Source organism: Pelobates fuscus, chromosome 6 (assembly GCF_036172605.1).
Source record: "Pelobates fuscus isolate aPelFus1 chromosome 6, aPelFus1.pri, whole genome shotgun sequence".
Lineage (NCBI taxonomy): Eukaryota > Metazoa > Chordata > Amphibia > Anura > Pelobatidae > Pelobates > Pelobates fuscus.
The window spans coordinates 217,363,222-217,507,400 of record NC_086322.1 but is presented as its reverse complement, the minus strand read 5'-3'; the positions used below and the strand labels follow the sequence as shown (position 1 = coordinate 217,507,400).

The following is a 144,179-nucleotide window of genomic DNA, read 5'->3' as shown; positions in this document are numbered from 1 at the left end:
GTCTCCTCCCTTAAGTTCAGCTGTATGTGTGTATAGTTTGTTACTTGTCGGGTCATGGTGGAGTGTCTGTGTCCTTTTTCCCTGTGTCCAGTTTACATATCTCGCCCGGATGTCCCCCCCCCCCCGGCCCCAGCCCGGCCAGGTCCGGGCATCCATTTGCGTGCATGTGTTATTTAACAGTTCACCTGCCACAACAGCTGGTGTCTACGTTTGTTTTTGTTTTTTGTAAATATGATTTTTATTTCCTGTATTTTGGGGAAGAAAGATATGTATCAAGTAGACTCACAGGTCTATGCATTTGCATTCAACGTATAGAAGTCAAACATAAAGCGGGCGCGCAGGCCCAACAACATTGTCGGACTCGCAGGTCCCATGTCAACACTAATGCAAAACCTATGTGGGTGTACCCCCCGGCCCCCCTCCCAACTCATTTCCAGGGATCCCGTGTTCCCTTGCCATATGAAGTTGAGTAATCTCCCTTAGCTAATCTGTTGTCCCCTTAGGCAGGGCATGATCTCTCCATTTGTCTGCCTCTGAACTGTCTAGTGCGCACCCTGCTATCACCCCCCCGGTGTTCAGGTTGGCGTGAGTGTGTTGTCTGTGTGCATGGGAGGGGTGAGTACTATTCGGTCGATACGTGGTCTTGTAGGGTCATGTCCGTTGAGGACCTCTGTTATCAACAGACTATGGCGATGGAGTCCTGCTTTGGAGGGAGATATAAGCAATGGGGAGTGTGTTCCCAACGCCTGTAAATCTGCGTGACAGCCAGGCGGTGTCACTCGTTTTAATCTACGAGATGAGAGGGGGGGGTAAGGAAAGTATAAGGAAGGAGGAGGAGGGTCTGTCCGTTGTCTATGTGGCTATCCAGCCAGTGTATTTCCCTGTCATTAGTTATGTAGCAACGTCAGGAAGTCCTGTTTCGTCGTGGTCAGTATCTAGTGGGTCCAGATGTCTAAGAAGGTCTGATGTTGCTTTTCAGTCGCTAACATGGCGAGCTCTTCCACCGCTCGTAGTTCTTCCATGTGGGTGAACCATTTGAGTATAGAGGGGGTCTCGTTTTTTTTCCAGTATTGTGGTATAGTTTGCTTGGCCATGTTTAGAATTCTAATTGTAAGTGACTTTTTGTATCTAGAAGTCGGTGTGGTCGTGTGGTGGAGCAGCATTGCTGCCGGTTCCAGTGGTGGTGGGTTGTCAGAGAAGCGGGAGGCTATTTTATGGATTGTCCACCAGAATGGTTGGACAAGGTCGCATTCCCACCAAATGTGTAAAGGTGTGCCCGTTGCATTAGCGCACCTCCAGCATAGGCTGGACCCATGAGCATGTGTGTACTAAGTCGTGTCTGGGGTGCAATACCATTGCGTAAGTATCTTATATGCGGTCTCCTGACTCTTACTAAATATTGAGCAGTGGTGGGTGATATTGCAGATCTTTTCCCATTCAACCGTACTAAATGTGTGATTAAGTGCCTCCTCCCAGTCTACGTTTGTTTAAGCATTCAACAACATTTTGGCAAGAGTCTATGCACATATAGTTTTTGTGTAAGAAGTGAGTTGTTGTGAAGGTAAGTGGTACCAGTCGCGTCTGTTATAGGGTGGGGGTCCTTCACTCCAGTCTCCTCGGCTGGGTTGTGGTAGTGCCAGGATTACAGAATGATCCAGCACATAGAATTGTGTAACACAGAGGACTGATAGGTAACGTATACCGGACCTTAGAATGGCCGGACTAACGTACCAAAGAATAGTCAGGAATAGCCAAGGTCAAGGGAAACAGAAAGAGACACAATGATAAGGAAAAGCCAGGAGTCAGGGATGCCAGAAAACAGGGAAGTCAAAAACAATGCCAAAGTCAAATAACCAGAATTACCAAAATCAATAACGCGCTCTCGGACAACCACAAGGGAAACCACGACAGGGCACTGAGCAGGATGAGAACTGGGCCTAAATACCCCTCCTCTAGATCTGATAGGCTGTAACCGGCCTTTGACCCCAAAGCAGTTACCAGGTTTCAATTTGCATAATTGCTGCTCAGCATTAACCCTTCTGTGGATTTGATTGCTGCTCGGCACAACTTTTCCTGTGTGGACAGTAAATGTCATTAACCACATTTTTATAAGCGGATGAATACGTGACAGGTAGCTCCTGTTAAGTGTCCGTTAGTGTGACAGGTTAAGGGTTGTAATGTTAGTCTACTATTGTGTTGCGGTCTAGTTAGGAGAGAGCGGGGTTGAGTCCTCCAGGTCTCGGTGGGTACTGTGACCGCGTGACCTAATGGGGATTGTAGAATCCCTTGCTGGTTAAGTTTTTGCACTGTGGTATATATTATGTGCTCCTAAATTACCCCTTGGCGTGGGGGGGGGGGTCTGGTTCAGGTCTTGGCCGCTGCGTATTGTTCCGCTTGAGGCCTCCTCGGCACGAACTCCGGTGCACTGACTGCATCCCGCCCAAGGGGGCATGTGGTTCTCCCCAGTGGTCCCACTGGTAGAAGGGCATTCTGGGGGAGACCCAGCGCGCCCAGGACCCTCGTGGCTTCATGCATGTTGCTTACAGTATGTGGCGTGTCTCCCCTCATGATGTGTAGGACATGAGTTGGGCCCCAGTGGTACCTGATTTTGTTGGCTCGTAGCACTGCAGTGAATTGTTCTAGAGATCTTCGCCATGCTAATGTTCCGCTTGAGAGGTCTGGGAAGAATGACAGGGTCATGTTTTCAAAGAGGTATGCCGACTGCTCCCTGGTGGCTGCTGGGACTGCAGTTTTGTCCCTCAGGTTTTGGAATTGGAGCACTATGTCCCTAGAAGTGCTGGGTGGTGCCCTGGCTGGTCTCAGCAGTCAAGAGTGTGGTGAGGAGCCGGCTGGTAAAGTGTGGGAGCTCTGCGTCGGGAACTGAATCAGCCACCCCCCTAACCTTTAGGTTTTTGCAGCGTCTTTTGTCTTCCTGTAAAGAGAATCGCTGGTCATGTTGTTGGTTCTGTTTTTGCAGTGCACTGATTGCAGCTTGGAGCTCAGTTATTTGAGTGGTATGTGTTGTGGAGATTCCCTCCACTGCCTGGAGTCGACCTGTCAGATTTTTCAAGTCATCTCTTATCATAGTCACGTCGGCCGCGATTTTCCTATGGTGCTCAGCCATGAGGTCTCCTATGGCTTCCATAGTTACCGGTTTGGGGTCAGTCGCGGGTGGCTGGGTCCGTGTCTGGACCGGCTGTTTTAATGCTGGGGCCGGTGATGGGTCTCCCTCTGTGTCGTCCGAGGAGCCGTCGTAGAATTCCGAACAGCCGCCATACAGGGATGCCATTCCCGATATCCATGCCGGGTCGGGGCTTGTCCGGCTTTTGTTTTTTTCGTTTTTCTGGACTCAGTTTGCGGTGGTTTCCGCCGGTGCCCAGGTGTGGAAAGGGTGAGTTTTTCTTTAGTTTTGTCCGGAGCTCCTCCACCATGCGTCCGTCTGCTTCCCCAGCTTAGCTCCGCCTTCCATATTTGGAGTTAATAATACTGCACAGTGTGTGGTTATTAGAACAGATAGGAGAAAGAACCAACAAGTGAGTAATTCCCAAGAGATCCTTGGAAAGAGACCTTTTATGTAAAAAACACTCTCTCAAGGTAAGAACACATTACAACTTTATTGTTTGAATTTAAAAAAGTACAATATATTTCCACAAAACAAAAGGCGTTTTAGTGTCACACAAACGTGATTACGTGAACAAACCCCTGTGGTTCATAAACTGGAAAATGCTAATCTGATGACAGTATTTAATTCAGCTGGGAATGTTAATTTAGGAATAGCAATTTAAAAAGTGTGATTTTAGTACATTATTTTAATAGCACTCCTATAATTTGAGTCAGGTCCTCTTAGAAAGGGATAGAGGGTGTCAATAAATCTCCTTCTATGAATTTCTACAATAGGATAGAAACGTAAATTCGAATTAACAGTTAAATCCTGTGGGATAGAGGATGCTAGCTAATCCTTTTATTTAGATTTCCAGATAGGGTAGATTAAATAAGCTTTTAACTTTGTTAAATAAAAGAATGCATATGATATTGAAATTTATTATAGACCAATTAGAGGGGTAGGTAAGTAGAATTCCTTAATAACATCCACTGCTAGTATATTTCAAATTACCATTGTGCTTTGAAACCCCGTTCAGTCACTTACCTGAGGCAGCGACGATGTCCCTGCTATAAATCAGGAAGTGACCTCTAGTGGCTGTCTAGTAGACAGACACTAGAGGTGGAGTTAACCCTGCAATGTAATTTTTGCAGTTTATAAAAAAAACTGCAATAATTACACTTGCAGGGTTAAGAGTAGTGGGAGTTGCCACCCAAACCACTCCAAAGAGCAGAAGTGGTCTCTGTGCCTGGAGTGTCCCTTTAACCCCTTAAGGACACATGACGTGTGTGACACGTCATGATTCCCTTTTATTCCAGAAGTTTGGTCCTTAAGGGGTTAATGACCTGAGGTTAATGCAACAGGTGTGGGATTAATACTGCCTAGTTTGAGGTTAATACAGCAGGTGTGGGATTAATACTGCTGGTTTAAGGTTAATACAGCATTTGTGGCATTAATACTGCCCGGTTTGAGGTTAATACAGCATGTGTGGGATAATTACTGCACGGTTTGAGGTAAGTACAGCAAGTGTGGGGTTAAAACTGCCTGGTTTTAGGTTAATACAGCAGGTATGGTGGGATTAATACTGCTCGGTTTGAGATTAATACAGCAAGTGTGGGATTAATAGTGCCCGGTTTGAGGTTAATACAGCAAGTGTGGGGTTAATACTGCCCGGTTTGAGGTTAATACAGCAGGTGTGGTGGGATTCATACTGCCCGGTTTGAGGTTAATACAGCAGGTGTGGTGGAATTAATACTGCCCGGTTTGAGGTTAATACAGCAGGTGTGGTGGGATTAATACTGCCCGGTTTGAGGTTAATACAGCAGGTGTGGTGGAATTAATACTGCCCGGTTTGAGGTTAATACAGCAGGTGTGGTGGGATTAATACTGCACGGTTTGAGGTTAATACAGCAGGTGTGGTGGGATAAATACTGCCTGGTTTTAGGTTAATACAGCAGGTGTGGTGGGATTAATACTCCCCAGTTTTAGGTTAATACAGCAGGTGTGGTGGAATTAATACTGCACAGTTTTAGGTTATTACAGCAGGTGTGGGATTAATACTGCACGGTTTGAGGTTAATACAGCAGGTGTGGTGGGATTAATACTGCCCGGTTTTAGGTTAATACAGCAGGTGTGGTGGGATTAATACTGCCCGGTTTTAGGTTAAAGGACCACTATAGTGCCAGGAAAACAAACTTGTTTTCCTGGCACTATAGTGCCCTGAGGGTGCCCCCACCCTCAGGGTCCCACTCCTGTGGCGCTGAAGGGCGAGAAAGGGGTTAATCCCTTACCTATTTTCCAGTGCCGGGCTCCCTCGGCGCTGAGACTCTACTCCCTCTTCTTCCGTCACCAGCTGAATGCGCATGCGCGGCAAGAGCCGCACGCGCATTCAGCCAGTCTCATAGGAAAGCATTCTCAATGCTTTCCTATGGACGCTGGCGTCTTCTCACTGTGAAAATGAGACTGCCTCAATGAGTCTCAATGAGACAACCACTAGAGGCTGGATTAACCCATAGGTAAACATAGCAGTTTCTCTGAAACTGCTATGTTTACAGCAAAAAGGGTTAAACCTAGATGGACCTGGCACCCAGACCACTTCATTAAGCTGAAGTGGTCTTTGTGCCCATAGTGGTCCTTTAATACAGCAGGTGTGGTGGGATTAATACTGCACGGTTTGAGGTTAATACAGCAGGTGTGGTGGGATTAATACTGCACGGTTTGAGGTAAATACAGCAGGTGTGGTGGGATTAATACTGCACGGTTTGAGGTTAATACAGCAGGTGTGGTGGGATTAATACTGCACAGTTTGATGTTAATACAGCAGGTGTGGGATTAATACTGCATAGTTTGAGGTTAATACAGCAGGTGTGGGATTAATACTGAGGGGCATTGGTGTTGGATCGAGGTAACTTTGTTTTCCTGGCTATATAGTTTCCCTTTAAAGTCATGGCAGAAGCATTAGTGGTAAAATACATTGCATATTCTTGGTGTTCTCAGTTCTTCTTGGGAAGAAGAAAAAATGATTGTGTGTCAATAAACAAAAGTCTGAGCCTAAACATACATGCATCCTATGAGCGCAGTGATTGTGTTTTTGTATGTGTGTGATATGTTTAGAGTTTTATTTCTCAAATAACCAGTACATTGTATTCAGTGACAAAGTAAATTGGAAAGGTAATACAGTTTGTTTAAATTCACAGTATTTGTTTTTAAAACTATGTAAATTAAAATAGTCTAATGATGTAATTAATTATTATTACCCTTCCAAACTAGGGAGACTCTGGAGGGCCTCTTGTTGAAACTCAGTCAGATGGATCTTGGTATCTCACTGGAATCGTTAGCTTTGGGAAAGGGTGTGCTGTTGCAAACAAGCCCACTGTCTATTCCAGGGTTACTTATCTGCGCAGTTGGATCACGGCAGTGTCTGGCCTTTAACACACTACAGAGATAATGAAGAGGCAATTGTGGTGATATGGAGTCCTGTCTTACTAAAATATGTAAAGAACCACCATGAACTTTCATATGGTCATCACGGGATCTTTGGGAAAAACCTCAGGTCATTACACAACATGATGCCATTCTTTGTTGCCATCTCGGATTATATGTATTCATGCATTCTCTCTGAATCTTTTGAGGGAGATAGTCAACATTTGCATATATCAAGAATACACACGGCACTGATCTCCAAGCTGGTTTTGAATCCCGTGTTGAAAGATGTGATGGTGCCCTCTGAACAGTCGAAGCTTCTCCATTGAGGCAACTGGGAGCATCATCCCACCAACTTTTAAAATATAAGAATTTAGCTCTGTCATCTCAATTTTAGCTTTTTTTCCCATTGTTTCCTCTTAAGGCAAGTTCCATTTCCTTTGTTAATTGAGAAAGGAAGTGGAACTTGCCTTAACCCCTACCTTTTGTCAAGATTGCCAATCATAAAAAAAAATGCATTAGACCAAGTAGTCCCTCTTCTTTTTTAAAGATAAATAGATCAAAAATAAAAAAAGAAGAAAAGATTCTGAAAGAGGAAGAGAAAAGGTAACAATAGGAGAAAGGTAAGTTTGAGGTGACAGAGCCCATTTAACGGTGTGTTAGACAGATACTTGTTGTTTGAGTCTGTTTAATGCAGTTACTATGCTGCTTCTATTTAAAGGATTAATCTTTGTAACCCTCCTCCTACTTCCTATTGACTCTGAAAAGCAAGACAGAGCTTGGGTTTTTGGGGAAATCTCCCATTCCTCTGTTTATTACATGCATAATTAAGCTTGGTCTGTTTTTGTTAGCCCTGCCCAGTCCCTAGGCACCTAGTGTCTAATTGTTCATGCCCCAAAAGGCAGACATGTAAACTGGCCTGTCGTTTTTGGCAGAAACCAAGGGGGGAAGTGCCAGCAGCCCTCCTCTTTCCCTGCTTCCCTGTGGTGGTCATGGTAAAGACCTAAATGCACCTGACTCTCCGACTGTTTTGAGTCTAGAGCATGGTTCGTCAACCTGGTCCCTACCGCCCACTAGTGGGCGTTTCAGGATTCCAGGTGGGCGGTAGGGATTTCCAGGTTGATCGGGCCGGCGGGTGCGAGCCGGCGGTACCCGTGCGACTGGGTACCGCCGTGACCATTTGCGGCTCCGGCCCGCCCGGTAAACCGCCGGGGCCGCCTTCCAAAGTGTCCATCGGGTGGCCCATGCTGTCAGGGCCACCCGATGGATGCGGATTGTAAGGGGGCCCGGTCGCGCTGTTAAAGCGCCCAGCGCTGACCGGGCCCCCTGTGATGACATCAGAGCTGGGAGGAAGTGATTCCCCGGTCACTCCTCCCAGCTAAAACTGAGAGCCGCGCGGGAGGAAGCAGAGGGAGTCAGAGTGGGAACTCTGACTCCCATCCACCTGAGCCACCACTGGACCCCAGGGAAAGTCACCCTCCTGCACCTTAAAGGTAGGAAACAGGAGGGTGACTTAAATATAGTGTGTGTGTGTGTGTGTGTGTCTTTGTAGCTATGTCTTGTGTGTATGTGTCTGTCTGTGTATATGTGTGTGTGTGTGTCTTGTCTTTGTATGTATATGTCATTGTATGTGTGTCTTGTGTGTCTGCATGTGTGTGTGCATGTCTGTGTGTCTGTTTGTATGTGTGCCTGTCTGTTTGTATGTATGTGTCTTGTGTGTATGTGTGCCTGTCTGTGTCTTTGTGTGTGTATGTGTGCCTGTCTGTGTCTTTGTGTGTGTATGTATGTGTGTCTTGTGTGTCTGTATGTGTGCCTGTCTGTGTCTGTATGTATGTCTTGTGTGTGTGTGTATGCGTCTGTCTGTATATATATGTGTGTGTGTCTGTCTGTATGTATGTGTGCCTTGTCTTTGTATGTATGTGTCATTGTATGTGTGTGTCTATGTATGTCTTATGTGTGTGCATGTCTGTTTGTATGTGTGCCTGTCTGTTTGTATGTATATGTCTTGTGTGTGTATGTGTGCCTGGCTGTGTCTTTGTATGTGTGTCCTGTGTGTGTGTCTGTCGGTATGTATGTGTGTCTTGTCTTTGTATGTATGTGTCATTGTATGTGTGTGTCTATGTATGTCTTATGTGTGTGTCTGCATGTGTGTGTGCATGTCTGTTTGTATGTGTGCCTGTCTGTTTGTATGTATATGTCTTGTGTGTGTATGTGTGCCTGTCTGTGTCTTTGTATGTGTGTCCTGTGTGTGTGTCTTGTGTGTGTGTCTGTCTTGTGTGTCTGTGCCTGTCTGTTATAGTGGACTATAGTAAGTGAGCTACCTAGCTCAGCCTTCCTACTGGGCATTGCTATAAGGACGGTTAAAAAAAGGGGAAAAAAAGGTGGGGAGGGGAATTGAGGAGGGAGAGGAGATGAGCTGACGCACAAATGAGAAATCATATTATGCGCAAACAGAGAAGTCGTCTGAATATCACTGAAAGAGACCTTCGTTTGTTCCTTACGAAAATCGAACCAGATATCAAATATTTAGTCTCGCAGCATCAACCTCAAGGATCTCATTAATCACTAGTAAAGGTAATTTCAATTTACTTTATTGTTTTCTCATTAAACGTTATAAAGTTAAAAACCTTATAAACCTGCATTAAGTAGAAATAAAAAGATAAATGTACGTACATTTATTTTTTTAAAAAACACCCTCCTTTCTTAAAAATATTCCGCATTTGCGCGAAAACTGGTGGGCGGTAAGGAAATTTTTTCAACCAAAAAGATGCATTAGTGGGCGGTAGGTAGAAAAAGGTTGACTACCACTGGTCTAGAGATTTGGTTCACTGCAATGTCAGCAGGCAGTGCTTTAACACTGAGCTTCTAGCTCAGTTCTCCATAATACTAGAGGGCACTGCGTTAGTATCCCATACCTGCCACCGTGTTTGAATTCCACTGGATTTACCCTGCTCCCTATAGCCCCCAGCCAACCTACTCCACACTAGCAGCAGGTGCTGGATCTTAAATGTATAGACTGTATAGGCTGCTGAAGCCAGAAAACCAGTTTGCGGGTTGTCCATTACTGTTTTCTGCTACTAATGTCTGCAAAACATTATGGGTCAAAATGTGACATGACAAATAGAAGTCGCTTTTTATGTTTGTGAAAAAGTTCTCTGTTTAGAATACAGCTGAAATCTTTTTAATTACTCTTAAATAACCAAACAAAACTAATTTCATAAAGGCCCCGTTACACCTCTGATCATCAATTTAACATGTAAGACGTTATCTAAAAAATCCTCAGTATTCATTTAACGGTTTATAGATCAAATTTGTTTGTCTTTAAATTGCATATTAGGCTCTAAAATGTCTTTCGCTTTTTCATTTAAATTATATCTAGCCTTCCAAATTTATATTGATAATTGGTCATGCCTTTATGCAACATATACCTTAATACTAGGTTTAACAGAATACACTAATAGATTTCTGCAGTATTAACTGTAGATTTGCATAGATAATCAATGCAATAGATAACAAGCAATTATAGTTGTAGAATTTACCAGTTGGATGAGTATCACCAAAAAAATATATAATAATTAATTTAATTGACCCCATTACAATTGTAGAGAATGGATGATCAAACTGAGCACTTTGACAGAATTGTGTTCCACTGACCAAACTTTGAAATCGTATTAGTTATTGTCTGCATTTTACCTGATCTTACTAAACAATCAGGCAATAAAACAGAATCCTATCTCCTGAAATGATTGCATTGTAGTAACACATTTGTTCTAATAGCTGATAACATCAACTTCTGTATTAAATTAGTTACTAGCAGTACTGCAATAGCAAGCAGTGCATGATTAGCCATAAAGTGACCTTAGGCAGCCATCTAGAACCCAAGTTTTAGACACCATTAATTTTCTTGACTCATTCACCATCCCTATGTAAAGAATGAAAAGGGGGCAAACAATGCCTATGAGATCTAATTTAAATATGATGGTATCTTGACCATGAATTTGATGACATTTAAAAAAATAATAATAATTTGTCCAGCAAAAAATAAAAAATAAAATACTATGTGTACTTGCATAATAATTTTTCCTCATCTCCCTTGTTGTAAATTGTTGCAGAAATACTTTTATTTTTAAATCATTTTAATAATCTCAGGATTCTAAATGATGAAGCATGCATATGTTTTTTTTTTCCCCTTTAGGCTTTTTTTTAATGATTTTTTAAAATTAATTTCACATTAATAAAATGTGTAAGAAAATACCTATTTGTTATTTAGAAGCACTTTTTTTGTCATGTGGATTATATTGGACATCAGAATATCAGTATAATTTATTTAGTTTTTATATTATAAATGCAAAATATATATATTCACTGTTGTATATTTTCTATTTAGTTCACATATTGCTATTTTAAAAGTCTGCGATTATGTTAATTACTTTACCAGTGTTTATTTGTAAAATAACTATAATGGATAAATTATGCAATTGCAATTGTGGAAATGTTGTGACTTCTTTTGAATATGCGTTGTTTCCTGTTATACAGGATTAATAATCACTCTTTGTTATGAGTCAGTATAATAGTTTAATCTTGAATCCTGACACTTTGTACAATGGATACAAACATGCACAGGTTTTGCAGTACATTTTCCATTGATTGTATGATTTTAGAAAGCAGATCTTGTTCAAATCTCAAAATAAAAAATAATTAAACTTTTTGAATAAATTAAACTGTGTTTGTTGTCATACTCGCCACATTCCATCTATCCTTCCATCCATGTACATAGATTATGTTTTCATGTATGCTTTTGTGTTTGTGTGTTGGTCATTTATGGTATCACTGTGAAATTGGATGTGGATAGTTGTGTTAAAATCATCATAATTCGGGGGGGGGGGGGGGGGCGTGTCCTGGACTCCAGCGTGAGCGGTCGCATGTAGACAGAGCTCCGCACTGCTAATGCTGAAAACACACTACAAACAGTGACCCAGCTGACCAAAACGACTCAGCCAGGCATGTCTCAACCCAAACAACGTCGCCAGATGGAGAAAGGCGACAAGAACAACTTCTTCGGGGTAAAAGCGAGCCACACACGAGGCCAGACTCACCACGAGGAAAGATGGCGGAGGAGAAGACTCACCCCAAGAAACGGAGGCCGCTGAGCTACCGGTCACACAAGGGATCCTACGGACCATGCTAGACACAATGGCGGACAAGCTACAGCTGGCATTTCAAACCTCCTTAGAGGGGCTTCGCTCTGATATCAAGGAACTGGGCGACAGAACATCCGCGATAGAAGACAAAATGGCGGCATAAGAAGAGGCCCATAACAGCATGGCGATGATGCTGGACAACTTTAAAGACAGACTAGCGGCACAGGAGGGGAAACTAGCAGATATGGAGGACAGAGGTAGACGGAACAACCTCCGTATTAGAGGAATTGCTGAAAATATAAGCCCGGCAGACCTCATGGCCTACCTCAGGGGTCTATTCAAAACCCTCGCCCCGGACGTGCCCCAAGATATGCTCCTTATGGACAGGGCACACAGAGTCCCGAAACCTGCCTTCCTACCGGCGGAGACACCCAGGGACGTACTGAACCGCTTGCATTATTTCCACATAAAAGAGGAAATAATGAGGGCAAACAGAACATGCAAAAAGGAAGATATGCCAACATCTTAGCAAGCCATCTCCATATACGCGGACATCTCCGCATATACGCTGAAAAGACGGAAGGAGTTCTCCACTATTACCGCTCACCTCCACCAAGATCACCTGCCATACAGATGGGGCTACCCGGTGAAGCTGGTGGTCCAAACACCGGATGACGGAGCGAAGACCCTTCACAGCTGGGGTATTGACGTGCAGATGGGGGCACAAGGGACTCAGAGACTCCCTCCGACATGGAGGAAACCTAAGCACTGATATGCCCTCATGAGGAGGAATTGAGACTGCCAGCTCAAGAGGTTTTTAATCCAACCAACTAGATCAGGCTTGTATGAGATATGCCAGTTAACTTGGAAATTGTGTAACACATGTTAGAGACAGGTTTAAGATGGTGAGCATGTATGACAGAGACGGGGTGCTGGGGGTGAAAGGTGGCGGGCAGAGAAAAAGGGGTAAAGGCGTAGTGCAAGTTGGTGGTCCACAGAAGTGCAGCCAGCATACAGTTCGGGTGCATAGGTAACTCTTGGGACCCCCCTCTCCCCCCGGGTCTCGCTAAAGCACACCAACGTGTTTTCAAAAAAACAAAAAAAACTCTCGTTATATAAGTTGACAAGACCTTCTCTGAGCCTAAAAGTCATTCTCAAACATATTAGAGCCCACACAAGGTTGGGATCCATTTCCCCCACACTGGGTGAATCTGACACCGCACGATAGACCTGAACAGCTACCACGGATCTCTGGGCTGCATAAGTCACAGGCCTCCAAGGGCCATCATCATACTGGGTCACATCACTTAGCGGCATAAAGGCAAAGGCTGCGGCCACGGCACTGCTGCCAAGATGGAAGCCGTTAGCTTCCACCCCCACAGCACCACTAGTAGGTGCATAGCCGGATACTCGGCAATTTGTTTTTTTCAGTTTGTGTTTTTTGGTTTTAATGTTGTAAATATGTTTGTAATTACTATGTCTGCTATTCATAGAGTATACTTTGACGAACAACAGCCGAGTCCATACCGAGTAAGGGCTTCCAGATATTCCTCCACCACATCAGCAGGAGGGTTAGCACGCCAGCAGGTAACAAGTGGACGGCTCCTGGGTTAGGTAGAACTGGGACGAAGGAGACCCCCCGAACACAGATGCCCCACACAAGAGAACACACAATACAAAGACCACCTTCCACCGTGAAACTATACTCATACAATGTTCGAGGACTCAACATACCGGTGAAAAGATACCTCCTATACAAGGAAATCATAAATAAGGCCATAGACATTTTGTGTCTCCAGGAGACACACTTTATGACAGGAACCCACCCAGCCATTCTGCAGCGGGAATACCAGCTCCAATTTCATGCCACTGCTACTAACAAAACTAAAGGCATCTCGATACTTATTAGCAAAAATGTAGCTTTCCTCCCCCACGCGCACCACATCGACCCGGAAGGCAGATATGTTATCATAATAGGCTAGTTCAATGACATACCCTACACAATAGCAAACATATACGCTCCGAACACAAACCAACGCAACTTTCTTCACAAAATCATACAAAAACTACAATCTGTTCAGCAAGGCACCACGATAATATGTGGGGACTTTAATCCCGTATTTGACCCCGCAATAGACACGACCCTAGCCACGACCAAAGCGAGAACCACTCCACTTAAAAAACAAAGCAAAGCGCTAAGGAAACTTATCCACAGTCACCACCTATACGATGTATGGAGGGCCACCCATGTGGGGGAGAGGGGATACACGTACTACTCCCAAGTACACAATACATATTCCCGTATTGATGGGTTCCTTATTTCGGGAGCGGGCATGACCCAAGTGACCCAATGTGACATAGGGCAAACACGTGGTCCGACCACGCTCCGGTAGAACTGACACTCAAAAACTTGTATGATCCCACCCACAGGAGCCCGTGGAGATTAAACATGACGCTTCTGCGGGACAAAACTTTCACAGCAGAATTAGGTACGGAAATAGCACATTACTTTCAAGACAACGATAACAGAACGATAAAAAAGAAAGCCAACTCGCAACTATTAACATACCAAAGGGATCTCCAACGGGCCATGACACAGAACCAAATCACACCCACAACGGAGCTTAGGGACCACATCATACAACTAACGAAGCGCATACACCAATTGTCCTTAGACCAAGTGGGTTATCACCTGAAAAAACTCAAAGCACAAACCTACACACAGGGTAATAAAGCGGGCAAAATATTGGCACAGAGAATTAAGACACAACAGGCAGCCCAGAAAATAGCCTACATGATATCTCCCACTGGACATAAGATAGTGGGGCCCAATAACATAAGCAACATATTCGCTAATTATTATGAATCACTGTATAACCTCCGCAATGACAAACACACACCCCAGCCCCAAAAACCCAACATAACCAGGTTCCTAGAAAAAATCAACTTACCCACACTCATACCCACCCAAAAAACCTGTCTATCGGCCCCCGTCGCCGAGGCGGAGGTATTGAGGGCTATAGCCTCACTGCCAGCAGAGAAAGCCCCGGGCCCGGACGGCTTTGCCAACTGCTATTATAAACAATTCCAACAAGCCCTGGCCCCACACATCACAAACGCGTTCAATGAGGCTGTACATAGGCGAGAAATGCCCCCGGAGGCACTGAGAGCACAGATAATCACACTACCAAATCCCGGCAAGCCACCCACCTACCCACAGCATTTTTGCCCGATTTCGTTACTGAATACGGACACAAAACTCTTTGCAAAAATATTTGCTACCAGGCTAGGAGACATACTCCCACTCATTATCAAAAATGACCAAGTGGGGTTCGTGAAGGAACGCCAGGGTGGGGACAATACAAGGAAGGTCATAGAAATCATCCACAGTGTCCAAAGACAACATGTAGAATCTGTGATACTCTCGCTGGATGCAGAAAAGGCCTTCGACCGACTGGGGTGGGGGTTTCTAGAGGCGGTTCTCCGTAAATTTGGGATGCCGGAGGCCTTCTGCTCGGCGGTCGGGGCCTTATACAACAAACCATCCGTGCAGGTGATAACAGCGGTATTTACGTCATAGTCCTTCCCCATAACAAACGGAACAAGACAGGGGTGCCCGCTGTCCCCCTTGCTATTTGTGTTGGCGCTGGAACCGCTAGCGGAGTTAATCAGAGCAAACAAGGCCATACACGGGGTTAAGATAGGAGGGAGGGAATTCAAAATAAATCTATTTGCAGATGACATTTTGCTAACTTTGACCCAACCCCAAATCTCATTGCCCAATTTAATGGACAACATCAAAGAATATGGCCTAAATTCATATTACAAACTAAACGTCACCAAATCGCAAGCCATGGGCGTAGGGATCAGGCAGGACCACCTGAAACACCTCAGTGACACTTTCTCGTTTGACTGGTGGAGAGATAGCATCAATTTCCTGGGCATCCATATACCCCCACACCTACCGCACTTATTCAAACTCAACTTCGTCAAACTTACCAAGATGTTTACAGACACAATGCAATCATGGGAGGGCAAGTACCTCTCATTGCTAGGCAGGCTGGCTGCCTTCAAAATGACCCTACTCCCCAAACTCCAGTACCTTCTACGCACGATCCCCATACGGGTGCCAGGGCAATACCTGGCAGCGATACAAAAGCTCCTAGTCCGATTCGTATGGGCAAATCGCAGGATACGAGTGGCCACCAAATTACTACAACAGCCCGTGAGGGAGGGGGGATTGGGAATGCCCAACATAAAAACATATTATGGCGGCCATAGCGACATCCAACTCAGTGAAAGAACCCCCCCAGTGGGTATATATAGAATCACAATGGGCATGCAAACAAGGATTACGCCACTTATACTGGATGCCACACATGCTACGCCCCAAGTGCAAAGACATGTTACCACTGACAGCAGTGATGTTACAGACATGGGACAAGGTCAGGGCATCGATGGGTAGGTGTGGACCGAACACTGACAATATGCCAATGGTGAGCTTGCTGGCAAGCATCCCATCCTTGGATCCTACCCCGTGGATACAGGGGGGATGCACACGCCTGGGGCAGATGTGCGAGGGAGGGAAGATACTACCATTTCCGATATTGCAATCCAAATTCTCCCTATCGGCCAGACACATCTTCCCTTACTTACAGGTAAAATCCCTAGTGTCCACCCTCCCGGTGAATGATAACCCCGAACCTTCGCACATACATTCCCTAGAACAGCTATGCTTGTCCGACACAACGCAAAACTGTTGTCCAAACTGTATGCACTAATGACGGACCTACACACAGATACTCAGACAGACTTTAGGGACAAATGGCAGACAGACATGGGACACGAGATAGCAGACCGAGACTGGAAATAGGCGTTTAAAGCACACAGAGGCCTCACTGCGTGCACCTCACACCTAGAAATAATGAGGAAAATAATGTACAGGTGGTATATGGTCCCACACAGGCTAGCCAAAATATATCCGGGAACCCAAAACGAATGCTGGAGAGCTTGTGGGGAACTGGGGACAATGTACCATATATGGTGGGCCTGCCCGGTCATGACCCCATTCTGGGAAATGGTGGAGGAAATAATAACTGAAGTGTTGGGGGAACCATACCATCTGACACCAGCACAAGGCCTCCTCTTCATGCACCTAGACCGATGGCACAAATCAGAGAGGCAACTAATTTACCAAGCGCTCATTGCAGCGGTCACGTTGATAGCTAGAAGTTGGAAAAAAAAACATCCACCAACCAAACAAGCCTTATTAAACCAAATCTCCACCAACTGGGAATACGAAACTATGGCCAACAGACACCTCCAACCAAACCATACGGTCAAGGAAGCACAAATAAAGTGGGATAAATATATGGCGAGAAACACAACCCAGTGAGAGCAGATAAACAAACGCTCTCCCCCCCCCCTACAGATACCAAGACGTACCGTGTACTAGTAGTCCTCAGGGTCGAACAAGGCTTTTAGAAACACAGGTGCCAAAGGTGGCAGAATGTGGAGTAAATTGGAACCCCAAAACGCTAGCATTAACCCCTGCTCTCTGACTCAAAACACAGCGGATAAGGCTACACGGAGTATGGAACTAGTACGAAATCTAGAAAGAATGAACCATACAAAGCAGACCCCAAGTTATCGAATAAGTTAAGGTTAATTGGGGGTGGAGCCTGACTAGCAAGCGAGTAAGACGTGCTCCGCTCGAACTCCCGCCGGACGGCGACATAACCGACAGAAATCGGGGGGTGCAACCCTGGAAAACCCGCAAAACGAGGCTAATCAACTTGGGGAACCCAGTGCACACCCGCAGATACCTGACTTGCCACCCGGAATGCCCGGGATCCGAAGCGGAAGGCTGCGGCCTACAAGAGAGGACGGGCTGGGAAGACGGACGCTTCCCGCTAGCCGCTCAGAGCCGCAGACCAGCACAAATCATCCCCCCCCCTTTCGACCGGTGGGGGTTAACCCGGTCCCTAATCTGCTGACGCAGCCGGCAACCACAGCCGACGGACTGGAGGAGCAGGCCTCTAAGATGGCGGCCATAAGCGACGACTACACTCCTGGAAAGCAGCTGCAGCCTGCGTCACCAGACCTCAATCTACCGGTGAGAGACTCTCTGGACGCAATTTTTGATACATTTTGGACTCAGCTACTGGCCCACACAAGACTAACTGCTGACATACCTCTCACTGGCCCACCTACAGCACTAGCAGGCGGCTCCAATAGGAATGGGAAACCTCAGAAGGGCACTAAAAAACGCCAAGCCACAGCAACTCACATGAATCGCCCACCTGGACAGAGGGCAATGAGGGGATTGACCCGCAGGTACCGGCCACACAAGTGGAGGGCAGCAGACGCCACATGGCAACACGCGCCAGATCCATGCACAGCCCAACGCACCCGCCCGCTGGGAAAGTCCCTGGACCTGAAAGGACCCCAGGCTCATGGCAGGAAGGTACCAGCCCTCACACTGACCCAGGGCCGAAGAGGCACCATGTCCACAAAGGGCTGCTTCGCTGGCTCGCTCTATATCTTCGACCGCTCCTATACCCACCGAGTCTTACCTCAAGGCCCAGAGCTTCACCCACAGCAGCAGGGGCGAGGTACTAATACACTACGACAGACCGCCCAACGACTCATTCACTTACCAGAAGCCTCTACCATGGGCCGTCTACAGCGCCTTCCCAGGCCGAAGACCACATGGAGTCAGACTCCAAGACACCGACCACACCGCCGGAGGCTTGCCCGCCGCTGGCGGCGGCAGAACACCCAAGCCCCACATGGCGCCTGACAAAGGGACGACCCGGCCTCTCTGAGCAACCGAGTCGGTGGAACACAGCTGAAGGCCTTCATTATGACCTGGGGCTGGCTGACGGCCGACACCAACTCGCACCATGCCGCACCCCTGTGGCTTTTTCTGAACGACGATGCCAACTTCTCCACCCCACCCAGCAGAGGTATAGGCTGAACAGGCCCCACTAAATGACGGTCCCTCCACCATCCCTCTCCAGTCCAGTGCGGTGACCTAGCTTGAATGACCCACATGGACTCTCCTTGCTGGACTCCCTCCTGTAACCATGCTTACCATGTTGACTACTCGTATAACTTTGTTATTATTTTATCTTAAATTCTTTTTAAATCTTGTATGGAAAACTACGCTACAACCCTTTAGCTTACTCTTACCACAGTGAGACTCAGAGCCTACACTCAACATACACAGCCTAGCAAACATTGGCACCTTATACACATGTATACGCCTGTCGTGTGCCCAGTGAAGTGTAAATGTAAGTTCTTAGTAAACTCACACAGCCATATATGTTTAGCCTTGAGCACAGCCACCACTGTATGCACGTTTAGCGTAATTACCTCCTTACAAATTATTTTTCCTACTGATGAGTATTCAGATAGTTACCTAGCCTGCAATATTCTTGAATGTTTGACCTGACGATGTAATCATCTAAAACGTGTCTACGATGTTATATAGCCTACTGACTCTATTTTAAAAGTTTACCTAGATAGGCACTGTTTACGGTTCTAATATGTTTATGCTACACAACAAGCCAACAGAAAACTGTTTTAACAAACAAAAAAAAATGAGGCATCGCTATTCAGGAAATGTGGTTTCTTCAAATTAATGATGTACGAACAGGGGCGGACTGACTGGTCGGGCACTTCGGACATGGTCCGAGGGCCCGGCCGGGAGGGGGGCCCGCCATCAGGGGGCCCACCCGCCCCTTTAAATGCTGCAGCCGCCTGAGCGCTCTCTTAAGAGCGCTCAGGCTGCTGCAGCTTCTCACCTCCCCTCCTCTGTAGCGTGGCCGAGCTGCTGTGCGGTCCGGTGCCCGGCCGGAGTGATAGGAAGGTGCTCAGTGTGCACTTTCCTGTCAGTCCGGCCGGGTACAGGAAACAGAAACTCCTGTTCCGCGCGGAACAGGAGTTTCTGTTTCCTGTACCCGGCCGGACTGACAGGAAGGTGCACACTCAGTGTGCACCTTCCTATCACTCCGGCCGGGCACCGGACCGCACAGCAGCTCGGCCACGCTACAGAGGAGGGGTGGGTAAGAACAGAGAGGGAGGGGGTGGGGGGAGAATTAACAGAGAGGGAGGGGGTGGGGGGGAAATGAACAGAGAGGGAGGGAGTGGGGGGGAATTAACAGAGAGGGAGGGGGTGGGGGGGAAATGAACAGAGAGGGAGGGGGTGGGGGGGGAATGAACAGAGAGGGAGGGGGTGGGGGGGAAATGAACAGAGAGGGAGGGGGTGGGGGGGAAATGAACAGAGAGGGAGTTGGTGGGGGGGAAATGAACAGAGAGGGAGGGGGTGGGGGGGAATGAACAGAGAGGGAGGGGTGGGGAATGAACAGAGAGGGGGGAATGAACAGAGAGGGGGGAATGAACAGAGAGGGGGGGAATGAACAGAGAGGGGGGAATGAACAGAGAGGGGGGATGAACAGAGAGGGGGGGATGAACAGAGAGGGGGATGAACAGGGGGGGAATGAACAGAGAGGGGGGGAATGAACAGAGAGGGAGGGGAGGGGGTAAGAAGAAAGAGGGAGGGGGGTAAGAAGAGAGAGGGGGGGTTAAGAAGAGGGAGGGGGGTAAGAAGAGAGAGGGAGGGGGGGTAAGAAGAGAGAGGGTGAGGGGGGAGAAGAGAAAGGGAGGGGGGTAAGAAGAGAAAGGGAGGGGGTTAAGAAGAGAGAGGAAGGGGGGTAAGAAGAGAGAGGGAGGGGGGTAGGAAGAGAGAGGGAGGGGGGTAGGAAGAGAGAGGGAGGGGCGTAAGAAGAGAGGGGGGGTTAGGAGAAGAGAGGGAGGGGGTAAGAAGAGAGAGGAAGGGGGGTAAGAAGAGAGGGATGGGGTAAGAAGAGGGGGGATGGGGGTAAGAAGAGGGGGGAGGGGAGTAAGAAGAGGGAAGAGTAAGAAGAGGTGGGAGTAAGAAGAGGGGGAGGGGGGAGTAAGAAGAGGGGGAGAGTAAGAAGGGGGTAAGAAGAGAGTGAGGGGGGAGTAAGAAGAGGGGGAGTAAGAGGAGGGCAATTGCCCCCTCCCCTGTCCGCAGGCACCGTACGGGCAGCCGGCAGGGAAGGGAGGAAGAGAGGACCCGGGAGCTCAGCCTGCAGCTCCTCTGGGTCCTTCTTGCACGAGCACAGATCGTTGCCGCGGTTACCACGGCAACGTTACGGCTCTTGCGAGAGTAAACTCTAGCCCTGGAGCTACGGGCTAGAGTTCACTCTCAACACTGTGACCACCAGGGATTCCTGGTGGTCGTAGTGGTGAGAGTGAACTCTAGCCCCATAAACACACTGCCCCCACACACCATACACATTCACACACTGCCCACCATACACCCACACACACCATACACATTTACACACATTGCCACACATTGCCACACACATACACTGCCCACCCATACACACACAGCCCCCCATACTAACATTGCCACACACATACACAGCCCCCTCATACACACATTGCCCCACACACCCTACACATTCACACACTACACCCCCTCACACACACTGAACCTTTCACACACACTGCACCCCTTACACATTGCACCACTGCTCCTATAACCTACTACAGCCTCATATCCCAGCAGACCCCAGGTAAGTTGTCAAACTGTTCTTAAACGGTTTGACTACTTACTCTGAAAGGGGGGTCCGGCCCTCCTGGCACCATAACGACTACACAGAGCAGTAGTGGTTATTGTGCATGGATTATTTCTTTAAATAATCTACAAGTGCCCCAGTAGCCAGCAAGCCAGCCAGCCCACAGGCCAGCCAGCCAGCCCACAGGCCGGCCAGCCAGCCCAATCGCCACCAGTTAGGCTTACAGCCAGCAAGCCCACAGCCTGCCAATCGCAGCCAGCAAGCCACAGCCAGCAAGCCAACAGCCTGCCAGCCGCAGCCAGCAAGCCAACAGCCTGCCAGCCTGCCAGCCACAGCCAGCAAGCCCACAGCCTGCCGGCAGTAGCCAGCAAGCCCACAGCCTGCCGGCAGTAGCCAGCAAGCCCACAGCCTGACAGCAAGCCCACAGCCTACCAGCAAGCCCACAGCCTGCCAGCCGCAGCCAGTAAGCCCGCAGCCTTCCAGCAAGCCCACAGACTGCCAGCCAGCAACAGTAATTAAGGTAAGAGGAGCTAACTTGGCCTAGGTATCAGCGAGCTATGTTGTGTTGCTATATTGTGAATAGGAACCAGAGTGTTGGAGGGACCCCCCTCCAGGCCCCATTAGACTCCATTGTAGTCTCTAATGGGACCTGGAGGAAATTATTTCTAACACACTCTCTAAAGGACACTGAGATAGCCTCTGCTAGAATGCTCCCCCCCCCCTCCATGGCCCATTAGCCCTCAAATGTAGTCTCTACTGGGGCCTGGAGGCGACTGTTTCCAGCAGGGACACTGAGATGGCCTCTGTTAGAAAGACCCCCTTCCAAGCCTATTAGACTCCATTGTAGTCTCTAATAGGGCCTGGAGGGCATTCTTTCTAACATACTCTCTAAAGGACACTGAGATAGCCTCTGCTAGAAAGACCCCCCTCCATGGCCCATTAGCCCTCAATTGTAGTCTCTACTGGGGCCTCGAAGGGATTATTGCACTTTTGTTCCTTGTGTCTAAAGATTGTGTAGGGTGTGGCTGTAGGCGGTGCATTGAGGCGGGACATGGGTGGCGCTTGCTGCGGAGTACGTGTGGGGCCTGTAAGGGGGCCCTTGATTTATTTTGCCCGGGGGCCCTGAGGGTTCTCAGTCCGCCCCTGTGTACGAACCCTCCGCTGTCAACCGTTATTGCATTTCCCTCTCTTTATTTTGTACCCCACTATATATGCCTCAAAAAAAGAAAGATTGACAAAAAAAAAAGTTGAGGTTAATTGTAAGTTATCCCTTACCCCCCCCCCCCCCCCCTCCCTCAAGCAGGCACCCAGGGTACTTAAAAAGGGGCAACAGGTACCAGCGCTAGTATATAAAACAATATTTGCGAGGTGTATATACAAAGATAATATGAAAATAAGCTGCTAAACACTAAGTAAAGTAACTTCCCATACGATACAATAAGTACAATAAACGAAAAAATAGATAGTGTAGCGCTTCTATAAATATAAATAAAAGTAGTAGTTACCTAGAAGGTGGATGGTTCTTCCTTTGTTCTATTTTGTTCATCACAACATCATTTATTGGACATGATGAGTCTCTGAATGGGCAGAGACAAATTTTATAGAGATCAGTGTTCATACTTTTTTTTACGAACTTTTCCACTAAAGACTCCCGTGACCTCATACTCATAGGAAGGAGGCTTGACCCGCACACAACGTCAGAGGTTAGAGGCTTGCACCTCATACGTTTTACCCGATCGTGGCAATTACGTAGAGGCATGAAGCACACCTAATCCTCATTCGCCCATCAAAGAGGGTATTTAAACACAGACCGGCAAACCAGGAGGATACATTCGTTCTTCAACCCAGCTGAGGAAACTACACGCTGTAGTGAAACGCGTCCTGGGATTTCATTGTGGACACTGCTCCGTTTTTATTGTTTTACTTATTTAAAGTGTATCTAATAAAAGCATTTTTATTGACCATCCTGGTGACCGGTGACTCTTTGCATCTTAGGGAGTGTAGTCCCTTATTACACACTACAAGACTGCAGAGCCATAGGGGCTCTAGGTTTGTAAGTATAATCCTTACATACCTCTCCACCATATTTTGGATACGTACTGTGCTACCCTATTGCGGTCTCCTTTTGTTTCCATTCTTTTAGGACCACACACAATATTTCCATATAGGGGTGGGTCGCCTAAACGGACCCGAAGCCATCCACACCAGAGCTAGGTTTATAGCTCTATGTTTGTGAGTGTTCCTATGTCTACTTTTATATTAGTTTTATATTAGTAAGATTTTACACTATGTGGATATTTTTTACATTGTTACAGAACCTGATCCCATTTGATCCATTACACTCATAAGTCTGTATTTGGGTGTAGACTACCATCCACCTTCTAGGTAACTACTACTTTTATTTATATTTATAGAAGCGCTACACTATCTATTTTTTCGTTTATTGTACCCAGGGTACTTAGCTGTCTAGCCACAATGACTCAAGACTAAGAACTAGACTCAGCAAACACATATAACAAAGTGTAGCAGTACCCAAGGGACACCGACGCAAGAAGGAACAACAAAGGTCCCCTAACCCCACTCCGTTCCCTCTGCATCACACACTGCCCAGGTAGACATGGCAAAACACAACGGTATTGGATGTTTATATAAAGCAATGCATGTTTGACAGGTATCGCACAAAAAAACAAAGGACAATCTGTTATGTGTACTGACAAAAGGTGTAATTTGTGATGTGGTGATGCAATGCTGACCAATCCCCTCCGACACCCCCCCTCCCCCCCCCCCCCGTTTGCCTTCAGTACCCACATGAGATGAGAAAACAAATTGTCAAATTGAAAAAAAAAAAATCATCATAATTCTTTTATGATTTGCAGTGATTTCCATGCAGAAAACATGCTTTGCTGGTTAATAATTAGTTATTACTTTGAAAAAATATACAATATTATTAATTATCTCTTACAATAAAGGGACTGGGGTGTGTACTTGTGAATTTCCAAGTCAAACACAAATATTATACAAAAAAAGGAATGTAGCGCTTTTATATTAGGTAAATAAATAATTTATCACCTTTGGGAAATTGAGGAGTGTTCCCTTGAGTATCAAAATGTGTTGATATCTACAAAAGACAATCAAACATAGTATAGACCATATATAACTGGATAATATCCAAAATTGTAATATGTTATATAAACTCACAAACAGAGAGCTATAGACCCAGCTCTGGTATGAATCACTTCTGGGTCCGTTTAGGCGACCCACCCCTATTCTCTAAAAAACTTTTCTTGTCCTACAGGGGGGAATAAAAGCACAAACGATTGCGCAATATTGTTGGTATTAATCTTAATATATGAAGGCAAATTCCCGAGTGGGTACTTACAAGCCTGGAGTCAATGTAAATGACTCAATTTCAGAGTATTGTGCAGATTTGGCACTGCACTCCCATCTGTAGGAAATGAATCCGGGAACCAGGATAAGATGAATGAAATAAAAAAAAAACTAAATTATTATAATAATATACAACAAAATAAAAAGGCAACAATGTCCTTAAAAACTGGAACGCGTTTCACCACTTCCACCATGGCTTCTTCAACCGGATAAATTAATTCAAAGTCCCCTGGTTCCTTGTTCGTATTTAAATACCGCTAAAATCAGTGGCTGAAGGGTCAATGCATGTGTACCGCAACACGTTGTTACCACCCACAGGTAAAACATGTGTGGTCCATGCCTCCCTCTCACCCCACAGTCGGGAGCAGTCAATGTTATTCCCGTCTGGGGTTACGTCGGCTGGATCTGTTTCGTATAGTATTCATTTAAAACATCCTTTTTATCATTCAAAATCCAAATTTCTCTTCTTCTTATTAAATTCCACATATAGTTCCATATTCCAATTCCTGATGGTAGATACGTTCAAAGATCCGTTCCAGATTGTATTCTTGATAATGCAATCGAAATCCATATAGGGCAAATTAACCCATTGGTTGCCACAGTCCATATTTATTAATTTATACATGAAAGAAGAAAAGAGGAGAAAAGAAAAATATTCAGCGTTCGTTTCTGTTCTTTCTAGTAATTTGTATATACCTGGGCACATCACACTATCGCATATCATTTCTTTCTTAGATCATAGTAATGCATTCAATTGTGTATCTTGTAGCAATCTAATAACGAAAACTAGATACAACAAACAATAAATTTGTAACTATTTATTTTTATGATTAGTTTACAAATATGTTCAAGTTACCATAGTATGTATTTTAATCCGTTTACATATTCAATACAATAGTTATGCAAGTCAAACATATTAATAAATTCCATCAGAAAATGTCAGGGATTATCTTTCAATTTCAGTAGATTGCAGAATTTATGGATATATTCGTGCATAAAATTCAACCTCTTATTATATGCTTGCCGAAATTATTCCCATACTTTTTCACTTAATTGAAAAGAGATTATTAACTTGCCTAAGTGTTCTCAATATAACAAGTATATCTCTCATATTGATACCACTTCTATCTGTTTTATTGATATTTTTTATTCCTGTTAATTAATTATCTAAGTAAATCTTGAAATGCCTCTTTTTAATTATTGGCTCTTTCTTATAATTCTAATGTTTCAAGCCTTCTTTTAGAAAAATAGATAAAAAATTAGATACAAAATTAATAATAATCAATATAAATGAAATGATGGTTAAGAATGTATTGAATCTTAAAAATACATAAATAGGTGTATTAATAAAAGGGGATTCTCCAAGATGCAAAAGGAATTAAATAAAATAAGATAAAATTAACCAACAAATAGGGGGCAGCGAACTAGAGGGGTTAGTATTATAAAAAATGGCAGAGCTCGAAATCGGCATTCAGGCCATAGGGGATCAATGTATTTAATTTATAAAGAAGTGGGTTGGCCCATGAGATTATCCAGTGTGGCCGGACATAGAGGGGGTAACCCTCAAGGTATAGAGTGCAAAGGGAGAAAAAGTTGTCCTTATGATGTTCCTAATATAGGGATGTTAGTTACAGAAAAGATCTTCCTAATTAGTTAAGAACCAAAATATTCTTAGGGTAAAGCACCCAGGAGAGTTAGGTGTACTGAAAAAAGCGTTAAAAACGTAATACTTTAATAGGGAGATAGACGATCCTAACATAAACAGTCACCAATTTAAAGTCTCAGTAGTATGCTGGCTAGCTCTTGGCTAGTGTCCAGACTTACTATCACAAGAAAAATCGGGGTGTGTAGGTAGGGGGATAAACATAGAGGGAAAAGACACAACATAAAATGTGGACCCAGGTGTATGGTAGTCCAGCTTAGTACGTACAGCTATCGTTATTCCTGTAGTATGGGTCTACTCGTGGAGTAACTTATTTTCCTGTACTTCAAATGGATACAAGTGTCAACATAACATCGTTATTCCTATAGTATGGGTCTACTGCTGGAGTAACTTATTTGACTGTACTTCAAATGGATACAAGTGTCAACATAATCAAGTTTAGCATGATGCACTTGTGACCAAGTATATGTATCAATATAAGTTCCGGACGGGGTAGTGTCAACAGACCTTGCCCGAGAACATATATATCGCTACTTACTAGTACTTTAATTTAAGAGGATACACAAGTACAGGTCACCATGTGTAGCGTGATACACTTTAAACCGAGTTACTCTTTCACCATGTGTTTTGGGTAAATGATTACCGATGTCAAATCACCCTGTATAACACAATGCAATCTTAGCCACATTTATTTTATCAACATGTGTTCCGGATAAGACAATTTCCTCCCAGAGCACAATTATGTGGTTACTTTCTTTTCCCATTAACCTCTAAGGATTAGCTTGTCGTTCTAGGTCATAAGAGGCTATAGAGGAGAGTGCTAAGTTATTATTCTCTCTAGAGATGGGGTCGTCTCACCTAGAGAGTAGAGGAGAGATTTGGCTACTGCTGTAATCAGAATGGTAAGGAGTAGATCTCTTACACAATTTCCGTAAGTGATTACAAGTGGTATGCCAGGTTTCCCGTAACTCAGCGGCGCTTGGGAGATGTTGGTGACACTCAAATGGCCAGCACACGAGGTATCGTAGTCTCCCAGTTCGGAGAGATCTGTGGATTAGGTAACCGCTTTAGTGCTGACGGGTGTTTCTCTCGTAATGGGCAAATAGCGGGGAGTAGGCACTGGAAAGTGATCAGATGTTTAGTCTGGTCGGTGTGCCGTATCCCTTGCTAGGTTGCCTCTTAGGATAGTGCCTGCCGTTACGGATACCAATAGCAATCATATGCCGTTTTTGCGGCTAGGCGGGCAGCCCAGTTACTTTCGTCAGATTTTCTCCTACAGCTGATCGTGGAGGTTTTAAAGAGGAGAAAGAAAGATGCCTTCAAGGGCACCTGGTTATAGTAAAGCAAGAGTGAAGGTAATTTGCTAGTGAGTCAAGTAAATTCGTGCTAGAAGTGGCGATAGTAAAGTAATTAGATAATATGTGAAGACCATCAGTCGGTCAGTCAATTATTCTGCACTGTTTTTTCCGCTGGCCCAAGTGCCCTGATGCCTTGGTCGGTATCTCAAACAAATAAAGAGTTTGTTTGGAGTTAGTCTCAGGAGCAGTTGGGTATGTAGCATAGTATAGAATAATGTCGGAGGAACCCTAGTATAGAATAATGTCGGAGGAACCCGACGCGCGTTTCGCCCCCTGACGAGCCCCTAAACAGGGCGAAACGCGCGTCGGGTTCCTCCGACATTATTCTATACTAGGGTTCCTCCGACATTATTCTATACTATGCTACATACCCAACTGCTCCTGAGACTAACTCCAAACAAACTCTTTATTTGTTTGAGATACCGACCAAGGCATCAGGGCACTTGGGCCAGCGGAAAAAACAGTGCAGAATAATTGACTGACCGACTGATGGTCTTCACATATTATCTAATTACTTTACTATCGCCACTTCTAGCACGAATTTACTTGACTCACTAGCAAATTACCTTCACTCTTGCTTTACTATAACCAGGTGCCCTTGAAGGCATCTTTCTTTCTCCTCTTTAAAACCTCCACGATCAGCTGTAGGAGAAAATCTGACGAAAGTAACTGGGCTGCCCGCCTAGCCGCAAAAACGGCATATGATTGCTATTGGTATCCGTAACGGCAGGCACTATCCTAAGAGGCAACCTAGCAAGGGATACGGCACACCGACCAGACTAAACATCTGATCACTTTCCAGTGCCTACTCCCCGCTATTTGCCCATTACGAGAGAAACACCCGTCAGCACTAAAGCGGTTACCTAATCCACAGATCTCTCCGAACTGGGAGACTACGATACCTCGTGTGCTGGCCATTTGAGTGTCACCAACATCTCCCAAGCGCCGCTGAGTTACGGGAAACCTGGCATACCACTTGTAATCACTTACGGAAATTGTGTAAGAGATCTACTCCTTACCATTCTGATTACAGCAGTAGCCAAATCTCTCCTCTACTCTCTAGGTGAGACGACCCCATCTCTAGAGAGAATAATAACTTAGCACTCTCCTCTATAGCCTCTTATGACCTAGAACGACAAGCTAATCCTTAGAGGTTAATGGGAAAAGAAAGTAACCACATAATTGTGCTCTGGGAGGAAATTGTCTTATCCGGAACACATGTTGATAAAATAAATGTGGCTAAGATTGCATTGTGTTATACAGGGTGATTTGACATCGGTAATCATTTACCCAAAACACATGGTGAAAGAGTAACTCGGTTTAAAGTGTATCACGCTACACATGGTGACCTGTACTTGTGTATCCTCTTAAATTAAAGTACTAGTAAGTAGCGATATATATGTTCTCGGGCAAGGTCTGTTGACACTACCCCGTCCGGAACTTATATTGATACATATACTTGGTCACAAGTGCATCATGCTAAACTTGATTATGTTGACACTTGTATCCATTTGAAGTACAGGAAAATAAGTTACTCCACGAGTAGACCCATACTACAGGAATAACGATAGCTGTACGTACTAAGCTGGACTACCATACACCTGGGTCCACATTTTATGTTGTGTCTTTTCCCTCTATGTTTATCCCCCTACCTACACACCCCGATTTTTCTTGTGATAGTAAGTCTGGACACTAGCCAAGAGCTAGCCAGCATACTACTGAGACTTTAAATTGGTGACTGTTTATGTTAGGATCGTCTATCTCCCTATTAAAGTATTACGTTTTTAACGCTTTTTTCAGTACACCTAACTCTCCTGGGTGCTTTACCCTAAGAATATTTTGGTTCTTAACTAATTAGGAAGATCTTTTCTGTAACTAACATCCCTATATTAGGAACATCATAAGGACAACTTTTTCTCCCTTTGCACTGTATTTAATTTATATATCCATTCCATTTCAGACCTCCCAAGTTTCTTAATAAAATCACCCCCTCTCCAGTTTTTATTCAGCTTCTTTATCCCCATAAACATTAGACCTTCCGGTTTTTGATTATGGCATTTTTTAAAGGGACAGGAAACGCTATGTTGTTCGAATCCTGTTTGAATCTTGTATATATGTTCCCTAATCCTTACATGTAGAGGCCTACTGGTCCTACCTACATTTCAACCCACACGGGCACGTCAAAAGATAGACCAGATTTTTTGTATAACATGTCATGAATTGTTTAATAGGGATTTTGACATCCTCATTAAGAGCTATTTCTTTAATCACCCTCCGAGTACATCCTGACTTTTACAGGCTGTGCATAAGCCACACCCATAAAAACCTTTCTCATTTTTAAATAAGGTTGATGAATGATTATTCTCTTTAAGGGAACTTCGTACTAATGTACTTTTGAGATTTCTCATGCCTCTATAGATCATCCTTGGTTTAATGGGAAGGATTTGCTTCAGAGTTGGATCCTGTAATACAATTGGTCAATATTTGTTGATAATTCTACGTACTTGGTAGTTGTTTGTATTATAAATGCAGATAAAAGGGATATGTTGTGTATTAGTGTTAATTTTAGTTTTATAAGTTAACAATTATTTTCTTTCCCTATTTTTTACCTCCAATCTAGAGTTTTCTAGTTTAACTGCATCGTATCCTTTTGTTAAAAAGTCTGTCTTAATTCGTAGTGACTGATCTTCATAATTCGTTAAGTCACTACAATTCCAGCGGATTCTGAGGAATTGTCCCTTCGGGGCGTTCTCCAACCAAGGTGAATGGTGGCAGCTTATACTTTCAATAAAACTATTGCAGTCTACTTTTTTAAAATGATTCCTAGTTTTAATTTTACTGCCTTCAATATAAATATCTAAATCTAAAAAAGTGACCTGTTGTTTGCTCCATGTACTTGTTAATTTAATACCCCAATCATTGTTATTTAAAAATTCCAAGAACTTTTTCAGAGTACTCTCTTCTCCTTTCCATATTAATAAAATATCATCAATATAACGGCCATAAAAGACTCAGCTTTCCTCCCAGTCATGCCCACTATATACAAAAGAGTCTTTCCAAAATACCATAAATAAGTTGGCATAACTGGGGGCAAACTTGGTCCCCATGGCCCTCCCATTAGTCTGTATAAAATAGGTGTCATTATACCAAAATAAATTATTTTTCAATATGAGTTCTATCCCCTCTAAAATGTATTCAGCTTGTTCTGGTAAAAAATCATTAGATTGGGTTAAAAAATATTGCACCGCTCTGCACCCATAGGTGTGAGGTATATTGCTATAAAGGGCCGCTACATCACACGTAACTAAAATGCAGTTGGTATCCCAAACCACGTTCTCTAAAAGATTTAAAACCGTAATTTTATCTTTAATGTGAGACTTTGTTTTAAATACCAGGGGTTGGAGCTGGACATCTGTATATTGGGATAATCTGCTTGAGATACAATCAATTCCAGCTATAATAGGTCTGCCCGGGGGTTTATTTATATCTTTATGAACTTTGGGCAAGAAATAGATTACTGGAATTTTTTGATTTTAATATTCATAAATTGGAACTCTTTGGGATTTAAAATATTCTTGTCCAAGCCCTTTTCAAAAAAACTTTAAAAATGTCTTATTAATATCCTCACTTTGGTTCCTATTTAACTGCTGGTAAGTATTTGCTTCAGTATTGTAAAATAGTTTGGACATGAGAACTATTCCCCCTCCTTTGTTGGCGGGCTTTATAACTGGTTGGGTTGTGTGTGGTTGGCACATACCGGGGGGGGGGGTGAGGGCGACCCGTCTAGGGGCCGCCCCAGGTGCAGGCGCCCGGTTGTCTTGTGGTGGCGTGTCCTAGGTTTAAGGTGAGTTCAGGCATTGTAAGAACTCATCTGTAGCGATGTGCCGTATCCAGTGGAACCATCTGGTCATGAGCTTTTCTTTTGCCGCTGTCGTTGTGGCTTTCAGGTCATCAAATTTTCTTGTGTCCTCCACCTCCTCCACCCAGCATCTGAGTGGGGGGGCACGTGGTTGTTTCGCCGCATTGAGTAATCGTGGCACCACCGTGGCACCACCGATTTCTCATAGGTCGGGGTGGGTGTGGTTGTGTGGTGTAGGAGGAAGAAGGCTGGTGACATGGGTAGAGTGTCGTCGGTCACTGCGTGAATGACTTGGCGTATCGCTTCCCAGAATGGTCGGATGAGGACACAGTTCCACCAGATGTGGAGGAAAGTACCGTCCTCCTCTCCGCATCGCCAGCACGTGGCCGGCACTGAATTGCTGCGAGCGTGGAGGGTGTCAGGGGTGATATACCATCTAGTGAGGATTTTGTATGAGTTTTCCTGGAGTCTGGCTGAGCCCGGGGTCTTTTGAACGTGCAGGATGATTTTGTCCCAGTCCGCGTCTGTAAGTTCTTCTTCAAGGTCTTTTTCCGATCATCTGATGCATGGGGGGGCTAAAAGGTATCGGTTCGTCGGTAGGGAATTGTAAATCAGGGATATTGCTCTTGGTGGGGTTTCATTCTGCCTGCACAGGGTTTCGAACTCCGTGCAGTCTCTTGTCAGGTAGGGGCGTTGGGGGATGGAGTGTGCATAGTGGGACACAGCGTGTGTGCGAAAGTGTGTCTCTGGTCCGGGAAGATGGCCTCGATCGGTCTGATTATGAATGGGGGTGAGATGATATCCATCATTCTGAGCGTTGTGTTGCCGTTTGCTGGGTGTGAGGTTGGGCCCATGTCTCCCGCTGGGAAGTCCGGGTTGCCTCTTAAGGGGAGTAGTGGGCTGGGGTTGGTTGTAAGGTAGTGTTTGGGCCCATTTTGGTGCCAGATACATAGGGTGGCCTTCACAAATGGGTTGGTGTGTTGTAGTAGTTTGCTGGCTTCTTTTGTGATCCAGGGGAGGGTTGTGAGGTCGCATTTGGTGCTGTCCGCCTCGAGTTGCACCCAGGGTGAGGTGTGTCGCTAGGTGATATTTCCGAAGGTCCGGGAGGACCAGGCCCCCTTTGAACTTGTGGAGAGTCAGTTGGATGTGGGCAATTCGCGGAGACTTCCCTTTCCAAATGAAATTACGGATCGTGGTTTGGATGGTGGTAAAGATTGACTTCGGTGCCTCTATGGGTACTGTTTGGAAGATGAAGAGGAACTTGGGAAGCAGGATCATTTTCACTGCGTTTATGCGTCCCAGCCAAGAGATGTAAGTTGTGCTCCATGTTTGGAGTTCGGTCTGCGCCGTCTGCAGGTCTGCAGGTGGTAGGTAATTGTGGGTGTAGAGGTCCGCCGTGTCTTGCGTGAGCCACACCCCCAGGTATTTCATCTTGTTCGTACACCACCGAAATGGGAAGTTTTTCCTAAGTTCGAGTTGTTCTGAGTGTCGGATTGTTAGGCCTAGGATTTCCGATTTGGTGTCGTTGATGTGTAGATTGGATATCTGACCATAGGTCTCGAATTCGGTTCTAATTGCCCGGAGCGATCTGGTGGGTTCCTGCACTAGGAAAAGAAGGTCGTCCGCATTGGCCAAAACTTTGTGGTGTGTTTGACCTATGGTTAACCCTCGGATCGCCTCGTTGCTTCGGATTTTGTTGAGGAAGGGCTCTAGGGTGAGTGCAAACAGTATGGGCGACAGGGGGCAGCCTTGGCGTGTTCCATTTCTGATTTGGAACGGGTCTGTAAGTGCCCCGTTGATTCTGAGCCGCGCCGCCGGTTCGGTGTATAGCGCCTCTCCCCATTGAATGTATCTGGGTCCTATACCTATGGTCCGGAGGGTCTCAAACATGAATTTCCAGTCTACTCTGTCGAAGGCCTTTTTTAGCATCTGTCGACAGAAGTAGGGATGGTTGTGTGGACCATGTTGCCATGGAAATCAGGTTCACCGCCCGTATGGTGTTGTCCCTGACTTCCCTGCCTGGGATGAATCCTTTCTGATCAGGGTGTATCAGATCCGGCAGGAGTGGTGCGAGGCGGTTGGCCAGCACGCTGGCCAGGAGCTTGATATCGACATCCAGGACCGAGATCGGACGGTAGCTCTGGCAAGATGTTGGGTCTTTGCCTTCTTTTGGGAGGAGTGTGATGTTTGCTGCCGTGAATTGGGCCGAGGGTGTCGCACCTTCAAGGATTGAGTTCAGGGCCTTGTGTAGTTTCGGGAGGAGTTCGAGCTGGAAGGTCTTGTAGTATTGTAACGGCAGGCCGTCCGGCCCTGGTGATTTACCCATCTGCGCTTTTTTGATGGCAATCGAGAGTTCCTCTGGGGTGATGGACGCATCCAACAGCTCGCGGTCCGGGTCTGTTAGTTGGCGCAGCCCTGCTGATGCCAGGTATGTGTGGATGTCGTTGTGTCTGCGGGCTTCTACGGTGTCCTGTGGTTCGTGCCGTATGTTGTATAAATCCCGGTAATAGTTAAGGAACGTGGCAGAGATCTGGTCTGGGAGATGGTGTACCCGCTGGGACGGGTCTTTAATTTTGTTGATGTAGAGGTGTGTCCTGTGGCGCTTTAGTAGATTTGCGAGTAGCCTGCTGCACATATTCCTGGAAGGATCTATGGATGGAGCGGTTCATGTGCTCAGCAAGTTGGAAGCGTTTGTGGAAGAGGTCTCTGTAGGTTGAGGCATCTAGTGTCCGTTTGTGTTGGTTCTCCTGGTGGGTTATGTCTGTGCTGAGATCCGTTACTGATTTTGCGTGTGTCTTCTTCAGCGCAGAGCAGTGCACGATCAAGTGACCTCGTATGACCACCTTGTGTATCTCCCAGCACGTCAGGGGTGTTGTGTCCTCGGTTTCGTTGGTGGAGAAGTAGTCCTGTATGATCTGCACGGTCTTCGACACCAGCGCGGGATCTGTTAAGATGGACTCGTTGAGTCTCCAGGAAATCTGGCGGGGCCTGTATAATAGGGATTTAGTCGTATGCGAACTGGGTTGTGGTCCGACCAGGTCATCGGTAGAATTTCTGCCTCTACTAATAGGGATAGGCTGTGGTATGGCAGTAGGAGGTAGTCCAGCCTTGTGTAGGTGGCATGTGTCGTAGAGTAGAACGTGTAGTCTCGTAACTCAGGATTCATCGCCCTCCAACAGTCTGTGAGCTGATGGTGGTGGAGTAGTTGGAGTGTTCTTGCGTGCCTGCCGGGGGTGTCTGGGTGTGTGTCGCTGAGGTGTTGCAGTCATGCAGGGTGTCCTCTGTGAACCCCATCAGGGCTGTCATGGTCCTGCGGAGGAAGTGGTATTGTTTTGTGTTCGGAGCATATATGTTCGCGAAAATGTATTTCTGGTCATGGATGGTGCCCTTTGTGAAGATGTATCTTCCCGATGTGCAGCGGAGCGTGTCTTGTTCGATGTATGGGATCCATCTGGAGAATAGAATGCCCACTCCCAGTGTGCGTCGCTGCGGATTATTGCTGAAGTATCCCAATGGGAAGTTGCGGTCCCGGAGCGATGGTGCCCGGAGGTCTTGGAAGTGTGTGCAACCGAAGCTCTGAACTGTTTCAGGTCTCTGAGGAGTCTGGTGCGTTTTTCGCGGATGTTGAGTCCATGGACGTTATATGTGAGAATGGTTAGGTCCTCTTTGGCATAGTGGACACCTCTCAGGGCCTGCAAGCCCAGGGCGGCTGCCATTTGACGGGGGGAGAGGAGGCGGTGGGGAGGTATGGGTAGGGAATGGAGGGTATACGGTGAGGTTGTCTGCGAGTCTGTTTGGTGTCTAGCTCGGTATGTTCTCCGTTTAGGCTGGGGTTGTGGACAGGTATCCGGGCGGTGGGCCCTCGGGTCCCGGTAGTCTGTGTGTCCGGGGTTACTTCCGTTCTTTAGAGTTGTGTGTTTAAAATTAGGGGCTTCTTTAGAGGTTACTTCTTGATTTAATTGTTCTCTATTAAGTGGATCTTTCAGAAATCATTTTTTTTAAACATAAACTATGTTTAAAGCGGTTAAGGTCAATATACATATCCAAATGATTGAGACCTGTACTTGGTGCAAACTTTAATCCCTTATTTAATACTGATTTATGGTTAGGATCTAAAATCTTGCTACTTAGATTGAAAATTCCTTTCATTAACTCCTTGGGTGTATCTCTCTTCTTTTTGATCTATACATGTTTCCCTCCTCTTCTTCCTCTGTAACTGATACCCTTCTTTTTCTGGGGTTGATAGGTGTATCTGTTTCTTGGCCTGTGTTGTGTCTGTCTTTCATCTTGCTCTGCCAAAAAAACTCCTCCTCTTTATGATTGGATAAGACTTCATATCTATTCTTTAGAGGGATTCCTGTATGGTCTTTGTTCCTTATAATTCTGAGGATTCTCTCTATACCTTTGATAAATTCCATCTCTTACTGTTTTTCTCCCTACATATGTATAATCTGAATTTTCTTTGTAGGAGTTTAATCGTGACCGGTGTCCCTCTCTTGTTTTATTCTGGTGATACCTGGGATGGTATTGAGGTCTGGAATAGTTTTCGTTGTGGTTTTTGTTGTAATATCTCCTATTTGTTCTTTCTGGGCTTTTATTATTTAGTTCAGTGGAGATGGGTCTTTTTTCCCTTATATTCACTCTATTTTGTTGTTCATATTTGGAAAAAGTCCCAACTTGTTTCAGTTCATAGTCTTTATTGTCTCTGATGTATTTCTTTCTTTTTTAATCCCTATTACATCCTTTTCTAGTCTATCTAGATTTTTCTCAATTAGTGATGTCACCTCTTCAAATTGCTCCTCACTTGCTGAATTTAATAGAGTATCCTGACACTTATTAATGTCTTTGTCTAGTTCTCTTAAGTTTTCCTTTCTCCTTTTGATAAATAAATGCATACTGGTAAAGGAAAAATGTTTTAACATAAGATTCCATTCTTCCATAAAGCCATCATTTTCTCTATCAAAAGTTGGCATCTTAAAATATCTCAATCCTCTTGGTGTTATTTTCTCTTCAATATATTTTTCTAACGTTGCTATTTCCCATTTTGTTTTTAATTCTTTTTCTAGTAACCGTTCTAATTTGTTACTGACTTTAGGTGTTGTTGCTGGTGGTCTAGTTATTATTTTATTAGACCAATTGGCCAGTTCCAACTCCATAGTTACATGGGTATTTCTCCTCTTGTCAAATAATTACATAATTCTATTACAATTAGCTGCTAAGTACCTTACAAAGTAGAAGGAAAAAATAGAAAATGCAAAGGGATGGATAAGGACCAGCACTTATTTACTAATTCTCTAATATACCAATGTATGTGAATACTTTTAAAATACTAGCTGCTATACATTCATGCGATACCTTCTAATGTCACAAACATAATATACAAAAAAAGGAATGTAGCGCTTTTATATTAGGTAAATAAATAATTTATCAGTATTGTGATTAACACTGTAAGTCCCGTGTAATGGATCCAGGAGCTGGTTCACTTAAAAAAGGCTTTGTTAAAATTCAGGATGAAAACATAAAATTTGTATATATGGTGTGTATACCTTTAAATCTGGTGTCCACCTGTGCCTGCCACAACCCCCTCTGGGAAATTGAGGAGTGTTCCCTTGAGTATCAAAATGTGTTGATATCTACAAAAGACAATCAAACATAGTATAGACCATATATAACTGGATAATATGCAAAATTGTAATATGTTATATAAACTCACAAATAGTGATGTTGCGAACATAAAATTTTCGGTTCGCGAATCGCGAACGCGAACTTCCACAAATGTTTGCGAACCGGGCGAACCGCCATAGACTTCAATAGGCAGGCGAATTTTAAAACCCACAGGGACTCTTTCTGACCACAATAGTGGTTGAAGGGGGAGGGAGGAGAGCTACTCTCCTTCCCCCCCCAGCCCTCACCCCTGGGCGGCGGATGGGGGCCATAAAGATAATGAGGGGGGGACCTACTGTCCTCCCCCTCTCCGGCCCCCACCCCTGGGCGGCGGGTGGGGGCCATAATGGTAATGAGGGGGGGACCTACTGTCCTCCCCCCCGGCCCCCACACCTGGGCGGCGGGTGGGGGCCATAAAGATAATGAGGGGGGACCTACTGTCCTCCCCCTCTCCGGCCCCCACCCCTGTGCGGCGGGTGGGGGCCCTAAAAAAACAATAAGGGGGACCTACTGTCCCCCCAGCCCTCACCCCTGGGCGGCGGATGGGGGCCATAAAGATAATGAGGGGGGGACCTACTGTCCTCCCCCTCTCCGGCCCCCACCCCTGGGTGACGGGTGGGGGCCATAATGGTAATGAGGGGGGACCTACTGTCCTCCCCCCCGGCCCCCACACCTGGGCGGCGGGTGGGGGCCATAAAGATAATGGGGGGGACCTACTGTCCTCCCCCTCTCCGGCCCCCACCCCTGGGCGGCGGGTGGGGGCCATAATGGTAATGAGGGGGGGACCTACTGTCCTCCCCCCCGGCCCCCACACCTGGGCGGCGGGTGGGGGCCATAAAGATAATGAGGGGGGACCTACTGTCCTCCCCCTCTCCGGCCCCCACCCCTGTGCGGCGGGTGGGGGCCCTAAAAAAACAATAAGGAGGGACCTACTGTCCCCCCTGGCCCCCACCCCTGAGCGGTGGGTGGGGGCCCTAAAAATAACAATAAGAGGGACCTACTGTCCCCCCCGGCCCCCACCCCTGAGCGGTGGGTGGAGGCCCTAAAAATAACAATAAGGGGGGACCTATTGTCCCCCCCAGCCCCCACCCCTGAGCGGTGGATGGGGGCCCTAAAAATAACAATAAGGGGGACCTACTTTCCCCCCCGGCCTCCACCCCTGAGCGGTGGGTGGGGGCCCTAAAATTAACAATAAAGGGGGGACCTACTGTCCCCCCCCCGCCCTCACCCCTGGGCGGCGGGTGGGGGCCATAAAGATAATGAGGGGGGGACCTACTGTCCTCCCCCTCTCCGGCCCCCACCCCTGGGCGGCGGGTGGGGGCCATAATGGTAATGAGGGGGGACCTACCGTCCTCCCCCCGGCCCCCACACCTGGGCGGCGGGTGGGGGCCATAAAGATAATGAGGGGGGGACCTACTGTCCTCCCCCTCTCCGGCCCCCACCCCTGTGCGGTGGGTGGGGGCCCTAAAAAAAACAAGAAGGGGGGACCTACTGCCCCCCCCGGCCTCCACCCCTGAGCGGTGGGTGGGGGCCCTAAAATTAACAATAAAGGGGGGACCTACTATCCCCCCCGGTCCCCACCCCTGAGCAGTGGGTGGGGGCCCTAAAAATAACAATAATGGGGGACCTACTGTCCCCCCCCGGCCCCCTGAGCGGTGGGTGGGGGCCCTAAAATTAACAATAAAGGGGGGACCTACTATCCCCCCCGGTCCCCACCCCTGAGCGGTGGGTGGGGGCCCTAAAAATAACAATAATGGGGGACCTACTGTCCCCCCCCCCCCCGGCCCCCACCCCTGAGCGGTGGATGGGGGCCCTAAAAATAACAATAAGGGGGGGGACCTACTGGCCCCCACCCCTGAGCGGTGGGTGGGGGCCCTAAAAATAACAATAAGGGGGGACCTATTGTCCCCCCCCAGCCCCCACCCCTGAGCGGTGGATGGGGGCCCTAAAAATAACAATAAAGGGGGGACCTAATTTGTCATTTTACACAGCGTGGGAAAATTTAAATTGGCTTGAAATCCATCCAATCACAGTGCTCTGTGTCATTTTTTTTTTTAGACATTCTTTATTTATGAGAGATTTTTCAAGTAAGGAAGGGGTACAGAAAAAAGGAAAGGGAGGGGAGGGGCGGGGGAAACAAACATCAAATTGCAAAGAATGACATACATCGGCTCAGTATATCGAGCCCAGCATTGATACATAGTCGAGTATAATGTTTCACCAATGACATTGTCACAATCAATGTACAGCGTGTCCGCCTAAGCGGGTTGTGGTTGGCAATGTGGGGCACCTTCCTCGGGTGTAAAATGTATTACAGGCGCGTCTATAGCTGTCAGGTGAGTCAAAGGTTGGGTATAGGAGGGGGTGGCTGGGTCTGGGAACTAATCTTCGTCATAGGGATAGGGGTCGGGGTAGCAGGCGAGGGTATCAGGCGTCTCCTGGGGGGCCGGGAATACGGGGTCAGGCCCGTCCCCGTGCAGTATAGGATGTCCAGGGGTACCATTGGAGGGCGCACTTGTCCGAGCGCTCCCGCAGGGACGCAGTTAGCATTTCCATCCCACGGATCTCTTCAACCTTGTCGACCCATTGCTTGTAAGTGGGTGCCGCCTGGCTTTTCCAAAGCAGCGGGATAAGGCTTTTCGCAGCAGAGAGCAGGTGTATTGTGAGGGATTTTTTGTACTGTTGAATGGGCATGGATGTGTGGTGGAGGAGCATTGTCAATGGCAATAATGGGAGGTCTGTGTCCGTGATTTCCTTAATTTTGTCGTGTATCATGTGCCAGTATGGAGCTATGCGTGGGCAAGACCACCAGATATGAAGGGTGGTGCCCAGGGCGGAGTGGCATCTCCAGCAGTCGCCAGAGGTTGTATCGTGCATGTGTCTGAGCACTTCTGGGGTTCTATACCATCGCGTGAGTAATTTGTAGCTCATCTCCTGGTATTTGGAGCTAATGGAGCATTTGTGGGTTAGGAGAAAGATTTTGCCCCACTCCTGGGCAGTCAAGCGCGTGTCCGTCTCCCGCTCCCACCTGTCCGTGAACCCCAGTGTGCACTCATTGTCCGGTGTCAGTAGGCGTACGTAGAGGTGGGATACAGCGTGATCAAGGTGTTTTCTGTCGGTGCACAGTTGTTCGAAGTCGGTCAGTCGTCTGTGAATGTGGTCTTTGCCTTGAATATTTGTGTAGTATGTCTTCACCTGGTGATAGTGGAACGCGTCTATCGGGGTCGGTTGCTGGGTCGATATGACATCGGGTAACGGTTTAAGGGCTCTGTCTGCGATCCACTGATGCAGGTAGAGCCAGTCCGTCTGGTGAAAATTTCGCATTGCCGCGGGGGTGAGACCGTCCGCGAGAGACGGGTTATGTGTGATCGGGGTCAGTGGGTTAGGTGATGTGGTGAGCCTGTGCGTGAAGCGTAGTGAACACCATACCCTAAGGGTGGCGTCTATGAGGGGATTTTGGAGTCGGAGCTCAGAATATGTAAGGGAGCCAAGCCAGAGTCTAGCAGGGATCGTACCGCGGGATTGCTGTACCTCCATGGACACCCATCTCCTGACACCCGTGTTCGCGTGCCAGTCCACCACTCTTTGTAGATGTGTGGCCTGGTAGTATCGTTGCACGGAAGGTAATCCGGCCCCCCCTGCTGACTTTGGGCGTTCCAGGGTGGCTCTGCGAATGCGGGAAGCGGAGCGGTTCCATACAAAGCTACGGATGTCTCTGGCCAGTGTACGGAAGAACGATTGCGGGATCGCGACAGGTAATGTCGTGAAAAGATATAGTAGTCTGGGGAGGACATTCATTTTCAGGGCTTGTATGCGGCCGAACCAGGTGAGATACATTGGGGACCAACGTAGAAGGTCCTTTTGGATAATTGCGAGTAGGGGGGGAAAGTTCATCGGGTAGAGTTGTGCGAGATCTCTCGGTAGCCAAGTGCCCAGGTACCGTAGTCTATCTGGTCGCCAAGAGAAGGCGAACTCTGAGCTCAACCGATCAACCAGCTCGGTGTTATCGAGTAGAGGCAAGGCCTCTGACTTGGTCATATTCAATTTCAAATTGGAGACTCGATGAAAATCGCGGAACGCTTTGAGGAGGTTAGGGATGGAAATTAAGGGTTGTTCCAGGAAGAACAGCATGTCATCAGCATAGGCGGCAAGTTTGTGTTCCTCTGCTTCCAGAGTCACCCCCGTAATACCCCCGTCCCGTCTGACCGCCTCCAGGAAAGGTTCTAGAGAGAGGGCAAACAGGAGGGGGGACAGGGGACAACCTTGCCGCGTGCCATTGCTGATGGGGAAAGGTTTCGTTAATGCACCATTGACGCGAATGCGCGCTGTCGGGGTCGTATACAAAGCCGCCACCCAGTTGCGCAGCTGCGGGCCAAATCTGAAGTGGTGGAGGGTGGACGCGAGGTATGACCAATCTACCCGGTCGAACGCCTTTTCGGCATCCGTCGATAACAGGACAACCTCGCGTTTCTTGGATTTAGCGATATGGATGATGTTAAGAGCCCGGATCGTGTCGTCACGGGCTTCCCTGCCCGGGATAAACCCGACCTGGTCTGGGTGAATCAGATCCGGGAGGAGCGGGGAGATCCGCAGTGCTAGCGCTTTAGCAAAGAGCTTAAGGTCCGAGTTTAGGAGCGAGATCGGGCGGTAACTCGAGCAATTAGACGGGTCTTTACCTTCCTTGGGGATTATTGTGATGGTGGCGGCTAGTGTGTCCGTCGGGAACTGCCCTCCTTCGCGAATCGAGTTCAGACCTGAGAGAAGTTTAGGCAAGAGTGTGTCACTAAATGTGCGAAGGTATGAGACCGGTAGTCCGTCCGGGCCCGGTGCTTTGTGAGGTTTCATGCACTTTAGAGCACCTCTAAGTTCGTCAAGTGTCAGGGGTAGTTCTAGGTCCTCCGATTGTTCCTGGGTGAGTGTTTTGGCTATGTGCTGGGAGAGGTAATCGGTGATTTGTCGTTGGTGTGTCTGAGATGTTTGTCCGTGTGCGGTCTGTGTCTGGTTGTATAAGTCTGCGTAGTAGGTCTGAAAGGCTTCAAGAATGCCTCCTGGGAGTCGCGTGCTACGTTGGCTGGGTGTGTTTATTTTATGAATGTGCTGTGTCCGTCTTTTTGTCTGGAGCATCCGTGCTAAAAGTCGACCACTCTTGTTAGAGTGTTCATAAAAGTATCTGGCTGACTTCAACAGTGTGTGCAGCAGTCCCTGCGAAAGGTGATCCCTAAGTTCCCTCCTAGCTTCAGTCAGTTGTAGGTAGGTGTCGTCGTCCAATGTCTGTTTGTGCATGTTCTCCAAGTCAGTGACCCTGGTGGTGAGATTGGTGAAGTGCTTGAGTCTGTCTCTCTTACGCTGAGTGCAAATGGCGATGTAGTGGCCCCTCAAAACACATTTGTGTGCCTCCCAGACCGTCAGGGGTGGCGTGTCCGGGTGGTCGTTAGTGTCGAAGTATTGTGTGAGCGTCTGATGTGTGGATGCGCGGGTGACCGGGTCAGTCAGCAAGGATACGTTCAGTTTCCATTGCCTATCCTTTGGTTTGTAAAGTGGGGAGCTTGTGCAGACTGTAACCGGGGCGTGGTCCGAGTGGGTCATGATTCCAATGTGCGCGTCGTGTAGGAGGGAGAGGTATTCCTGGGGCATGAAAATGTAATCAATACGGCTATAATGGCGGTGGACGTGTGAGAAGTGTGTGTAGTCTCTGTCATCGGGGTGTGCGGTTCTCCAGCAGTCAACTAGTCCTAAGTTAGTAAGAGCCCTAGTAGCCGTCCGCAAGCAGTGCGGCGGGTGCGTGCATGTTCCTCGTGACGTGTCCAGGAGTGGGTCAAGTGGCATGTTCAGGTCACCTGCTACCAGAAGAAGTCCCTCCCTGAACTTGTTCAGTCTGTTTAGGGTGCGGGAAAGAAAGGTGTGCTGGCCGCGGTTAGGAGAGTATAAGCATGCGAATGTGTACGTGTGGTCAGCTATCTTACCCTTGATAAAAATGTACCTGCCTCCCGGATCTCTTTGGGTCTCTACGTGGCAGAAGGGTGTGTTGTGTGCGAACAGTATTGCTACGCCTGCTCTCTTAGAATCAGGGTGGTTGGCATAGTAAGCCAGGGGGAAACGTTTGTTTTCCAGTTTGGGAGCATTTGGGCCCCGGAAGTGCGTCTCCTGCAGGAACGCCACGGACACCCTCTCCGCCCAAAGACGGCGGAGCAGGTGCGAACGTTTCTCCGGCTGGTTGAGGCCCCCAGTATTATTGGACCAGTATTTAAGCAGGGCCGGGCCGAATCCCGCTCCGGCCCCCGCACGGCGGACGCCTGGAGGATGGGGGTTCGTCATTCAGTAAGGGGGGGGGAGGGGGGAGGGAGAGTCAATGCAACGTGTGAACCTAGACCGGTTGACAGCGTTCGGGAGACTGTGGGTCTGGAAAGTCTCGTAGAACAACGGTCTTATTTACAAAGAAGTTCAGTTGCGTGAGGTGCGGGGAAGGCCACCCACGAAGTCTGTGTCACGTGAGGGGATGTAATCGGCACCCATGTCCCTCGGCTCCCGATCCGCCGCGGGAGATGGCTGTCTAGATCCTTGCGTGTCCGGGGGAGGGGGGGGGAGGAGAAGAAGGGGGGTGTCAAGTCCGTCGGTAGCGTAGGGGCATCTGTCAGCACCGTGGGTTTGTGTCCCTCTCGAGTAGGCGGGCGGAGGGGGTAGGCAGGGTGGGGGTGGGGGGGGAGGGGGCGGGCCCCCAGGGCAGGCCTGTGGGGAGTGGTAGTCAGAGCCGCTTGTCATTCAAAGATACGGTTAATACAGCACAGTGTAATACAATACATTTCAGAACAACACATGTTAACAGAACGTTATATTCTCAGCATCGGCTTTGTAGCCCAAGTCATCAGCAAAACCATAACAGAATTCGGGATACCACAAACATTTTTCTACACAAATATAACAAGCACAGGGCATGGATCTCTTGGGTGTGCGTATGGTACTAGTATTACAAAGAATAACTATATGGGTGTTGGCCTACAATACCTATAATAGGCGGTGTGCCTTGCATCCCACAAGGGCCTTGCTGCGCGCGCCTGAGGCATAGCGGAAACCTGGGAATGGGGCGCGGCACGTGTGTACATGGCGCTCAAGTGGGGTGTGGCAGTAAGGGGGTCGCCATGTGCGGCACCAAGCAATATAGCATGTAACAGGGTAATAAGCGAGAGCAGTGCAGTACCAGCCACAGTAGCGTATGATGCCGCAGGTGGCACGTTTGGTATAATTTAGGCGTATTGGCTATGTATAAAGGGCAAATGAATGGTGGTAGTGTACCCATTACGCAAGGGAGACCAGCACCTGATATCCCGGCCCATGTGCGAGCTATCCTATTATACAGGGTGTGGCCGTGCGGTAGCGCAGCAGGGGGTGACGGCATAGTAGGCATATTCAAAAACAACGTATGCCATGGAGAACGCTATGGCATCTATGCCAACATTGAAATACACGTTTTTAACTAAACACATTCGAAATAAAGCATCACAAACAGTTAGGTATACAAGAACAACAAACCAATTATTGAAGCCTCTCGGGGGAACACGTGATAGGGGGCAAAGGAAGTGGTCAACAATATAAGTATAATATAACATGACCTACATCGGGCAATGTGGTGCAACACCTACATCAACCGCTTAATCCCCGCTAGGTGGGCGGCTGGTACTAGGGCATTAAGTGCCGCGGGCGGTTCACCACGGCATCTCTAAGACGGGAAGCAATGGGGGTGGGTCAACATGTGGAATACAGTGCAATGCATTATAAGATATATGAACCAGTGAGGTGGCGCGTTAATTATCGTTAGCTACGGGGTATGCGCCAGGGGTGTTGACTTGAAACAAGTTAAGCATGTTGTGGGAAACAAGGTAGAAAACAATGGGTATAGGCAAGAAGCATTATACGTGGGGAGACGTACCCCAATACCCTGCCCCCTGAGTGTGCCAACCTGCTAGGCCCGGGTATGACTATGTGCCAGCACTACATGAGGTTGAGCAGCCCAAGCCCGCCTCCCAAACAGTCCAACGCATCACAGCCCACCCGGTACGGTCCGTGTCCCCCAAAACCCCCCCCCCACCCAAGGTGCAACTCTAAGTCTTAAGCCCTGTGATGAGCCAGCGATAATGTCCCACTAACCTGTGGTCAACTTCACAGTGTCCACCCCGTACAGGATGAGGTCGGCAATCTTCGAAGTCAGAGGGACGGGTGAGGTACCTTTATAAGGGCTAGGTAGCGTAGGGTGAGGTCCATGGTTCCAGGCAAAGATGGTCAGTAGTGGCGGCACCAGGCTTTATTCTTCTGGGCCGACAGGGCCTCCTCGTCGTTGCGGAAGGGGGGCAACACGTTCGCCCGCCAGGTTCTCGGCCGCTGGGTGGGGTCCAGTCGGACGTGCAGGCGGATACTCAAGAATCCAGTTAGAAACGTGGACATGTGGCAATCCAGCGGTCTGGAGGAATCTGGTGACATCGTTGGGCCAGCGCAGCGTGTGCCAACGGTTCTCGATCTTGGCTTGTAGGCTGAATGGGAAGCCCCATTTATAGGGAATCCGCTTCTCCGTTAGCATGTTTGTGAGCGGTTTCAGCGCTCTGCGGGCATCTAGCGTGAGAGGCGACAGGTCTTGGAATAGCATGACCTGGGAGTCCATATATGTGAGCGTGCGTCGGGCCCTGGCCACTCTCATTATGGCGTCCTTGAGTTGGAACGATGTGAGGCAGCAAATCAGGTCCCTGGGCTGGCCATCTCTTCTAGGGCCTCGGAGCGCTCTATGTGCGCGTTCCATGGATATATCAGGGGGTGCGTCTTCTCCTAGCAGGTACAAGAAGAGGCCTGTCAGCAGTTCCCGTGGGGACTCATTGTCGGCTTCAGGGAGGCCCCGTACTCGTATGTTGTTGCGGCGGCCTCTGTTGTCCAGGTCCTCGACCTGTCTACGCATCTCAAGGAGTATATTCCCCTGCCTCGTTGTAGCTAGGTCTGTGGCCTGCTGGTATTGCACAGTTTGGAGGCGAGTCTCTTCCAGGCCGTCCACCCTCTGCTCCAGGGCCGTCAGGTCCCTGCGCACCGCGGCTACCTCTTCCCGGATGACGGTACGCAGCTCCGCAACCAGGGCCGTCTTGTCACTTCGTGTGAGCATGTTGGCCGATATAGCCGCTATGTCCAGCGACATTTGTGACAGCGCAGCTGCGCCGGGTGTGTCACTCGCGGAGCCCGCTAAGCTGCTGGTGCTCGGGGAGGTGGGCGCCATCTTGTCCGTGCCTCGTGGGTCTCTGAGGTGCTGAGGTGTGGACAGAAATTCATCCATCGGACCGGGTCTAAGGTTGGTGTGGGGTGTAGGAGGAGGTCTCGGGGTCGTCATCCGTTTAGTTCTCCCCATGTGGACCGCAAAATTCGCTCAGGGTCTGGGCTTAGGCGGATCGGGGCCCGGGAGCTAGTGCAGCGTGCGACTTACTCCATGTGCAGTCAAGCCACGCCCCGCTCTGTGTCATTTTACACAGCGTGGGAAAATTCCAAAGAAGGCAAAACACGTCTCTGGTAGAAAAGGAGAGAGAGGAAGTAACATCCAGTATATTTTATATTGTATATACTATATTCTTTTATACTCATTTTATTTATATTCCTTATTCAAATAAATGCATTTTTTTTTTTATTCTTTATTTTTGCAGTGCAGGTAGTTACAGCCAAGTGTGCTACGCCACGACAGCGTCAGCAGACAAATCATCAACATACATAGTGTTACATTTGCGTGGCATGGAAATACTTTGCACTATATATTTTTTGACAAAAAAGAACAAGTTAAAGTAGATTAGACATAAGCTTTCCCTGAATAATATGATCTGATTATACATGCAGTTACGTTAATATGAGGATTCTCTGAGCATACTTGCACAAATTCTGTCTAGCTTATACTTCGCTATGGGTTACATTTAAGCATTAATTCTGAAAGCTGAACAGGCGCTAGCTAACATTTGTCTCAGATACAAGATATATAAAAAGAAATAACCTTGGTGAGACATAAAAGTAGTAGGAGTAACATGAGCAAACCCAGTAGACATGCTAGGTAGCTTCGTTTAAGGGTAATCACGTTTAGCTAGGTTATGAACCACTGGGGGTTAATTTGGGCCAAAGGGACTTACAGTGATATGCTGATGTTAATAGGAGAGCTGGATCAGCGTGGTGTGAGTAAAAGTTGTTAATCTCTCACTTAATAGCTATCATGTTAGTCAGGGGTGTTCCAAAACATAAGTAAAAGCCCTGCGTTAGCCCCTTCTGGCCTGCACCTCCCTAACAGCATTAGGGACCTATGCCTACTACTACCATGAATCACAATGCGAATTAAACATAGAAAGCATCACCCGGGTATGTAAGCATTGTTCTTGTAGTAGCAACTTCAGCTTGTGTCTCATGTTGAAGGTCCCAGTTGTTTCCTCTGTGGAGTAAAAGTTTCTGTGAGAGTCCTAGGCCGTGGGCCTCTGGGTGCACCTGTCGGGATTGCGTTGCTCGATGCCCATTTTGGTGGCTTAGTCCGTTGGGCCCAGTGCTGGCCCCCAAAAGCAATGTGGCTGTTAAGCAATCCTATGCCCATTCTGGCTTTAGCTTTGGGCTGGTGTGTAGGGCGTTATGTTGTCGCTTGGTAAGGGCGTGTGTCATGATAAAGAGCTCACCCAGGGGCCGTCTGTTGTGGACAGAGGGTCCAGGAATTCTTCCAGCTCCACTCTTTCTCTGCCTGTGTTAAGAGATGCCTTCGTCCCCTGAGCTGGCTGGTCACTTCCCTCCTCGATCGGCTCCGTCTTGTTGGCAGGTCGCGCACATGGCGTGCGCTCAGCGGCCATCTTGAGGTGTGTCGCTCAGTCTGTATTCCACTGTAGGGTGGCTGTGCCAGGCCAAGGTAGGCTGCATTAGTGGCTCCCCATGCAGACCGGGATAACCCCCCCGGTCCAGAGGAGGGGGGGAGGCCCGATGCCGGCCGGAGACCCGGGAGAGCGGCCGTCTTGTCCCGGCTCAAGCTCCTGCACATTCCGGGCCCTTGTCGGATCACCGTTGGTGCCAGTTGCGGTCCTGGTGGGTATATCCGCGTGCCCCTGTCACTGGGGATCAGGTTGGTCACCTGTGTGGGTTGCTGGTTAGGTTTTGGTCCCCAGTTAATGCCAATTTTTCGGCCCTGGAGCGGGAGCTCAGACAGAGCACGTCTGATCCCGCCGGCGGTCAGGCCCCGCCCCCCATAAATGCTAATTTTTAAAGTTACTTATATACATCTCTAACTTGCCTTGTATTGCTAATCCGGTTGAGGGAAGTGTCACCTCCTAATTGACACCAAAGCCAGTAATACTTAGAGCCAGTCACCAAAAGGCTCTATAAAAGGTGAGCACTGACCTGTACATAAATATATTGTGCACTATTTGCTTTAAGATAATCTGCACCGGGAGGCCTCTTCTGTTTTCTGTGTTTTGTTTGGAGATACACCTACTGACAGAGGGAAGGAAAGAAAAAGGTTTACTCCCCAGGTGCTGTTGCCTACCTTAAAGGCACAGAGGCATATGTGTTTAGAGCCTATATCCTCATAAAAGGCTCTTAAAAATGTGTTTTTTTCTTTACTCACCAAATTAAAACAATTTATCAAGGATTATTGTACAATACTACTCTATATTTTTTTTCTCTCTGTTTTATTTTACATGTATACCGCGAGTGTATTGTAAGGGGTAAGTGTATAATTTACACCATTATCACACTATATTTAGCGCTGCACTTTTATCAAGTAGTGTGGGAGTTTCTGTGTATATTGACTCACTACTTGGTAATTTGTTTTTCTCTTTGGTCTGACTATTGTAGTGGTTTCTTGGAGTATCCACTAAGTGCATGTAGCAGCTAAACCAAATAATTTCACTTAATATTACGAAGCGCTATCATTCTAGCCACACCTATTTTGTATTCGTATGGTCTATACTATGTTTGATTGTCTTTTGTAGATATCAACACATTTTGATACTCAAGGGAACACTCCTCAATTTCCCAAAGGTGATAAATTATTTATTTACCTAATATAAAAGCGCTACATTCCTTTTTTTGTATATTATGTTTGTGACATTAGAAGGTATCGCATTAATGTATAGCAGCTAGTATTTTAAAAGTATTCACATACATTGGTATATTAGAGAATAAGAAAATAAGCGCTGGTCCTTATCCATCCCTTTGCAAAGACAAATATTTTATCTTGGTTTTAAATAGGGATGTGCATGGGCAAAAAATTCGGTTCAGTTCGGCACGTCCGAAATTTGTGACTATCCGAAATTCGGGACTGCTGCATTTCGGCACTTTGGTTCGGCACTTCTGAAATTCGGGTCTTCGTGATTTTGGGAATTGGAGACCTCGGCAATTCCTTACACCTTAACCCAAACCCAAACCTCAACCCTACCCTTAACCCTAACACAGTCCTTACCCTAGCCCTAATCCTACTAGGGTTAGGGGTAGGGCTAGAGAAGGGTTGGGGAAAGGGTTAGGTGTAGGGTTAGGAGTAGGGTTAGATTCATGTCATCATTACCTTAATTTTACCTCCCTCTCCTGTTTTGACACTTTTCAGAATTCTGAAGCACTTTGGCACTTCCGAAATTCAGCATTTCAGCAGTTCGGTTCGGTTCGGCACTTGGGAAATTTGTCACTTCGGAAAATCGGCAAACTGGAAGCATCCAAATGTCTGAATTGCTTAAATTCATTTAAATTCAGACCGAAACAAATTGCACATGTCTAGTTTTAAACATTATTACAATACTATTAAGAAGCCGTTTTAGGAAGATTTGACAGTTCAAGAAAAAACTAAAAATTCCAAACTACATTTGATGTAATATTAACAATATAATTAAAGCAAACAAATAAAGTTAACTAATCCAAACTAAAACTGTAATAGCTTATCCAGATATGTAATACGATTTGTATATTTTTGGTATAGGATATATATATAATGTTTTTTTTTCATTTTTATATTTATTTTCATTCACTTATTTATTGTGATTTAACTATTAAGCTCCTGGATACCCACATTTGTTGTGTATTACATGTAATATGGACATATTTGGAAGCTTAAAGAATCCATCATGTGTTTTACTGGTATTCAGCATTACTTGCTGCATCATCACTCCCTCTGGAAAATACACTTGTATTCAAAGCCATACAGAGGTATACCTAGGTCACTTCCAACTAAGGCAAAAATGTTGCCCCTCCACGCATACTTCAGTGCACTACTGTTTGCTAAACAACCCCCATTCACGCCCTTGTGTGTATCTTTTGGCACTCATAGGGTTTCTCTCCTAATCTCCTCTTATCCCCTTGATGTCCCTTAATTCCCCTTTTCCTTTTTTAGGCATCTCCTAGTCTCATTATGTGGCCCAAAGCTGCCCAGTGTATCTTGCACAACTGGTGTGCGTTGCTTAACCCCTTCACCCAAAGTATTTGTTTGATACACAACCCTAATGTGTACTCAACACTATTGTACCAAGCACGGGGCGGTTGTGGCTGTTTACCCTAGATGACAGGCGGGAGGGGAATGCACACAGCACCGCTGTTCCGCCTGTTTGTGGAAACATGTCTGAGTCTTGATGGAGTGGTGAAACTCAGATGCAGAGAACAGCACACACGTAATAAAAAGACTTTCAGGAGAGTCCTAGTTTAGACAGGGACCTGATAGGTTTGTGGTTGAGCAAGGTATGTGACAAAAGGGAGAGACAAAGGTGTAATCAGGAGGTCTGTAAGTCAGGGCTGTCAGCGAAGTAGCAGTCAAGAGCAAGCCCCAATCAATAACCCAGGGGAGACAACCATGGGGTGTAATTGGAACTGACAGCAGGACAGTAGTAAATAACACCAGGAGTCACAGCAAGCTGTAAACTAACCAAGCAACTACTGGGGCATTAGCTGGGCCTTTATAGGCATTATATGCTAATGTGGGGTTCTTACATGGAAGGAGAGTAGAGGTGATGTCCACAAATTAAGAGGCCACCATTATGTGGGCCTTGACGACATACCTCACTAGGAGCACAGTATGGTGAGCAGGGCCACATTTATTGGATGTCAGAGGCCTGTAGGCATGGAAATTTAAGGTATCCCCTGCTCCCCCTTCCCCAAATAAATGGAATTTAAAACGACTTAATTCAGCCAAAGTGTTTCCGAAATATCAGAAACCCGGATGCCTATAGGACACTGTCTAATAGATAGCTGCTCTACTTTGGTACCCTTATGTGGAATTGCCTCATGTTTGATGCCAGATTAGGGCTCTGTTTAGTACATATTTCCTCTGATTTTGGTACCCTTATGAGGGGTTGCCTTATTTAGGATAACAAATTAATGTGCTGATTAGTAAATAGCTCTCCTACTTTAATACCCTTTTGTGGGATTGACCTACTTAACATAGTCCCCCCAATCAGGTACCTTTACATATGATTGCCATTCTTAGGATTTCACATTAGGATGCTGTTTAGTAGATAGCTCTCTTAATTTAGTACCCTTATGTGGGTTTAGGGTGCCAAACTAGGGCGCTGTTTAGAAGATAGCTCCACTAATTTGGTACCTTATGTGGGATTGCCCTACATAGGATACCATATTAGGGTGCTGATTATTAGATAGATCTCCTAATTATGTACTCTTATGAGGAATTGCCCTACTTAGGAAAGCTCATCTAACTTGGTAACTTATGTGGGATTGTCTTACTTAGGATACCATTTCACTTGCTGAAAACAAAACTTAAGACAGAAAGACCCACGTACTAACAACTGAAGACAGCTGCAGTAAAGACCTGGAAAAGCATCACAAAGGAAGGAGTATGATGATGTTCATGTGTTGGAGACTGCAAGTAGTCATTGCCTGCAAAGCAGTCTCGACAAATTATGAAAAAGTAACCCATTTTATTTATGTGTTCATTTATCTAATTACATTTAAGCCCCTGAATTAAGGGAACCGTGTATGAAAATGGTTGCAATTCCTAAACTTTACATGCAATATTTTTGCTCAACCCCTTAAATTGAACCTGAAAGTCTACACTTCATTTGCATGTCGGTTGTTTCATTTCAAATCCATTGTTGTTGAATACAGAGCCAAGATTCTGAATATTGTGTCAGTGTCCAAATATTTCCAGGCCTTACTGTAGTTTTCCACTGGTCATCATCCTTGGTAGAGGGAACACAGAGCAACATAGGCAGTGGACACCCTTAGGGGGTCATCATATAATGCACACATTGCTGCAGTGAAAGAATCTGATGTGTGGACTGCTGGTGTGCAAGAGCTGGTGAGTTAATGTCTGTGATTGCCCTGTCAGGAGTGTTATTGCCGTGTGGACCTTAGTGTAGTCATTGTGATAGGCAGGTACAAAAAAAGGGAGGAGGTGGAGCAGCGCTATATAACAAAATATGGAGGCAGCACCCCTGAAAAAAGGGAAATTCTCTTATGACAATAGCAAAAAAGAGAAAAGAAAAAGAGGAGTGCTCCAAGGATGTGTCAGATAGTATATTTTACAGTAAAAAAAATATAATAAAATAAAATACATACACGGAATGCATTCTTGCCTTGTCAGAAATTCACTTACAGCCTTGCGGTGCATTAAATACATAACATAGAAACATAGAAACACAGAATGTGACGGCAGATAAGAACCATTCGGCCCATCTAGTCTGCCCAATTTTCTAAATACTTCCATTAGTCCCTTATCTTATAGTTAGGATAGCCTTATTTTTTATCATTTTTTATCATAATAACATTAACATATAATAATGTATACTTCTAGAACTATGATAAAAGAAAAAAAAAATGTGCACTGCACGGTACATATAGAGTTTCCCATCTATTTCTTGGTCTGTTTAAACATGCCATCAAAAGACCCTCTTATGGGCTCTTACAATGTTAAATAGCCATTAGTTGTAATGCATTATGTCATTTCAAGTGCTGGGGGCATTGTTTCTCTCCCTCTTCCTACAGCCTGATCTATCAATACATAACCTGTAAATCAAGACTAGCCAGAAAAGTTTCCTATACACTATCACCTGTTAGATTAGACACTGCTCAGTGGTTGCATTCCTCACAGTTAACTGACTTCCTTCCAATTCACATAGACTGAGCAACATCCTAAACAGATGAAAAGCTACCAATTTCACTGGTAAGTTTGCACATATAATATGATTTTAAACTGTATTGTTCGGGACATGGCATAATGTTAATCCTCCAAAATACACAGGTTTTTATTTATTTTTTAAGATTATGTAATTGAAGTGATCTGTAATGACTATCAAAGAAACATTGAAATTAAATTACAGACTTCTTACACATGAATGTGCTCAGAATGCAAAGAATTGAACATTCCATGCAAGATTATTTGAGCCAGTTATTCTCAGCAGATAAAATGTACATTTGTGTAACTTGGTAAAGTGTAACAGAAATGATCAGATTATGATTTAGCTGTCATAAATTAAACTTCTAATAAAGTGTATGTCTTTAAAAGGAATATTATACTAGCAATTTATGATTTTCTGGTTCTTTGACAAAGTCATAGTAATATATTGAAAGAGCATTAGAGAAATCATATTTCTCAAATACACGGAATGCATTCTTGCCTTGTCAGAAATTCACTTACAGCCTTGCGGTGCATTAAATACATAACATAGAAACATAGAAACACAGAATGTGATGGCAGATAAGAACCATTCAGCCCATCTAGTCTGCTCAATTTTCTAAATACTTCCATTAGTCCCTGACCTTATCTTATAATTAGGATAGCCTTATGCCTACCCCATGCATGCTTAAACTCCTTTACTGTGTTAACCTCTACCACTTCAGCTGGAAGGATATTCCATGTGTCCACTACCCTCTCAGTAAAGTAATACTTCCTTATATTATTTTTAAAACTTTGCCCCTCTAATTTAAGGCTATGTCCTCTTGTTGTGGTAGTTTTTCTTCTTTTAAATATGGTCTCCTCCTTTATTGTGTTGATTCCTCTTTATGTATTTAAATGTTTCTATCATATTCCCCCTGTCTTGTCTTTCCTCCAAGCTATACATGTTAAGATCCTTTAACTTTCCTGGTACGTTTTATCCTGCAATCAAAGATACGGTCTCCAGTACTGCGTACAATACGCTCAGTGAGGTCTCACCAGTGTTCTGTACAATGGCATGAGCACTTCCCTCTTTCTACTGCTAATAACTCTCCCTATACAACCAAGCATTCTGCTAGCATTTCCTGCTGCTCTATTACAAACAAGAGTCCTGCGCATCCAGTATAGGTGTGCACATCCAGGTTCTACGACAATTTATTTGAGGACAAAATTAAAGCAGCCAACGCTTCAGGCAGCAGCCTTTTCTCAATTCTCATCAGCATTGAGAAAGGGCTGCTGCCCGAAACGTTTGCTGGTTCAAAATGGTCCTCAAATAAATTGTGGTTCTACCTGGGTGTGCACACCTATACTGGATGCGCAGGACTCGTGTTTGTTTTTTGGCTGTATATACACTGTTGGGACTTCAGTGTGGAGTAACTGCAGCACAGGTCTGATTTTCTTTGTTTATACTTTGAATTGCCTACCTCACCCTATTATATAGTGTGCTTTCAATACATACTACTAAGACAATAACAAGTTTAAGACTTGTGGCATTTATGATGATATTGGGGAGTATGTTTGGTTGGATTTTTTTTAAATGAGGCAGATAATGAAATGGTTGAAAAACATAGGACAAAATATTATGGCTGTCAAATATGAAAGTGTCACTTGCCCGTCATTTTTATTTTATCTACCTAATTTAATAATTATATCAAAAAAGGAATGCACGTCAAACTAAAAGGTATCTGCCCTTATTTTTTCTATTATCCTTTTTGACATAATGTACTGTTATAATGTCATAGATAGCACTTTCTCAGTCAGTGCTGTCCAGCCTGTTGTCTGGATTGTGAATACACAAACATTGAACTATTGTCCCTAAAGTGTCAGATTGCAGTTATTCCAATAATGATTTTCAGCTTGTTCAAACCTGGATCATAGAAACAGAGAATAGGAAACTAAAATCACAAATACAATTATGCTCAATACCACAACTACTACTCATTTTTGATTACTCTTAAAGGAACACTGTAGGCACTTTAACAACTTAATTTGAGTAATTAAGTACAATGATTCTCTGTAGAGGAATCATAGGCACATCACGGAGAGTGCAGTGCATGCAATTACGTTCCCCAATGCTCCTCAAGGAACATTGGATTAGCCTGTCATTCTGGAGGCACACTAACCGCAGGAGGAGGTAGAGTCAGAAAAGTAGACTAGTTAATTTATTTTTCATTTATTTAGCTTTTATTTAACAGTTGGGGGTGGGGAAGGGCGACCTACATGACAAGGGGCAACAGGGCTGTAGAATTAGGAATACAGATATGTATTCCAAACACTAAAGTGTTCTTTTAATGCAAAAAAACAACAATATTATCACTTAAATATTTGTGCTACAACTGCTCATAACTCTCCAAAAATCAATAGAAAACAAAATCATACATTTGTTGAACAAAAGGCAGCAAAAATATTGTGACATGTTCTATGTTCTATAAGTCTTTACCAATTATTACAGCTAATTGTTAAGTAATGTTTAATTCACCTGATATGGTCTTTATGTAGTCTTCGTTTTTTAAAAAAGATACAAAATAGCATATACCACACAGGAAATGTGTAATTCCCGATAGAGCATTCATTGCAAGACAAAATTTAAGTATCTGTCAATTATGTGTTTGGCGTCTAGTTAAAGAATAGTTTATATCTATTGTTATGCTAAAGACGTTGGCTAAAAGAAAGTGTCCATGATCTTTAGTGCATTGGACATTGTGAGCCATTTCCTGTTGTTCAGATTTTTTTTATTGTCTATAGTCTAGTGTTTTTGTTAAGCTTATTTGAAGTTCTGTATTATGCACACATGAAAAGGACGAAGGATCAATTAGTGAAGCATTAACATATTTTTTATTTTTTTTATTTTTGTAGTATAACATTTGCATGTGAGGTACCCCAAAGGCAATCCTCTAGCATATTACTAACAGTTTAACATAGAGGTACAAGGTAGATCAAGCAAATTTTTTATATATTAGGGTAGAAACAGTATAGCTTTTCTGTGTTTAGGTATTTGCATAACATAACATAGAACACATGAAAAAAGATTATATCGCAAAACCTTCTATGATCGTTAAGTTATGATGTACGGAGCTACGGCTAAGAAGGTCTTAGACAGATTAATAAGATTGGTAAGTGGGGGTTGGAGACAGGAGTAAACTCCTAGGGATGCCCCAGGCCAGGGACCACCAGAGCTTGGTACGGTAATGCTATGCTATACAGGCTTCAGCAGCGGGGGTTAACTTTGAAAGAACAGGCAGCATGTCTAAGGATACAGTCACTGAGCAGTTTTGTGGTAGCCTTAAGGGAACAGTCGAGTAAGCCACCCTCTCCTCTGCCCGAAACCACATAGCAGCGTTATCCTGTATATTGGCTAAAGCGTGCATGTTGACAATGAGCTGTACATGTATGTGTTAGGTAAAATTCCGATATACATTAAATATTTTAGGCACGGAGAAATTAGCATTGTATACAATATAAGGTGAGAACAGGCTGTGTCTACTCAATGCTGGCTATTATTAGAGCTAAATGTCCACCTCACTGCAGTTCCCTGCGCAATGATAGCTAGGTAAAAGAGAAACAACAAACAGGAAATAAAAAGAAAAAACAAGGCGCCAGGAGCACGGAAGCATGGCTTATAAAATAAAGTTAGTATAAATCAGAGCCAGTGATGGCTATTTAGGACTTGTTCAGTAAGTCACCAGTCGTCCGATACCCATGTTTTGAAAGAGTCAGGAGCGTGTTGGTGGGTAGTGAAGCGGGCTGTCTGCTCTGGGGGACCTGAATCTACCTCTTTGCGTGCACGGACGCCTCCAGCTCCAAAGTCCAGTATGCTTTTTCACTTTGTCCACCAGCATATAGTGAAGATGATCATCTGGGCCGTGGCCTTTGAGCCTTCTCAGCGCTTTTGAGCAGTGCTGCCCAGTGAGACTCTCTTGGTAGGGCGGTGTGCAGGTGAATTTTCGTGCCCCTCCAAAGTGTCGCACGGCAAAGCGTCGGCTGTGCGGTAAGGCGGGTTTGCGGTGATGTGGTGCCGCTTTACGTCTGGGTGCACGGAGTAACCGCTGGTAAGACGGGTGGCGGGGTGGGCACTTCTCCTTACTTGGCCCCTGTCTTATGTCGTTTCAGGGAACTGCAGTTTCTGCTTCAAGTGGCAGTGTGGCGGGTGGGTGACTAGCTTTGGGTCTGCACTCTAGGCGTCTCCAAAAGTCTGCACAGACTCTATTGAACCTGGCCTCAAAGCCCTCTCTCCAGGCCTGCAGGCTCTCCTGGGGTTGTGACTCGGCGGCCATCTTGGTTGCGGCATGCAAGCTTTGTTCCGGCCGGGTACTCCCCTGCTGTAGGTCTGAGGGTTTCTCCAACTGGGACCAGGATAACCCCCACCGGTCCAGAGGAAGGATGCGGGGTGTTGGCACGGTTGCTGCTCGGCTCGGTTCCCGTGTCTAGTGATCGGTGGTTTCTCCCAGCCATCAGACCGTCTGTCATGCTAGCCTTAGGTGTGGAGTGTGGTGGATCTCGATAGAAAGGCACTTTTTTGGTGTCCACGAGCTCCCACTCGATGCAGCAATGCGCCTCCGTTAGATTGGTCTGTAAAAACCATGTTTATGGCGAGTTTTCATTGCTTTTATGTTTAGCTGTGCCAGAGCTCTCTCCAAGCACGTCTGGCCAGCTCGGCTGTCAGGCCCCGCCCCCCAGCATTAACATATTTTTAATCAATAAAACAATATAGCTTATCACACTTACTTTACTATAACAGTTTCATATTAACTTTAAAATGTGAACAAGTGCTTTCACTCCCTTTAACACCCATATGTCTCACACTTTATATTCTTTGCACTTTTCTCTAAAGACAAGATGACCCAAATGTCCTTATATGGTATAAATACATTTCTACATTGTGTATATTTTTTAAAATATCTTTGTGAAATAAAAATAGGAGAGGAACAGCGCTACAGTACTGATCACAGGGGAGAATAGAGCTGCACACCTGAGGGGAAGGGTAACCCTCAAACCCTTCAAAGAATGGAGAGAACAAGATACAACAAATACAGGGTGCGCTAAGTAGGACAATGAGAGATAATAAACAAAAATAATATAAAGAGTCTCTTAAAGTACAGCGAAGACCTGGAGTGTATATTCTTCAGTTCTTGCTTTGAATCCTCAGTGGTAAATATGAAATACAAAAGACCAATAGTGCAAAACCGTTTTAGGAAAGCTGGATCACGAACAACATAGAAGTAGAGAAGTGCCAACTCACAATTTAAAGAGCTATGCCCAGCTCTAGGTAAAACAGCATACAGTGGTATTTAATACTCCCCACATGTAGGATATAACTGGACATTTGGAGGTGTATCCTCAAGACTTCTTACACCATTCCAGATAAGCGTCAGCATATAAAATACATAAAAGGAGGAAAAACCCAATGGTGCAATAACGTAGGTTAACTGCAACTACAGACAACACTGAGGTCCTAAGAGTGCCAACTTACAATTGGGAGAGCTATAACCAGCTCTGAGTAAAACAGCATACAGTGGTATTTAAACTCCCCACATGTAGGATATCCTTCTAGCGATGCTTGCAGTGCCGGTCTTATGAAATAAAATCACAAGAGAGGTCCCATAGTGTTAACCGTATAAAAAATAGCAGTAAAAGGTAAAATGAAACATACTTACAGTGTTCAGAGCAGCCACACTGCTCTATGAACCAGGCGTAGGTGGAATAATCCCCACCAGGGATTTCTTTTGTACTACTGGATCTTTAAAATGATACAAAATCAGCCAGGATAAAACAGCAACAAATAAAAGTAAGTGTGCAAAATACTTTTATTGGATTCTTATAAAAACACTACGCGTTTCGCCAAAACAGGCTTTATCACTTGATAAAGCCTGTTTTGGCGAAAAGTGTTGTATTTTTAAAATGATAAAGCCTGGTAAAGCACAAAACTTTTTTTTTTTTACACAGACTGATTTCTAAAATTTTTTTGCAATTTAAAGACATATTACTGAGTATTATTGCTATTTTGCTCTCTTATTTACTTACAAACACCAACAATATGTAGTTCCTAGAAAAAGGGACATTAGGATAGAAAATAAGGAAATAGGAATCTGTGTCCGAAATAGGGATTGCCCCTTCTAAATAGGGACACTTGACAGATACGAACACGCTCAATACAAAAATGTAGTATAACTCTATTAAGTTAACATATAAACACAAGACTCCAACAAACAAAGCCTGATGCTTCAGTCTTGCCATTTTTTTTAGGTCACAACATAATATAATTACGTTTGGTAGTTGGGCATATTGCTAGTATCTCAATTAAGAATGGTGGTTCATTTCTCCCACTGGTCAGTAATTTCCAGAGAAAGATAACTGCAGAGGGCATGTAAATAATTAGGGTTCTTATGAACTTGCCAACTGGATGCTGGGGAGGTCAAACCCTATCGATGAGATCTATGGCACCCACCATCTCAAGTAAATTCTTATCTATTTCAAGACTTCAGTTTTTCCTATGGCTTTTTAAACTCCTCTTCCTTGTCAATGCTCCGGGGAAGTCCCATTTAACATATCTAGTTAACCAGACAAGTATCTGGGACTAATTCTTTGATTTTATTTCATTTTATACTTGGATTTTTATTCATAATAAAGCACCTTTTTGGAACTTATCCTTTGGGATTTTGCATTACTATAAATAGCAAATCTAAAAGGGAAAAAGAAAGGGAAGCAGAAAGCACCAAGCACCTTTAAAGGAACCATCAAGCCTTTGAGGAGAGAAAAAAGGATTGGGACATCCTTGAATGGTCCAGAAGCGCATACCACCTATGAGGGTATGACTCCAGGCTTGTGAGTTATAATATCTCATGTTATATATTCTTAATTCTTATTTACAGTGTTGCACTATTGCCTGTATAATTTTGTTTTACAGATTATTGACTGTACCATATTTCTAGGAGATCCACCTTTTTATATGTATGTATATTTAACATTTCTGGCTTTTGTCATACGGGTATTAGTAGTAAACACTTCCTCCTTAGTTCTTGTAAATTAATATTAACTAGAAGGGTTTAATGACTGTTGTCAAGAGAAATCCGATTTTTATTCAACAATGGTTTAAGAAACCATGTTTAGATCTCTGCTTTGTATAGATGTTAGGATGGGAAATATAATTATTTTTGATGTACATCTATGGAGACGCATGTTATGTTTTGTAGGATTTTTAATTAATTGAACTAAAAAAAATACCTCCTGGCACTGGAGCCTGGCTTACAATCATATAGTTACATATAGAGGCTGGCTTACAATCATGGATTACGTCGCAATGTCCTGCTCTTGTCCTGCTATGACCTTGAGCAGTTGTTAGGGCATTTAATGACAGGCTCTCACTTACATTTTTTGGGCCTAATACTTTTGGTGGCATTAAGGACAAAAAAAAAACTCTGATATGGTGGACAGGGAAATCCCAAATCTGGATTGTCCTACTGAATATAGGATTCTTGGTATCTATCCTGAAAACAGATATTTAGCACATACTAATAGGCAATCAGTTTTTGGCTTACATCTTATCAGCAAAAACAAAGCCTTTGCAGCTAGTGTGTTTTTTGTGTGTAAGTTCGAACATTTTACAGACTTTACATGTGATATACGTCTTGATGTAATTTACTCACATTAATAACTTGCAAGTTATAGCAGTAATGTAGGGATAAAATGTATTAAAAAAAAATACTGTCATACAGAATAATAATATATATTACTACTGGAAATAATTAAATACTGAATAAATATATATAATAGTTATTCATTTTTATTATTAAACTTGTTTATTCTCTGCACAATTTGCCTTCCTTGGGCCAAGGAGGGGGGAATCCTGATTCCCATTGGTCCTGGGCACCTGCTCTGCACCTTCAGCGGTGCAAACTACTCACTCCTGCAGGCTTTTTGTAAAGTATCAAAATTTTGCCATAGTAACCCACAGCAACGTTCTAAAACACTTCTGGGAGCAATTTACTGCAAGCTCTTGGGCTACCTGGCATTGTAGATGGCTAGAGCATCTAGGTCACATCAGCCCTGAAGGGGCAAACTGGGGAGATCCTTTGATCTCCTTGGTCGGATTCAGCCCATTCGTGGTCCACTGAGCATTTGCCTGGTTTGGCCTGCTTATATACATAATTACATATCAGTAACATATGATCCATCAAGTGCAACCTCTTACACATCTCTGCTTTTTGACTACAAAAAGGGCAAAATGTGGTTGAAAAAAATTGCATTAGATCGATGATTTTTGTTATATGGATCATTTCAATATTACCATAAAGAATTTGTGGCGAAAACAACCTCGCCACTGGGCCCTGGAGAAGCCTGTTTGCTAGCCTCCTACCTGCTGACTATGGCCCCTGGGTTATTTGGGGCATATTGTACTTTATATTGCTGCAACTGGCCCTTTTAAAATCATCGATGGACATATTGGGACTTTTTGGGATTGTGGCGAAACCGACCTCGCCACGTGTCCTTGGAGGGGGCCGATTGCCCGCCTCTTGCCTTTGGACTATGGACCAGACTTTATGGGAATGTGATACCCCAGATAGCTATACCATGGAGCCTATTCATAATGAAAGACTATGGGAAAGACTTTAGCTCCATGGCAATTGTGCTGTGTGAGTAGGATCTGCGCGCTATTCGGTAGTTTTGTGCGCGCAGATCCCAGCTATCTGGGGATAGGTGAAATGTCTGTGTGTTATGTGTAAAAGGTGAATTTATGTATTTTAAAGTGTTTTACTGTCTTTGTGTCCCCATGTGCTTAATGGAGTCTGTCTCTGTGCTGGGAGATAATTGGATTACTTCTCCAGCACGGAGAAGGCCCTGGAAAGCTAGGGGTTTTAAAAGATACTTTTAGTAACTTTTGAACCCCTGGTCTGATCCATGCCATTTTTTAATATGTTGTTCCCCTGAATGGATTGATTGTGGATATGTAATTTTGTGTGAATGTGATGTATGGTTTTGAAGTTATAAATATTGTGTAAAAAGTATATTTTAAACTGTATGAATAATGGGATTATGTGTCACACTAAGGGGAGGGGATGTGTGGGAGGTAACATCTATGTCATTGGTTCTTTTATGCCTCCCCCTGGGTGTGGCCTGTATGTGTGAGTTGGAAATAAAAGCCAGGCTGGATGAGCCAGTCCAGAGTTCCTGCTTAACCCTCAAAGTGAAGTGTCGTCTCATTTGGGGGAGGATTTATTGTATGCTGTTCCAGTTTGACTGCTAGGAGTGTAAACCTATTCGGATGGTTTCCTATTCAACTGTCTACAGCATTCATATGCTTGAGAGGATTTATACGCTTCTCTGATTCGGTGGTTGTGGTGTCTGCTGCAGTGCTTGGAGTCCTCAGGAAACGCTAGGAGCATCCATTAACGGAGGTACCCAGTTGGGGTGCCAGGCGATCCGTTACATTGGTGGCAAGTGGTGGGATGGCATCCTAGTGTGAGGTAAAGCAGCTCAGAGACACTGTTTGGATTTACAAATTGAGGGCAACGCTAGCAGTCGTGCAGCGCCCCTGGGAGCAGACAAGTATGGAAGGTTCTGGCTCTGGAGATGATTGGCTGGCCGAGGTGAGGCAGCGAGTGGCCGAGTATGGGGATGATATACCCATGGAGACACGCCGGGTGATCTGGAACCAGGTCATGGCTGAGCGAAACACAAGGCTGGACCGAGAATTCCGGTTGGCAAAAGAGAGGAAGTATGCTCAGCAGCAGGAGCGTTACAGCAGCCGAGTAGAGGCTGCATCCGAGGAGGTTAGCCGTCTTTCCCTGAGGCGGCGGGAGGAACCCGAATTGGGGGTCCTCATAGACTGGTCCTGTGAGGAACCACAACAGGCAGGTAGAGATAGGACTAAGGTCTCTCCACCGGGCCCACCGGGATGCTGGGCAGCCGGCCCAGATCCCCAGCAGCAGCCAGAGTTGCCAGGTGGGGAAGCAGGTGGCCCTTACGCACAAATGTTGAGGGGCCACACGGATTGGTCCTGGGAAGACCCACAGATGGCAGGTGGAGATGGGACTGCGGTCTCTCTACCGGCCCTACAGGGATGCTGGGCAGTCGGCCCAGATCCCCAGCGGCAGTGTGCGTTACAGGGAGCTGAAGGTGCCGTTCTTGCTCCCCAGCGGCAGTCTACGGTGCAGGGAGAGGAGCCTGTTATCCCCTCTCCCCAGCGGCTGAAGGTGTGTAAGGGAGAGGAGTTTGTTATTCCCTCTCCCCAGCGGCAGCGCAGCTCACCAAGGGGAGACAGTAAGCCCCTCACCAGCGCAGATGGGACCGTGGTCTCTGCGCCCTGCCTACAGGGAGTACAGAGGGTCAGCCCTGCTCCCCAGCGGCTGAAAGTGTGTAAGGGAGAGGAGTTTGTTACCCCCTCTCCCCAGCGGCAGCTTAGCGCACCAAGGGGAGACAGTAAGCCCCACACCAGCGCAGATGGGACCGTGGTCTCTGCGCCCAAGTTACAGGGAGCTGAAGGGGCCGTCCTCCCTCCCCAGCGGCAGTGTGATTTGTTGGGAATTGGGAGCCCAGTCTCCTTTCCCCAGCGGCAGAGTGTCCAGCAGGGAATAGAGAGCCCAGTCTCCTTTCCCCAGCAGCAGGACACTGCATTGGGAGGAGAGACAGTCGGTCTCCCTCCACAAAGACTGAAAGTATGCATGGGAGAGGAGATTGTTACCACCTCTCCCCAGTGGCAGAGTGTTCTAATGGGAGAGGAGCTGGTTACCACCTCTCCCCAGCAGCAGCTTAATGTACCAGGGGGAGACTGTAAGCCCCACAACTGTGCAGATGGGACTGTGGTCTCTGCACCTACAGCACAGGGGGTAAGGACAGTCAGTCCTGTCCCCCAGCAACAAGGCTGCTTAGCCAAAGGGGAGACAGTCGGTCTCCCCCTCCAACAGCGGAGCTATGTATCCAAAGGGGAGACAGTCGGTCTCCAGCAGCAGAGCTGTGCAGCTAAAGAGGAGACAGTCGGTCTCCAGCAACCAGGCTCCAACCAGACTACTCCCGTGGTAGTGCTGGCACCAGGACAGAGTACCGCTGGTCTCTGCCCCCTCAGCAACCCACCAAGGCAGCCTACCAGTCCCCCACACAGCCGTGGTAAGGCACCTGGACATGGACAAGATTCTCCCTTACCCAGGTGTAGTAACCATTTATTGCGGGTGGGCTGTACTGCTGTTTCTGTCTTGTGGGTGGGCTGCTGGACTAACAAGGGCACTGACCGGCAAGAGGTCAGGTACCCGTTAGTCTGTTTGGAAAAGGGGAGAAATGTGGCGAAAACAACCTCGCCACTGGGCCCTGGAGAAGCCTGTTTGCTAGCCTCCTACCTGCTGACTATGGCCCCTGGGTTATTTGGGGCATATTGTACTTTATATTGCTGCAACTGGCCCTTTTAAAATCATCGATGGACATATTGGGACTTTTTGGGATTGTGGCGAAACCGACCTCGCCACGTGTCCTTGGAGGGGGCCGATTGCCCGCCTCTTGCCTTTGGACTATGGACCAGACTTTATGGGAATGTGATACCCCAGATAGCTATACCATGGAGCCTATTCATAATGAAAGACTATGGGAAAGACTTTAGCTCCATGGCAATTGTGCTGTGTGAGTAGGATCTGCGCGCTATTCGGTAGTTTTGTGCGCGCAGATCCCAGCTATCTGGGGATAGGTGAAATGTCTGTGTGTTATGTGTAAAAGGTGAATTTATGTATTTTAAAGTGTTTTACTGTCTTTGTGTCCCCATGTGCTTAATGGAGTCTGTCTCTGTGCTGGGAGATAATTGGATTACTTCTCCAGCACGGAGAAGGCCCTGGAAAGCTAGGGGTTTTAAAAGATACTTTTAGTAACTTTTGAACCCCTGGTCTGATCCATGCCATTTTTTAATATGTTGTTCCCCTGAATGGATTGATTGTGGATATGTAATTTTGTGTGAATGTGATGTATGGTTTTGAAGTTATAAATATTGTGTAAAAAGTATATTTTAAACTGTATGAATAATGGGATTATGTGTCACACTAAGGGGAGGGGATGTGTGGGAGGTAACATCTATGTCATTGGTTCTTTTATGCCTCCCCCTGGGTGTGGCCTGTATGTGTGAGTTGGAAATAAAAGCCAGGCTGGATGAGCCAGTCCAGAGTTCCTGCTTAACCCTCAAAGTGAAGTGTCGTCTCATTTGGGGGAGGATTTATTGTATGCTGTTCCAGTTTGACTGCTAGGAGTGTAAACCTATTCGGATGGTTTCCTATTCAACTGTCTACAGCATTCATATGCTTGAGAGGATTTATACGCTTCTCTGATTCGGTGGTTGTGGTGTCTGCTGCAGTGCTTGGAGTCCTCAGGAAACGCTAGGAGCATCCATTAACGGAGGTACCCAGTCGGGGTGCCAGGCGATCCGTTACATTGGTGGCAAGTGGTGGGATGGCATCCTAGTGTGAGGTAAAGCAGCTCAGAGACACTGTTTGGATTTACAAATTGAGGGCAACGCTAGCAGTCGTGCAGCGCCCCTGGGAGCAGACAAGTATGGAAGGTTCTGGCTCTGGAGATGATTGGCTGGCCGAGGTGAGGCAGCGAGTGGCCGAGTATGGGGATGATATACCCATGGAGACACGCCGGGTGATCTGGAACCAGGTCATGGCTGAGCGAAACACAAGGCTGGACCGAGAATTCCGGTTGGCAAAAGAGAGGAAGTATGCTCAGCAGCAGGAGCGTTACAGCAGCCGAGTAGAGGCTGCATCCGAGGAGGTTAGCCGTCTTTCCCTGAGGCGGCGGGAGGAACCCGAATTGGGGGTCCTCATAGACTGGTCCTGTGAGGAACCACAACAGGCAGGTAGAGATAGGACTAAGGTCTCTCCACCGGGCCCACCGGGATGCTGGGCAGCCGGCCCAGATCCCCAGCAGCAGCCAGAGTTGCCAGGTGGGGAAGCAGGTGGCCCTTACGCACAAATGTTGAGGGGCCACACGGATTGGTCCTGGGAAGACCCACAGATGGCAGGTGGAGATGGGACTGCGGTCTCTCTACCGGCCCTAATATGTTGTTCCCCTGAATGGATTGATTGTGGATATGTAATTTTGTGTGAATGTGATGTATGGTTTTGAAGTTATAAATATTGTGTAAAAAGTATATTTTAAACTGTATGAATAATGGGATTATGTGTCACACTAAGGGGAGGGGATGTGTGGGAGGTAACATCTATGTCATTGGTTCTTTTATGCCTCCCCCTGGGTGTGGCCTGTATGTGTGAGTTGGAAATAAAAGCCAGGCTGGATGAGCCAGTCCAGAGTTCCTGCTTAACCCTCAAAGTGAAGTGTCGTCTCATTTGGGGGAGGATTTATTGTATGCTGTTCCAGTTTGACTGCTAGGAGTGTAAACCTATTCGGATGGTTTCCTATTCAACTGTCTACAGCATTCATATGCTTGAGAGGATTTATACGCTTCTCTGATTCGGTGGTTGTGGTGTCTGCTGCAGTGCTTGGAGTCCTCAGGAAACGCTAGGAGCATCCATTAACGGAGGTACCCAGTCGGGGTGCCAGGCGATCCGTTACATAATTGTTGATTGCATTTTAAATACAGTTACATTTGTATGATTAGGATATGTTACATTGTCTAGTATCATGTGCTGTTTAGAAAGTCAGCTTTTAAAGTCAGTTCACCATCTGCATACATTCTTATATTTATTAAATAAGGTTTTAGCAAAGTTTTGTCGCAATATATAAAGAGGCGCGCAATGACATCACTATATCTATACAAGTGAAATATGCAGTTAGCGAGATCAACATGTGATTAATTGCTTTGCGGAATAACCAGATAGTTTTCAAGGTTTCAGTGACATGTAGTATTAGAGTATCAACAGAAAAACTATATCAGAAAGTACTATGGAATAAAGTAATCTCAATGCAGATAAGGGAACTTTGGAATATACAGTAAATTAGTGATGGCAAACCCTTTTTGAGTTTGAGTGCTCAAACTGCAAATGGAAACCAACTTATTTTTCTCAATAAGCCAACACTGCCATTAAACGTAAATACAGAAGTCAAGCTGTGTGTGATATGTGGGCTGGGTGTTTATTTTAATTTAATTGCATTAGTAAAATCAAAAAGAAAACTGTCCCCCCCGCCCCTCCTTTACTTCTTACTTATTTTGCAGTAAGGGGGCCATCTACCTGGTGGTTCATTGGGGCTTAATTATTCCCTCATGGTTAGTGGGGGTTAACAATAGATACCTTGTGGTCAATGGTGTCAATAATAAATCTCTGCTTGTCCAGTGGTCTTAATAATGATTCCCTGGTGGTGTGGTGGTGGAATGCATGGTCTGCACCTCTGCCTGGTGCGGTCCATATTAGTCTCTCCTTTTGGTCTGGCTCTTAATGAAAAAGTTAGAATGCAGAGTTGGAATCCTGCCAACCGCACTGACTCCGTCATTGAGAACTAAAACCACAGTATGGTGGAACTACAGATCATGTGCTTCCTCACCGGGCTACCAGGAACTTGAACTTTGGAGACAGAGTGCCTTTAATTATTTTTATTTTGTAATATATGTTTTGTTTTTATATTGGTTATATATTTTGTAAATGTTGTATTTACACTCTATTAGTGTTATTCACTTAAGTGAAAAATCTAAATGAATTTCAAATTTAAGGCAAAGTACCTGAACTTAAATCATAACTGACTTTGAGAATGTTTCCAGTTTGGCTAGTTTACCTTGAATTAACCCTGTTAATTTCGTATCTGTATTTATGCAAACTACTATTGAAAGTAGTTTTCACTAAAGCTTCAGAGTACCTAAACCAATAAGACTGTGCAATAAGTCCAGATGGTTCTATCAATAATTATCCACCTTACCTTTAAGTGATGTTTTCTTGCTTGTTTAGAGAAACTTAGAGAAATACAAATTGGGGTATGGAATTCTAAAGGTACAAGAAATATTAAAGAATTGACCAAAATCACCCACCACGTTGAATCTTATATAGTGAAAGAGTACAAGCAGTATTAGTGTAATCAAATAATTAGGGTAGATTTATTGAAATGTTGCCAACACTTTCATTTCTAATTTTTGGTGCAATTTATTAAATCAGTCTCATATTTTAAGCTGTAGCCTTTGTGCTCCCTAACCGTAATCTTTAAATATTTACCGCATTTTAAGTGACACAGCAGATTTATGATTTTTTTTTGTAATTCTATATTTTTGCAGTGCATAAAGAGACAAAGACATACATGTCCACTATGCCCCAACAGCATAGACAATTTTAATATCTTACACAGAAAATTAGAGTGGCATACAAGAGCAGTGCACAATATTTAAAATGAAATTAAAATGATCAGGATATGCTTCCATGTCTAGAATACTGGTCGAAGCTGAACGATAATAAGGAGGAAATCAACTAGACAGGAGGAATAATAACAGTAGAAATAACACTGTGCTATAACCTGCTGGAATGCAACATTCTTGTTCAAGACGGTAGCAGAGACAACAGGGCTGAAATAGAAATGGTCAATAGATTAACAGTTTTATCTCCAAGGAGGCCTCCCCGGCTAGGGAACTAATAATAATCTATAGCGAGGTCCGTAAAGTAGCGTAAAGATCATAAAGATCAGCAGGGCCACCAATAATCTGAAATAACTGATGAGTATAGTGAGCGAATCAAAGGCATGTTCCCTATAGCATCATAGACAGAAGGACAGAATTAAATTAAAGGACTAGGGGCCTCAAGAAGTCTCACCATCCCCTCTCGTCCTATGCCTTCCATGGGCGGTTCACAGTCCAGCAACATGGGGAGATTCTTTAGACTCCACAGTGAAAGTATTTTCCAATGGTGCTGGAGCCACCTTGCCATCGGTTGTCCCATAAGTGTCTCCATCCCCCACGTGAACCTCAAAGTGGGCCAGGATGAATAGTAGAGTACTGTGGAACATCAGGGTCCTGTTGTAGACAGTAGGATCAACAGATTGTGGTGTAGAGATGGGCCCATCTGTGTCCCTGGAGACACCTGCTAGTGCTTATGCTGGACTGCTGGTATGTTGCACCCGGCTTTCTTGATTTTGTAACAGCCCGGTCTTCTCCGCGACTTTCGGGGTCGCCTCTGTTTGAAAGTCAATTGCCGCAGCAGGTTTTAGGGCGGTTGGAACGCGACCCCTGCACACCAGGATGTTGCTATACTCTGCGCTTCAGCTGCCGGCAGAAATCAGCGAAGAGCTTGTTCAGTATGGTCTCGATGTTGGGTGGTACATAGTTGGGTTTAGGTAATCATGTAGTCTCTGCCATTTTAGGTGTGTCTTAGTTCAGACGGGTAGTTCCAATGGCCTCACCCTGAGGTCCTGCCATGACCGAGAAGTCTCTTGAGATTGGACCCAAGATCACCCCCACCAGTCCAAGGGGGGTAACGGGGGCCTTGCTCGATAGGGACCACTTCTGCACACCTCCGGGATTGGATAACAGCTGCCTCTCTGTCAGGATTACAGCATGTAGAATTGTGTAACACAGAGGACTGATACGTAATGTATACCGGACCTTAGAATGGCCGGACTAACGTACCAAAGAATAGTCAGAAATAGCCAAGGTCAAGGGATACAGAAATAGACACAACGATAAGGAAAAGCCAGGAGTCAGGGATGCCAGAAAACAGGGAATTCAAAAACAATGCCAAAGTCAAATTACCAGAATCAATAGATGTTTACATTCTTTAGTTTTAGTGTCATTGAGTGTAATTACACCATCATGTAGGTATTGTGGTAGATTTTCTGTAGCGTGTGGTTTCGTTGGTTTTAGTTATCTGACTGCATTTTTCTTTTTCATGAAAATTTACACAACATTTATAGACAAACTGTCTTATTATATGAAAGTGTACATACAACATTCATGTCCAACCTGCGACCCCTGTTTATGTGTGAGTATGTCTGTGATTGAGTGTGTGTATGTCTGTGATTGTGTGCGTGTATAGGTCTGTGATTGTATGTGTGTATAAATCTGTGATTATATGTGTATGTGTATATATGTAGTTATGTGTAGATTTATATACTTGTGCATGTTTTTAGAAAATAGTTTCCTAATTTTATATCCTTAAACATGGCAATCACACATAAGGATAACAAATAAAAGAGTTATCTGTTAAACAAATGAAACACCAAAATTAAAAAATGGCTTTTGAAATTGTATTATATAAATTAATTATATATTTTATGTATGGCCCAAGACAATTTCTCTTCACTCAATGTGGCTGGGGAAGTCAAAAGGCTGGACACCCATGGTGTACAATATTCAGTGGAATAATATTAATTAAACTAGAAAAACCTCTTCAATAGATACTTTATCTAAATCTTTGTGTTAACATGTTCTGTAATCGTCTTTCAAAAAAGCATCGTTTCACAGCAATTTACAAATGTTAAGGTATAGATACGTTTAAGAATATTCCCCCTATTTGGTAATTGTAAAACAAAATAATGGGCAAATAATTCAAGGTAATCTGCTATCAATAAATTCTCACTCATGAATGGTTATGCAACTCAACAATTTATTATGTATTAAACATTACTTACATATGATGATTACCAGATATTTGGGAGCAAGGTGAATAAAGAGGTATCCTCCTGAGAGTGTGGGATCAGTTCAAATAATCTGTTGGACGTTGGGAGTTCTTTAAAGCAACTCTGTATGTGTTCTACACATAATTCTCATGCACAACATCCATAATAAAACATTGAAAACTCAGAGGAGCCTCTCTTCCTCATCATTTAAAGTCATGGACAATATAACAAATTTACAACTATTTGCCGGATGTCTACTATTGCAGCTGAGAAATAGTTAGGCAATAAAAGGACTGTAATAAAACTGGAGAGAAGAGGCAGATTGATTTCAGCTATTTTAAATACACCTCTGAGAGATGGGTGATGGAACACAAGTAGATGCCTACATAAGTAAGAGACCCACACGTTTAGAGGAACAGAATTCAATTACATGTGCATTTTTATTTCAGACCTAAGGACATCAAAATGGATCTATGAAAAATTGGTGTCCCGAACCCTCAAGATACTGTGAAGATGTGATGAATTTGATCTTTTTAATTGAACACATTCTATCAAAGCTACTGAACCCCTGTTTCATCTTGCCATAGTAACTAGATGTTCTGCAGTAGTACTCATAGCACAAGTGAGTGAAACATGGAACTGTTAGATCAAAATGTTGCAATATGATCCAATAAAACTGCTTTGGTTGTGAACCCTGTGAGTGCCAGAAGCCTTTGTATGCTGCTTCAGCTAAAGCATCCTGTAATCTCTGGAAATTGAGTGTGGTCCTTCATCCTTATGTGGTAATGTACTATTAACATGGGGGTCCCTAGTGTGTGATATATATGCCCCCTTTCTCTGTTTCAAACCTTGGTGTCAATCAGTCTTGGACATTACTCATAATGCAGTGCGACTTTTGGATTTCTAACCCAACCCAAACGGGATAAAAATCCAGTATGAGCAAAGGTCTAAAACAAGTATGGCTAGTTATAACAGGTCATTACAGGTGTCAATCAGAAAAAAAGAAAAACAACAAAAAACAGCAATGGGCAAAAGGTTTATGATGAGAGCAATGAGTGTTAAGTAGAAACTAAATTCTGAAATGCAGATGTCGGAGGAGTTCATAAGCAAACTGGTTCCAAACAATATTGCAAACAGTATAGAGCCACTGCTAACAAGCTAGCAGAGAGACTATGTATGTGTGCCCACCCAGACAGAATGGCCCTATAAATGTCTGATGCAGCTCAGGTACTGCAGCTAATTGTAAGAGGAAGACATTTGTGTACTTGTCTATATGCACAAACGTTCACTGGACTGTAGTCAAATGGGTTGTGTTAATTTGTGCAAAGCATTGTCTTTACAAACTTCCTCTAGGGCTTTAAGTTAGTATCCTGAGCAGAGATACAATACATACACAGGGAAACTGCTTGTCATGTAGATGGTGCAGCTTGTGACACAGATATGGTACGAACAGAAAACTATAAAATAAAAGCTAAATAATGTGCTAATGAATTACTACTATCTGACATTAAAATATGGATTTCTAAACATTGGAGATGGTCCTGAGCTGAATACAAACAATTAGAGTCATGAGTATAGGAAGCAGGGGGAATGGGGAGGATGAAGCCAGTAAATCTAGCGCAGGAGCGTGACGGGAGCTGTAACCCAACACGCAGAAAAGAGGAAAGCCACAAAAGGTGGATTCAAAAGATGTATTACCGAGCCTTAGAGTGGTCGGACTTAACGTATTAATATAGCGAGAATCAAGGTCAAGGATACAGAAATACACGACAAAATACAAAGCCGCGGTCAGGATACCAGAAATTCCAAGGTCAATACGAAGCTGGGTAAGGATACCAGAAATCACAAGGTCAATACAAAGCTGGGTCAGGATACCAGAAATCACAAGGTCAATATGAAGCCAGGTCAGGATACCAGAAATCACGAAGTCAATACGAAGCTGAGGTCAAATACAGAAAATCACTAGGGAATCACTAGGAGCACAAAGTGAGGATCTATACAGAAACCAAGATAGGGCAAAGAATATAGGCCAAAGCAAGTCTTAAATAGGATTACCTGTGTACTGATTGGTCCATGTCATCATTGCGACTCAAAATAGATTAGGGTCGCAATGATGCCGTGGTCACTTTAAGAAGAAGCGTGACGTCACGCCTACACTCTATATAAGGGAGTCCTGGAGGAATTGAGTGCAGGCAGGAGTAGGGCTGAGCGGCTCGAGGGAGGTGAGTACCCTTCCCTATGCTGCGTTGAGTGGGCTGACCGTGCGGCCGAATGTAAGTATATGCAATATGCAATATGCAACAATTAAAGTGTTAGTGCTTGGATGAATATACTCACGATACAAAGCAATATGTGCTAAATCAGGGGTGTCCAACCTTCGGCCCCCCAGATGTTGCTGAACTACAACTCCCATGATTCCGTGGCTATCTATTTAATTGAAAGAATCATGGGAGTTGTAGTTCAGTAAGATCTGGGGGGCTGCAGATTGGACAGGCCTATGCTAAATGAAGAATATAATAAAAGTGACTTTTCTCTCCAAAAACTCCTCATATATACACACCTGTGGTCTCCTCCAAATGGGCCTCTGAAGCACTAACACTTTAATTGTTTAGTTTTAACATTGTTTTTAATTGCTTTTATCACATTAATTTTGTATACTCATAATGTTCTTACAATAGATTAATTTAATACACTTTAGCTCAGTGGTTCCCAAACTTTTTAGGTTCAAGGCGCCCTTAATATTTCAATATTTTTTCAAAACAACTTTCTAGGTTGTATATATGTACAGCACTGCGGCATATACTGGACCCCTAATCTTGTGAGTGGCACTGGTAGATTATTTAAAGAAACAATCCAGACACAATAACCACTAAATTGCTTTGTAGTGGTTATGTTTGACAATTTACCTGGGGTCTGCCGGGATAGGGGCTGTAGTGTGTGTGTGGGGGGGGGGGTGAAATATGTGTGTGTGAGGGGTGCAATATGTGTGTGTGAGGGTTGCAGTGTGCGTGCGTGTGTGTGTGTTTGAGGGGTGCATGTGCGTGTACAGGGGTGCAGTGTGCATGTGAAGGGTGCAGTGTGTGTTCAGGTGTGCATTGTGTTTGTGAAGGATGTAGTTTGTGTGTGTGTGTGTGAGGGGTGCAGTGTGTGTGTTTGTGGGGCAGTTTGTGCATGAGAGGTACAGTGTGTGTGTGAGGGGTATACTGTGTGTGGGGGGGCAGATTGTGTGAGGGGTTCAGTGTGTGTGTGGGGGGGGGATGCAGTGTGTGTGTGGGAGGTGCAGACTGTGAGGGGTACAGTGTGTGTGAAGGGTACAGTGTCTGTGTATGGGGGGAAATGTGTGTGTATGGGGGGTAGTGTGTATGGGCGGGTAATTGTGTGTATGGGATAATTATATGTATGAGGTAGTGTGTGTATTGGGCATAGTGTTTGTATGGGGTTATGAGGGGTAATTATGTGTATGGGGTAGTGTGTGTGTATGGGGGTAGTGTGTGTATGGGGAGGTAATTGTGTGTATGGGGTGGGTAATTGTGTGTGTGTATGGGGGATAATGTGTGTGTATGAGGAGGCAGCGTGTGTATGGGGGGAGTTATTGTGTGGTGTGGAGTCTGTGGGGGTTTGAGGGCAAATGAATAAATATATACTTTGGTTTTTTTTTCTATTAAAAAAAAATTATATCCCCCCTCCCTCCTTACCTTTGTCTGGGAGAGGGGGCATATCCTGTAATCCCTGGTGGTCCTGGTGGGGAAGCCCTGGTGATCCCAGTGGTGAAAGTGAACTCTAGCAGTCTCAGGAGCTGCTAGAGTTCACTCTCGTGAGATTCGGAGCGTTGCTGTGGTAACCATTGAAACACTCCGAGCTCGCGAGAGAAGAACCCAGCAGAGCTGCATGTTAGAGCTCCCCCAGGCCCTCTCTTCCTCCCGCCTCTGCCGGCTGCCAGCAATACAGTGCTAGCGGGCCGGTGAGGGAGATCTCTGATCTCCCCTCCGGTCCTGCGGAGCTGGCAGGGGAGAGTGAGGCAAAGTTCCCGGTGCTATGATCATAGCACCGGTAAAATAACTTGCGGCTCCCCTGTGTGCCCATGGAGCACCGCGGCACACAGTTTGGGAACCACTGCTTTAGCTTATTTAGCACTGTTTATTTGTCTCCCATATTTGGATTTAGTGTAGGACCCACCGATATTGGGGTACTGTGAAGTAGTGGTGGCCTTAACACAATATGGCCACATGGTGGAACTGAATCCCCATATTTTGTCTTTTTAGATAGGCAAATTAAATAGCCTTATATGATTATTAGTGCATTTTTATGTGTGCGCTGTAATTCAATTTGTATCATGGAGAATCATCTAAGTCATTAGTGAACCCACCAAGTCTCCTTACTCAACTCACTAAACCAGTCTATGCATTTATCTCAATGTTCTGTTGGTGAGGTTACCAATAGATATCAAAATAATTGCCAGATGTCTGAAAATGTGTTATTGGAAAGGTGTAGTAACATACACAGAAGCGTGACAAAGCTAACCAGAGATTTTCTACAGATAATTCCAATTCTGTATCCCCTACGGTGCTCAGTATGTCTACTATGTCACATGATGAAGAATTTAGTTCACCTATATCTTAGATGCCAAGGGTGGCGATCAATGGAAATACTATGAGCTGGATTCTATTAGCAAAAATGTTTTCCTCTTCTTATTGAAAAACGATCTTAATGTGCATACATGCTCTCATGTATGTTTTGAATGTCCTATTGATGGTGAAGGCATTTGGTGGTATGCACTGTACATGATGACATATTCTCTGATGTCTGCAAGATGTGTGATTTCGAAAAAAGCAATAATCCAATACCAAGACTGTCCCACCATATTTAGAACATTACAGAGTTATTTTAGGTTACTATGCTGCTGTCTGTCACTGTTATTGCAATCATCTGCATTCCGTTTATGCCAGATCTTCACAATTTCACAATTTTCCATAGTTGTTTGTTTAAATGTGCTCACATTTAGCTCATAGCATTTAAACCGTTTCTTTCTTTCTATGGTTAGCTATGTTCCTGGGATCAGCACTGCTATTTGTTATGCATTTTTGCTTTGGGAGTCATTTTTCCGTCTTGCTTATTTTGTGTGTACATGGTTCTTTGTATTTAAAAGGACACTAAAGCCAGCAGAATCACTACGTCTGATATCTATAGATTGTCTCTGCAGGTTGAGCACTGTAATTGTCTTTTCAGAGGAAAAAGCAGTGTTTACATTGCTGCCTAATAACACCTCGAGTGGCAGTCACTCACACACTATGAGGATTTGCTGATTAGCGCGTGCACGATAGCTTCCCAATGCCTATCAATGGAAGTGGAGCCAGGCAGGGCCAGCCGTGGCAATGTCGCCATGGTGTAGGGAAAAGGGTGACTAAACTCACCTTTCCCATGCTATCGGGGTGGCTGGTGACTTAAATAGTTAGCTTTAGACTATAGAGTTAGGAATACATGTTTGTATTCCTAAAACTATAATGGCCCTTTAAGTGGTAGGATTTGTGTTTTTTGCTTGTTTGTTGTTGTTTTGTTGTTTTTTTATGGCAGGCTCTTTGTAAGGTTATCTATTCATCAAAAAAAAAATTGCAGGGTTATTCAACAACACATTTTCGTGAATTAAATGTTTGCTCTTGCACACCAGTAGAATAGTAAACTGTTTAAAATGTTGACAATTGACATGTTTCCCATTATTCTGTATGTGGAATAAGCATTTCCTAGACTTAATGTCATCTGTTAAACCAAAATATTATATTCCAATTCAAAGTTATTTTCCTAATGTCAGGGTTACTAGTTGATCCCGCATGCAGAATTGTATCACACCTAGGACTAAGGATAACGTCTAACCGGACCTTAGGATGGCCGGACTTAATGTACCCAAGAATAGTCAGAATACTTGCCGAAGGCAGGGATACAGAATCAGACACAATGATGAGAAAAAGCCAAAAGTCAAGGATACAAGAAATCAGGGAAGTCAGAACGAAGCCAAAGTCAAATACCAAAATGTCAAGATCAGGAATGCACTCTCGGATTACCATCAGGCAGAAATCACGACAGGGCAATGAGAGAATGTAAAAATTAGTTTAAATAGCCCTCTTGTTATTCTGATATCCGTAATCGGCCCTTGACCCCAAAGCATATGCGCGCGTGATGCCTTAACGTGGGCGGCTATGGGGCTATAAAGTGGCTTAGATCCGCAGCGGCCGGCGTCCTAAGACATGCTGGGTTTATCAGGTTTCCGGGCGTTCGGTTGCTAAAACAGGACAAAAAGAGATGCATAAGAAAGTTGCATAGATATTCAAACATTACTTGGTAGGGACATTTTTTGACCACAGACATTGTGGCATGTGGCTACGGTCCTAACTTCATATCATCCAACACTTATTTTTTCTCTTTACTCTGTCTCCTCCAGCATTACAGCTATGACATTTGGTAATTTTCAAGCCACTTAAAACATGCATTGATATAACAATTGTACAGAAGATTGAAACAGATGATAGCTAGGAGACTTTTACCTCCAGTATTGACAGCTGGATTTGTGCCTTCCTAGCCTCCACTATTTCTATTGAGTTAAATATTTTCTATGTTTGTCTATATCTAAAGTTTAAAATTCTTATGTAGTTTTTCCCGTCAAGAAAATGATTTAATCCTATGACAAAAAATAGGAAACATGGGTAATGTTTAGTTCTGTATCCCCCAATCTCAGCCCTTTAATTCTTGTAATGCTCAATAAGAGTTTGATCCTATTTAATATTTCTTTCTTTCTTGTGAATTCACTTAGGCAACAACTGGGAGCAACACTGTCTCTCCTTTTCCCTTCTTTCTTCATCTCTTTTCTACTTCTTTCTCTTTTTTCCCTCATTGGTATGTTGTTATCTCTCTGTGTTCTGCGATTCGTAACTTGATTTATGGTGTCAGCGAGCCAGAATTCTTACTACATACCCATGTGACCTCTTTCCTCAACACTCTGGAATTGCCTGTTTTCATATGTTTAAACGGGTGCATTGTACTTTTCTTTATTTCTCTTGTACTTACTTAAATGGAAAACCCCAAGAAACTTTAATCAGAAAAAAGTTAATTTGGGTGTATGTTTAATCTACCCAGTCTCTCCATTTGTCATCTATATTTTTTTCCATTTATTAAAGTAGAAGATTCCCAAGGATACCATGTGTTGCCCATTTTATGATTGTGCAGATTACGTCTGAGAGAATTAGAATTTACACAACCATAACTGTTTCTAACAAATTACTGGATATAGGCCAAAGCCAAAAACTGTTCCAATGGCAGCATAGTTGGTTCAACCATTATACTATCACAAACAAATTGTGGGTTAATTCTACCATTTATCATAATCCACTTCGTAGCCAAAGACAATGGAAGTTTAAAAAAAAACAAAAAAAACAAAGGTACATTTTCACTTTTTATTTTTTTATTAACCCAACTTGTTGTGAGATTGGTAATCTTTGGTTTTATAGTAGTGGCAATGTTTCATTCTGCCATGTGCTGATGTTGACATTATTGTAATAACCACTTATTTCTATGTATTTCATATTTTAGGTTAGAAAATCTGGCCTATAAATGAAGTCTTCAGTGTTTTGGAAGATCAAAGTAGCTTCTATCATCTTAATTGTGTTCCTCGTTGTTGCAGCTGCTGTTATTGTGACCACTGTTCTTCTTCTTGGTAAGAAAATCGGTGTAAGGAACCAGAGACAATTTTGGGGACAGCCTCACTTTTTACGTAGCATACATTAAACCATGAAGTTTCCTAACGGCAAAATTATACACTATCACGGAGAGGCTATAAAAATGTGTTTTGTTTTACTTATGTTTGTTTTGATTTTAAAAGTTAACTCATAATGAGATCTTACCCCTCTCATCCCATTACTAGATTATCTGGGATAGGATTAATTCCCATTCATCACCCTCACTTCCTAAACCCATTGTTGGTTTTGCCATCAGATTCATCACTGTAACATAGCAGAAATGTTAGTTTTTTTGTGATTCAAATCGGAAAAATAATATAAGTAGTTAAAATAATATAAGGCTCTTGCAAACACAATTACTGCCAACCTTAAAAAAAGAGTCATCATGTCTGTGCACATGGCCAGCTTAACCATTAGGCAGAGTAGGCGCATGTCCTGTAGGCACAACTATTTACAACACTTATAAAGTGCCTTTTTTTAAATGCTTAGACCCAGTAGTCTATTTGATATCAAAGCTGCAGGAGCAGTTATAGAGAGTGTAAAACACACTGTTCTCCCAGCTCCTCCGGGGTCTGTGTGTGAGAATGGACAGGAAGTTAAAGGAATCATTTCCCATCTGCCCATTGAAAGCCTCTCACACAGGAAATGCCTTACAGGAGGGGCAGGAACTGCATTGTGTGATTATAAGAGGGCGAGTAATTTGCAAATTAATCCACGTCTTTAACCTAACCACCCCTTTTTCTCTAACCTTAAATGTAACCTCTTTCAAAACCTAATACTCATCACGTAGCCTACCCCACACATGCAACTTCAAAAGCAGATTTTAACTGTATATAAAACCACAGACAGTCTCCCCATACACACATAGACAACACCAGCAAACAGGCATTTTTCCTGTGAGACCTCTTAAGCTTTTGTGGGGGTGTATGTCATTGGTGGTGACACAACAACCCCCCTCTGTGGCCCTGTCCCCTCGTATTGGGCTGCTTTGCCTTTAAATGTCCAGGCTGATATATTGTAGCACACCAACCCTGGTTATTATCCTGCTAAAAGTGAACCTCGTTCCCACGCTCAGGTAGCTTGCAGTCTGAAAATGATCTTCTACAACTGCCCTCTACTTTACTCCACCCATCTTGTCTACCAGTTAGTAATTCTCATAACCTGATGTTATCTCCATCCTGCCGGGTTATTCACTATAGTGACAATTAAAAGTCAAAGTGAATTTTTAATTTAAGACCAAAATAGCTGAATTGGAAGCATAGCTAACTTGGAGAGTATTTTCAGTTGGCTATTTTAACTATTCAATTTGAATTCCTGACAATAAATAACCCTGATGGTGTACTTTGCGTTGAATGGAGATATGGCAGGTTATACAAATATGAGTATTAATAAATGATTTCCCACAAATAAAACCTTCTATTTGTATTTAATAATATTGTATTTGTTGACAGGATCAAAGTCCTCTGTGTCAAACTCCACAATTCAATATTATGATGGATCCTTTAGGATTCTTAACTTAAACTACACAAATGATTACAAAGATGGTAGTAGCAGTGGATACAAGTTACTGGCTACTCAACTCCAAGGCCTGGTAAGTAACAAAAACAAACAAAAAAAAAACATGTTTTACCACAATCATTCTGTTATTAACTGGCAGAGCTATAATATTTTACAGGGTTTTCTCTAAAGTGAGAAATGTTGGAATTGGAAAATAAATTCTAAGTGAATTTCAGAATGTTAGCAAAAATATCCAAATTATAAAAATTGTCTGTTTGTTATTTTTTAAATTTGGCTATTTTGGCTTAAAGCTTAAAATTCCCTTTTGAATTATTGCCAGTACCATTCTAGTGAAACCCTGCTAACAGTGCTTCAAGGGTTACTCCAAGAATAATATCCAGTAGAGTCCGCTGTTGTGGTTATGATGCCATGAGAACCCTGGCCCGGTTCCCTGGCAGTGGGGTAAACAGTACATATAAACCACAGTGGAGGAAAGGGAAAATATTGATTGAATGCTCAAAATCACCAAATGTGAGTCACTCCAAATCACACAGAAAGCATACAACAAAGTAAAATAAATAGTATGTCTCCACAGACAGTCTCCCCATACACACATAGACAACACCAGCAAACAGGCAGTTTTCCTATGAGACCTCTTAAGCTTTTGTGGGGGTGTATGTCATTGGTGGTGACACAACAACCCCCCTCTGTGGCCCTGTCCCCTCATATTGGGCTGCTTTGCCTTTAAATGCCCAGGCTGATTTTTTGTAGCACACCAACCCTGGTTATTATCCTGCTAAAAGTGAACCTCTTTCCCACGCTCAGGTAGCTTGCAGTCTGAGCTCAGCACCACGTGAGTGGGCAATTTTATATCTATTTTTATTCATTTATTGCATACAGGCTATGCTATGTTCTGTATTTTATATTTTTAGGACATATATTTAGAAAGTCCACAGATATATGGTAATATTGCATGTTTCATATATCTTTCATTGTTTACACTTGGTGTAATAAATTTGCTCTAACCATACTATTTATTTTCCTTCAGTGGGGTAAACAGTGTAGCAATGGTTTGGGTTCTTTTCTGGGCCCTGATGGCCTCCGAGTCTCGTGTTTAGCACTGGTGACACGCTTCCAGTATCTTCAGAGCTGACTTTTCAGCCAATGAATGGCACACTGTGTCTTATACCTGGTCTGCCTGACCCTCACTGTACCCCAGGGAAGCCACCCATATAGCCAGATATACACACACAACTGCAGAAGAAGCTTCCCCGAATTGCAAATACTATAAACAGCCCCCACAAACACAACACTGTTGACAACCCACATTCGTGCACACAGTCCCTCCCCCACACAATACCACAATATGTAGGGTACACACACAATATGACAGGCAAAAGTCTGAGTTAAAACGTATCTGGCCTCAGAATTGCAAGGAACTCAGAGCTCCATCAGCTGAACTACTGCCCTAAGCAAAAGGTAGCCTTCTGAAGGACCATATGAAGACTAAATCCTGTGTAGCATGATTTCATTATATTTTACACACACTGTACTTTTCATTTCCCACTTTGTAACTGCCACCTGTATTAGTCATACTTTGTATATACAAAAATATTGCATATTTGCTCACCTTTATGTCTTGTCTGTTATGCTTAAGTTTAGTTTTCTCTCCCTCCAATGTACCTTTTAACCAATCTCCCCTGCCCCTGCCTTATCTTTTCCTTCCTTTGAAGTTCACTCTTTTTTGTCTACTTAATCCACTTCTTCAAGAATTGCCATCATTTATCGCCCCCCTCCAGATGTCCTAGACTATTAATTGAACACCTTTCTTCCTGGCTACCTCACTTCCTCTCCTCTAGCATTCCTTAGCTTATGTTTAGGGACTTTAATATCTCAATCAACAGCCCTAACGTCTCTCGACTGCTCTCTGTAACCTCCTCCTGTGGTCTCACACAATTGTCGAACACCACAACTCATACAGCGAGAAAAACTCTTGACCAATCACTGTACTGCCTCTAATCTCTCCAATGTTCCATTTCCTCTATCTGACCACCATCTGCTGAACTTTAACATCGGCATAACCCATACCCAAATTAACCATCCTCAGTACATCAGTCTCATAGAAACCTCCACTGTCTAGACCTACATCAATTCTCCACAAACCTCCAAACTCTCCTTTTAACCTCAAACCTTACCTGCCCTAGCTCTGCAACCTCCCTCTACAACTCCACCCTCTCTCTCTCTCAGCTAAACATCTAAAGTAGCAAGCGCCCCTAATTACAACCTTGGCACACCAAGCTAACCTGGTACCTCTAAAAATGCTGAATGCTACTGGAGAAAATCTCATTCTGCATCTGACTCTATCCACTATAAATTTCTGCTGCACTCATTCAGATTGGCTCTTTCCTCTGCAAAAGCAAACTAATTCAATCCCTCATAACCAAAATCTCTCCTGCGAACCCAAATACATCTTTAACATGTTAACTCTCTTCTTTGCCCTGTTGCTACTCCTTCTCCTACTAACTTGACCGCTACAAACTTTGCAGCTCACTTCACTGAAAAGATTTCTATGAACAGGTAAGAGATCTCTCATCTCTCTCCTTCCCCTATTAATATTTCCCCCCACTCCACTCTCTCTGCTGTTCTATGCTCACTTGCACCCCTCTACAGCAGAAGACGTTTCTGCTCTGCTCCGGTATTCCAGCCCCACCACCTGTTCCCTCATATCTCATTAACACTCTATCTCCTTATCTTGCCCTGCCTCTGACAAAAATATTCAATCTCTCCCTCTCCTCTAGCATATTTCCTCCACCCTTTAAGCATGCAACTGTAATACTGATTCTAAAAAAAAGCCCAATCTTGATCCTACCTCCACATCCAACTGAAGTTCTATCTCGCTATCATTTGCCTCCAAAATCCTTGAGAGAGTTGTGTACGAGAGGTTGACTGACTTCCTCAAATCCAACTCTCTGCTTGACCTGCTTCAGTCTGGATTCCACGCTCGTCACTCAATGGAAACTGACCAAAGTATCTAAAGGTTTAATCACTGCAAAATCCTCTATCATAATTCTCCTTCACCTTTCTGCTACTTTTGACACTGTTTATCATCAACGACTTCTTCTCATCCTCTGTAATCTCGGTCTACGAGATACTGCTCTCTCATGGTGCTCCCCCTACCTTTCCCAGCACTCTTTCAGAATTTCTCTCTCTGGCTCTGTCTCTTCTCCACAACCCCTCTCTTTTGGTGTACCCTAAGGTTCTATCCTAGGTTCCCTACTGTTCTTCATCTACACTGCCTGACTTGGTAAAATTATTAATAATAAGTTATTTCATGTAGATGACATGCAAATCTGTCTGTCCTCTCCTGATCTCTCGCCGTCCCTCTTGACTCTTGTCTCTGACTTCCTCTCTGCTTTTTTTAACTGGATGACTGCTCACGTCCATAAACTTAATCTGTCCAAGGCAGAACTTCTTGTCTGTTCTCCATCAAGTTTTGCTTGGTGCCTAGGGTGTTCTCTTTGACTCCAACCTTTCCTTCACTCCTCATGTCCAGTCGATCAGCAAATCCTCACTCCTACATCTCAAAAACATAGCGAGCATCTGACACTAGTTAATACTGGACACAGCTAAGGTCCATGCTGCTATATTCTCTCACCTTGACTACTGCAAAGTGCTTCTCAGGTATGTGTTCCCAATTTGCCCCGTTACAGTTTATAATGAATGCGGCAGCAAGACTCATCTTCCTAACTGCCCGCAACTTCCACGCCTCTCCACTTTGTCGGTCCCTACATTGGCTTTCAGTAAGATATAGGGAGTTACGGCACCCCGGGCATAAAAGGGGTTAAAGTCGTGTAAGATGTTCCCTTTCCAAATGCAAAGGCAGCTACCAATCACTCCAAACAGCCGAACAGAAACCATACGAATCATCCACACCATACGAATGCTCTAAACAGCCGAACTGGAGAAAACCAAACAAATAAATCCCCCCAAGTCCGAGACAAAGCTCCGTATTGAGGGTCAGCAGGAATCTGGTTTTATGTGGGCTACCTGCCCGGTATTTATGCAGGTCTTCCACCAGGTAAACACTCCCCTAGGGGACCTGGTGGAAAACTGGTACCAAATATTACAGTAACCAATCAGAGCATTGCAGAGATAAACACTCCCACCAGCATATCCTGGAGAAAATTGGGAAGTAACTCAATTATCTCCAAGGATAGAGGCTAAGACTCCATTTTACACGTGGTGATGAAAATACACAAAAATATATAATATAAAAACTACCGAACAGAATATGGGCAATCAACACATCCCCAGATAGCTTAGATCTGAGCGCACATTATTACCGAATGGCGCTCAGATCCCATACACACAGTTCAATCGCCATGGAACCAAAAGTCTTTCACATAGTCTTTCGTTATATGAAAGGGCTCCATGGCATAGCTATCTGGGGTAAGTCCATTTGTGCAGAAAAGTACCGAATGGGCCGGCGTTCGTGTGCTGGATGAACAGAAGAAGGGAGGTCGGCGGCTTCAGCGGTGTTCATGAGAAATAGTGTCCATTTTTAGTTCCATGACGATCACTGCTGGGCATTCGTACGTCCAAGATGGCCGCTGCCTCGTGTTCAGCATACGAACAACGACTACCCAGTCGGCATTCGAAAATTAGGAAGTTTCTGCGGTTAACCACTACGTTCTGATGAGGCCAAGAGGTTAACAATCAGCACACTTCCATGCTGGGTGGCTGGCGTTCGGCAGTTGTTCGGTAAAATTAAGAAATAAACGTGGGGGCTGTACGGACAGGGAAATAGCTGAACAAACAGACGAATGAAGGGAAAATAAAAGTAATTCACAGACAGATGGTTCTTGTCAGGGACCAGGAACCAGACAGAGACAGAAGTAGATGCAAACACACCTTTATTAATAAATAACAAATAAATAACAAAAGCAAAGTCCAGGAATCAAGCAGGGGTCAGTCACCAGAGCGGGTAGTCAGACAAGCCAGGATCAGGAGCACGGAGAGCAGCGGAGTCAGGAACAAGGCCGGAGTCAGGAACCAGGAGCAAACAGGAAACACAGAAACAAGGAGACTTCTGGGAAACAGGAAACCACGCAAGGGCAAGGAGGTTCTGGGCTTAGCTGCTTAAATAGGCAGAACTGACTAGCAGCAGGGTTGATTACTACTCACAGGTGAGTAATCGTGGCAACAAGCAGAAGCAGCTCATAGTAATTGCAGCTGAAAACTCAATCACTGAAACAGAAAGGGTTGCTGTTTAAAACAGCAAAGAAACCCTGACAGTACCTCCCCCTCAACGACTCCCCCCATCTCTGTTGGTGGGTCTGGGCTTCATGGGGAAGCGGGCGTGATAGGAACGAAGGAGGGATGGTGCATGGACATCTGAGGCTGGAACCCAGGAGCGTTCCTCTGGACCGTATCCTTTCCAGTGCACCAAGTATTGGATCTGTCCTCTGAAGACCCGTGAGTCAATTATGCTGCGTATTTCATATTCCTCATGATTGTCAATCAGAACAGGACGTGGACGTGGCACTGAGTTGGTGTAGCGATTACAAACCAACGGTTTCAAGAGGGAAACATGGAAAACATTTGAGATGCGCATGTTAGCAGGAAGGTCAAGTGCGTAAGCTACAGGGTTAACCCTTCGAAGTATACGAAATGGCCCAACGTATCGGGGTGCCAGTTTTTGTGAGGGAACACGGAGGCGTAGGTTGCGGGAAGACAGCCAGACCCTCTCTCCGACCTGATAGGTAGGTGCAGGAAGGCGTCTGCGGTCGGCCTGGAGTTTGTAGTTCTGCATTGCGCGTTGCAAAGAACTCTGAACCTGCACCCAAGTGGAACGGAGTTCCCTGAGATGTCCCTCCAATGCCGGTATCTCCTGTGGCAAGAACGTATCAGGCAACATGGATGGTTGAAACCCATAGTTTGCCAGGAACGGGGATAGCCGGGAGGAGGCATTAATCGCACTATTGTGGGCAAACTCCGCCCAGGGTAGCAGATCAGACCAGTTGTTCTGGTGGTCAGAAATGTAGCAACGCAGAAACTGTTCCAGTGTTTGGTTAGCTCGTTCCGCTGCACCATTGGATTGTGGGTGGTAGGCCGAGGAGAAGGAAAGCCGAATTCCCATTTGCGTACAAAAAGCTCTCCAAAATCTGGACACGAACTGGCTACCCCTATCTGAGACTATCACTTTGGGTAACCCATGCAAACGAAAGATCTCCCGACCAAAAATTGTTGCAAGTTCCTGGGAAGTTGGTAGTTTTTTCAAGGGAATGCAATGCGACATCTTCGAGAATCGGTCAACAACCATGAGAACGACTGTATTGCCACGGGAGACCGGAAGATCTACGATAAAATCCATGGACAAGTGGGTCCAGGGTCGTTCACCATTAGGTATGGTTTGCAGGAGACCCACTGGAGGGCGTCGTGGGGTTTTGTTTTGAGCGCACACAGGACAGGCAGCTACAAAAGCGGTGACATCCGAACGGAGACTAGGCCACCAAAATTGCCGGGATACGGACCAGATTAACTGGTTTTTGCCTGGATGTCCAGCTGCTTTGGGGTCGTGGTATGTACTCAATAGTTTCGTACGGAGGTTAATAGGTACAAAACAACGGCCATTAGGTTTCTCTGGAGGAGCATTACTTTGTGCAGCCAGAATCTCCTCGCCTAGGGGTGAGGTGAGGTTAGTACGGATGGTTGCCAGTATATGGTCCGGAGGAATCACAGGAGTAGGGGTTATCTCCTCTCTAGATGGAGGGGAGAACTGTCGAGACAAGGCATCAGCCCGAATGTTTTTTGTACCGGGCAAGTAAGAAACCACATAATTGAATCTTGATAGGAAGAGAGCCCATCTAGCTTGCCGGGGGGAAAGTCGCTTAGCTTCAGAAAGATATGTTAGATTCTTGTGGTCTGTGAGTATGAGGATTGGTACTGAAGTACCCTCAAGAAGGTGCCTCCATTCTTTGAGAGCTAAAATTATGGCTAGAAGTTCTCTATCACCAATCTGGTAGTTGCATTCCGCCGGGTTCAATTTCCTCGAGAAATACCCGCACGGATGCCTGGAGCTCTCTGGGTTAGGACGTTGAGACAGGAGGGCGCCCACTCCTGTCTCAGACGCATCGACCTCAAGAATGAATGGTAAGGCAGGGTTAGGGTGTGCCAGTATAGGAGCAGCAGCAAAGGCGACTTTGAGAGACTCAAAGGCAGTAATGGCTTCCTGTGACCAATGCTGTGGATCAGCATCTCTCCTGGTCATGTCCGTGAGAGGTTTAACCAAGGAAGAAAAGTTGCGTATGAACTTCCGATAATAATTGGCGAAGCCCAGAAACCGTTGTATAGAGCGAAGACCCGTAGGTCGAGGCCATTTTAGTACAGCCGAAAGTTTCTCCGGATCCATAGAGAATCCAGTATCTGAGATAACATATCCCAAGAATGTAACCTGTTTGCAGTGAAACTCACATTTCTCCAATTTGCAAAACAGACTATTTTCTCTAAGTCTCTGTAGAACACGAGAAACGTCTGCGTGATGGTTCTCGAGAGATGTGGAATGGATCAGAATATCATCAAGATAAACCACCACACATTGCTGCAGCATATCTCGCAGGACGTCATTTATAAATTCTTGGAAAACCGCCGGAGCATTGCAAAGACCGAAGGGCATTACTAGGTATTCGTAATGGCCGCTCCTGGTGTTAAATGCGGTTTTCCATTCGTGGTCCTCTTTTATCCGGACGAGATTATATGCCCCTCTCAGATCAAGTTTGGTGAAGACCGTTGCTCCCTTGAGGCGGTCAAATAATTCCGTGATTAATGGAATGGGGTAGGCATTCTTAATAGTAATGCGATTGAGACCCCTATAGTCGATACAGGGTCTCAACTCGCCATCTTTTTTCTTTACAAAGAAAAAGCCGGCCCCGGCAGGAGAAGATGACTTCCGAATAAAACCCTTAGACAGTGCATCGGTAATATACTCCTCCATGGCTCGATTCTCTGCTACAGACAGTGGGTAAATCCGGCCCCGGGGAGGATTTGTACCCGGTTGGAGTTCGATACCACAGTCATACGGACGGTGTGGTGGCAGAACGCCGTCTTGACCCTTGTCAAATACATCTTGGAATTCTTGGTACTCAGCGGGTAAGGAAGAGGCAGAACATGCGCCCAAAACTTTGACCGGTTTCTGGAGACAGGACAATGTGCATTGCTGGGACCATGATAATATCTCAGCTTTGCGCCAATCAATTGTGGGGTTATGCTTCTGTAACCAAGGGTATCCCAAAACAACCTGGTAATATGGAGAGGAAATGACCTGGAATTGGGTCGTCTCATGATGTAGAGCCCCTACAGCCAGAGATATGGGCACGGTTTCTTGGGTCACGTGGGTTGGCTGTATTGGTCTGCCATCGATGGCTTCGAAGGCTAGTGGGGAGTTGCGAGACTGTAAGGGTATAGAGTGCTTTGCTGCAAATGCACAATCTATAAACAAGCCTGCGGCCCCAGAATCAAGTAACGCCCGGGTTTCAATGGATGAATCAGGCCAGGAGAGGATAACAGGCACCAAGGGTTTGTGCACACATATCTCTGGGTCTGCAGAAAGACCACCCAAGATCTGCCCCTGACAGTATCTTGGGTACGGACCCTTTGCCGGACGGATCGGGCAAAACTTTAACATGTGACCGTGGTGTCCGCAGTATAGGCACAGGCCCTCCCTCCTCCTAAAGGCTCTCTCCTCGGCCGAGAGGCGTGAGAAGCCTAACCGCCTTGGCTCCACACAGACAGAGGACTCAGGACCAGGAGGCATGGGAGGTGAGGGAGGTTCGGGTGGGCAAGAAAAGCTCGGTGCCAAATTTACAAGAGGCCTCCGCAGGCGCTCCTTGGATGAGGATCTCTCTCGGAGTCTGATGTCAATGAGGGTGACAAATGATATCAGTTCCTCGAGATCTTTAGGTAATTCTCTGGCTGCAATCTCATTTTTAAACACATCGGAGAGACCTTGTGCAAAGGCAGCCACGAGAGTCTCGTTGTTCCAGCCACCCTCTGCTGCCATGGTACGGAATTCACTGGCATACTCGACAATAGTTTTTGTGCCCTGAGAATTAGACATGAGTAGTTCGGCAGTAGGGGTGGAGCGAGCTGGAATATCAAAAACCCTATTGAAGGATGCAACAAATTCAGGGTAATTGTAAATAATAGGCTTCTCTGCCTCCCAGATAGGTTTTGCCCAAGCTAGGGCCTTTTCAGACAGCAAAGAAATCATGAAGTGAACTTTGTCACTGTCTGTAGGAAATGCCTGGGGCAGGGTTTCAAGGTATCCTTTAACCTGATTTATAAATTCTCTGCACTGTGCTGGGTCGCCCCCAAAATGCTGAGGGAGCGGGACAGACCCAGTCATTTCTCTAGCCGCTACAGGTTTGGAGGCTACAACCGGTGCTAGAACAGGAAGTGAGGCAGAGGCGGCCGCAATCGCAGGCTGGCCGGGTACTGGATCCAGATGGGCATACTGGTCCAAATGGTGGTTCTGCTGGTCCCACTGGGTAAGCAGGTTAGGTATAGGTGTCTTGCCTGTACCATCTGTATTCATGGCCCTTGCGTAATGTCAGGGACCAGGAACCAGACAGAGACAGAAGTAGATGCAAACACACCTTTATTAATAAATAACAAATAAATAACAAAAGCAAAGTCCAGGAATCAAGCAGGGGTCAGTCACCAGAGCGGGTAGTCAGACAAGCCAGGATCAGGAGCACGGAGAGCAGCGGAGTCAGGAACAAGGCCGGAGTCAGGAACCAGGAGCAAACAGGAAACACAGAAACAAGGAGACTTCTGGGAAACAGGAAACCACGCAAGGGCAAGGAGGTTCTGGGCTTAGCTGCTTAAATAGGCAGAACTGACTAGCAGCAGGGTTGATTACTACTCACAGGTGAGTAATCGTGGCAACAAGCAGAAGCAGCTCATAGTAATTGCAGCTGAAAACTCAATCACTGAAACAGAAAGGGTTGCTGTTTAAAACAGCAAAGAAACCCTGACAGTTCTGTCACATAGAGCTCAATTTAAAATGATGGTAGTTGCTTTCAAATCTCTACATAATGCTGCTCCTACCTAACTTTCCTCCCTAATGCACAAGTATGTCCTGTCTAGGCCACTATGCTCTGCCAAAGACTCTATCCTCTGTTTGTACTCTTTCCTCTAATTCTCACCTTCAAGACTTCTAAAGGGCTGCACCATTTCTGTGGAACTACCTTCCCTGCTCCATTAGATTCTCACCCAGTCTGCATCTCTTCAAAACAATAATTGAAAACTCAAAAATCTATTAGACTGTTAATAGCCTTTCCTCCTCATTATAGCCCGCTCCCTCTTGCAGGTAAACTCATTGATCAGGGCTCTCAACCCCCTCTCTTCCTGTGCGCCCATTTTGTCAGGTTACAAATACTTATCTATTAGTTCCTGAAGAATTTGTTGGCGCTTTATTTATAATAATAATAATATTACCCACACACTCCCCTACAAGCAGCCCCTCATAGAAATCCCACATTCATGATACACAGCCTAAATACTTTTCATACACCACAAACTGCTCATGCACATACACAATATAACACAGACCACATATACAGAAATACAGCCCTACAAAGTATCAACAGCACCCATACTTAACACAAGAATAACTCACATGTTAAGTAAAAAAAAAAATAGGGCTGGCACTCCAAGGGATTTCAAAGTATTGTTGTGGTACATGGCTTCTAAAAGGTTCTAAAATGTTTTCTTATCTGCTGCTTCTTTTGCACCCTGTCGATTTTTTATCATATATTTTTTTTCAGTGACACAACTGATTTATCAATCTTTCCAACACTTTTTCTGATTCACTTCTGTTTTTTAAATTTGGCACACTTAATAAATACAATCAAAATAATGACAGAATTTAAGAAATCATTGACGAATATCTGCATTTCTGACAAGTAATGTCGATGTAAGCCATGGAGGGTACTTGTGTGAATGTGGGGGTTATTTCTGTGGATTTGTCGTGCATTTGCTTGTAGTGTCAATGTGTGAATATCAAGTATACTTCTGTGGGACATCATGAATGTGGGGTGCATTTCTGTGGAATGTCAGTTTGTGACTCTATGGTGCATTTCTGTGGTGTGTCTTAGTATCAGTATGTACACATGACTGTAGAGTGTGTAGACAGTGTGGTACTTTATGCGGTGTAAGTATGTGTATTTCTTAATTTATTTATTCCAATCAGTCAAAAAAATATTATAGGCATCCATACACAAAGACACAAATATACAGACACATTATCATACAGTCACAAATACACAGTTATACAGGCATACCATCATATAGATCACGACATCCAGGCACACAGTCACAGAGATATACAGGTATACAGTCATACAGGCAAACAATCAGACACTCTCACAAAAGCATAGATATAAAGGCAAAAATACATATATGCACAAAGGCAAAAACATAAAGACACACAATCATACAGGCACGCAGACATAGTTATTCAGGCAATAGAACAGACAGAGACATCCAGGCACAAAGTCTCAAAGATATACAGGCACTCAGTCAATAAAGGAACACAATCGGACAGACACAGTCATATAGGCACACAGTCATATAGACTATATATACAGATATACTGTCATACAGACACACATATACAGTCATTTAGAGACATACAGACACAGGCATAGTGTAATATAGACGTAGTCACAAAGTCATAAATGCAGTCACATTAGCATACTCACTATTCAGCCCTATGTTCAATCAGGTCTCCTGCATGAGACTTACAACTTGTTCCTGTCTACTTGTCTGTGGGATGCATGCTGGCTGTGCAGAGTTCTAATCCTGAAGCCCAGGGTAGGAGTTTCAGTTGCACAGCCCTGCCCCATCACTATGGCACCAGTTCATAGCCGTTCGGCAAATAAATGCACCTCCACACGGCCTCCTGCCTGAGGCTGAACTGAAGAGAGTTGTTGCAGATAAGTGGGCCCTCAAGAGTTTCCGCTTGAGCCCTTTTTTGTAGGGGGAACAGCAAGCGGACGGGGGCCTAGGCACAAAATGCTGGACTGGTTCTGGGACCCAAAACATTGGATTGTTCAAGCAAAAACTGGATAGATGGCAACTATGCCCTTAGAATGTACACCCATTTGGGCAGGGCCCACACCACCTTCTATTCCTGTACTCTGTTTTTATTATTCCACCCCTTGAATTGAACTTAACTTGTTTGGACCACACAAGCATTCTGCTAAGCTATGATTAGTTTTTACCTAGATTGAGCAGAGCTTGAAGTTGGAACCTTATCTTTCAATATATTTTGCAGATGTGAGGCTTAGTCAATTGCACATTTTTATAATGTGAGCTAGTACATGTTTAGGCAGAAATAGTGCTTTGGATGTTTAGCTTACTTGCAGTGAACTTTTTGTCATTTTCAGATTGCAGTTTCATAGACATATTTGGACTTGGCCTCTGATGCATTTTTATAGTGTATTTGTGTTACAATTGTCCAATTGAATCTGTATGTCTTCTTTTAAATAACAGTTAACATCCACATTTGAAAACTCATCTCTTAAGAATCAGTACACCAAGTGTGAAGTGATAAACTTAAGGCAAGTAATATTTATTTAATGATTGTACAGCATATGCTATGAAGAACTAAAATACTTATCTATCTATTACCGGGGATTAAATGTTTGTATCCATCACACCTGTTGTAAAAAAAAAACTCATGTAGCTATCACACCTGTTACTAAGGATTAAACATACAAATCAATAAAATGTATGTGCATACCTCACTTGTTAACGCCTGTTAAAAGGACCCTTTGCACCAGGGGTGCCCAAAAGGTAGATCCACAGATGTTTTAAAACTACAACTTCCATGATGCTGTCCCATTCTAAAGGCATTCCAATCATCATCTAGAGGCATGCAAAGCATCAAGGGAATTGTAGTACTACAACATCTGGGAATCTACCTTTTGGGCACCTTTGCTCAATACACTGTAACCACATAATTTTATTAAGGGAGTTAGAGTGTCTGGAGTTCCCTGACACTGTACCTCCACTTAGTGTTAAACTACAGTCTATCATAGTAGTCCATTGCGGTATGAATTGGTATGGCTAAGGAAAAGTGTTATCACTACTTAGCCAAACCTGGTGGAGACCAGGCTGTAGACAGCAAGATACCCCCATTCAGTGTTAAACTGTTCAAAAACAGTACAACAATGATTGTAGGGATGGTGTCAGGAGACTCCAGGTCAGTGCCATAACCAACTCAATGAGATTTAGTGTTTATAGTGTTTGAGTGTCCCTTTAACATAATGCATTTATTGCATCTCCTTCCAAAGATTGCATATTTGTATCTATGACACCTGCTCCCAACGAATAGACATATTTGCCTACTATACATGTTACCAAGTCTTGAAAATATAAAGCCATCAAAAATCATAGCCAAGTATGAAATATATTTAGCTAACAAAATCTGTTACCAGTGATTATACTGGCACTGCTTGTGGGGTCTTTGCGTTGGTACCCAAAATACTAGGTCTTTTAAAGAACCAGCTTGGCCTCTGATTCCAGTAATGACACAGGGTATGTCACCAACTTATGATCTCATACTAAAAACCACTGCAGCAATAATTTTAAAATTCCGTATAAGTAGCAACTATAAGCATAAGGGGAGCAGACAGTTCATTTGGATTCAGTGTGTCTGAAAATACATGAATTATATAAAATATGATGTAATACATTGACCCTGATCAGGGCACAACTTTTAAAGCAATTTTTAAGGCATACTTTACTTGTTGTTTTGCAGGCCTGGAAGTGTTATAGTAGACTTTGTGTTGCAATTTACGACTACCAACCAGGGGACCACATTTCCAACAACTGACTTAGTTCATAATATCTTCATAGAGAACTTTGCAAATAGCTCCTGGTCTAGTTTCAAGGTTGATGCAGGCTCATTTTATATCTCATGTAAGTCATGTAAATCCTTCATTCTCTGTGTGATGCTATAGTATTAACATTAGAAATATTATTCCTAAAAGTGACATAGCTTGTGAATATACAGGCATACATTTTTCCAATTACCTAATATGAGACACTTATCGAAAATGAACTCTTGTATTGAACAAATATAATATATTTATAGACAGTTGAATATGCACACATTATTAAAAATACAAATAAATATATTCCATTTTTTTTTTTTAAATGGAGACAATCCATTGGGTCAGCTTTCCTATATTACAATGTGTTCACTAACCAAAAGGGTTTGTTGACCAAACACTTAATTTTGGTGAATAGGGAGCAGATCTAGCTAGTTTTAGGTCAGCATCACCCATGCTGACAATATGGCTGTATTGAAAAGTGTTCTTACCTTGCTATCTGCTCTACATTTTGCAATGTCAGGTCTCAAATGTATACAGTTTACCAATTAGAGAATGACAAGTGGTAAACAAGTTTTTGAATGGATAATTTTTAAATAATCAACAAAATATGATCCCACAAAGAGCAGCGGCAATTCTTATATTCACACGTTTTTAAGAGTTAACCGCTGTTGTTGGATTGATGCAATTTAATGTCCATGTATTAAAATCCATACATTGCAGTGTTCTCTTTTCAAAGGATTTAGATTTTTTTTCACTGCCATACTAATTAGGAACATTCCACACTAAACCTCTTGAAAAAAAAAAAAAAAATCACCATATGGTACATATACTCCCCCAATGAATACATACATGCATTTCCAATACATGTATTCATTTGGGGTATATCTTATATCTGCAAAAAATCCTGCTTGTGCGCGCATGCTTGCTTGCTTGTGCATGCGCGCACACTCCACAGCGTTCAGAAATAACATTGGCCTGATCTGATGTCTGAGAAGGAGGTATGCAGTGGCAGGCAAGCCCATTCTAGTAAAGCGCACCTGCCACTTCTGTTAGCTCATGGGGGCTAACAGAAGAAGGTAGCAAACCTGCCTGGCTGTTTGACGTTTTATAAAGTTCCTCTTTAATGGGATTCTTCTCACCCACGGAGCACTTCAGCAAGCTGGTGTGGAGAAGTCTTTTTGATACCGGAGAAACTGACGGAAGCCAAGCACAGAGAGATGGACACAGGTTTCTTCAGGAAGGAAGAGATTCTTTATTGGATCACCGATCGGGACTCAGAGGGACTAATGTCACCAAAATACAGCAAAGTCTGAGCCCCGGACAATAGTGCAGGCTCCTTATATAGGCATATAACTCCTCCCATATTAAGCTCCACCCGCACATTCTCTTAACCAATCAACACAAATAAGAATTAACTTCCTGTTTGACCGCATGGCTTGTCCAGCACAATGGAGGAGGGGAATACTATATCCTGTATTCTTGCACATGCTCCGTACACTACTGATCGTATCTTGCCTCGTGCATCCAACTGATCGATACGTCAGCATATGCACGTACACATGCCACGTGGTAATCTCGGCCTACTAAATTTATTTTTACCGAGATTCCACCACATTCCCCCCTTTGATGCCTCTTGATATTTTACAATTACTTGAGGCATCACTTAACCTTAGTTTTGCTTACACCGCAAGTTACCTTGAAACAGACCAGACTTATCCTATGATGTGAATCTTTTAACACTCATATTCCTGCATTGGTTCTCCTTGATCTAGAGCCTTATACTTATATATCGCCATTATCTGTGCGGCAGCCTTCCTCTCTGCTATACTTCCTATCAGGCTTTGCACAGACCTAACTACTAAGGGTATAAGACACGGTAGGAGTAGACACAACAGTAAAATCAGTAGGACTCCACCTACCACTGCCTTAAGCCCTCCAAACCACTCATACCAGCTACCAAACCAACTACTTGGATTGTACCCTTTCCATACCTGAGTAGGCACATGCGCTAGTTTAACCATATGGCTAGTAAGCTCAGCTATTGCTTGCCCTTCGTCATCTATTTGAAGACAGCAATTGCTTAGGTTAAACTTCCCACATACACCTCCCTCTACTGCCAAAAGGTAATCCAAGGCTAATCTATTCTGGTATACTGCTGTCCTCATCCTGGTATTATGTTTCACTAGGAGATTGAGCGCTTGTGATGTTTCGTTAGTGATAATCTCAACCACCGCCTGTAATCTTATAATGCGGTTGAGCATATAAATAGGGGTTCTATAACCAAAGGTACCATCTTCTGCCCACGTGGCTGGCCCATAATAATCTATGATACGCTGGGGAGGCCATTCATTATCTTCCCAGGTGCCTATCTCTAAGGGTCCCCTTTTCTTCCTATGATTCACATCATACACTTTAACACCTAAAGTCTCACCTGTTTCAATAGGTAACAAGAAGAAGGATGGTTTGAGCATACCCAACACACATGCCCCTTCCCAGTCCTGTGGCAGCTCCGAATAGGCCTTCTTACCACAGATCCAGTACAAATTTGCTGGGGCTCTCCAGGTAGATGTGATGGATAAATCAAACCACACATCCTTTAAACTGGCATATCTAGCAAACGGGTTAGATGGTTCTGAGACATTTGAAGCCGACCACCAAGTTGTATTTTTAGTATCATCATCATAAGCTTTTTGCCCTAGACAAGTTAATTCTCCTACAGAAGTATTATACATTATTCCTTTCCTTGCTATGCAAACATAACCTATGATGGAGGTCTTTAATCTCCACTCAGATTTACCTCTAACACTCATATGATAATCGGCTTGTGTAGATATTAATTGGTCAACTGCCTCAGAACCGGACATTACCTCCTTTGCTTCCCAAGGCCATTGGTCTCCCATGTTAGTACCTCCACACACATAGCAGTTGGTAACATTAAGACTACCGGCAATACTCTCAGCTAGGTCAATGAACAGGTTCTTAGCATTATGGGGGATCTTATTATCTATACTCATCTCTTCATAAAAGGAATGGTATACTTGATGAGTCTGGGAGGATACCGTATCAGTCTCTATTCCTATAAACAATAATGTCCCAGGATCTAAACCCGTCCCGTATATTTGAAACCCAAATAAATTTCCATACTTATCTAAGAACTTGTCGGGGTTATTAATAAGTATATGGACTGGGTTGCATTCCATAGACTTACAATATGGGCTAGTCGGCAACTTAGTCACTATCATGTCTTTATCTACTGTCTGTCCCCAAGTCGCCCACCCCACACAAGACCAATATGGACAAAAGTTATAGTCTTTATTTGGGCATCTAGGACTCACATATTTATTTTTGCTACTGGGACAAATGTATTTATCGTTAGACCCATACGTCCTCTCCCATCTAAGATCCCCACATACATTCCACGGCTTTCTACCACTCGATATCGCTTTACACGCATCAAATAGCAGAACACCCGAAGAATGTACGGATTCTAACACCGTCTTATTAATTAGGATCCCCTGAGGATCTCCATTCCTGAGAGTCAACCAAATTGTACGAGGTTGATACTCTGGACTGAAGCACTTAGGTTCTCCTACTCCTAAATGGCACACACTATAGTCTATATTTAGGTATCTACATTTTGATACCTCTCCTTTACACTCGTACTGTGAATGCCAAATTAGGGTTTGGGAAATATGGTTACCTGTTCTCGTAGTCTTAATGCATACCTCACAGCTAGGAGTGTCGGTACCTCTACCTTCCTGAATATAAAAACACATGTAAATAAACACAATCAAAAGCACATCTTTCGCCGTCATCCTCAGTCTTCGTCCGTGCGATGGAACCTCAGCTTCCAGGATGTGAGGGCTGCAGGGAATGGAGTTCTGCTCGTCTTCACAGGTGTCCCTTCGAGACTTTCCTGGCTTATACACTATGTGTTGGTAAGAGGACAGGCTTTATTATGGCCTTCTCACTCACACCTGTAACAATAAAATTTGTAATCCACAATAATTCCTCGTTACTCCGACTGAGTAGTGCGTTTCAACCGGATCTTGCAGGGATTCTCTGGATCTGCTGTAACTTGCCAAGAATCGACTGCTGCTGGCTTAACCCTGGAGTGATGTATCCACGGAGTCACTTCGGCTACTTTTATCGCTGTAGGGGTAGACAAAAGAACAACATAAGGACCTCTCCACTTGGGCCCTAACGGTACATTATTCCACTCTTTAATCCACACTTGATCTCCTGGATGATAACTATGAACAGGGGGATAAATATTCACAGGTAATCTATCTTGTACCCATTTCTGTACCTCCTCCATAGTCTTACCCAACTCTACAACCTGCTGCCGGGTAATTCCTTCTCCCAACTGACTCAAATCCCCCCTTAAGTTACCAAGTACGGGAGGTGGTCGTCCATACATAATTTCAAAAGGAGAGAGGCCCATCCTTCTGGTAGGGGTACTGCGGATTCGCAATAGAGCTATAGGTAAGAGAACGTTCCACTTAAGTTGGGTTTCCTGACACATTTTAGCCAACTGGTTCTTAATAGTTCTATTCATTCTCTCTACCTTACCAGAACTCTGGGGTCTATATGCAGTATGAAGCCTCCACTTTATACCAAGCATATGAGTCAGTTGTTGTAGGCACTGGTGAACAAAAGCTGGACCATTGTCCGATCCTATAGAACAGGGTAGTCCATATCGGGGTATTATTTCTCGTAACAGGAATCTCACAACTTCTCCTGCTTTCTCTGTACGAGTAGGACATGCTTCTACCCAGCCTGAATAGGTGCACACAATTACCAACAGGTAACGATGTCCACCCGATTTAGGCATCACTGTAAAGTCTATTTGTAGATCGGACATGGGGAGTCCCCCCATAAACTGGACTCCTGGTGGCTTTACTGGTCCTTGTCTTGCATTATTTTTAGCACACGTTACACATCTACGTACAATGGCCTGAGTCAAGTTGGACAATCTTGGTATGTAGAAATGTTTCCTGAGAGATTCTTCTGTACTGTCTCTCCCAGAATGTGTCCCGTTATGATAGTTCTGGACAATTTCTACTGCTAGTGATGCTGGTATAACTATTCTTCCATCTTCTAGCTGATACCACTTGTTCTCCAAATACTTTCCCGGTTCAGTCTTTAACCACTCCTCTTCTTGAGTTGTATAAACTGGAGTCCATTGAGACAGTGGAGTTGGTATAAGAGCAGCTATATGCCCCACATACTCCTGTCTTCCTGATTCAGCAGCACGCTTAGCTGCACTATCTGCCATCCGATTTCCCTTGGTTACATCACCATCTCCTCTCAGATGCGCTCGACAATGTATGATACCGACTTCTTTCGGCTCCCACACTGCTTCCAATAGTTGTAGGATTTCAGCTGCGTATTTGATTTCTTTGCCTTCTGAATTCAGTAGTCCTCTTTCTTAATACAAAGCTCCGTGGGCATGAGTGGTTAAAAACGCATACTTAGAGTCCGTATAGATATTTACTCTTAAACCTTCAGCCAATTGTAACGCTCGTGTTAGTGCTATTAATTCTGCCTTTTGTGCTGATGTTCCTTTTGCCAGTGGCCGAGCTTCTATCACCTTGTCTATTGTTGTCACTGCATATCCTGCATAGCGGATCCCTTCTTTCACATAACTACTGCCGTCGGTATAATATTGAACATCGGGGTTCTGGATGGGAAAATCACGAAGATCTGGTCTACTTGAGAATACTTCATCCATTACTTCCAAACAATCATGTTGACTTTCAGTAGGTTGCGGCAAAAGGGTAGCTGGATTTAAGGTGTTTACAGTCTCTAAATGCACTCTTGGGTTTTCACACAACATTGCTTGATACTTGGTCATACGGCTATTACTAAACCAATGATTTCCTTTGTAATCCAACAACGTCTGTACTGCATGTGGGACTCGTACATAAAGTTCTTGACCCAGAGTGAGTTTATCGGCTTCAGCTACTAGCAAGGCGGCTGCAGCTACGGCTCTTAGACAAGGTGGAAGTCCGCTGGCCACTGCATCCAGTTGCTTAGACATGTAGGCAACAGGTCTTTGCCATGATCCCAAGTACTGTGTCAATACTCCCACAGCCATTCTTCTTTGCTCGTGTACATATAAGTAGAATGGTCGTGTGTGATCAGGTAGACCTAATGCTGGGGCACTCATCAAAGCCTTCTTCACATCTTCAAATGCCGTTTGCTGTTCTTGGGTCCATAAGAAGGGGTCATGCTCTGTACCTTTGATGGCTGCGTACAGAGGTTTTGCCAGTATCGCATAGCTGGGAATCCATATCCTACAGAAGCCTGCTGCCCCCAAGAATTCTCGCACTTGTCTTCTATTCTTGGGTATTGGTATTTGGCAGACAGCTTCTTTTCTCTCTGGCCCCATAATCCTTTGACCTTCAGAGATATGGAATCCCAGATACTTGACAGTTGGCAAACACAACTGAGCCTTCTTTCTAGACACCTTGTATCCTGCCTTCCAGAGAATGTGTAGTAGATCGTGCGTTGCTTGCTGACATTTTTCTTTTGTAACTGCTGCTATCAACAAGTCATCTACATACTGTAACAATACACACTCTCCTGGGATGGACTCGAAATCCAGTAGATCTTGACTTAGAGCTGAACCAAATAGGGTAGGTGAATTTTTAAACCCTTGGGGTAGTCTTGTCCAAGTCATTTGGCGTTTTGAGCCCGTTACAGCGTTCTCCCATTGGAAAGCGAAAATACATTGACTTTCTGTGGCAATTCGGAGGCAAAAGAAGGCATCTTTGAGATCTAAGACTGTGAAGTAAGTAGCCCCGCCCGGAATTAAAGCAAGCAGGTTATATGGATTGGGTACAACTGGATGTATACTAACAACCGCATCATTGACTGCTCTTAAGTCCTGCACAGGTCGATACTCATCTGTACCGGGCTTTTGAACAGGCAACAATGGGGTGTTCCAGGGGGAAGTACAGAATTTTAGGATACCATACCGTATGAATTTATCCAGATAGGATTGGATGTTCTTCTTAGCCTTCTGTGGGATGTGGTATTGTCTTAGGCTTACTGGATAAACCCCAAGTTTCAGTTCAATTTTTATAGGTGGAATATTGCGGGCCAGTCCTGGTGGGTTGTTCTCTGCCCAAACTCCTGGTATGTTAAACAATGTCTCATCACTCCTAGGGTTTTGGCTAGTCAACACTGTATAAAGTCGCCACTCTTCTTCCTTTGGTACGGATAAAGTCATAATACCTGAAGGTCCATTAAACTTTAAAGATGTTGTTCCATTTGGTAGGAACGTAATCTGCGCTTGTAATTTTGATAGCATATCACGTCCCAGCAATTGGACTGGACATTCAGGCATATAAAGGAATTGATGTTTTACTACGTGGCCTCCCAATGTACAGAGTCGACTTTTAAGAACCGGTTTTTCAGCACTTCTTCCAGTTGCTCCTATCACAGTAATAGTCCTTCCAGATGGAGGAGCAACTAGATTAGTCACCACTGAATGTTCAGCACCAGTGTCGATCATGAACGCACTCCTTTTTCCCCCTATTGATACATCGACCATAGGCTCCGCTCGACCAAGGGGGATGGAGCCCGGTCGGTATCAATAGTCCTCCATGACCGTGTCAGCCAATCCTACAAAGTCCCTACCTTCTCTATCGCGGGACCTTTGCGCTGCTGGAATATACCTGTCTTCCCTAACACTTCCTCTGTTCCCATTACTCCCTCTATAACCATTACTCCCTCCGGGGCCTCCTCTACCTCTCGCTCTGCCTCTAAAGTTTCCGTAACCTGACCTAGGTCTGTCTCTCTCAGACTGTTCTCTTCGCGGACACTCATTTCTCCAATGCCCTTCTTCCCTACAGTAAGCGCACTGATTCCTACTTAGAGGTTCCTCATTCCACTTACTATCGCCTCTATCCGGGCCCCGTCTATCTACGCCTGCGATCGCTACCGCTAGCATATCAGCCTTTTTACGCATCTTGCGCTCTTCCTCTTTCTTACTTTCTGTATCCCTGTTCATATAAACCTTATTTGCTACCTCCATTAGTTGGGTGATGGACATACCTGCAAACCCTTCTAACTTTTGTAGCTTGCACTTAATATCTCCGTATGCTTGGCTGACAAAGGCGGAGTTAACCATTCGGGAATTATCTGCGTCTTCCGGATTAAAGGGGGTGTACAAGCGGTACGCCTCCAATAATCGGTCATAAAAGACACTGGGCGCTTCATCGCTTTTCTGGATCACCTCAACTGTCTTCGACATGTTAATGGCTTTCTTTCCTCCTGCTTTCATGCCAGCAATTATAGCGTCTCTATAGGCTCTGAGTTGAACCATATCAGCACCATTTACGTTCCAATCGGGATCAGTATTGGGATAATGTGTTGCGGCCCATGCTGCTGGATTAGCTTGGTTCAAAGCACGGGCTCTATCTTCTAATGCTTTAATGGCTGCTTGATTTATTCTTGTCCTTTCCTCATTGTTAAATAAAGTCATTAGTAACTGCTGGCAATCAGCCCATGTCGGATTATGCGTCTGTACTATTGAGGTGAACAGATCAGTCATGGCTTGTGGTTTCTCAGTATACGAGGAATTATGGGTCTTCTAGTTTAAAAGATCGGTTGTGGTAAATGGGACATATACGAAGACTGGGTCAGCGTGTGCCATTTGACCTGCGGCATCGATATAAGCTGACCCGGGATTCAGACGAAGAGGCATCTGATAGTGCTTTAATTGTTGGGCACCAGTCAACTGTCGGGTTTGGATGGGGCTACGTAGAGAGGCGTCAGTCATGGGTTCCGGTCGGGGAGAGATAGGGTATGGGGATGTGGGAGGTTGGTTTTGTGAAAAGGTCGTAAATAAAACACTTCGAGCCGAGCTAGATGAAGCTTGACCGGAAGTCTGAAGTGGCGCCAAATCAGGATATTCGTTTTTAATGGGGGTGGGTTCTGGTTCCGGAAGGGGAGATTTAGTACGAGGGGGGGTGGATCCTGTACTGGAGGAGGAAGCGGAAGTGGATGAGGGTAATGAGGGGAGGGGTGCAGGGCTTCCTGCGTTTGCGTCACTTCTTCTTAACGGAAAGTAAGGGGGCGGCAAAGGGATCTCGGACTCAGGGGGCGTGTCCAAAATGGGCCTAACACCGGTCCTAGTGGACGAACAAGTCCTAGCTACCATGAGGCGACACTGCTCCTCGTGGCATGTCTGGAGCCATTTTGGCGAGTCATTTACGGCCTGTCTCCAACAGTCAATATAAGGAAACTGGCCGTAAAGTTCAGGCCTACCTGATACAGCCACGTGTAAGCGCTGTACCAGAGTTAAATCCAAACTGCCACGTGGCGGCCATGCCGCAACCAAAGTAGGCCACTCCCTAGTGCACAAAGTAACTAAACGCACAGGAGACATCTTAACCCCAAAATCACAAGTTTTGAATCCCTTTTTAAAATTCTTCACCATACAACCTAAGGGATCCGGAATCGTTGACTGCGACGCACCCATACTTAACAATGGAACGTCGTCGACAACGAATACTATGCACGCGTACTATTCAACAGTCACACCCGTTTCCTCTGGCAACAGCACCACGTGGTACGGTTACCAAGTGAAACGTACACTATAACAATAAACACTCAGGGAATTCCCATACACACACAGCTGTTACACCAGTCACTATATAATCAATATTATGCCCTTTGGCGTAACTATACAGTCACCCACGCTATAATTCTCTATATACGAATTACCCGTCTATAACACACCCCAGTAACATCGTCTTTTACAAATAGCGGTTACAGTACGGTTAGCATAGGTCAAAGCACAAGTTAAGGTCACAATACAATTATTAGTGGTTATGGTGTTAAACATGCAATGGACGACAATGATTAGTACTTATTATACAATGTCAGTAAATATACAGGGTTATGGTACCGTGCACTATAATACAGCAACACACTATTAACACTCTCGCTAGACGGCTGAGCTCGCGCTATCTAACAAGATATACACTTTACTAAAACAATCGTTAACACATTTACAATTCCCAACTAAACTATTGGCCAGTACCTTGAATGGACTACCTAAAAACAATCTATATACGTTTTGGTTAGCCACACTGCCCAATCACCACATATATAGCGAGCTAGAGAACCGAATTTACACAGACGCCTCTTAGTCGCACTATACAACGAGCTAGAGGACCGAATTTACACAGACGCCTCTTAGTCGTACTATCAAAAGTCTAGTGGGTTCCAAATTTACACGCCTTCCCACTTAGCCCAGATAGGATGAGAACTAGCGAACCGGATTTACACAGACGCCGCTTAGTCTCCCGGTCCCTCCGACCTAGCGAACAAAATATACACCCTAGAACGCTAGTCTAGACAAGACACCGGTGTCCGGCTAGGGCTTATTTTACACCAGAGCGCCCCGCCTGACTAACCAAATCAAACGGTCTGACTAAAGAGCGTTCGATCGAGCGGTGCGCCTTCGCTCCTTCCCTCCGACAGAGGGGGCAGATACACAGATTCAAAACCCCTTTGGGCCTACCGCACAATCGGTATACCCCTAGTTGGTCCTGCCGTCTAAAACAGCAGTTGTCTTACCTCCTCGTTCCTGAACCTGAGTTCACACTCATCGACGGGGACACCCCAGCACTTCTCACGTAGAGGCCGATGATCTCCTGGACAACAGACCAGTGGCGCCGAGACGAAGGGAGGTCCACGCAGAAGTTCAGGGGTGCAGCCGTAGAGAATGTGGGCAAAGATAGACCGTCTCACGCCTCTGCCTCTCAGCTACCGTTGAACGATGAGCTTCCCGGCCAATGCACCAAATGATACCGGAGAAACTGACGGAAGCCAAGCACAGAGAGATGGACACAGGTTTCTTCAGGAAGGAAGAGATTCTTTATTGGATCACCGATCGGGACTCAGAGGGACTAATGTCACCAAAATACAGCAAAGTCTGAGCCCCGGACAATAGTGCAGGCTCCTTATATAGGCATATAACTCCTCCCATATTAAGCTCCACCCGCACATTCTCTTAACCAATCAACACAAATAAGAATTAACTTCCTGTTTGACCGCATGGCTTGTCCAGCACAATGGAGGAGGGGAATACTATATCCTGTATTCTTGCACATGCTCCGTACACTACTGATCGTATCTTGCCTCGTGCATCCAACTGATCGATACGTCAGCATATGCACGTACACATGCCACGTGGTAATCTCGGCCTACTAAATTTATTTTTACCGAGATTCCACCACATTTTAACTATATATGCTGGGCCGTCTTTAAGGAGGGGCAAAAGGGGCAGCTGCCCTGGGCCCAGTTACTCCTGGGGGCCCTAAGGCAGCTGCCCCATGGGCCCCCTGCAGCACCTGAGGTAATCAGGGGCCACAGCCCTTTAATACTGCTCCGGACCGGGGCCCTGTAATATGTGGGTTGGCTGAATACATACTCACAGCTAGCCTCCTCACACACTGCCCTGTGATCCCTTTTCTTCTCCGTGGCATGCTGGGAGGAAGTGAGGTCAGATCGCTTCCTCCTCAGTGCCGCTGGGGAGGGGGCACACACCACATGGAGGAGAATACAAGCATTGTGGGGGAGAGGGACTGAGAAAGCTGATGGCAGACTCCCATCAGCCCGGGCCAGCAAGCTCTCACTGCACCCCAGGGAAGCCACCCCTCTGTACCCAAAAGGTAAGGAGACAGGAGGGTGGCTAAATATTGTTTGTTTTTTGTTTTGCTTATTTCTGATATCACTTTTATTCATGTGTTGGTGTTTGTAATGTAACACACAGGGAATAAGTACATGTTAAAAATCCTAGAATAACCTGGCAGTTCCCTATTAAATATAAATGTAAAAAGTATTTATTTTAACATATTATTGCATCAAGTGTTATCAAAGGCTGTACACCATTTCCAAATGTCACTTTTGCCAAATTCTGGACCTTGGTATGTAAGAACAGAGTTGAGACATTATATTGGCCAAGGTTGCTGGGAGTTGCTGTCCAAGAGCTGCTAGTAGGCAGAGATTAAAATATGTAAATGTACACATATATGTGTGTGTGTGTGTGTATGGCTGTGTTTGTGTCCTTGTGTGTATCTAGCTGTGTTTGTGTCAGTGTGTGTATCTGGCTGTGTTTTTCTGTGTGTATGTATACCTGTGTATGTGTACTTGTGTGTCAGTGTGTATGTGTACCTGTGTGTGCGTTTGTGTGTGTGTGTGTATGTGTATGTATGTGTCGGTGTGTGTAAGTGTGCATCTGAGTGTGTGGTAATGCATACATCCCATCATTTTAATGCCAACACAAATACACTCCTATATTCCATCTCTAGCACTGTACACATATACACCCCTGCATTTATACCTTTATGTATGTGTGTATCTGAGTGTGTGTGTACATACCTGTGTCAGTGTGTGTGTGTGTGTGTATATCTGTGTGTGGATGTGCCAGTGTGTGTGTGTATCAAAGTGCTTGTATCTGTTTGTCAAAGGGTGTGTATCTGAGTGTGTGTGTATGTATGTGCCAGTATGTGTCAAGGTGTGAGCATGTGTCAGTGTGCTTATGTGTGTATCTGCGTGTTAATGTGTATATGTATATGTGTTATAGAAATCACACAACATGCAAACAAACCCCTGCAAACACAAACATTACATACAAACACACCAGTTTGCTGAAACACCAATACTACACACAAATGTACATATGCATTTAAAGCACAACTCTACATCCAAACACCCCCCTGCATGCAAATACAAACATTACATGCAAACACATTCCTGTATTAAAATGCTAAAATTATATACAAACACCAACTCTACACACAAAAGTACACCTGCATTTAAAAGCCAACACTACAGACAATCACACATCCCTGCATTCAAACGCAAACACTACACACAAGTACACCACTGCATTCCAATGGTAACAGTACATACAAATACACCCCTACATGCACACATACACTCTATACAATAACATGCTGACATTCAATTGCACAAACACTGCTCAAAAATACAACCCTGCAAGGATGGTAGATCCCCAGCTGGCATAGCATCGCAGGAGTTGTATGACAGATGGGGATCTGTCTTTTCTTTACTCTTGTGCTACAGGGCAGGCCTGAATTTTTTTTTTTTTTTTGCACCAAGGCACTCTCTACATTAGTTTTGCCTCTAGGTTGGGGTGGAGGGAGTGATTGCATGCCCAGGGGGCCCAAGCAGATGCTTGCCCAGGGTCCAATCAATATTAAAGACGGCCCTGTATATATGCCTTGGGATTTCTTGAAAAGTACATTCATTCTGTGGCAATGTGTAACAAGGGGGAGTAACAAGGCTCATTCATAAAAGTGCCAATTGCAATTGGAATATGTACCTTTAGTAAAATGAAAAAAATAAATAAAAAAATAATAGGACACAGTCTTCATACATAAAGCACTTCAACAATTTTGAACGCTTTATGTGTTTTATAGTAATCCTTTTAACTCGGTTAATTGATATGTAGCCCTGAGCTTTAAAAGCTTTTTTCCCCCCATCTGTGTGACATCGTTATTTTTCCTCTTTCAGCCATCTCTGGAAGCGATGCTTATAATCTTCTAAATAACGGTAAGTTGTTTCTTTTTTTATTGTACGTTAAATTGCAAAAGATTATTTGGTGAAAAATGTGTTGTGTTGAAAGGCATTGTAGTCGCTTTCGGTATTTTATAGTATTCCTTTAACTGTTTAACGGTTCTCCTATTGATTGATTTGGCAAAAATTGCCACTTTGTCATATGAAATATGTGTATTTCTTATAATAGAATCTAGCCCTGAGCTGTAAAAGCTTTATTTTCCATCTGTGTGACTCATAGTTATGATTCCTCTTTCAGTTATCTCTGCAGTTATTTATTTTTTTAATGTATAATACATTGTAAAAGATTATTTATGTGAAAAATGTGTCGTGTTGAAAGGCATTGTAGTATTGTGTAGCTGTATGCTATATTCAATATTATTGTTAGGTTTATTTGTCAATGTTTAGCACTGATTTGTGAAGCAGCACTGCACTTGCCTCTGCAGGCACTGCAGGGTTAAAATAAGTGCCTTTCTGTCACAGAGTACACCCCTAACACGCAGAGTTTAGGATAGCAAGGAAGGGACAAAGAAATATAAACGTCTTACTGGGCCTTAGAGTGGCCGGACTAAATGTTTGATAGAGCAAAGAGCAGTCGAAAAAACAAGCCGAAGTCAGGGTAACGGAAAGACAGTGAAAACGAGAACTAGCCAGAGTCAGTTACATGGTAAAAATCAGAAGGGAAAACAAGATAGGCAAGGGTTAAAAGAGAGTCAGGAAACAAAGCCAAGGTCAATACCAGAATACAATACTATATCACAAGGCACGCACTAATGGGTACAGAAACCACAATATGGCACAACATCTAGGCCAAGGTAAGTTTAAATATGTTTATGTTTAATTTGATTGGTCCAAGTCATGCCTGCGCTACAAAACGTGCGTGAATGGGGGCGCTGAAATTAAGTGGGCCAACGAGAGCCGACCGCAAGGTTAGGCTCCCATTTCCCCTTTAAAAACATGCTCACAACGCAAATACTAATACTGTACGGGCTGCGCACCCGATCAGACTGTTTGGCGCGCGGCCAGCCAGAAGTGTTTGAGCAGCATGCAGCTCGTCTGGAGACAAGAGTGCTCAAGCCGAGTGTGGCTCGATCGGAGGACCCCTGCCGGCACACGGACCAGTTAAGTACCGTTACATTTTTAGAGATGTACTTAGGTTACATGGCATGCAGGGTGGAAATGTATTTTGGCACCTGGTACCCCTCCCGTGCTGTATACGTTTGTTTGTGTCTCATTTGGCACCCCAACCCCCTTTTAGGGAAATTACATGCAAATACACCCATTCATCTCACATACACTTACATTCGCATATATGCATTCTTATATACATACAGGGACATGCACATTAATACATATATACCCAGACTCATCAACACACACTGACACATATACACAAACAGACTTTGTTATTTCATCACTAATTTCTGCATAATATAGTGGTAAATACACGGTCAATTTGATAATACACGGTCAATTTGGAATCGTGCTCTGATTTTGACATGCATTTTTGCTTGCCTCCTAGATAAGTTATTTGTTTAAATGACACTATACTGACTGTAAAACTTTGCCTAAAACTCTAACTCAATGTATCTAACCTTAACCATAGCCCTAGCTAACCCTAACTATGTGCTGTTTAGTAAATTGGCTTCCATGTTCAGTGATCACTGCAAGAGCCAATGACACTGCCTTAACTTAGATAATGTAAGTGATTACGGCGATTGACTACCATAGCTGACACAGAGGCTGAAAGTTAGTCTGTCACAGTTGCTCTATGTGTTATTAGTGAGGCAGCCAACAATATCCCCATCCATGACAATTTCTGTGTGTACCAGGTACTGAGACTACCTGAAGCCCTGCAGACTTGACAGACATGTCGAGACAGATTTTCAAACTGTCTACAAACATATTTCTTGATGTCTCAAGCTTGAGACATCCAAAAATAGCTGTGTACATGCCACAATTGGCACTCAACACTACCTTAATCCCGTGAGCATCCTATCACTTTGAAATGCTAGCAAATGTACAGTGTATGCCCTTTGGTCACCAAGAGCACAGGTGACCAAGATTTACATTGTACCGTACATCTCTAATTACTAAGGGTTTAATGACAAGCTCACACTTTGATGCATATACTCTCTTTATAGGAACTAAAGAGGTTTTTTTTACGACGGTTATACTATTAATAGATTTTAAGCATACCAACTTAAATAGGGAAATATATCTGAGTTACAAAAGAAAAACTAGACTAAAACACAAAGAGTTGAAAATAATTATTTTTATTTTCTTTGTCTGCAAGCACTTTGCTGTTGACATTGAATAGCTAAAGCCATAGCATGTTATGAAAACATTAATCCATAAGGGTATTTAGATAGAACAATGCGAGTTCTCTAAAAATAACTAGTGTTATGAAAGCAAACAGGTTCCCTTCATACAATGTGATATGAACAAACAATGTAGACAAGCCTGTTCAATTCGATTACCTAAAAAAAGAATTTTCCAAACATAAATTGATACAGTATAGGAACATACTTTGAAAATTATAAAAAAAATATTTAATACATTTTCCATGGTATTGAAATGGACATGTTCGCCTTAACAAAGGCAAATCTGCCAAATCGTTGTGGGTCATCTTTGATATCCATTGCCTCTCACATCTTCTCAGCATATTATTCGCTTTTGCTTTAGCTATTTGTGAATATTAGTTTTTGTGTTTTTAATGAATTACTGTTGTTTTTTTATTTGAGATATATATATATTGATCACATAGTGGTGAATGCTTTTGTGACTATTTAACACATTGTATTGTTTATGAACACAGTCCTATAGACTGTATAGTGCATTGTGTGGCTTACTTAATCTTTGTTGTATAAGCGCATATATACTTTTGTCTATATTGTATTAATAAATTAACTTTTTTGCATTTTATGGGATGTGCGCCTCAATTTATTTGTAATAATTATTCTTGCCTCTATTGGGAATAGAGTAGTTTGAGTGAGCACCAATTTTTTTGTGTGTTTTTGCTTTTAATGTGTGCCCCCCTTGTTGATTTTCCTTTATTTAAACTGATGCAGAAGTTTTGCTGATATCAGAGTATCCTATCTCACAGGCTTCCATTCCAAAATCATGAACAGAATGCCACATGGGTTAAAAAAAATGTTTCCCCCCATTCCATACATGGTCACTTATCCTGGCCTCCTCTTTCACTGACAGCCATGATCGCAACTAAAGGGTAAAAAGACCAAAACGTATGTTTAGTTGTTTAAAGAAGATGGATTATGCAGCAATGTATGTTTTATGTTGTTTTTCCCAAACAAAAAAATTGACATTTGCTATTTCAATTTGAATCCAAATGTTGTAGCTCTAAATAGTGAATTAACATTTATTAGTATAGTTGAGCATACGCATAAAATGTTCACCATGTATGTATTGGAAGACAAGTTTTGGATTTAGTATGAAAAATGTTAATTTCTTCTATCACAGTAATCCACAGCAAATCCACTGGATTCCTAAAATTATATATTTATAAAAAATAATTTATAAAAAATAATATATATATAAAAATTGTCCTCTTTGGTGAGGGCAACTCTTCATTTTTACATTGGATAATCTAATATATCCTAAATTAAACCATGCTATTTATTTACACCAACATCAGTTTTGTTTTCTGTCCAATTGCTCATAGACATGGAATTGGAAAGAGGCATGCAACGATAAATAGATTGGAAATAGGTATGCAAATGCAGCGCTCTTCCAATCTAATGCTGCTATCAGCATTTGATACATAGTTCTGAAGGAGGAAGCGCCTCTAGTGGCTGTCAGGAAGACACCGACTAGAGATGTATTTACCCTGAAATGTAATCATTGCGCTTTTACAAAACTGAAGTATTTTACTTTGCAAGTTTAAAATAATAGGGCTACATAATTGAGATGAAGTAGCCTGGGTGACTTCAGTGTTTTTTTTTTTGTAATTCTTTATTTATGTGACAGAAAAGGTGAATTACGTTGAAAAAACAACAAAATAATAACAGATAAAAAATATACATTACACTGTCAGTTTTCAGAAACATGAAATATGCAAATCATGGGTGAGATACACAATATACAATGAGCAACACAATAAAGATATAACAAGTGAGCCTCTGAGGTAATAATGCATGGGTATCAGTTAGACAAAATGTCATGACCTTGGGCCATCACACACAATGGTAATGTCGATCTCATGATTTTGTTGTGGACTTTAGTGTTTCTTTAATTAATTTCTATGCAATGACATGTTTCACTTCAGCTGTGCTCTAACTATATGTGCTGGATAGCGCATTGTTACTTGCTTCTATATATATTTAATAAAGAATAACCATGATGATCTATATAACTCACTCCAAAAGCAATGGAGAAAAATCGTGACTTCTTGGTTGGGACGCTTGAACACTACGCCTATTCCATAACTAAACTGCTTTATCTATTTCCATTACCTTTTAGATTAAGTAATGATGTGATCTTCCAATATCAAAAATGATTCTCAAATTTTATATGGGCAAACAAACTCCCAGAAAATCGCAAAAGTTGGTATATCATTTCCAGACATTGCAAAGATACATGTTGAATCCTGTTTAGTTGCTAATCTAGTGCTACGGAATAAACCCAAAATCCAAAACAATGCATGGTTTGCAACCGAACAGGAAACATGTTCCCACAGTAATTTGAGTATCTTATTTTGGACAGACATATATATTCCAAACTACTCACATTTATCCATCCAATCACATACCTCAAACGAGTCACATTCATCCATCTAATCAAATATGCCAAACTTCATATATATGATGGACTGGAGCGCATTAAATAAACTGACCTTGGCGCAACAGAGAGGATAAATACGGACCTGTGTATACATACAGTGAGGGGAAAAAGTATTTGATCCCTTGCTGATTTTAAACGTTTGCCCACTGAAAAAGAAATTATCAGTCTATAATTTTAATGGTATGTGTATTTTGGTATATTCAATTGCTGTTATGCATTGTTGGAGTGTGGGGGGGGCAGTGTGTTTCCATCGCCTGCTAATGGTAGCAAGGGCTGCTATGACAATGTGATATAGTAAGTATCGTATGTGCATGTGTGGTGCCTGTGGAAGTAGTAGGAGCAAAAGTGTTTCTGGCGTGTTTGGGAGGCGTACTCCTGTACATTGGGTTATTAGTGTTAGTGTTTGGGTCCAGAAGTGTTGGAGAGATGGGCAATTCCACCAGATGTGGATCATAGTCCCTTTATTCGTTGTACATCTCCAGCAAGTATCTGTTGTGCCTGGAACACTGTGTTTTAGCCTTGTGGGTACTAGGTACCATCTGTACAATATTTTGCGAGACAGTTCCATATGAGTAGTAGAAAGGGTCATACGTTTGTTGGCGCGGTAGATGGTTTGCCAATGTTCTTTGGTATGTGTATTTTAACAGTTAGAGACAGAATAAAAAAAAAAAAATCCAGAAAAAAACATGTCAAAAAAAGTTATAAAATGATTAGCATTTCAATGAGTGAAATAAGTATTTAATCCCCTATCAATCAGCAAGATTTCTGTCTCCCAGGTGTATTTTATACAGGTAACGAGATGAGATTAGGAGCACTCTCTTAAAGGGAGTGCTCCTAACCTCAGCTTGTTACCTGTATAAAAGACACCTGTCCACAGAAGCAATCAATCAATCAATCAGATTCCAAACTCTCCACCATGGCCAAGACCAAAGAGCTGTCCAAGGATATCAGGGACAAGATTGCAGACCTACACAAGGCTGGAATGGGCTACAAGACCATCGCCAAGCAGCTGGGTGAGAAGGTGACAACAGTTGGTGCGTATATTTGCAAATGGTAGAAACACAAAATAACTGTCAGTCTAACTGTCAGTCTCCTTTGGTCTGGTGCTCCATCCAAGATCTCACCTCGTGGAGTTTCAATGATCATGAGAACGGTGAGGAATCAGCCTAGATCTTGTTAATGATCTCAAGACAGCTGGGACCATAGTCACCAAGAAAACAATTGGTAACACACTATGCCGTGAAGGACTGAAATCCTGTAGCACCCGCAAGGTCCCCCTGCTCAAGAAAGCACATGTACAGGCCAGACTGAAGTTTGCCAATGAAAATCTGAATGAGTCAGAGGAGAACTGGGTGAAAGTGGCTCAAGAAGAAGCACATTAAGTTCCTGGAGTGTCCTAGATAGTCTCCAGACCTTAATCCCATAGAAAATCTGTGGAGGGAGCTGAAGGTTCGAGTTGCCAAACGTCAGCTTCGAAACCTTAATGACTTGGAGAGGATCTGCAAATAGGAGTGGGACAAAATGCCTCCTGAGATGTGTGCAAACCTGGTGGTCAACCACAAGAAACGTCTGACCTCTGTTATTGCCAGCAAGGGTTTTGACACCAAGTACTAAGTTGTCAAATACTCCCCCCCCCCACTGTATATTTTATAAGATGTGTTTTTTTAGCCTTTTTTAGTGTTCTTTTTCAGTGAAATGATCATTACGGTAGTTTAAAGACTAATGAAAACCTCCCGAACAGGGAGCAGGCACAATAAATGAAAGAATGGGGAAAAACACACACAACATAAAGAAAGGCAATTAACGGACAGGTAGTGGTTCCGCCACTCCTGCCTTGTAAGTTTATCCATTAAGGGATGTTGTTTAGGGAAACATTTATATTAATACACTATATGTTTGTTATTTGTATTTTTTCATATGTATATTCTATGTGATGGCTTTGAGATATGCAACTAGATGGCTAGGGGGGTGATCATAAATATGGAGTCTATTTACCTAAATGGCACATGCAATACCTTTGTGTTGTGCATATGTGATCCACCAGCTTGTATTTTAATTGCAGCTCAATTAAGGTGAATAGAGGACTTGATTATGAAGCTATCCTTGACAAAGTCTTTCTGGCGAACTCCGTTGGAGTTGTCTATGACTTATCTTTCCATCTGGCTATATTGGTGGATGAGAAGACTTTTCTCTTTGTGCAATTTTCTCAGTGTATTGGAGTCGGGATCTAGATCTTTACCAGTAGTCGAGGAACTGTTACTGTTCATGCTGGAGAGGTCTGAGTGACCACATTGCTCTAATAGCACTGATTAGTCTACCAGCGCATTATGTTTATAAGTGCAATGGGTTAAACCAGTGGTTCGCAAACCAGTCCTCATGCTTTGTTTTTCCACATTTGGGTGATATTTATTAAATGGACACTATAGTCACTAGAACAACTACATCCTATTGTATTTGTTATGAAGAGTAGAATCATTCCCTTCAGGCTTTTTGTAGTAAACACTGACATTTCAGAGAAAATGCAGTGTTTACATTACAGCCTAATGAAGACTTTACGGGCCACTCCTCAGATGGCTGCTAGGGGAGCTTCCTGGGGCAGTACTGTACATTGCAAAGCACTATCATTCAGTGTCTCCACCCTCTGCATGGAGACACTGAACATTCCTCATAGAAATGCATTGATTCAATGCATCTCTATGGGGAGATGCCGATTGGCCAGGGCTGTGTTTGACTTGTGCTGGCTTTGCCCCTGATCAGCCTCCTTGACAGTCTCAGCCAACCCTATGGGAAAGTTTTTGATTGGCTCACATAACTATGTAAGTGGTAATTGTACCACTCAATTGGCTTTTTTTTTGGTATTTATATATTATTTTATACAATTTATAAAAAAATTAGCATGTAAACACTAAGAATAGTCAATCTGCACATGTTTAAAAAGAGATTGGGGGGGCAGTGCTAGCCGGAGAACTGGACGGACGCACATCTCGGAGCTCCGTGCCTAACTTGGAGAAATTAAACCGTAAAAAGGTGAAAACAAGCCCCAAAACTGGGCACTCATCACGGCAGTAACACCAAAGACCGACATGGGGAAAAAGACAAAGAAAGCAAAAGCAGACAAAGTCCCTACGAGCCGGCACATCGGAGAAATGCTCCAGACCACCCACAGGGCCTCATGGGACAAATTGGCGCTAACTGATGATCTCTCCTCTTACTCCTCTGAGGATTTTACAGCCAACCTGGACATAGAGGCAACTGCCAGCAACATAACAGTCCCTGCCAGGGCACCACCAAAACCAGGTGACCCGGATACAGCAGACCTGCTGCAAAAGATGCTGGGAGAATTGCACAAAAATATTGCGGCTGACATGGCGTTCTACAAAACAGCCATCGAATCTGCAGCCTTCAAAATAACCAGGCTTGAGGCCACTTCCAGCACCCAAGACTCATGGCTCAAAGTGTGGAAAAGGACTAGTGCTTATGGATAAATGTTTGGTATCTGAACAAATGCTACATTTATATAAAGTGAGCAGCGAACCATTCGACTCCTTACAATATCACCGACACATATTACAAACAGAAAAAGAAAAGAATGTAGTGCTTATATAATGAATAAATAAATAAATGATCACCTTTTTAGTTTAATTTAGGAGGAAGTTTCCACTATTATCATCAATTGTGTTGAGACTCTCTGTTTGTAAGTACCCACTTGGGAATTTTTATCTTTCAGTTTACATTTTTCAACAATATTGTGCAATCCTTTTCCCATTTGTTTCCCTCCAGGACAGGATACAAATCTGTAGTAGGGGTGGGTCGCCTATACGGACCCAGAAGCAATTCACACCAGAACTGGGTCTATAGCACTCTGTTTGTGAGTGTACACATACCCTAGTATTTTATATTGTTTAACCCTGTACAATCTACACTATATTTGATTGTCTTTTATAGATGTCAACACAATTGATGATAATAGTGCGAACTTCCTCCTAAATTAAACTAAAAAGGTGATCAAGACTCAAAGCTGACAGCTGTAGAGCAGCAGATAGCCGACCTCCAGCACCAGCAAACTACCATCACGGGCAAAATGGATGCCGTATTAGACCAACGCAGAAGATATAACTTAAGGGCTAGAGGCGTAACTGACTCCGTGGGGGTGACAGAGGCGCCACACTTTATCAGACGCCTTCTGGCTACCATACTACCACCTAAACAGATAAAGGCCATACAAATTGATGGAATGTTTAGGCTGCCAAAACCAGCAAGGGCCCTGGCGACCGCATCTATGGATCTAATCGTGCGATTCCAGTCGCTTCAACGAAAGGCACTGATTCTCGCAGCACTCTAGGGGAAGACCCCACTAATATTTGAAGGTGCTACACTGTCTATCTTCCCAGACCTGACAAGGAACACCCTTGCTTGGAGGAAAGGACTGCAACCCTGCCTGCTACACCTGCGGAACAAGGACATACCTTACAAATGGGGAACCCCACGAGCGCTCCTCTTTTCTTATGACGGGACTGCCCACAGAGTACAGAGCTCCCAAGAGTTAGAAGACCTGCGGACCACTTTGGGCCTCCTGATAACGCCGATCCAACGAGGGCTACATATGTCACAGCTGAATCCAGCCAACATACCGGAATTCACACCCAGACAAGCACGGAAGAAGCAGGGATACACCGCACCAACATGAGGGACATACCCAAAGGGCGAAACACTGCTGTGGCAAAACTAGCCACTTCTGGACTATAGTTATTAAAGGTTGTCCGTAGGCTGGATATGTACTGTGTATTTTAACCTGTGTATGTACCGTGTTGTGGCCGTTCGCAGGCTGGCCGCCGTATGCGGCCAGCGCACCAAGCAGTCATACGACGAAACACGGCTATCCTGGCCGTTCGCCGTACGAATCCGGGCTCCCCAGGTCGACCACACATTCCCAAGTCGTGTGGTACCAATTCACCGATTGCAACCTTGTTGCAATCGGTGATTAAGGGCTCTCCAAGGTGGCCGTCGATCCACTACCGACCATGCGGCGGTCGGCCATCTTGGATCCTTTGTCCCTGCAGCGGTGTTCGGTCGTCGAGAGCCTGGAACTGAAAACGGCTACTCGATGATCTGAACGCCGCTGGACTTCCAGCACGTTCGGGAGTCCCGCGTTCGGTCCATTGTATGTCCCGTACTTATTCGGTGCTTTTAAACTCACTTTAATGTTTTGTTGTATTATGTGCGGCGTTCGGTCAATTCAGCTGGGATCGGAGCGGTATTCTCCCAAAGTGTGCGCTCCGACCCCAGCTATCTACCGAACGTTCAACTATTGCAAAGTACCGAATAATGTGTAATTTCTGTATTTTAATGTAAATTGTCGGTTTCGCTGCACGAGGAGATAATCCACTTAGTCGTCCATTTTAGTGGGAGTATCTCCCTCGTGCAGCAAGGCCTGTTGGGAAAGTCACGATGCATGGTGGGAGAAATCCCCTGGAATTACTGTCTGGAAACCCCTTGCATGGGGAACTGTATAAATATACTGCCTGTGAATAAACCGAGGTCAGTTGACTCCCAAACTGTGTTTCGTCCGGTTATTGGGAGGATGGGGAATATTGCCGTGCTTTCTGTCGTGACTGTGGATTTCCTGAGGATACCAACGGATATCGTGGACTAATATACTGCGTTCCGTAACAATTGGTGGCAAGCGACGGGATCCGAACCTTACAGCCGAAAAACGGAGTTCGTGTAACTGGAACTACCGAACGAGGAAAACAAAGGCAATTCGTATGGATATTGACTATACCATACTGAAGCGACAGACGTTAAAGGAACTACTGGAAGCCAGAGGGAAAGTAGCCAGCAGCAAAAACAAGGCGACAATCATTGCCGAGCTGATGGAGGGAGACCAAGCCCGCAGCGCTACCCCCCCGGTGGTTATGGAGGAAACGCTCTATGAAAGAGAAATGAGGACCAGGCTAGCGTTTTTGCCGCAACCGATATCAGATGCCATGTTAAATATGGTAATGGCAAATGTGCAGGAATATGTTATGGCACACAGCCCGCAACACACCCTGGCTCGAACCGAGTCAAACCCAGGGTCCCTCTACAACCCAGTAAAGCCCAAGATCCCGTACCAGGCCTTCAGGGCTTTTTGCGAGGAAAAGGACGAGATAGACGGGTACTTGCAGGACTTTGAAAGACTGTGTGATCTGCATGAGCTAGAACGGTCCGTATGGGTGCAACTGCTAGCAAGCAAACTAGCAGGTCGGGCAGCCGAAGCGTACCGTGCTGTACCCAGTGAGGACAGCAAAGATTATGCCAAAGTAAAGCGTGCAATCTTGGAGAGGTATGCCATTACCCCAGAGGCATACCGGCGCAAGTTCCGACACTTACGCAAACCAGAGCGAGATTCGCACGCAGAATGGGCACACAAATTGGATCAAGCCTCCCAAGGGTGGATCCAGGCCAGCAACGCCACCACCATGGAGGAATTGCGCCAGCTGATGTTGCTGGAACAATTTTTTAATGGATTATCCCCGGAGACGCAAGAATGGGTACGGGATAGGAAACCCCTTACCCTAACGGAAGCGGCTAGATTGGCCGATCAACATTTTGATGCCCGGAGACCCCAGGGACCCGTAGCCAAAAGCTACTCCCGACCCCCAGGACTACCTAGCGCCACAACACCCCTAGCGCCCACCGCTGCCCCGTTCCGTCCCTCACAAGGACAGATACCGCCACCGTCCAGATACAACGGGCGGGCCAACATCCAATGCCATTCCTGCAAACAATGGGGGCATATGGCCCGAGAATGCACCCAGAATCGCAGCAGGCCCACCTGGAATCAGGGCCGTCCAAACCCCGCACCCAGGGCGGCTGCTCACCATTACCAGAGGGACCCCGCCACTCAGGATTTATGGAGTGTGCAGGCGGAGGAACCTCTGGGCATTTTGCACGAAGTCATGTCGGTCCGAGCCACTGATAACCGGCAGCATCACCGACAACTGGTAACTCTTGAGGGAACCGAAGTGCAGGGTCTGCGAGATTCGGGAGCTACCTTAACCCTGGTAGCCCCCCATTTGGTTTCGGAGGGCACGCATACCGGCGGATCTGTGGCCGTTCGGGTAGCCGGGGGAGCTGTATACCGACTACCCACGGCGAAAGTACATTTGAACTGGGGTGCGGGAGAGGGGACAGTGGAAGTGGGACTAATGCAGAACTTACCAGCAGATGTTGTGTTAGGGAATGATTTGGGTCAGATGACCTCTGCCTTTGTTCCGCAGGCACCCTACCAGGAAGCCCATCCAGTAACCACACGGCAACAGGCACGCACCACGGCTACACCGATACACTCTGAGGCTCAGGTAAGAGACCACGACCCTCACCCGACTTCCATATCCTGGGATACCCCGACTACCTTTATCACCGAAGTACAGACCGATCCCACTCTACAAGTCTATAGGGACCGGGCACAAGCTGCCCAGACCGGGCTAGAGGGGGAGCATTACACGTGGGAAAAAGAGTTACTGTACCGTATCACGGCCAAGGATGTGGGGGGGTCCGTCACTTTGACGAACAAACAACTAGTGGTACCCCGGAAGTATAGGCAGGAGCTGCTCAGAATTGCTCACGATATCCCCTTATCAGGACACCTAGGGATGACCCGTACCCGGTACCGCCTAACACACGCGTTCTTCTGGCCCGGGATCTCACAGGATGTGCGACAATATTGCACGTCCTGCGATGTCTGCCAGAGGGTAGGAAAACGAGGGGATCGCCACAAGGCCAAGTTATGCCCCCTTCCCATTATCGCCGAACCCTTCAGCAGGGTCGCCGTAGATATAGTAGGGCCCCTGCCAAAACCCAGTCCTTCTGGGAAGAAATACATTTTAACTGTGGTGGACTACGCCACCCGATATCCCGAAGCAGTAGCCCTCTCTAACATTCACGCGGAAACCGTGGCGGAAGCTCTGATAAAAGTATTTTCCCGAGTAGGGTTCCCCCAGGAGATAATATCTGACCGGGGCACCCAATTTACTGCTGAGGTTACCCAACAGATGTGGAAAGTGTGTGGCATTAAGCCCATAGTCAATTCAGCCTACCACCCCCAGTCCAATGGACTATGTGAACGCTTTAATGGGACGCTGAAGCAGATGCTTCGGACGTTCGGGGAAACCCACAAAGACTGGGAGAGATTTCTACCTCACCTGCTCTTTGCGTATAGAGAGGTTCCCCAAGAATCGACTGGGTTCTCCCCATTCGAACTACTGTTCGGGAGAAGAGTACGGGGACCTTTAAACTTAATTAGGGAGCACTGGGAGGGGGAGAGTATCGCTAGCGAAACCCCTATAGTATCGTACGTGCTGGAGTTCCGAGACCGACTGGAGGCGCTAACCCAGGCCGTACACACCAACCTCCAGGCAGCCCAACAACGTCAGCGGCGATGGTACGATAGGGGAGCCAGGGACCGCAGCTTTCAAGTGGGGCAGAAGGTTTTAATTTTAAAACCTGTCCGCACAGATAAGCTGCAGGCCGTCTGGCAAGGCCCATACCAGGTAGTGGAGCAGCGATGCGACACTACCTATGTGATTGGCCCCTGCTCCGGGGTAGGGAAGAGACGCATGCTTCACGTCAACCTGCTCAAACCCTACCACGAGCGGATAGAGGATGTGACGGCAATCTGTGCCTCAGCCCTGGAAGATCAGGAGAACTTACCACTACCTGATCTGCTAGAACAGGAAGAGCCGGTAGAGCCCTCCCGGGGGGTTCAACTGGGGGAGCGGCTAAGCCCTCGCGAGCGTGCCCAGATACAGGAGCTGATCGTAGCTAAAGGGGCTACGTTCTCTAATTTACCTGGGTACACTCCGCTGGCCGCCCACCGAGTTGAAACCCCGGGACAGCTACCTATGCGGCAGGCCCCGTATAGGGTCCCGGAATCCGTCCGGACTCATATGAAGGCCGAGCTGGATGAAATGCTGCAGTTAGGGGTTATCGAACCCTCAGATAGCCCCTGGGCATCACCGGTAGTCCTGGTGCCTAAAAAGGACGGCACAACCCGATTCTGCGTTGACTACCGGAGGCTGAATGACAAGACCGTGTCTGACGCCTACCCGATGCCCCGTATAGACGAACTGCTAGATAAAATGGCACGGGGCCAGTATCTCACTACAATTGACTTATGTAAGGGATACTGGCAGATTCCTCTAGCCGTTTGTCACCCCGTTTGGCCTGTACCAGTTCAAGGTCATGCCCTTCGGGATGAAAAACGCTCCGGCTACTTTTCAGCGGATGGTAGATCGACTACTGGACGGCTTCCAAGACTATGCCTGTGCCTACCTGGACGACATAGCCATCTTCAGCCAGACTTGGGAGGACCACCTCCAACATATAGGGGCGATCCTAGATCGTATTGGGGGAGCGGGGTTAACGCTGAAACCGAGTAAGTGCCACATAGGGATGGCCGAGGTGCAGTATCTAGGACACCGAGTAGGGTGTGGGCAGCAGAGACCCGAGCCAGCCAAAATTGAGGCCGTGGCCAAGTGGCCTACCCCCAGGACCAAAACCCAGGTGCTAGCGTTTTTAGGGACTGCAGGGTATTATAGGAAATTTGTACCCGACTACAGTACCCTGGCCAAACCCCTGACGGACCTGACCAAAAAGAACCTTCCCCGACTGGTTGTCTGGGCCCCAGAGTGTGAGCAGGCATTCCAACAGCTCAAGACCGCACTAACTAATGCTCCTGTGTTAATGGCTCCTGATCCAACTAAAAGATTTCTTGTCCACACAGACGCTTCAATGTTTGGATTGGGGGCAGTGCTGAGCCAAGTGGGAGCCGATGGCGGAGAACATCCCGTAGCCTACTTAAGCCGCAAGTTGTTACCCCGCGAAGTAAGCTACGCCGCCATCGAGAAAGAATGCCTGGCCGTGGTGTGGGCCCTTAAAAAGTTACAGCCCTATTTGTACGGACAACCTTTTTCTTTACTCACAGATCACAACCCGTTAGTGTGGCTAAACCGTGTGTCTGGAGACAATGCCAGGCTGCTGCGCTGGAGCTTGGCGCTGCAGCCCTTTGACTTTACTATCCATTACCGGCCAGGAAAACAAAACGGTAACGCTGACGGGTTATCTAGACAGACTGAACTCGAGAAGTGATCTGTGAGTACTCTCCCGGACATCCCCAAGCCGATCCGTTTGGATCAGACTGTGTATGCCGGCTTGGTTCTGGGGGAGCAGTGTGGCAAAACTAGCCACTTCTGGACTATAGTTATTAAAGGTTGTCCGTAGGCTGGATATGTACTGTGTATTTTAACCTGTGTATGTACCGTGTTGTGGCCGTTCGCAGGCTGGCCGCCGTATGCGGCCAGCGCACCAAGCAGTCATACGACGAAACACGGCTATCCTGGCCGTTCGCCGTACGAATCCGGGCTCCCCAGGTCGACCACACATTCCCAAGTCGTGTGGTACCAATTCACCGATTGCAACCTTGTTGCAATCGGTGATTAAGGGCTCTCCAAGGTGGCCGTCGATCCACTACCGACCATGCGGCGGTCGGCCATCTTGGATCCTTTGTCCCTGCAGCGGTGTTCGGTCGTCGAGAGCCTGGAACTGAAAACGGCTACTCGATGATCTGAACGCCGCTGGACTTCCAGCACGTTCGGGAGTCCCGCGTTCGGTCCATTGTATGTCCCGTACTTATTCGGTGCTTTTAAACTCACTTTAATGTTTTGTTGTATTATGTGCGGCGTTCGGTCAATTCAGCTGGGATCGGAGCGGTATTCTCCCAAAGTGTGCGCTCCGACCCCAGCTATCTACCGAACGTTCAACTATTGCAAAGTACCGAATAATGTGTAATTTCTGTATTTTAATGTAAATTGTCGGTTTCGCTGCACGAGGAGATAATCCACTTAGTCGTCCATTTTAGTGGGAGTATCTCCCTCGTGCAGCAAGGCCTGTTGGGAAAGTCACGATGCATGGTGGGAGAAATCCCCTGGAATTACTGTCTGGAAACCCCTTGCATGGAGAACTGTATAAATATACTGCCTGTGAATAAACCGAGGTCAGTTGACTCCCAAACTGTGTTTCGTCCGGTTATTGGGAGGATGGGGAATATTGCCGTGCTTTCTGTCGTGACTGTGGATTTCCTGAGGATACCAACGGATATCGTGGACTAATATACTGCGTTCCGTAACAACTGCCTACTCTCCATTAACACTTACTGTTACCTCACTCCTCAGTTAGACACCCACATACGGTTTAACCACACCCTGAGTATTAGTTATACGCACATAATAACCATATAGCGACCTCTCCCATGTCACACCTCACCAGTCACCCAACTCAGCTGTAACACGCAGGGCCAGCTCGGTGTGACACAGACCAGAAAAGTTGTAAATGCAAAGTTGTTAACACTAACAGCACCCCCCACCCCCCATCCCCACTACTTATACACTCGAGCTATGACACCAGACAGCCACAGCAGGCGGGGATGTCCCCATCAGTGGAACAAAAACCAACACATATCGCTAGTCACGCGAGTTACCCACCTAGTTGTATCCGCTCAATATTAAAAATGTTCATGCTGCATATTGTACCATCTATTGTGAATTGCCATATGTATGGAGCTGATGCTCCTGTATTTGATGTTTGATTGCTGATTCTGACGCTAGTGCAGCGTGACACAGAAATAAAGAATTAAAAAAACAAAAAAAGATTACTACTATGGGCTTGGGAATAGACAAGGGGCTGTGTTGGCAGAGAGTGTATAAAAATGCCCGTTGTAGTCATATTCTCTTACTTATTTGATTTTTCAGGTGTGGTTAATCCAACAACCAGCACTATCATTCAGACTACTGCAGGTGTGTATTAACAGACACAATTTATGCCAATAAGACTAATTGCTACTACTAATATTACACTATATACCCTTTTTTGATGGTTAAAGGAAGGTTTGGTTGTCTGTTACCATTAAAATACCTGTTGCAATCACATTCTTTCACTCCTTTGTTGTCTCAGATTTTATTAAAGGGAAACTATATAGCCAAGAAAACAAAGTTTTCCACCTCTGTCACTTTCCAGAGTCCAGCGCCGATGTCCCTCCACACTGGCGCGGATCTGCCTTTGCTCCTTCCCTGCTAGTGTCACCCAGCAGGGAAGAACTAATGAGCATGACCGCTAAGGTAATGGCCACGCTCGCATTAGTATTTCCCATATATATTACTTTCCTATGGGATTTTTCATAACGCTGGATGTCATCATGCATAGCGTGAGGACATCCAGAGTCAGTTTGGATACCAAAAGTGGCCTAACGATCCGCAAGTCCCTATAGTGACTGTCTGGAAAACAAGCACTAGAGACGGAGTTAACCCTCCGAGGTAATTATTGCAGTTGATTAAAAACTGCAATAATTACCTTTGCAGGGTCAGGGTCCTGGGACTATCCACCCAGACCACTGCAATGAGCAGAAGTGGCCTGGGTGCCTATAGTGTCCTTTTAATCCAACAGCCAACAATAAAATGTATCCACTAGGCCAAAACTGTCAAGATTTTTTTTGTTTATTTTTTTAAAATCTATTTACTCAGTACTGTCAACAGGCAAATAATTATTCTAATTATCATTTCACTTGCATAAAGTGAATGATAACCTGGGAATGTGCATCCTGCCTGATGCCTGACCACCATGCGCTCGTTGATCAATCTCAGATTCCTGTGGTTTAAATTGGCTCGTATGCGTATATTACTGATTTTCTGAATGCTTCTGAACAAACATTACAGAACTAGTCAGACTAACCGAATCCTCACAACGAATTGCCATTGATGATCTCAGTCAACACAATGCTTTCCAATGCTGCGCCAACTAGATGGTTTCTCTGAGACCATCTGATAGAAACAGCAGAGTTTTGCACTTTTATTTCATAGGAAGTGTCTCTAGTGGCTGTTTGAGTGATATCCACCAGAGGCACTTAAATCCTGCAATGAAAACATTGCTGTGATAAAGAATGTCAATGTTTTTAGCTGCAATTTTAATACAGGAGTAGGGTCATGGCAACCAGACCACTTCATTGAAATCTATCTGGGTGCCATGACCCTGCTCTGGGTGATCCGGGTGCCTATAGTGCTGATTTAAAGGAAGGTTTGGGTGACTGTTACCATAAAATACCCATTGCGATCATATTGTCTTAATCCCTTGCTGTTACAGATGTGATTAATCTAACAACCAACACTAAAATTCAGACTACTGCAGGTGTGTTAAATAAACACAATTCATGTAAATTAGGCCAGGTGTTACTACTACAACTAATATTACTCTGGGCATCACCTTTTAACCAACTTTATCAATGGTTAAACTAACTGTAGCGTTAGGAATACAAATGTATTTTACTAAAGTTATTGCACCCTGGTGACCATTCAGGTGACCGTCCCTCACCTTGAGGGAGATAAAAAAAAGTACTTTTCATTTCCTTTTCTCTATCACAGTGCCAGTGTCGGTCCTTCTGGCATGCCTCATGGTTGAGATCCAATTTTGTGCCTTAAGAAAGCATTGGGAGGTTAGTGCGCATGCATGGCAAAACACCATGCAGCGCCAATCAGATGGTGCCTCTAAAGCAATCTGATAGAAATAGCAAAGATTTTCTCTATTCCTCAGAAGCGACTCTAGTGGCTGTTGGCGTGAAAGCCACTAGAGACACTTAAACCATGCAATAAAACACTGTCGTTCTGCAGAATGGCAATGTTTTCAGCTTTAGATTTAAAATGGGGTGGACATGGCACTCAAACCACTTCATTGAGATGAAGTGGTCTGGGTGCCTACAGTTTAAATTTAAAGGAAGGTTTGGGTGGCTGCGACTCTAGTGGCTGTAGGTGTGACAGCCACTAGAGACACTTAAACCATGCAATAAAACACTGTCGTTCTACAGAATGGCAATGTTTTCAGCTTCAGATTTAAAATGGGGTGGACATGGCACTCACACCACTTCACTGAAATGAAGTGGTCTGGGTGCATATAGTGTAAATTTAAAGGAAGGTTTGGGTGCCTGTTACCATTAAAATACCCAACACAATCATGTTCTCTCACTCATTTGCTGTTTCAGATGTGATTAATCCAACATCCAGCACTAAAATTCAGACTACTGCAGGTGTGTATGAAACAGAGACAATTCATGTCAATTAGGCAGTGTTACGACTACAGCTAATATTACTCTGGTCACCACATTTTAACCAACTTTATTGATGGTTAAAGGAAGGTTTGGGTGGTTGTTACCATAAAATACCCATTGCGATCATTTGTCTCAATCCTTTCCTGTTCCAGGTGTGATTAATCCAACAACCAACACTAAAATTCAGACAACTGCAGGTGTGTATTAAATAAACACAATTATGTCAATTAGGCCAATTGCTACTACTACAAGTAATATTACTATGGGCACCACCTTTTAACTAACTTTATTAATGGTAAAGGAAGGTTTGGGTGACTGTTACCATAAAATACTCATTGCGATCACATTCTCTCACCCCTTTGCTGTTACAGATGTGATTAATCCAATAACCAACACTAAAATTCAGACTACTGCAGGTGTGTATTAAATAAACACAATTCATGTAAATTAGGCCAGGTGTTACTACTACAACTAATATTACTCTGGGCATCACCTTTTAACCAACTTTATCAATGGTTAAACTAACACTGTAGCATTAGGAATACAAATGTATTTTACTAAAGTTATTGCACCCTGGTGACCGTCCCTCACCTTGAGGGAGATAAAGAAGTACTTTTTTAAATTTCCTTTTCTCTATCACAGTGTCGGTGTTGGTCCTTCTGGCATGCCTCCTTGGCTGAGATCCAATTCTTTCCTTTAAGAAAGCATTGGGAGGTTAGTGCGCATGCATGGCAAAACACCATGCAGCGCCAATCAGATGGTGCCTCTAAGGCAATCTGATAGAAATAGCAAAGATTTTCTCTATTCCTCAGAAGCGACTCTAGTGGCTGTAGGTGTGACAGCCACTAGAGACACTTAAACCATGCAATAAAACACTGTCGTTCTGCAGAATAGCAATGTTTTCAGCTTCAGATTTAAAATGGGGTGAACATGGCACTCACACCACTTCACTGAATTGAAGTGGTCTGGGTGCATATAGTGTAAATTTAAAGGAAGGTTTGGGTGCCTGTTACCATTAAAATACCCAACACAATCATGTTCTCTCACTCATTTGCTGTTTCAGATGTGATTAATCCAACATCCAGCACTAAAATTCAGACTACTGCAGGTGTTTATGAAACAGAGACAATTCATGTCAATTAGGCAGTGTTACGACTACAGCTAATATTACTCTGGTCACCACATTTTAACCAACTTTATTGATGGTTAAAGGAAGGTTTGGGTGGTTGTTACCATAAAATACCCATTGCGATCATTTGTCTCAATCCTTTCCTGTTCCAGATGTGATTAATCCAACAACCAACACTAAAATTCAGACAACTGCAGGTGTGTATTAAATAAACACAATTATGTCAATTAGGCCAATTGCTACTACTACAAGTAATATTACTATGGGCACCACCTTTTAACTAACTTTATTAATGGTAAAGGAAGGTTTGGGTGACTGTTACCATAAAATACTCATTGCGATCACATTCTCTCACCCCTTTGCTGTTACAGATGTGATTAATCCAATAACCAACACTAAAATTCAGACTACTGCAGGTGTGTATTAAATAAACACAATTCATGTAAATTAGGCAAGGTGTTACTACTACAACTAATATTACTCTGGGCACATATAGTGTAAATTTAAAGGAAGGTTTGGGTGCCTGCTACCATTAAAATACCCAACGCAATCATGTTCTCTCACTCATTTGCTGTTTCAGATGTGATTAATCCAACATCCAGCACTAAAATTCAGACTACTGCAGGTGTGTATGAAACAGAGACAATTCATGTCAATTAGGCAGTGTTACGACTACAGCTAATATTACTCTGGTCACCACATTTTAACCAACTTTATTGATGGTTAAAGGAAGGTTTGGGTGGTTGTTACCATAAAATACCCATTGCGATCATTTGTCTCAATCCTTTCCTGTTCCAGATGTGATCAATCCAACAACCAACACTAAAATTCAGACAACTGCAGGTGTGTATTAAATAAACACAATTATGTCAATTAGGCCAATTGCTACTACTACAAGTAATATTACTATGGGCACCACCTTTTAACTAACTTTATTAATGGTAAAGGAAGGTTTGGGTGACTGTTACCATAACATACTCATTGCGATCACATTCTCTCACCCCTTTGCTGTTACAGATGTGATTAATCCAATAACCAACACTAAAATTCAGACTACTGCAGGTTTGTATTAAATAAACACAATTCATGTAAATTAGGCCAGGTGTTACTACTACAACTAATATTACTCTGGGCATCACCTTTTAACCAACTTTATCAATGGTTAAACTAACTGTAGCGTTAGGAATACAAATGTATTTTACTAAAGTTATTGCACCCTGGTGACCATTCAGGTGACCGTCCTTCACCTTGAGGGAGATAAAAAAGTACTTTTCATTTCCTTTTCTCTATCACAGTGCCAGTGTCGGTCCTTCTGGCATGCCTCATGGTTGAGATCCAATTTTGTGCCTTAAGAAAGCATTGGGAGGTTAGTGCGCATGCATGGCAAAACACCATGCAGCGCCAATCAGATGGTGCCTCTAAAGCAATCTGATAGAAATAGCAAAGATTTTCTCTATTCCTCAGAAGCGACTCTAGTGGCTGTTGGCGTGAAAGCCACTAGAGACACTTAAACCATGCAATAAAACACTGTCGTTCTGCAGAATGGCAATGTTTTCAGCTTCAGATTTAAAATGGGGTGGACATGGCACTCAAACCACTTCATTGAGATGAAGTGGTCTGGGTGCCTACAGTTTAAATTTAAAGGAAGGTTTGGGTGGCTGCGACTCTAGTGGCTGTAGGTGTGACAGCCACTAGAGACACTTAAACCATGCAATAAAACACTGTCGTTCTACAGAATGGCAATGTTTTCAGCTTCAGATTTAAAATGGGGTGGACATGGCACTCACACCACTTCACTGAAATGAAGTGGTCTGGGTGCATATAGTGTACATTTAAAGGAAGGTTTGGGTGCCTGCTACCATTAAAATACCCAACGCAATCATGTTCTCTCACTCATTTGCTGTTTCAGATGTGATTAATCCAACATCCAGCACTAAAATTCAGACTACTGCAGGTGTGTATGAAACAGAGACAATTCATGTCAATTAGGCAGTGTTACGACTACAGCTAATATTACTCTGGTCACCACATTTTAACCAACTTTATTGATGGTTAAAGGAAGGTTTGGGTGGTTGTTACCATAAAATACCCATTGCGATCATTTGTCTCAATCCTTTCCTGTTCCAGGTGTGATTAATCCAACAACCAACACTAAAATTCAGACAACTGCAGGTGTGTATTAAATAAACACAATTATGTCAATTAGGCCAATTGCTACTACTACAAGTAATATTACTATGGGCACCACCTTTTAACTAACTTTATTAATGGTAAAGGAAGGTTTGGGTGACTGTTACCATAACATACTCATTGCGATCACATTCTCTCACCCCTTTGCTGTTACAGATGTGATTAATCCAATAACCAACACTAAAATTCAGACTACTGCAGGTGTGTATTAAATAAACACAATTCATGTAACTTAGGCCAGGTGTTACTACTACAACTAATATTACTCTGGGCATCACCTTTTAACCAACTTTATCAATGGTTAAACTAACACTGTAGTGTTAGGAATACAAATGTATTTTACTAAAGTTATTGCACCCTGGTGACCGTCCCTCACCTTGAGGGAGATAAAGAAGTACTTTTTTAAATTTCCTTTTCTCTATCACAGTGTTGGTGTTGGTCCTTCTGGCATGCCTCCTTGGCTGAGATCCAATTCTTTCCTTTAAGAAAGCATTGGGAGGTTAGTGCGCATGCATGGCAAAACACCATGCAGCGCCAATCAGATGGTGCCTCTAAGGCAATCTGATAGAAATAGCAAAGATTTTCTCTATTCCTCAGAAGCGACTCTAGTGGCTGTTGGCGTGACAGCCACTAGAGACACTTAAACCATGCAATAAAACACTGTCGTTCTACAGAATGGCAATGTTTTCAGCTTCAGATTTAAAATGGGGTGGACATGGCACTCAAACCACTTCATTGAGATGAAGTGGTCTGGGTGACTATAGTTTAAATTTAAAGGAAGGTTTGGGTGGCTACGACTCTAGTGGCTGTAGGCGTGACAGCCACTAGAGACACTTAAACCATGCAATAAAACACTGTCGTTCTACAGAATAGCAATGTTTTCAGCTTCAGATTTAAAATGGGGTGGACATGGCACTCACACCACTTCACTGAAATGAAGTGGTCTGGGTGCATATAGTGTAAATTTAAAGGAAGGTTTGGGTGCCTGCTACCATTAAAATACCCAACGCAATCATGTTCTCTCACTCATTTGCTGTTTCAGATGTGATTAATCCAACATCCAGCACTAAAATTCAGACTACTGCAGGTGTGTATGAAACAGAGACAATTCATGTCAATTAGGCAGTGTTACGACTACAGCTAATATTACTCTGGTCACCACATTTTAACCAACTTTATTGATGGTTAAAGGAAGGTTTGGGTGGTTGTTACCATAAAATACCCATTGCGATCATTTGTCTCAATCCTTTCCTGTTCAATTCATGTAAATTAGACAGTGTTACTACTACAACTAATATTACTCTGGGCACATATAGTGTAAATTTAAAGGAAGGTTTGGGTGCCTGCTACCATTAAAATACCCAACGCAATCATGTTCTCTCACTCATTTGCTGTTTCAGATGTGATTAATCCAACATCCAGCACTAAAATTCAGACTACTGCAGGTGTGTATGAAACAGAGACAATTCATGTCAATTAGGCAGTGTTACGACTACAGCTAATATTACTCTGGTCACCACATTTTAACCAACTTTATTGATGGTTAAAGGAAGGTTTGGGTGGTTGTTACCATAAAATACCCATTGCGATCATTTGTCTCAATCCTTTCCTGTTCCAGATGTGATCAATCCAACAACCAACACTAAAATTCAGACAACTGCAGGTGTGTATTAAATAAACACAATTATGTCAATTAGGCCAATTGCTACTACTACAAGTAATATTACTATGGGCACCACCTTTTAACTAACTTTATTAATGGTAAAGGAAGGTTTGGGTGACTGTTACCATAACATACTCATTGCGATCACATTCTCTCACCCCTTTGCTGTTACAGATGTGATTAATCCAATAACCAACACTAAAATTCAGACTACTGCAGGTTTGTATTAAATAAACACAATTCATGTAAATTAGGCCAGGTGTTACTACTACAACTAATATTACTCTGGGCATCACCTTTTAACCAACTTTATCAATGGTTAAACTAACTGTAGCGTTAGGAATACAAATGTATTTTACTAAAGTTATTGCACCCTGGTGACCATTCAGGTGACCGTCCTTCACCTTGAGGGAGATAAAAAAGTACTTTTCATTTCCTTTTCTCTATCACAGTGCCAGTGTCGGTCCTTCTGGCATGCCTCATGGTTGAGATCCAATTTTGTGCCTTAAGAAAGCATTGGGAGGTTAGTGCGCATGCATGGCAAAACACCATGCAGCGCCAATCAGATGGTGCCTCTAAAGCAATCTGATAGAAATAGCAAAGATTTTCTCTATTCCTCAGAAGCGACTCTAGTGGCTGTTGGCGTGAAAGCCACTAGAGACACTTAAACCATGCAATAAAACACTGTCGTTCTGCAGAATGGCAATGTTTTCAGCTTCAGATTTAAAATGGGGTGGACATGGCACTCAAACCACTTCATTGAGATGAAGTGGTCTGGGTGCCTACAGTTTAAATTTAAAGGAAGGTTTGGGTGGCTGCGACTCTAGTGGCTGTAGGTGTGACAGCCACTAGAGACACTTAAACCATGCAATAAAACACTGTCGTTCTACAGAATGGCAATGTTTTCAGCTTCAGATTTAAAATGGGGTGGACATGGCACTCACACCACTTCACTGAAATGAAGTGGTCTGGGTGCATATAGTGTACATTTAAAGGAAGGTTTGGGTGCCTGCTACCATTAAAATACCCAACGCAATCATGTTCTCTCACTCATTTGCTGTTTCAGATGTGATTAATCCAACATCCAGCACTAAAATTCAGACTACTGCAGGTGTGTATGAAACAGAGACAATTCATGTCAATTAGGCAGTGTTACGACTACAGCTAATATTACTCTGGTCACCACATTTTAACCAACTTTATTGATGGTTAAAGGAAGGTTTGGGTGGTTGTTACCATAAAATACCCATTGCGATCATTTGTCTCAATCCTTTCCTGTTCCAGGTGTGATTAATCCAACAACCAACACTAAAATTCAGACAACTGCAGGTGTGTATTAAATAAACACAATTATGTCAATTAGGCCAATTGCTACTACTACAAGTAATATTACTATGGGCACCACCTTTTAACTAACTTTATTAATGGTAAAGGAAGGTTTGGGTGACTGTTACCATAACATACTCATTGCGATCACATTCTCTCACCCCTTTGCTGTTACAGATGTGATTAATCCAATAACCAACACTAAAATTCAGACTACTGCAGGTGTGTATTAAATAAACACAATTCATGTAACTTAGGCCAGGTGTTACTACTACAACTAATATTACTCTGGGCATCACCTTTTAACCAACTTTATCAATGGTTAAACTAACACTGTAGCGTTAGGAATACAAATGTATTTTACTAAAGTTATTGCACCCTGGTGACCGTCCCTCACCTTGAGGGAGATAAAGAAGTACTTTTTTAAATTTCCTTTTCTCTATCACAGTGTTGGTGTTGGTCCTTCTGGCATGCCTCCTTGGCTGAGATCCAATTCTTTCCTTTAAGAAAGCATTGGGAGGTTAGTGCGCATGCATGGCAAAACACCATGCAGCGCCAATCAGATGGTGCCTCTAAGGCAATCTGATAGAAATAGCAAAGATTTTCTCTATTCCTCAGAAGCGACTCTAGTGGCTGTTGGCGTGACAGCCACTAGAGACACTTAAACCATGCAATAAAACACTGTCGTTCTACAGAATGGCAATGTTTTCAGCTTCAGATTTAAAATGGGGTGGACATGGCACTCAAACCACTTCATTGAGATGAAGTGGTCTGGGTGACTATAGTTTAAATTTAAAGGAAGGTTTGGGTGGCTACGACTCTAGTGGCTGTAGGCGTGACAGCCACTAGAGACACTTAAACCATGCAATAAAACACTGTCGTTCTACAGAATAGCAATGTTTTCAGCTTCAGATTTAAAATGGGGTGGACATGGCACTCACACCACTTCACTGAAATGAAGTGGTCTGGGTGCATATAGTGTAAATTTAAAGGAAGGTTTGGGTGCCTGCTACCATTAAAATACCCAACGCAATCATGTTCTCTCACTCATTTGCTGTTTCAGATGTGATTAATCCAACATCCAGCACTAAAATTCAGACTACTGCAGGTGTGTATGAAACAGAGACAATTCATGTCAATTAGGCAGTGTTACGACTACAGCTAATATTACTCTGGTCACCACATTTTAACCAACTTTATTGATGGTTAAAGGAAGGTTTGGGTGGTTGTTACCATAAAATACCCATTGCGATCATTTGTCTCAATCCTTTCCTGTTCAATTCATGTAAATTAGACAGTGTTACTACTACAACTAATATTACTCTGGGCATCACCTACAACCAAATTTATTGATGGTTAAAGGAGCACTGAAACGTTAGTGTTGTGTTTTCCTAATGCTGTGTGGCAATGTTTTTAGCTGCAGAGTGAAAATGGGGTTGACATTGTAGCCAGACCATTATATTGAGATTAAGTGGTCTGGGTGCCTATAGTGTCAATTTAAAGGAAGGTTTGGGTGGCTGTTAACAGAAAATACCCAACGCAATCATGTTCTCTCACCTATTTGCTGTTTCATATGTGACTAATCCATCAAACAACACTAAAATTCAGACCACTGCATTATTTGAGACAGTTTGTGTCAGTTAGGCTTCTACTACAACTAATATCACTCTGGGCATCACCATTAAAGCAACTGTATTGAATTAAAAGAACTCTTTAGCAATAGGAATACAAATGTGCATTTATAACACTATAGTCCCCTGGTGGCTTTTATTGATGGTTAGACAGTTATATATTTTGGTTTAAAAAAGACTTGTGTCCATTTAGTTCAACCTGTTTCACATTTGTTTTTTTCTGTTGATCTAAAAGAAGGCAAAATAACCAGTTTGAAGTGCTTTCCAATTTTGCAACAAACTCGACCCCAGAATGACAGTCTGCTCTCTCCTTGCATCAAGAAACTGTTACCCGACATATTAAATATTATATTCCTGAATTTTTTAATTTTTTTTTTAAAGAATTCATCACATCCTTACTGTAACAAAACCCTTCCTTTGCCTTAGACTAAATCTCCTTTCATCCAGTCTTAGTAGGTGATGAACAGATTTTTAGGCAATGGTTTGTATTGACCCCGGATATATTTGTAAAATGCTATCATATCCCCTCTGAGGCGCCATTTTTCTAAACTAAACTGATTTGAATTTGTTAACCTTTCTTCATATCTAAAATCAAGCTGTCAGTGGTGTACACACAACCCACACACACACACTAACACACTCACTAACACACACACACTAAAACTAACACACACACACTAACACTCACACTAACACACACACTCACACACTCACACTAACACACTCACTAACACACACACACTCACTAACAAACACACTAACACACACACACACTCACTAACAAACACACTAACACTAACACACTCACTAACACACACACTAACACTAACACACTCACTAACACACACACACTCACTAACAAACACACTAACACTAACACACTCACAAACAAACACACTAACACTAACACACTAACTAACACACTCACACGTTGCTTTTTTTTTGTTTTAAATTTAATCCCCCCAGCCTCCTTACCTGTGGGAGAGCTGAGGGGATTCCCTGGGGTCCAGAGGTGTTGCTGGCCCTGCTGTCTCCCGGCTGGCGAGCGCGCGAGGGAGCACTGTCCCCTGAGTGCTCCCTCTTCAGCTCCCTCGCGCGCCGCGTACTGATGCCGGAGCCGGAAGATGACGTCATCTTCCGGCTCCGATTTCAGTGCGGTGCGCGAGGGAGCTGAAGAGGGAGCACTCAGGGGACAGTGCTCCCTCGCGCGCCCGCCAGCCGGGTGACAGTAGGGCCAGCCTCGGGGGGCCCTGAGGTGGCCGGCTCCTGGGGCCCCCCAGCAGAAGAAGCTGGCCCTGTGGGTACATACCTGGGTCGCAGGTGGCCGGGCCCCCTGGTGGGCCGGGCCCGGTCGCGGCCGCGACCCCTGCGACCCCGGTATGTACGCCACTGCAAGCTGTGGTCTTACCAGTGCTTTCTAAAGGGGCAAAATTATGTTTTCATCCGAGAATTAATGCCCTTTTTTATGCTTGACAGTACTTTACTGGCCTTAGAAACTGCTGATTAATACTGCACATTGTTGCCTAGTTTGTTGCTGATAGCAGTTCCTAGATCTTTTCTCATGTGATATTTTTCCCTATTTCCCTATCATTTAGTTGGTTTTGCGTTCTTCACCCCGAAGTGCATAACTTTGCCTACATACCTACAGTAAATTTCATCTGCCATTTGAGTGCCCAGTCCCCCAATCTATCTTAATCCCTCTGCAGGGAAGTAATATCCTACTTACATTGTATTACTAGTTTTGTGCCTTCTGCAAACAGTGACACATGGCTTTCATTTTGTATTTCAAGAAAATGTATTCATGGTGAAATAAAGGTTTGGATGGTGAAAGGAAGGTTTTACCATAAAATTCACATTGCAATCACGTTCTCTCACTCCTTTTCTGTTTCAGATGTGATTAAACCAACACTAAAATTTAGACCACTGCAGGTGTGTATTAAAAAGACACAATTTGTGTCAATTAGGCCAATTGTTACTACTAATATTACTCTAAGGCACCAATTTTTAATGGGCTTTATTGATGGTTAAAGGAACACTTTAACCATAGTAGTACTTTATGGACTAGTGGTCGTATAGGTTACCAGCCCCACCTACTTTTACTTACCCTTTCTCCGTTGTAGCGCTGGTCTTTTCCCTTTGGCATGCCCTTTGACTGAGATCATCGTGATCGATGATCTCAGCCAATCAAATGCTTTCCCATAGAAAGGCATTTGGTGGCTCGTGTTCATGCAGAGCAGAATGCTGCACTGCACCAATCAGATGGTGTCTCTGGGACCATCTGATAGAAATAGCAGAGTTTTGCTCAGTTTTTTTCTTTGGAAGTGCCTATTGTGTCTGTCGGAATGACAGCCACTAGAGATAGTTAAACCCTGCAATGAAAACATTGCTGGTCTGCAGAACGGCAATGTTTTACACTGCATGGACAAAATTAAGTGAACAAAGCACTCAGACTGCTTAACTGAGATGAAGTGGTCTGGGTGCCTATAGTGCCCTTTTAAAGGAAAGATTGTGTGGCTGTTACATAAAATACACATAGCAATAATATTATCTCACTCATTTGCTGTTTCAGATGTGATTTATCCAACATCCAACACTAATATTCAGACGACTGCAGGTGTGTATTAAACAGGAACAATTGTAGATTATACTAGCTTTAGTGTAACTATAATCTTAATTTTATTAATGACAGGAGGCGAATATTTGCTTAAGTCTCTCTTTACTAGATCTCCACAGCAGCACATTAACATAGAGAGATAAACACCAAAGACAAAAACATAAGGCATCTAAATAAAGCTCCTCCTAAGCCACCATTTCCTCTTTCACGCTGTGACAACACAACGTACACAACAATGCCAGTAAACCAATTAAATGAAAAAATATATAACATAACAATGAATAACATCCTGAAGAAATTTCGGAGAATGGATGTGATCTTGAACTTCATCCCGCAAAGCCGTCGATTCCTTGAACTGTAGTCCAACCATTAAACTAAAACGAAATAAACAGAGTCGAAAAACACTGATTAGTGAACGAAATGTACTGATAAAATATAAATCCCACGATCCAGTACTGACAGTATAAAAGACATGAAATCCATAACCAATCACCGGCAATACAATATACCAGACACCTCCCCCAACTTCACCATACATAACCCTAGACCACCAAACCTAGCCCAGGCTACCAGAATTCAACAGAAACACAATAGAAAGTACTCCATCCAAACAAGGGGGGGGAAACAAAACTGGGTGGGAAATATTCGCCTCCTGTCATTAATAAAATTAAGATTATAGTTACACTAAAGCTAGTATAATCTACAATTTTATAGCATGACAGGAGGCTTCATATTTGCTGTTTTAACGCTCCGACAGCAAAGCAAAAGAAGCATGGTCCGACGGTCTAAAGTAGAATTGGCGAAAGGTATCCTCACGGGACCAGTCCGCCGAACGCAAAATGTCCTGAAGGGAAGCGCCTGCCATGAAAGCTCCGGAAGCCGCAGCGCCCCTAACCGAATGCGCTCCGAAGGACGCATTCACCCCCTCCAGTGTCAACAGCCATCTTATCCACCGAGCTAGGGTAGGGGATGAGACCGGCTTGTGGGGCCTGACATATGAAAGCAATAACTGTCCAGAATGAGAAGAGCAAAATGGAGCGGTAACCGCTACATAACGAGCCAGTGTCTTCGCTACACAAAGTTTAGCCGAATCCCTGAAGTAAGGATACGACACAACCGTCGAATCCAACTTGGTACGTCTAACCACCTTGAAGGAGACCCCCTCTGGCGAAAACGTGAAAGCGTTGACATCGAAAGCCCGGACATCCGAATCACGTCTGAACGATACCAAACACAACAAGAGGGCAAATTTCGCTGAAAGCTGGCGAAGGGAAAGGTCCTGGTTATCCGGCCATTCCTGAAGGAACGCTAAAACCATACGCACATCCCAGAGGGAGGAATACCTAGGCGCCGGAGGACGTGCCAACCTCATCCCACGCAGAAGTCTGCAGACTAGCGGATCCTGGCCGATGGGAAAACCTCTAAGCGGGACATGCGCCGCCGAGATAGCTGACCTAGTCACATTAACCGAGCGGTACGACCGACCCAAATCAAAGAGATGCGACAAGAAATTCAGCACACTAGTAATAGGGCCTGTAAAGGGATCGATATCCCGTTCCAGGCACCAACAACACCAGGAACCCCATGCTGACATGTAGCACCTCCTTGTACCGGGAGCCCAGGAATCCCAGAGGAGGTCTCTAGCCGATTGCGATAACGCCTCGATATTCCAGGTACCCCTGAAAGAGTCCAGGCCACCAATAGCAGGTGGCCGTCCCTCACTAGTGTGTGAGCGTTGCCCTGGGAGTCCGTGAGGAGCATTCGAGCAGACGGTAAGAGAAGAGGGTCCCGATAGGAGAGATCCAGGAGTTCCCGGAACCAAGTTTGACCCTGCCACAGCGGAGTCAGCAACACTAAGGACACACGTTGACGTCGAACTTGTAGCAACACCCTGGGGATCATAGCGAATGGAGGAAACGCATACGCTCCCTGCGAAGGCCACACCTGGAGAAAAGCGTCCACCGCTGCACACGCTGGATCCGGAGCCAGCTGAAGTACTTCTGAGTCTGGTGATTCGTCCTGGATGCGAATAGATCCACTGTGAATGGACCCCTCTGACACCTGAGTTCGAGGAAGATGGGACGCCCTCCGACCTGAAACAGGCGACCACCGGCTTCAGGAGTTTGGTAAAGCACCAAGGAGCCGAGCTGAGGCCGAAGGGAAGGCATGTAAATTGGCACGGAATGCCCTTCCAGACGAAGCGAAGGAATCTGCGACAATCCTCGTGCACCGGGACGGAAAGGTAAGCGTCCTTCAGGTCCAGCCTCGTGAACCAGTCTCCCGGCTGGAGAAGGTCCCGAAGAAGATGAATGCCCTCCATCTTGAAGTGGTTGTAGACCACGAAGGTCTTCAATGCCCGTAAATTGATCACCGGGCGGAACTCTCTGGACTTTTTCTTCACCAGAAAAATCGAGCTGAAGAAACCCCCCAAATCTGGGGCTCGTTGGACCCCGCCCTTGGCGAACAGTGCCCGAACTTTTGTATCTATCAAGGACTGTTGGTCCCTTGTGATGATGGGGATCCTTGGAGGACCAACCTGCGTTGGAGGGGAATGGAAATCTATGACATAACCCCGCACAGTCCGAAGGACCCACACCTCCTGCCACCTGTCTCTGCAGTAAAGCAGTCTGCCCGCATGCAATGTAGGGTCATCGAAAGTGGCGGGAGTCGCACTCACCTATAGGAAATCTCGCCCGTCCTCTGGCACGGTATCCACGACCTCTACCTGCCCTCTGAGCGTAGGGGGTTCTGGATTGGTACGATGGAAAGAAGGACGGACCACGGGATCTGTGGCGGCCCGAAGACCAGCCGCGGCTGGAGACACGACCTCGCTGTCGTTCAGCCCGTCCAAAAACCCGGAATGATTGCGGTCGAAATACCTTCTTAATGGAAGATTGAGCTTTATCCAGGGAAGTAAACAGATTGACGTGTTTCTGTAGCTCCATAATAAAAGGTTCCCCGAACCGTAGGCCTTTAGCCAGGGAGCCCAATTCTTTGGATCCCAGCTCTGATAGTTTGTTGTCCATACGGAACAGAGCCGTCTTCCTGTGTTCAGTGCAGAGAGCCACGTTAGCATTGCCTAGCAGGCAGATGGAACGCAGTGCTCAGTCCCGCATGATGGCCGGGTCCAGGCTCGTACCCTCCGTGTAGGCCTCGTCCGCCAGGGCCAACATCCTGCACAGGGGCCCCAGCATATCCAGTTGTTTATCATGCGCAGAGCAGAGGCTACGTTCCACCCCTTTCCTGGGGTCCCTACCCGTACGATTCAAATACGAGGCCACCAGGGGATCAAAATCCGGGGTCGCTGCCACCTTGTCCGGCAGGATGGGTCTGGGGCATTCCGCTCACAGTTTCTTGCGGGCCTCCCCTTCCAAAGGTCTACGGACCCAGTAGTGCATGAATTGTGCTAAGTGGTCGGGCAGTGACCATTCTGAGGATCTGGGGTGCCGGATAGACCGAGGAGCATCCAGAAAAGTGTCTTCCTCTGGCACCGCCATGGAGGCCACTGTTCCCGGCGCGTCTGCATCCTCCCAGCGCCAACCGGGGCCATCACCACGGTCCTCGTCCCAATCACCTTCCTCCTCTGAAGGAGATTGGTCTGCCCGCCACTCATCCAGCACGGCCATAGTGGAGGGGGGGTAAGGAGGCCTCCTCCCCTGCGCCCGATAGACGGCGGCGCCTGGCCGGCAAGGTTGATAACCTCGAACCTTGCCGCTTCACCGGAGCCTTGCCTTTCCGGGAGCGTGGTTCAGGAAAGGGCTTTCTCCACAGAGGCAGTCACAGCCGCATTAATCAAAGCCTGCAAATTCTGCTCCTGTGCAGAGGCATCCATAATGTCTGAGTTGATGAGAAGTGATACCTAAGGAGATAGAGAACAGGTATCACTAGCAGGCAGTAGGGGCAGCACCCCTAGTATTGGCAGAGGCAAGTAATAAACGCATGCAGGCTCAACAAGCGTAGTCCAGGGCACGGAGCCGTCAGGTTAATAGCATGCGTAATATGGCACAGACAGAGCAGGCCAAATCATGGGGCACAGACAAAGCAGGCCAATCAAGGGGCACAGACAAAGCAGGCCAATCATAAGGGCACAGCCGAAGCAGGCCAGTATATGGGCACGGGTAGCACCGGCCCAGTGATATAGGAGGCAGGAACGTATATCCTTATGGTAGACATGCAGGTCTATCTTGATATATAGGATGAGCAGTGTAGAGGTGCAATCGGGTCCCCAGGCCAGTTCCTTGGTCAGAGGAGGTGCAACCATGCCAAGCGGGTCCCATGCAGTGTGCATGCGGTGAAATGCACAGGGCCACTCACAGCCTAGGAACATGCAACAAAACACCACAGAAAAAGCATGCAAAGCCAGGAAGCGTGCACTGAGGCAGAAACACTGCAGGGAGCAGAGGAGATCCCCAAATATGCCAAAGGGAACCCAGAGAACATGAAGAAACGATCCCCCACACAATGGGATCTGAGTAGCAAGAAATAAATGACCGGTGCGGCAGCCTCGAGAGAGAGAGAGACGCGCACCCCCATGTCCGACCATGCGGTCACGGGGGAGAGGGTGCACAAGAGCGGAGGCACCCGCGGCAAGAGACCAGTACCCTGCTCCGTCCCAACAGCAGCCGGAGAGGCGGGCAGGGAAGGGAGGCAAAGGGAAGGATTCCCGCTCGGCGGACGAAGCCGGCGGGCGGTAATCGGCATGAAGAACACGTGGGACCGCCGGAGTCTTACTCCGCGGTCCCTACGGGCGGCACGGGAAGCGGTCGGAAGACCGCTGCACGGCGACTGCAAACAGAAACACGAGCTCCAGGAAAAAATGAATGAAAAAACAATGACCAAAAAAAAACCACACACAAAATAATAGGAAAATAATGAAAAATGGAGAAGCAAAGCAATGCCAAAGCATGAGCAATAATAAACAGTAATAATGCAAACCATGAGAGGAAAATCACAAGTCACAAGTAAATCACAAGTAAAATAAACAATAAGACCCACAGCCACCCATAAATAACAGGAGGCAGTGGTACTCTGACCTGTACTGTCTGCGGAGCAGCAAATAAAGAGGAAATGGTGGCTTAGGAGGAGCTTTATATAGATGCCTTATGTTTTTGTCTTTGGTGTTTATCTCTCTATGTTAATGTGCTGCTGTGGAGATCTAGTAAAGAGAGACTTAAGCAAATATGAAGCCTCCTGTCATGCTATAAAATTAGGCCAATTTCTACTACTACTATTAGTGTTCTGGGCACTAACTTTTCTTTTTTTTTAATTCAAATTTTATTGGTTTATAGCAGGAACAAAGGGGTACAGTAAGGAAAAAGGGTCAGTCGGGGGGGAAACGGTATATAGTGTACATACACATCATACAATCACATTGTCTTATTTCACAAAAAGGGTTGTAATATACAATGAAGCAACATATTCACTTTCAGTTTTATGTGTTCGTACCAGGTATTCCTGTTCGGGATACACCCATCCATGTTTGCCTCGTTCCCACTCAAGGGTATTGTCCCAGGTCATCTGTGTATAGGTTTAGCTCGTCTCTGTCTTGTTCAAACCCAGTGCGGGCTCCACTGTCTTATGTGTAAGTACGTCTGAACCGAATTACGCGTCTCCTGTGTTCTCAGATCAACTAAACCTTGGATAAAGGAACTGCAAACTTGGGGGGGAATGTCCCTTTGGGTATTCAATGGGGGAGGGTATATTGGGGACCTTGTGGCTTAATTCTTGGCCGGTTTTGGATGACTTTTCTCCTGTGCCCAGTACCGTAGCTAGGGTTCCCATGTACTCATGTATCTGTTATGTTTACCTAGTGTGGACCAATGCAGGTTTTCCATCTCCCTCATCATTTCTACCCTGTCTACACATTGGGCTACCATGGGGGTCTCAGTTTTTTTCCAGTGCACCGGTATGAGGTTATTCGCCTCTCCCAGCAATAGCCACAGTATGAGCTGTTTTTTCAAGTCCTGGAAGGTATGGGGCCATCCCAACAGAACCTGGGATGGGGTCAGAGAGTGCGGGAGCTCTAGTATGTCGGTGAGCTTGGCAGTTATGTTATTCCAGTACTCCCGTATGTGTGGGCAGAACCACCATATGTGCTCCATACATCCCATGTCTCCTCCACATCTCCAACACCTGTCGCTAATTGTGGTCCAGAACTGGTGGAGCAGATCTGGTGTCCTGTACCACCTTGTTATGCGTTTATAGAAGGACTCACATCTGGATAGGCTAACTGAAGCTATCATAGTTTTATTAAAAATATGTTCCTAGTCTCGGGCTGTCATGTGTATGTGTAATCCCTGCATCCATTTCCAGTGAAAGGTATATACCTCCTGCTCGCCTTGTGTGGAGTGTAGCAATTGGTATATTTGAGATATTGAGCGTTTTCGTCTGTTTGGGGAAGTGCACAGTTGTTCAAATGGGGTTAGTGCCCTAGGGGTCCAGTAAGGCGTTACTGTACATGCCAAGGAGTGTCTCAATTGTGAGCATCTCAGCGCTTCAGTCAGCGAATGGTGTCCCCCAGGCCCCTGCAGATTAATTACTTTGGGAAGTTCGTCTGCAGTCAGCACGTAGCTAAGTTGTGGGTTCGTCAGTAACAGCAGTTTCAACAGGATTGGTGCCCCTCTGCCTCCTAGGTGATCTAGATTGTTTGCCAGCGGGTACAATGGGGATATACCTGAGGATAGATTCCATGAATTTTTGTGTAATCTCCATTTCTTCAATATATGGTGTATAAGGTGGTGTGGGGCTCTCAATATTTTTTGTAGGTGGCAGTTCTGCCAGGGGAGGGTGGCCAATGGTACTGTGGAGAAGCATTGCTCCAGTTTATACCACGCCTTTTTGTGGCCCTCATCTGTCCACTCCCTTACTCTGGTGAGGACGACCGCTATATAATATTTGTAGATGTGGGGTAGGCCCAAGCCTCCTCCTTTCCTATTATGTGTAAGGACTTCGTTTGCTTACTGTGGTTTTTTATGCCCTCATACAAAGGAAAAAAATGAATTTTTCATGTTTTGGAAGAATATGTTATCCAGCTCTATCGGCAGAGTTTGGAACAAATAAAGGATCCTTGGTAGGATCATCATCATAAGTATGTTGACCCTGCCAAAGAGCGAAAAGTGAGGT

The 144,179-nt window shown here is 44.5% G+C and overlaps 3 protein-coding genes across 3 annotated transcripts in view; all 3 read left to right on the top strand.

Moving 5' to 3' along the window:
- Positions 1 to 7,559, top strand: part of LOC134565702 (transmembrane protease serine 11G-like) — a 152,664-nt gene extending 145,105 nt beyond the window's left edge. Inside the window, exon 12 of the mRNA XM_063425340.1 lies at positions 6,371 to 7,559. Within this exon, the coding sequence (XP_063281410.1) occupies positions 6,371 to 6,532 (162 nt within the window). The 3' untranslated portion in view covers positions 6,533 to 7,559. The remainder of the gene's footprint in view (positions 1 to 6,370) is intronic.
- Positions 7,560 to 53,248: 45,689 nt separating this feature from the next.
- Positions 53,249 to 107,867, top strand: LOC134566132 (transmembrane protease serine 11G-like). Its single transcript, XM_063425837.1, has 8 exons — positions 53,249 to 53,341; positions 71,299 to 71,471; positions 78,428 to 78,551; positions 80,025 to 80,164; positions 92,626 to 92,693; positions 93,896 to 94,056; positions 107,532 to 107,570; positions 107,833 to 107,867. Exons 3-8 carry the CDS (start codon positions 78,449 to 78,451, stop codon positions 107,865 to 107,867), a joined length of 546 nt encoding a protein of 181 aa, XP_063281907.1. The 5' UTR covers positions 53,249 to 53,341; positions 71,299 to 71,471; positions 78,428 to 78,448.
- Positions 107,868 to 124,119: 16,252 nt separating this feature from the next.
- Positions 124,120 to 137,068, top strand: LOC134566131 (uncharacterized). Its single transcript, XM_063425836.1, has 19 exons — positions 124,120 to 124,207; positions 125,547 to 125,591; positions 126,439 to 126,483; positions 126,657 to 126,701; positions 126,876 to 126,920; positions 127,568 to 127,612; positions 127,786 to 127,830; positions 128,005 to 128,049; positions 128,214 to 128,258; positions 128,651 to 128,695; positions 129,761 to 129,805; positions 129,980 to 130,024; positions 130,866 to 130,910; positions 131,224 to 131,268; positions 131,661 to 131,705; positions 132,553 to 132,597; positions 132,990 to 133,034; positions 133,876 to 133,920; positions 137,013 to 137,068. The coding sequence occupies exons 1-19, from the start codon at positions 124,120 to 124,122 to the stop codon at positions 137,066 to 137,068; spliced, it is 909 nt and encodes a 302-aa protein (XP_063281906.1).
- The last annotated feature ends 7,111 nt before the right edge of the window (positions 137,069 to 144,179 follow it).

Coding starts and splice junctions, on each gene's coding strand:
- LOC134566132 (XM_063425837.1), top strand. CDS start 78,449: ATGAAGTCTTCAGTGTTTTGGAAGATCAAAGTAGCTTCTATCATCTTA. Junction 78,552..80,024: donor GACCACTGTTCTTCTTCTTG/GTAAGAAAATCG, acceptor ATTTGTTGACAG/GATCAAAGTCCTCTGTGTCA. Junction 107,571..107,832: donor TTATAATCTTCTAAATAACG/GTAAGTTGTTTC, acceptor TTCCTCTTTCAG/TTATCTCTGCAGTTATTTAT.
- LOC134566131 (XM_063425836.1), top strand. CDS start 124,120: ATGCCCGTTGTAGTCATATTCTCTTACTTATTTGATTTTTCAGGTGTG. Junction 126,702..126,875: donor TAAAATTCAGACAACTGCAG/GTGTGTATTAAA, acceptor TTGCTGTTACAG/ATGTGATTAATCCAATAACC. Junction 128,050..128,213: donor TAAAATTCAGACTACTGCAG/GTGTGTATTAAA, acceptor TTGCTGTTTCAG/ATGTGATTAATCCAACATCC.